Source organism: Pristiophorus japonicus, chromosome 9 (assembly GCF_044704955.1).
Source record: "Pristiophorus japonicus isolate sPriJap1 chromosome 9, sPriJap1.hap1, whole genome shotgun sequence".
NCBI lineage: Eukaryota > Metazoa > Chordata > Chondrichthyes > Pristiophoridae > Pristiophorus > Pristiophorus japonicus.
In genome coordinates this window covers 101,785,696-101,929,874 of record NC_091985.1, presented here as the reverse complement: position 1 = coordinate 101,929,874, position 144,179 = coordinate 101,785,696, and the positions used below count along the sequence as shown (strand labels likewise).

The 144,179-nt window shown below is 44.4% G+C and overlaps 2 protein-coding genes across 3 annotated transcripts in view; one reads left to right on the top strand and one right to left on the bottom strand.

Annotated features, from left to right (window-relative positions):
• Window positions 1-12,825, bottom strand: part of rbbp9 (retinoblastoma binding protein 9) — a 14,925-nt gene extending 2,100 nt beyond the window's left edge. Inside the window, exons 1-4 of the mRNA XM_070889657.1 lie at window positions 12,646-12,825; window positions 10,971-11,013; window positions 10,767-10,872; window positions 10,095-10,180 (exon numbers count right to left, since the gene is read on the bottom strand). Of these exons, the coding sequence (XP_070745758.1) occupies window positions 10,095-10,180; window positions 10,767-10,872; window positions 10,971-11,013; window positions 12,646-12,759 (349 nt within the window). The 5' untranslated portion in view covers window positions 12,760-12,825. The remainder of the gene's footprint in view (window positions 1-10,094; window positions 10,181-10,766; window positions 10,873-10,970; window positions 11,014-12,645) is intronic.
• Window positions 12,826-90,909: 78,084 nt separating this feature from the next.
• On the top strand, window positions 90,910-143,900 carry LOC139273156 (protein transport protein Sec23A). 2 transcript variants are annotated; one of them, XM_070889656.1, is made up of 20 exons: window positions 90,910-90,970; window positions 95,771-96,006; window positions 98,082-98,139; window positions 101,925-102,011; window positions 102,203-102,439; window positions 103,752-103,834; window positions 106,007-106,151; window positions 107,118-107,276; window positions 111,551-111,666; window positions 120,431-120,554; window positions 126,176-126,256; window positions 126,774-126,863; window positions 131,722-131,828; window positions 134,791-134,944; window positions 135,055-135,132; window positions 135,903-136,064; window positions 137,387-137,473; window positions 141,721-141,876; window positions 142,422-142,487; window positions 143,521-143,900. In XM_070889656.1, exons 2-20 carry the CDS (start codon window positions 95,786-95,788, stop codon window positions 143,608-143,610), a joined length of 2,301 nt encoding a protein of 766 aa, XP_070745757.1. In that variant the 5' UTR covers window positions 90,910-90,970; window positions 95,771-95,785; the 3' UTR covers window positions 143,611-143,900. The 2 variants fall into 2 exon arrangements, with proteins under 2 accessions (XP_070745757.1, XP_070745756.1); XM_070889655.1 differs by lacking the exon at window positions 90,910-90,970 and adding an exon at window positions 91,349-91,438.
• Window positions 143,901-144,179: the final 279 nt, after the last annotated feature.

Genomic DNA, 144,179 nt, shown 5'->3' with positions numbered 1-144,179 from the left:
CAATGCGATAATGACCAGATAATCTGTTTCAGTGATGTTGGTTGAGGGATAAATATTGGCCAGGACACCAGGGAGAACTCCCCTTGCTCATCTTCAAAATAGTGCCCTGGGATCTTTTACATCCCCCCCCCCCCCCCCCCAAGAGGGCAAACAAGACCACAATTTAATGATCCATCTGAAATACAGCACCTCCGACAGTGCAGCACTCCCTCAATACTGCACTGGAGTGTCAGCCTAGATTTTGTGCTCAAGTCTCTGGAGTAGGACTTGAACCTACAACCTTCTGACTCAGAAACAAGAGTGTTACCACTGAGTCATGGCTGACACCTGTATATAGCACTGGCTCAGCCAGGAGCACGGTGTTCAGTTCTGATCATCATACTCCATGGAGGATATGCTGGCTTTGGAGAAGCATTAGGCACTGGGCTATGAGGAGAGACTATGGCAGCTGGAAATGCTTACATTGCAAAAAAGGCTTAGGGATGACCTTGTTGAGGATTTCAGGATCCTAAGCGGTACAGATAAACTGAACTCTAATACACCGTTTGAAGGAACCCACACATTCTGTAAGTAGAGGGCACGGTCTCCAGCTCAGAAGAGAGATGGGGAACAGACAGATTCATAATTTTTTTAAACTGGGGACGATGAGGCCATCAAATTTCTGTCAGTCTGCGGTCGAGGATACCACACACCAAAACCACAGTGTCTCAAAAGTACTCTATACTTTTTTCTAGATATTTTTTTAACTTGTTAGGATGCAATTTCTGTTGCTGTATCCCCCATTAAATACTTATTCCGCAACGTTAACATTGTTTTCTTATAGGTAGCGGGTGGCCTCATTATTTATCCAGCGAAGTTCCTGGCCTGGATTGGGCCTACCACCAGTAAATTGCCACAAAGGAGGCAGGGCAAAGGGACCTGGCACAGTTGCAGCTTCTTCAGGAGGTTGCAGTTGGAATTAACAAGGAAGTTAATTTTGTTGGAAGTTGCAGAACCCACAAAGAGTCCCATCCTTCAATAATGCAGCTGATCCTTCAAGTTGGGCCAGAGGAAGATTGGTCAGTTCAGCACTAGAGTGCAGCCTCTCAATAGGGCAGCCACCTGGAATAGGTAGCCCAAAAGGGTCATATTCAAAGGGCCTGGCAACGGCAAAACAATTTGCCTATCCAAAATTTTCCTACGCAAAGTACATCGGCAAGTATCTATGTCACAAAGAGTTTCCTCGCAATCTGTCACATCTTGACAGAGGCCACATGCAAAATACTTGCTCAAGCTTACAGCTCTTTTGAAGCTCCACATACAATTTGGCAGTACAACAGGGTACACTTTCTACCTTCAACTTCAGACTGAACTAATGTCAGACTAATATTTGTAACGGTGACCCCCTAAAGAAAGTTTCCAACAAAATCCAGCCGCATGATCCATGTTCATGTACTCTCCCACTCTGGGATCAGCACCTGGGTGTCACTCCGAGTGCTCGTCAAACTTCCATTATTGGAAAACTACCACTCTGCAGTACACAACATGTGGGAGAAAACCTGTACAGGACAAGATCCTTGGAACTTTGTCATGTTTGAGGATTAAGGGAACGGCAACATAGTAGATATGTTAATGGATTAGTAATCTACAGGCCTGGACTAATGATCCAGAGACACGAGTTTAAATCCCACCACGGCAGCTGAGGAAATTAAATTCAATTAAATACATCGGGAATAAAAAGCTAGTATCTGTAATGGTGACCATGAAACTATCGGAATGTTGTAAAAACCCATCTAAAGAAATCTGCCGTCCTTACCTGGTCTGGCCTATATGTAACTCTAGACCCACAGCAATCTTTGAAATGGCCTAGCAAGCCAAACAATAAGAGTAAAATCAAAACTAGCTACGCCTCTAGTCAAGCTGTTCCAGTACAGCTACAACACTGGCATCTACGTTAAAATGTGGAAAGCTGCCCAGGTATGCCCTGGTCACAAAAAAACAGGACAAATTCCATCTGGCCAATTACTGCCCCATCAGCCTATTCGCAATCATCAGCAAAGTGATGGAAGGTGTCGTCAACAGTGCTATCAAGCGGCACTTACTCACCAATAACCTGCTCACTAACGCTAAATTTGGGTTCCGCTAGGGCCATTCGGCTCAAGACCTCATTACAGCCTTGATCCAAACATGGACAAAAGAACTAAATTCCAGAGATGAGGTGAAAGTGACTGCACTTGACAACAAGGTAACATTTGACCAAGTTTGGCATCAAGAAGCTCTAGTAAAATTGAAGTCAATGGGAATCAGGAGGAAAACTCTGCACTGACTGGAGTCATACCTAGGACAAAGGAAGATGGTTGTGGTTGTTGGAGGTCAATCATCTCAGCCCAAGGACATCACTGCAGGAGTTCCTCAGGGCAGTGTCCTTGGTCTAACCATCTTCAGCTGCTTCCCTCCATAATAAGGTCAGAGGTAGGGGTGTTCATTGATGACTGCACAGTGTTCAGTTCCATTTGCAACTCCTCAGATAAAGAAGCAGTCCTTGCCCGCATGCAGCAAGACCTGGACGACATTCAGGCTTGGGCTGATAAGCAGCAAGTAACATTCATGCCACACAAGTGCCAGGCAACGACTATCTCCCAAAGCAAGAATCTAACCACTGCCCCTTGACATTCAACGGTATTATCTTTGTTGAATCCCCCACCATCAACATCCTAGGAAAGACTTTAAGAGAAGGGAGAACCATCTGTGGCTAACTAAAGAAAAAAAGGATGGTATCAAATTGAAAACAATGGCATACAAAGTGTCCAAAATTAGTGGGAGGCCAGAGGATTGGGAAATTTTTAAAAACCAATAAAGGATGACTAAAAAAAATAATAAAGAGAGGGAAGATAGAGTATGAGAGTAAATTAGTAAGAAATATAAAGACAGATAGTAAGAACTTCTAGAGTATATAAAAAGGAAGAGAGTAGCTAAAGTAAATGTTGGTCCCTTAGAGGATGAGACTGGGGAATTAATAATGGGGAACGGAGAAATGGCAAACACTTTGAACAACTATTTTGTATCGGTTATCACGGTAGACACTAAAAACATCAATATAATGGATAATCAGAGGCTATAGGGAGGGAGGAACTTAATACAATCACTATCACTAAAAAAAAAGTATTCGGTAAAATAGTAGGACTAAAGGTGGACAAGTCCCATGGACCTGATGGCTTTCATCCTAGGTTCTTAAAAGAAGTGGCTGCAGAGAAAGTGGATGCATTGGTTGTAATCTACCAAAATTCCCTGGATTCTGGAGAGGTCCCAGTGGATTGGAAAACCACAAATGTAACACTTCTACTTAAAAAAGGAGGCAGACAAAAAGCAGGAAACTATAGACCAGTTAACCTAACATCTGTCGTTGGGAAAATGCTGGAATCCATTATTAAGGAAGCAGTAGCAGGACATTAGGAAAAGCATAATACGGTCAAGCAGAGTCAGCATGGTTTTATGAAAGGGAAATCATGTTTGACAAATTTGCTGGAGTTCTTTGAGGATGTAACGTGGATAAAGGGGAACTAGTGGATGTTGTGTATTTGGATTTCCAGAAGGCATTCGATACGGTGCCACATAAAAGGTTACTACACAAGATAAAAGCTCACGGGATTGGGAGCAATATATTAGCATGGATAGCAAATTGGCTAACCAACAGAAAACAGAATGTCGGGATAAATGGGTCATTTTCAGGTTAAGAAACGGTAACTAGTGGGGTGCCTCAACTATTTACAATCTATATTAATGACATGGATGAAGGGACCGAGTGTAATGTAGCCAAGTTTGCTGATGATACAAAGATAGGTGGGAAAGCAAGTTATGCGGACACAAAAAATCTGCAAAAAGATATAGACAGGCAAAGTGAGTGGGCAAACATTTAGCAGATGGAGTGTAATGTGGGAAAATGTGAGCTTATCCACTTTGGCAGGAAAAATAAAAAAGCAAATTATTATTTAAATGGAGAGAAAATACAAAATGCTGTAGTATAGAGGGACCTGGGGGTCCTTGTGTATGAAACACAAAAGGTTAGTATGCAGATACAGCAAGTAATCAGGAAGGCAAATGAATGTTGGTCTTTATTGCAAGGGGGATAAAGTATAAAAGCAGGGAAGTCCTGCTACAACTGTACAGGGTATTGGTGAGGCCATACCTGGAGTACTGCGCACAGTTTTGGCCTCCTTATTTAAGGAAGGATATACTTGCATTGGAGGCAGTTCAGAGAAGGTTCACTAGGTTGATTCCTGAGATTAAGGGGTTTACTTATGAAGAAAGGTTGGGCCTATACTCAGTGGAGTTTAGAAGAATGAGAGGTGATCTTATTGAATGTATAAGATTCTGAGGGGGCTCAACAAGGTAGATGCAGAGAGGATGTTTCCCCTCGTGGAGAAATCTAGAACTAGGGGGCATAGTTTCAGAATAAGGGTTGCCCATTTAGAACCGAGATGAAGAGGAATTCTTCTCAGAGGGTCGTAAATTTGTGGAATTCTCTGCCCCAGAGAGCTGTGGAAGCTGGGTCATTGAATATATTTAAGGTGGAGATAGACAGATTCTTGGGCGATAAGGGAGTCAAGGGTTATGGGGAGCAGGCTGGGAAGTGGAGATGAACCCAAGATCAGATCAGCCATGATCTTATTAAATGGCCTACTTCTGCTCCCATTTCTTATGTTCTTATGTATCACCATTGACCAGAAACTTAACTGGACCAGCCACATAAATACTGTGGCAACAAGTGCGGGTCAGAGGCTGGGTATTCTGCAGCGAGTGTCTCACCTCCTGACTCCCCAAAGCCTTTCCACCATCTACAAGGCACAAGTCAGGATTGTTATGGAACACTCTCCACTTGCCTGGATGAGTGAAGCTGAAACAGCTCTCAAGGAGCTCGAAACCTGCAGGACAAAGCAGCCCACTTGATTGGCACCCCATCTGCCACCTTAAACATTCACTCCGCACTGTGGCTGCAGTGTGTACCATCTACAAGATGCACTACAGCACTTTGACTTCTTTGGCTTCTTTGACTGCACCTCCCAAACCCGCGAGCTCCACCACCTAGAAGGACAAGGGCAGTAGGCGCATGGAAACACCACCACTTCCAAGTTCCCTTCCAAGTTACTGATGTGCTTATTTGTACTGCAAAAATGGCCACCATGCTCCACCTTTTGTGTATGATTGGTCCCCTTGACCACACTCTGTGAAGTTTCACAGGAATGTGTCACTGGAACCGCCCATCCCAATGTCTCACTGACTTTACTAATTGTAACTCGATCCACTTTGACTTCCTGGTGACACAGAGCTCCCCAGAAGACAGCAAGGGCCAGCCAAAGTGCCTTACCCCAGTACAAGTACATGCCTCTCCCAGCTGAAGTGCCTTACCCCAGTGCAAGTGCATCCTTCCACCCCCCCCCCCCCATAGAGGGGGCAGGCATTGTGTACAGTTTGTTAACGGATGCATTGGGTATGAAGTGAGTAGTGACAGTGTCGTGACTTCTGGATATAATCCACTCCAACGATGTCCCTTATAGGGGGTTGTACATAGAAACATAGGGCCCAAGTTTCCACATGATTCGCGTCTGATTTTTAGGAGCAACTGGTGGAGAACGGACTATTTTAGAAATCGCAATTCTCCACATTTTTTTTTCTGCAGTTCTAGTCAGGTAGAACAGTTCTAGTTTAGAACAGAATTTTTTCTTCAAAAGGGGGCGTGTCCGGCCACTGACGCCTGATTTGAAAGTTTCCACAGTGAAAATGTACTCCAAACTAAAGTAGAATGGCGCCAGTGAAGATTTTTGTAGAACTGAAAAAACCTGTTCTACACATTAAAAAATCAGGCGCAGGTTCAAATTAGGCGTCCAGAACGAGGTGGGGGGGAAGAGAACTCATTAAATTTGACAATAAATCCTTATTTATACTTCTACAAATATTATACAAATAAATCCAACCTGAATAAACATTTATAAGCCAAGAAAAGATTAAATAAACCATCTTCCTACCTGTGTGAAAATGCTTCAGGCAGGGAGAATTCTGCAGCGTTCGTACCGCTGAGCGAGAGAGAGAGGGAGAGAGGGAGGGAGAGCGGGGAGAGAGGGAGGAAAAGAGAGAAGGGAGAGGGGGAGGGGGAGGGGGAGGGTCGGGGGAGGGGGAGGGGGAGGGTCGGGGAAGAGGAGCGGGTGTCGGGTCAGGGGGGGGGAGGGGAGAGCGGGTGTCGGGTCGGGGGGGGGGGAAGAGAGCGGGTGTCGGGTTGGGGGTGGGGGGGGGGGGAGCGGGTGTCGGGTCGGGGGTGGGGGGGAAGAGCGGGTGTCGGGTCGGGGCGGGGGGGGGGGAGGGGGAGAGCGGGTGTCAGGTGTCGGGTCGGGGCGGGGGAGCGGGTCTCGGGTCGGGTCGTGGGGGGGGGGGGGGGAGGGGGGAGCGGGCCTCGGGTCGGGGCGGGGGGGGGAGGGGGAGAGCGGGTGTCAGGTGTCGGGTCGGGGCGGGGGAGCGGGTCTCGGGTCGGGGGTGGGGGAGCGGGTGTCGGGTCTCGGTCGGGGCACGGGGGGGGGGGGGGAGCGAGTGTCGGGTCTGGTCGGGCGGGGAGCAGGAGCTGGCCGTGGGAGGAGCCTCATTCACGCAGCCCCAGTGAGGCCATTGGGCCAGGGCTAGGGGCTGCGTGCTTCAGGCCCCTCCCACACAGTTCGGCGCCTGGAGCTACTGCACTTGCGTGCCGACTGTAGCGCGCATGTGCAGAGGTCCCGGCACTGTTTTCAGCGCAGGGACCTGACTCCGCCACCCCCACAGTTCGTGCAGGCTGCGCCGAGTGCCACAGGACCTGTAAGTCGGTGGAGAATACCGAGGATTTTTTTAGGCGCCGTTTTAGGCGCGAAAAACGGGCGCCCAGCTCGGAGGGGCACCCGTTTTTTTTCTTGTGGAAACTTGGGCCCATAGAAACGTAGAAAATAGGTGCAGGAGCAGGCCATTCAGCCCTTCTAGCCTGCACCGCCATTCAATGAGTTCATGGCTGAAAATGAAACTTCAGTACCCCCTTCCTGCTTTTTCGCCATAACCCTTGATCCCCCGAATAGTAAGGACTTCATCTAACTCTCTTTTGAATATATTTAGTGAATTGGCCTCAACTACTTTCTGTGGTAGAGAATTCCACAGGTTCACCACTCTCTGGGTGAAGAAGTTTCTCCTCATCTCGGTCCTAAATGGCTTACCCCTTATCCTCAGACTGTGACCCCTGGTTCTGGACTTCCCCAACATTGGGAACATTCTTCCTCCATCTAACCTGTCTAAACCCGTCAGAATTTTAAACGTTTCCATGAGGTCCCCTCTCATTCTTCTGAACTCCAGTGAATACAAGCCCAGTTGATCCAGTCATTCTTGATAAGTCAGTCCCGCCATTCCGGGAATCAGTCTGGTGAATCTTCGCTGCACTCCCTCAATAGCAAGAATGTCCTTCCTCAAGTGAGGAGACCAAAACTGTACACAATACTCCAGGTGTGGCCTCACCAAGGCCCTGTACAACTGTAGCAACACCTCCCTGCCCCTGTATTCAAATCCCCTCGTTATGAAGGCCAACATGCCATTTGCTTTCTTAACCGCCTGCTGTACCTGCATGCTAACCTTCAATGACTGATGTACCATGACACCCAGGTCTCGTTGCACCTTCCCGTTTCCTAATCTGTCACCATTCAGATAATAGTCTGTCTCTCTGTTTTTACCACCAAAGTGGATAACCTCACATTTATCCGCATTATACTTCATCTGCCATGCATTTGCCCACTCACCTAACCTATCCAAGTCACTCTGCAGCCTAATAGCATCCTCCTCGCAGCTCACACTGCCACCCAACTTAGTGTCATCCGCAAATTTGGAGATACTACATTTAATCCCCTCATCTAAATCATTAATGTACAGTGTAAACAGCTGGGGCCCCAGCACAGAACCTTGCGGCACCCCACTAGTCACTGCCTGCCATTCTGAAAAGTACCCGTGATCCGTCTTCCCCAAGTTCCCTCTCTCCTTTCCAGTCCCTCCCTCCCTCCCACTCACTCACTCACTCAATCCCTCACCCCCCCAGCCTCTCTCTCTCTCTCTCGGTCCTCCGTCGCTTCTCTGCTCACCACCGCTCTTGGCTACCCACGTGCGCTCTCGGCACAGGCCCGCCGCTCTCGGTCGCACACTGTGGTGGGAGGAAGAGGGGGCCGGATCCTGAGCAGGCGAAGAGAGTCAGAGCCTCAGGTCCTGCTTCTCGGCACCACGTGGAGGTAATGATTCAGGCCGGGGGCGGGGGGCGAAGCTTGACAGGGGGGCAGAGCTTGAAAAAAAAAAAGTGTAGTACAAATTGTTACACTGCTAAGTTACACACCATCCTGACTCGGAAATATATCGCTGTTGCTTCATCGTCGCTAGGTCAAAATCCTGGAACTCCCTCCCTAACAACACTGTGGGAGTACCTTCACCACAAGGATTCAAAAAGGTGGCTCACCACCACTTTCTCAAGGGCAATTAGGGATGGGCAATAAATGATGATCTTGCCAGCGATGCCCCCATCCCAGGAATGATTTTTTTTCAAAAGCTGCCACACTGGAGTTCCTGTGGTTTAAGAATATACAAGGAAGCTGGAAGTCTCCCTTAATCTCAGGGCTAATACCTTCTTTTTATTCTCTCCCTACTCACTCACTGCCATACACAGATACACTCAAGCACAAAACCATGGCCTACAGTATAGAACCATATAATATTTGAAGCGGTGTTCTGCAGACAACATTCGAACATTGTTTCTATAGAAGTCCCTGGGCTGAAAAGCAAAGCACAGCAGGGGGTATGCAACATGGCATGGGGAAAGCTGGACCAGGAAGCACAATGTGCACACCTGGGCGACTGGTATACTGGGAATGACTTCAGGCAGGTCAGGACAGACCAACCAAGTAGGGTTGGTTTCTAGGTACAACTCTCAGTCGGTCAGGTGGCCACTGCAGAAAATTGAGTCATAGAAAATCTAGCAGTGGGTGGAACCATAATTTAGAGGGGGGGCTCGTTGTGTTTGGACTGCAGCCAACAGCAGAACCAAGGCATTGCAGAGAAATAATTGAAGCTCCAGCAAAGTACTTCAACTTGAGCTCCAGGGTCCTGGCCCAGGAGTAGGCCTCACCAAGAAAACATTTTCCTGGGATTGACATCGCCATTCAGACATCTCTGGGTAAGAAGCAGCGTTGTATTCTGTTTCTTGTGTAACAAATGTTACTTTGACGGCTGGGGGAAAATTTCACGGTGGCAGTTCAAACCAACTTCCCAAAGATTTTGGGGAGCAGTTTAATTGGTCACTTCCTGCTATTTGCCAGCTTGGCATTGATAGCTTTCAAAAAGATTGAGCAACTCGATTGCTCGGTTTTCTGCTGCTCACTTACTTGTTCTTTATTTATTTTCATTATATAGATTCAGTGTTGCTATTTACCAATTATTTCTTCTTCATTTTTCATGTATGAGCCTAGACAGTGAGCTTCAACAGATGTTTAGACTACCAAGCATCACAACCAATTACAATCCCTTTCTCATCCAACATCCACACTTACAATAAGGTTGTCAAATTGTAGGCCCCTAATGCCAACTGAGTTCAGCTAACTCAGCACAAACCTGAGATCTTCCTGGTCTGTATGTCTCAACTTCTCACTGCCTTAACCAGCGAGACATCGAGACAGCAACGCACCATTTAACATTTATCAGTATCACATCAGGTAGAACTCTCTCCCCCAAAAGGCTGTGGATGCTGGGTCAATTGAAACATTCAAGACTAAGATCGATAGACTTTTGTTAGGCAAGGCTATCAAAGGATAGGGAGCGAAAGCGGGTTAATGGAATTGAGGTACACTATAGCCATGATCTTATTAAATGGCGATCAGACTCGAGGGGCTGAATGGCCTACCCCATTCCTATGTATTCTCCAAACATATACATGAGAAGCTGGTCTAGATCAAGTGCCAAAATTATAAAGCACAGGCAGAGAGAGTAGATCCAGAGAGGATTTAAAGACATAGTGTTTATAGCTATACTGTTATGAAGAGTAGTGCATGGCAGGAAGATAGGAGGCAGAGGAAATGTCTTACCACTTTCTCTTTCAGTGGCATCCCCAAGGTCAGATGTATATGCAGATACCAATATAATACCATATACCTTGTGTGTTTCAGCATATCTAAAACAAATATACATAACATAATTAGGAAACATATCCAATGTTTTGTGGGAAATTACATCACTAGTTCCTTACTATTATATTCCCTTGAAAGGTTGATAATTCAGCAGTTTAAAGCCACTAGGGTTTTCTATTTTAGGTGATGTTTAAAAATGGAGACACTTTTAGAATGCACAAGTGATCCACATAGTTCTCTTGATTTTAATGCAACATCGAGTACATATTGTACTTGCTGGCAACATTTCTTTTAAGGATAGAAGCTATTCACTGCGCCCAGGAGTGACCTGGTTAAATTTGTCCCAGCCGCAATCAAATGTACAGTAACTTAGGAGGATTCAGAATGTTAGCACATATGTACTGAATTGAACTGATATTGCTCAGTCATCTCTAAAATAAAAGTTCTGGATATAACAAAATCAATTATTTCTTCCATTTGTTTTTTTTTAAACAACAGGAAGATAGAGTACTGCTCCCTGACCTATGGAAGGTTGATACAACTTGTGGGTGGGTGAAAAATGATTTGCAATAAATGCATCACCATTTTGTGCACTGAAATCCTATCTATTGTCCTTTCACAAGCTCATACCTCATAGCTGCAGCAGCACCAGAGCTGTGTCCGATGATTATGGTCCGTTCATCGCACTGCAGTGTTTTGTACATAAAAGGAAGCCATATTGTTTTTCTAGCTGTAACTGAACAACAGATACAGATTAAATAAAACAGACTGTATCTTTCAATTGAAATTTTTTTAAATCAGTAACTGCAAAGTCAGCTTTCAAAAAACACTTACTGGGATCTGGCATGTTTTGAAGCAAGCACTGAAAATCTGGAATCTACAAAAACATTTCAAAAAATAAATTAAAGAGATATGGAATACAATTTGATTAAGCAATAATGTCTCTAGTGTGCACCAAGGAAAAGCAGTCAGGTGTGTTGGATTGGTGCAGAGCATACTGATACTACAAATATTGAATCATACCAAATAAAAGGACACATAACAAATTGTAAACACACATTGTAAACTATTAAAAAGCATTGCTTAAATCACCTTAAGGTTAATGCAGGGAAATTGTAATTTACTTTCTTCTTTGTGTCTCAGGAAGGTTTTTCAAAACTTTGCTTCAAAAATCACCTATGAAAGCCACGCAGAATATTCTCAGTAAGTGTGACGGTGCCAGTGCCACATCAAATAGTCAGTGTAACAGTGGGCCCCTAATGGAAGCAGTAAGTCCTGCTGGGTGCAGTGAACTGGACTTTGAAGGCGTAGAATCATAAAAGGAGGCCAGTCGACCCATCATGCCTGTGCCAGATCTTTGAAAGAGCTATCCAATTAGTCCCACACCCGGTTCATTCCCCATAACCTTAATAAAAAAATCCTTTTCAAGTATATATATAATTCCCTTTTAAAAGTTACTACTGAATTTTATTCCACCATCCTTTCAGGCCGTGCATTCCAGATCATAACATGCTGTGTAAAAAAATTCTCATCTCCCTTCTGGTTTTCACCAATTATCTTAAATCTGTGTCCTCTGGGTACCGACCCTCCAGCCAGTGGAAACAATTTCTCCTTATTTACTCTATCAAAACCCCTCGTTGCAACTTCTGTAATGTTACCGAAATAATACATTCCCTTGCAATATGATTCACGAAACCTATCCTTACACATGCAGGGAACATTGCATGGCAGTTCCCTGTGTTTAGCTGGGTATTAGTTTTTTGGCTCTTTATCCCTTACATATTAGTTCCCTTCCCGAATCAGTCATTCCTATCACACTCGGATGTGGGATTCACCATATGGAGAACGACACAGCTGCAAGTTACATCCTACCAATCCCAAAGTAAATATACCATATTCACCAATATCAGACAACCGCTGGGAATACCAAGAGTGAAACGATATTCTCAGTGACTGGCCTTTGCAAACGTGTTTTTACCTTGGGGTTGCCACCTGCTACACGAGATCTGCACAGCAGGAGCTGACAACACCAGCATGCCACAAAACCTTTACGGTGAGTTTTTTTTTAATGTCAAAAAGCATGAATAAAAGGGATGGATCCCAAAGCACTGGAATTCTTAGGCATAACTGCAAGATGGCTTCTTAAAGAGGCCCAGCCATGCAAGTAGGCCGTTAGGGAAACTTGGTCTTTAGTTGCACAGGCATTAAACCTGTTGTTCACGATGGACCACTCTGATGTTTGGGGCGTCTAGCGGTCACATCAAAGGCAACTTTGAGTGTTGCGAGAGACTCCCGGTTAGAGAGACAGAGAGAATGAATACATCAGCAGAAGTCCTCACAGAGTCTCAGCCTTTGACGAGGTTTGTGAGACGCACCAGTAGGGGAAGGGAAGCGGCGTTGAGTTCGTGGCGTGTCCAAGTTGTGCAGCAGGGAAGCGGCAGAGTGAGAGAGCAGGGTCCGGAGCCGGCGCCCTCCCGTTCTCACACACTATAATATCTCTGCTCCTCACCTGCTTCAATTTATCCTTCACCCATTTGTACCAGTTGCTCTTCTCCACCTCCCCCGCCCCATTGCCGGGCACGATCACTGCTCTGCGGGGCTTTCCGCCGCCGCTCTCAGCCATTGCAGACAGACCGAGACTGGGAGAGGAGCCAGCACACACACACACACACACACACACCCTCCCGGCGGGGGGACACAGGCCCGAAAGCAAATCTCACTCCTCAGGGATTATAGTTTTTTGTTTTAAAAACAGAATCTATTTTGATTCATTTCTTTTTTAAAAAATCGCTTGATACTTAAATCAAATTTGCCAAGCTCAATTTTTTACAACAACAACAATTTGTATTTGTATAGCATCTTTAATGTAGTAAAACATCCCAAAGCGCTTCACAGGAGTGTTATAAGACAAAACATTTAACACTGAGCCACACAAAGAGAAATTAGGGCAGATGACCAAAAGCTTGGTCAAAGAGGTAGGTTTTAAGGAGCATCTTAAAAGGAGGCAGAGAGGCTTAGGGAGGGAATTCCTGAGCTTAGAGCTTAGGCATCATCAACATCATCACAGGCGGTCCCTCGGAATCAAGGAAGACTTGCTTCGACTCTAAAAATGAGTCCTTAGGTGGCTGAACAGTCCAATACAAGAGCCACAGTTCCTGTCACAGGTGGGACAGATAGTTGTTGTGAAAAAGGGTGGATGGGACAGATTTGCCGCACGCTCTTTCCGCTGTCTGTGCTTGATTTCTGCATGCTCTCGGCGATGAGGCTCGAGGTGCTCAGCGCCCTCCCGGATGCACTTCCTCCACTTAGGGCAGTCTTTGGCCAGGAACTCCCAGGTGTCGGTGGGGATGTTGCACTTTATCAGGGAGGCTTTGAGGGGATCCTTGTTACATTTCTGTTAAGTATCGAATAACTCCATGAGGCTAAGTATGGTGAGCTAGTTCAGGCATGACCTTACTCCAGTTTATTTACTCTCAAAGTGAGGATTCAACATGTCTGCCAGTGACCATTAGGACTCCAACAGTCGCGCCCTCCGGTGGCAGGTAAAACCCTGTTAACATACATAACATTATTCCCCCCCCCCCCCCAAATTCCTTGGTACAGGTTGTATTTACAAGTTGAGACGGTCTGGGGCCTTCTGCTCTCTGGTTGATCTTCTCAGTTCGAACCCAAGCTTGGGTGAGTTAGTAGGGCCATTGCTGCATTGCGGAGCAGTCGGTCTGACAGGACTGTCGGGGATGATAAGTTCGTCTTCATGAATGACACGAGGGTCAACTGATGGTTGGATGTGTGTTGGTTGGTCGATGATGATGTTATCTTCAATTTGTTCTGGGTTGTCTGTGAATCGCAGTTTGGTTTGGTCGATGTGCCTCTTGCATGTTTGGCCAATTAACTGTTTGACTACAAACACCCTGTTCCCCTCCTTGGCCAGCAATCCACTTTGGACCATGACTATAATTCAGGACAAACACAGGGTCATGAATAGCAATGACACGTGATACGGTCGCGCGATCGTGGTACCATTGCTGCCGTTGCCTTCTGGTTTTGACATGATCATTGAGATCCAGGTGTACAAGAGAGAGCCTGGTTTTGAGACCTCTCTTCATTAATAGCTCGGCCGGAGGGACCCCGGTGAGCGAGTGGGGTCTCGTCCGGTAACTGAGCAGAATGTGGGACAAGCGGGTCTGTAGGGAGCCATGAGTCATGTGTTTTAGGCTCTGCTTAATGATTTGGACAGCCCACTCCGCTTGACTGTTAGATGTGGGTTTGAAAGGGGTAGACCTGACATACTTAATGCCATTACAAGTCATAAACTCGTGGAACTCCGAACTGGTGAAACACGGTCCGTTGTCGCTGACAAGGACGTTGGGCAGGCCATGGGTGGCGAACATGGCCCGGAAGCTTTCAATAGTGGCTGTGGACGTGCTGGATAACATGATTTCGCATTCAATCCTTTGGAGTAAGCGTCCACTACCACTAAAAACATTTTGCCGAGAAAGAGGCCGGAAAAGTCTATGTGTATCCTTCACCACAGTTTGGATGGCCATGACCACAACTCTTTTAGGGAGTACAAAACAAACATTAGATCGAGTGCCCCCCGATCTGGGGGACACTCCAGACACTTATACCTGCCCTCTTTTTTTTTTGTTTGTTTTTTATACTTTTTTTGGGGGTTTTTTTTGTGATTTTTTGGGGCAATAAAATCATAAAGTTTACAAGTGCCCCCTATAAAAGGGGAGGGGGACACTAAAAACCCCGGCAATTAAAACAAATTAAACTTTAAATCATAAAATCAAATTAAAATTTGGTTGCCGGGCGTGATGATGCACTCCAGTCCCTCCGGCGCCCACCTCTCGCAGAAGGCCACGAGCGTACCGGTGGACACCGCGTGCTCCATCTCTAGGGACACCCTGGCCCGGATGTAGGCGCGGAAGAGAGGCAGGCAGTCAGGCTGAACGACCCCCTCGACCGCCCGCTGCCTGGACCGGCTGATGGCACCTTTGGCCATGCCCAGGAGCAGTCCTACGAGGAGGCCCTCGGACCTACCCGCTCCCCTCCACACAGGGTGCCCAAAGATCAGGAGTGTGGGACTGAAGTGCAGCCAGAATTTCAGGAGCAGCCCCTTTAAATATGGCCATGACCACAGACTCAGCGAAGCCTCCACAGGTGCGTTACTCAGTTGCATGCAAGTGTTGCACTGATGCACGCATGACTCCAAGTCCGAGTCAATGCTGGGCCACCAAATGTGAGACCTGGCAATGGCCTTCACCATGGCAATACCTGGGTGGGTACTCTGTAAATCTCGCACAAAAGTTTCCTTTTTTTGGCATAACAACATGATTACCCAATAACAGACAATCAGACTGAATACACAATTCACCTTTGCGGCAGCTATAAGGCTTAATTTCATCCTGCATTTCCCTGGGAATGACAGACCAATTTCCATTTAGGACACACCTTTTTACGCTTGACAGTACAGGATCCTGGCTGGTCCAGATCCTAATTTGGCGAGCCGTGACGGGTGATCCCTCGCTCTCGAAGGCATCCATGACCAGCAGCAAGTCTGCGGACTGCGGCATTTCCACCCCGGTTGTGGGCAATGGTAGCCGGCTAAGCACATCAGCACAGTTTTCAGTACCTGGTCTGTGGCGGATGACATAATCATAAGCGGATAATGTCAGTGCCCATCTTTGGATGCGAGATGAGGCATTGGTGTTTATACCTTTGCTCTCAGAAAACAATGAAATGAGCGGCTTGTAGTCTGTTTCAAGCTCAAACCGAAGCCCAAACAGGTATTGGTGCATTTTCCAAACCCCATATACGCATGCTAAAGCCTCTTTCTCTACCATACTATAGGCTCTTTCAACCTTAGACAGACTTCTGGATGCGTATGCAACTGGTTGGAGTTTGCCTGATACATTGGCTTGCTGGAGCACACAACCGACCCCATATGATGAGGCGTTTCAAGCCAGCACTAATCACTTACATGGGTGATAGTGTACCAGTAATTTATTGGAACATAGCAGGCTCCTGGCCTTCTCAAAGGCTCTGTCTTGAGATTTACCCCAAACCCAGTCGTTACCCTTTCTCAGCAACATGTGCAAGGGCTCTAGCAATGTGCTCAAACTAGGTAGAAAGTTACCGAAATAGTTGAGAAGACCCAGGAACGAACGCAGCTCCATCACACTCTGGGGTCTGGGTGCATTCTTGATGGCCTCTGTCTTCGAGTCCGTAGGCCTGATGCCATCTGCTGCAATCTTTTTCCCCAGGAATTTGACTTCTGGAGCCATGAAAACGCACTTGGAGCATTTTAGCCTGAGTCCCACTCTGTCCAGACGACGTAGAACCTCTTTCAGGTTGTGCAGGTGTTCGGTGGCGTCGCGATCGGTGATCAGGATGTCACCTTGGAACACGACGGTTCTCGGGACGGACTTCAGCAAACTCTCCATGTTTCTCTGAAATATGGCTGCTGAGTGAATTCTGAAAGGGCATCTGTGGTATATAAACTGTCCTTTGTGCGTGTTGATGCGCGTCAATTTTTTCGATGATTCGACCAGCTCCTGTGTCATGTAAGCGGAGGTCAGGTCCAATTTGGTGAACTACTTCCCCCCTGCTAGCATTGCAAACAGGTCGTCAGTCTTGGGTAACGGGTACTGATCCTGTATCGAGACTTGGTTGATCGTTACTTTGCAGTCGCCGCAGATCCTGACTGTGCCATGACTTTTCAACACTAGGACAATTGGACTGGCCCGTTCACTGAACTCAACTGGTGATATGATTCCTTCCCGTTGAAGTCTGTCCAGTTCGATCTCGGCTTTCTTCCTTATCATGTACGGAACCGCCCGAGCCTTGTGATGGATGGGTCTTGCATCCGGGCCTAGGTGGATCTGCACTTTGGCTCCCGTGAAGTTGCCGATGTCTGGTTCGAACAACGAGGGAAACTTGCTCAGCACTTGAGCACACGAAGCGTCATCCACTGATAATAAGGCTTTAATATTGTTCCAGTTCCATTTAACAGTTTGACTACAAACACCCTGTTCCCCTCGATGAGAGTAGATTCTTGATAAGGCCATAAATTTTTGACCCACAAACAGTTAGGAGAACCGCCCTGCACTTAATTGCGTTATCGGTTCCTTCCAATCCGTTGGCTACGAAGTACTGGTCAAGGCGATCAGTGAAAAATCCTTCCAGTCTTCTCCTTCCATGAATCTCTCCAAAATTCCAACAGACATGGTTGCGTGAAAGTTCGTATTTTTAACTCATCGCCAATTGTTAAGTATCGAATAACTCCACGAGGCTAAGTACGGTGAGCTAGTTCAGGCATGACCTTACTCCAGTTTATTTATTCTCAAAGTGAGGATTCAACATGGCTGCCAACATTATATACACGACTTGCACATGTCTGCCAGTGACCATTAGGACTCCAACAGTCACGCCCTCCGGTGGCAGGTAAAACCCAGTTAACATACATAACAGTTTCCTCTGCCCACCTTTGGCTCGTTTGCCGTGAAGGAGTTCCGAGTAGAGCGTTTGAACATAAGAACATAAGAACATAAGAATTAGGAACAGGAGTAGGCCATCTAGTCCCTCAAGCCTGTTCCGCCATTCAATAAGATCATGGCTGATCTGGCCGTGGACTCAGCTCCACTTACCTGCCCACTCCCCATAACCCTTAATTCCCTATTGGTTAAAAATCTATCTATCTGACTTGAATACATTCAATGAGCTAGCCTCAACTGCTTCCTTGGGCAGAGAATTCCATAGATTCACAACCCTCTGGGAGAAGAAATTCCTTCTCAACTCGGTTTTAAATTGGCTCCCCTGTATTTTGAGGCTGTGCCCCCTAGTTCTAGTCTCCCCGACCAGTGGAAACAACCTCTCCGCCTCTATCTTGTCGATCCCTTTCATTATTTTAAATGTTTCTATAAGATCACCCCTCATCCTTCTGAATTCCAACGAGTAAAGTCCCAGTCTACTCAATCTATCATCATAAGGTAACCCCCTCATCTCCGGAATCAGCCTCGTGAATCGTTTCTGTACCCCTTCCAAAGCCAGTATATCCTTCCTTAAGTAAGGTGACCAAAATTGCACGCAGTACTCCAGGTGCGGCCTTACCAATAACCTATACAGTTGCAGCAGGACCTCCCTGCTTTTGTACTCCATCTCTCTCGCAATGAAGGCCAACATTCCATTCGCCTTCCTGATTACCTGCTGCACCTGCAAACTAACTTTTTGGGATTCATGCACAAGGACCCCCAGGTCCCTCTGCACCGCAGCATGTTGTAATTTCTCCCCATTCAAATAATATTCCCTTTTACTCTTTTTTTTCCCAAGGTGGATGACCTCACACTTTCCGACATTGTATTCCATCTGCCAAACCTTAGCCCATTTGCTTAACCTATCTAAATCTCTTTGCAGCCTCTCTGTGTCCTCTACACAACCCGCTTTCCCACTAATCTTTGTGTCATCTGCAAATTTTGTTACACTACACTCTGTCCCCTCTTCCAGGTCATCTATGTATATTGTAAACAGTTGTGGTCCCAGCACCGATCCCTGTGGCACACCACTAACCACTGATTTCCAACCCGAAAAGGACCCATTTATCCCGACTCTCTGCTTTCTGTTCGCCAGCCAATTCCCTATCCATGCTAATACATTTCCTCTGACTCCGCGTACCTCTATCTTCTGCAGTAACCTTTTGTGTGGCACCTTATCGAATGCCTTTTGGAAATCTAAATACACCACATCCATCGGTACACCTCTATCCACCATGCTCGTTATATTCTCAAAGAATTCCAGTAAATTAGTTAAACATGATTTCCCCTTCATGAATCCATGCTGCGTCTGCTTGATTGCACTATTCCTACCTAGATGTCCCGCTATTTCTTCCTTAATGATAGTTTCAAGCATTTTCCCCACCAAAGATGTTAAACTAACCGGCCTATAGTTACCTGCCTTTTGTCTGCCCCCTTTTTTAAACAGAGGCGTTACATTAGCTGCTTTCCAATCCGCTGGTACCTCCCCAGAGTCCAGAGAATTTTGGTAGATTATAACGAATGCATCTGCTATAACTTCCGCGATCTCTTTTAATACCCTGGGATGCATTTCATCAGGACCAGGGGACTTGTCTACCTTGAGTCCCATTAGCCTGTCCAGCACTACCCCCCTAGTGATAGTGATTGTCTCAAGGTCCTCCCTTCCTACATTCCTGTGACCAGCAATTTTTGGCATGGTTTTTGTGTCTTCCACTGTGAAGACCGAAGCAAAATAATTGTTTAAGGTCTCAGCCATTTCCACATTTCCCATTATTAAATCCCCCTTCTCATCTTCTAAGGGACCAACATTTACTTTAGTCACTCTTTTCCGTTTTATATATCTGTAAAAGCTTTTACTATCTGTTTTTATGTTTTGCGCAAGTTTACCTTCGTAATCTGTCTTTCCTTTCTTTATTGCTTTTTTAGTCATTCTTTGCTGTTGTTTAAAATTTTCCCAATCTTCTAGTTTCCCACTAACCTTGGCCACCTTATACACATTGATCTTTGATTTGATACTCTCCTTTATTTCCTTGGTTATCAACTGCTCGTTATCCCTTCTCTTGCCACCCTTCTTTTTCACTGGAATATATTTTTGTTGCGCACTATGAAAGAGCTCCTTAAAAGTCCTCCACTGTTCCTCAATTGTGCCACCGTTTAGTCTGTGTTTCAGTCTACTTTAGCCAACTCTGTCCTCATCCCACTGTAGTCCCCTTTGTTTAAGCATAGTACGCTCGTTTCTGACACAACTTCCTCACCCTCAATCTGTATTACAAATTCAACCATACTGTGATCACTCATTCCGAGAGGATCTTTTACTAGGAGATTGTTTATTTTTCCTGTCTCATTACACAGGACCAGATCTAAGATAGCTTGCTCCCTTGTAGGTTCTGTTACATACTGTTCTAAGAAACAATCCCGTATGCATTCTATGAATTCCTCCTCCAGGCTATCCCATGCGATTTGAGTTGACCAATCGATATGTAGGTTAAAATCCCCCATGACTACTGCCGTTCCTTTTTCACATGCCTCCATTATTCCCTTGATTATTGCCCACCCCACCGTGAAGTTATTATTTGGGGGCCTATAAACTACGCCCACCAGTGACTTTTTCCCCTTACTATCTCTAATCTCCACCCACAATGATTCAACATTGTGTTCATTAGAGCCAATATCGTCTCTCACAACTGCCCTGATATCATTCTTTATTAACAGAGCTACCCCAACTCCTTTCCCTTCTTGTCTATCTTTCCGAATCGTCAGATACCCCTGTATGTTTAATTCCCAGTCTTGGCCACCCTGCAAACATGTTTCTGTAATGGACACCAAATCATACCCATTTGTAATGATTTGTGCTGTCAACTCATTTACTTTATTTCGAATGCTGCGTGTGTTTAGGTAGAGTGTTTTAATCCTAGTTTTTAAACCATGATTTCTAGTTTTGACCCCTCCTGCAGCCCCTTTATATTCAGTGACCCTTTTTGATTTTTGCCTTGCGTTTCTCTGCCCTCCACTTTTACTCATCTCCTTTCTGTCTTTTGCTTTTGTCTCCTTTTTGTTTCCCTCTGTCTCCCTGCATTGGTTCCCATCCCCCTGCCATATTAGTTTAACTCCTCCCCAACGGCACTAGCAAACACTCCCCCTAGGACATTGGTTCCGGTCCTGCCCAGGTGCAGATCATCCAGTTTGTACTGGTCCCACCTCCCCCAGAACCGGTTCCAATGCCCCAGTAATTTGAATCCCTCCCTGCTGCACCACTGCTCAAGCCACGTATTCATCTGCGCTATCCTGCGATTCCTATTCTGACTAGCACGTGGCACTGGTAGCAATCCCGAGATTACTACTTTTGAGGTCCTACTTTTTAATTTAGCTCCTAGCTCCTTAAATTCGTCTCGTAGGACCTCATCCCTTTTTTTACCTATGTCGTTGGTACCAATGTGCCCCACGACAACTGGCTGTTCTCCTTCCTTTTTTCGAATGTCCTGCACCCGCTCCGAGACATCCTTGACCCTTGCACCAGGGAGGCAACATACCATCTTGGAATCTCGGTTGCGACCGCAGAAACGCCTCTCTATTCCCCTTACAATTGAATCCCCTATCACTATCGCTCTCCCACTCTTTTTCCTGCCCTCCTGTGCAACAGAGCCAGCCACGGTGCCATGAACTTGGCTGCTGCTGCCCTCCCCTGATGAGTCATCCCCCTCAACAGTACTCAAAGCAGTGTATCTGTTTTGCAGGAGGATGACCGCAGGGGACCCCTGCATTACCTTCCTTGCACTGCTCTTCCTGCTGGTCTTCCATTCCCTAACTGGCTGTGGACCCTTCACCTGCGGTAAGACCAACTCGCTACACGTGCTACTCACGTCATTCTCACCATCGTGGATGCTCCAGAGTGAATCCACTCTCAGCTCCAATTCCGCAACGCGGTCCGTCAGGAGCTGGAGGCGGATACACTTCCCGCAGATGTAGTCGTCAGGGACACCAGAAGTGTCCCTGAGTTCCCACATGGTACAGGAGGAGCATATCACGTGACCGAGCTCTCCTGCCATGACTTAGCCCTTAGATACACTTAAATTGGCAACAACAATGTTAACAGATTACTTACTGATCTAAAAAAGAAAAAGAAAAGCTACTCACCAATCACCATCCAATCACTTACCCCCTTGGCTGTGACGTCGCCTTTTGATTTCTTTGTACTTCTTTTTTGCCTTCTCTCCCCGCTGCAGCTGCACCGGCTCGCCTCTCCACGCACCTGGGCCTTTATAGGCCGCTCCGACTCCACGCACTCCCGCCTCTCGGACTGCTGCCGCCTCTCCACGCACCTGGGCCTTTATAGGCCGCTCCGACTCCACGCACTCCCACCTCTCGGACTGCCGCTGCCTCTCCACGCACCTGGGCCTTTATAGGCCTCACCAATGCCACGCACTCCCGCCTCTCGGTTTGCTTTGGGAGCCTTGTGTCTGGCATGCAAACAATGTAGTCTGCCCAGTGGAGCTGATCAAGTGTGGTCAGTGCTTCAATGCTGGGGGTGTTGGCCTGGTTGAGGCGCTAACATTGGTGCGTCTGTCCTCCCAGGGGATTTGCAGGATCTTGTGGAGACATTGTTGGTGGTATTTCTCCAGCGACTTGAGGTGTCTACTGTACATGGTCCATGCCTCTGAGACATACAGGAGGGCGGGTATTACTACAGCCCTGTAGAACATGAGCTTGGTCGCAGATTTGAGGGCCTGGTCTTCAAACACTCTTTTCCTCAGGTGGCCAAAGGCTGCACTGGCGCACTGGAGGCGGTGTTGAATCTCATCGTCAATGTCTGCTCTTGTTGATAAGAGGCTCCCGAGGTATGGGAAATGATCCACATTGTCCAGGGCCGCACTATGGATCTTGATGACTGGGGAGCAGTGCTGTGCGGCAACAGAAGGCACAGCCACCTATGGTTGAGCGATTATAATCAGGGATACCCAAGAGGGAAGAATAAAAGAAGTGCAGCTATCTCAAGAGTGGGTTGTGGGGCTGGAGGAGATTACAGAGATAGGGAGGGGCGAGGCCATGGAGGGATTTGAAAACAAGGATGAGAATTTTGAAATTGAGATGTAGCGTAACCAGGAGCCACTGTAGGTCAGCGAGGGCAGGGTAATGGTGGACGGGACTTGGTGCGAGTTAGGAAACTGGCAACTGAATTTTGGATGACCTCAAGTTTACGTCAGGTAGAACGTGGGAGGCCAGCCACAAGTGCATTGGAATAGTCAAGTCTAGAGGTAACAAAGGCATGGATGAGGGTTTCAGCAGCGGATGAGCTAATAAGAGCATAAGAAATACGAGCAGGAGTACACCATTCGGCTCCTCGAGCCTGCTCCGCCATTCAATAAGATCATGGCTGATCTGATCATGGACTCAGCTCCACTTCCCTGCCCGTTCCCCATAACCCTTTACTCCCTTATCGCTCAAAAATCTGTCTATCTCTGCCTTAAATATATTCAATGACCCAGCCTCCACAGCTCTCTGGGTTAGAGAATTCCATAGATTTATAACCCTCTGAGAGAAGAAATTTCTCCTCATCTCAGTTTTAAATGGGCGGCCCCTAAGACTATGTCCCCTAGTTTTAGATTCTGCTATGAGTGGAAATATCCTCTCTGCATCCACCTTGTCGAGCCCCCTCATTATCTTATAAGTTTCAATAAGATCACCTCTCATTCTTCTGAATTCAAATGCGTATAGACCCAACCTACTCAACCTATCTTCATAAGTCAAGCCCTTCATCTCCAGAATCAACCTAGTGAACCTTCTCTGAACAGCCTCCAATGCAAGTATATCCTTCCTTAAATACGGAGACCAAAACTATGGCCTCACCAATACCCTGTACAATTGTAGCAGGACTTCTCTGCTTTTATACTCTATCCCCCTTGCAATAAAGATGCATTTCATTTGCCTTCCTGATTACTTGCTGTACCTCACCTTTTGTGTTTCGTGGATAAGGACCCCCAGGTGCCTTTGTACTGCAGCACTTCGCAATTTTTCTCCATTTAAATTATAATTTGCTTTTCTATTTTTTCTGCCAAAGTCGATAACCTTACATTTTCCCACATTATACTCCATCTGCCAAATGTTTGCCACTCACTTAGCCTGTCTATATCCCTTTGCAGATTTTTTGTGTCCTCCTCACAATTTGCTTTCCCACTGATCTTTGTATCATCAACAAACTTGGCTACATTACACTCGGTCCCTTCATCCAAGTCATTAATATAGATTGTAAATAGTTGAAGCCCCAGTACTGATCCCTGTGGCACTCCATTAGTCACTGTTTGCCAACCAGAAAATGACCCATTTATCCCGACTCTCTGTTTTCTGTTAGTTAGCCAATCCTCTATCCATATTACCCCCAACCCCGTGAACTTTTATCTTGTGCAGTACCCTCTGATGCGGCATCTTATCGAGTGCCTTCTGGAAATCCAAATGCACCACATCCACTGGTTCCCCCTTATCTACCCTGCTCTTTATATCTTCAAAGAACTCCAGCAAATTTGTCAAACATCATTTCCCTTTCATAAAACCATGCTGACTCTACTTGATTGAATCATGCTTTTCCAAATGCCCCGCTACTGCTTCCTTAATAATGGACTCCAGCATTTTCTCAACGACAATTGTTAGCCTAACTGGTCTATAGTTTCCTGCTTTTTGTCTACCTCCTTTTTTAAATTAGAGCCGTTACATTTGCGGTTTTCCAATCTGCTGGGACTGCTCAAGGATCCAGCGAATTTTGGTAGATTACAACCAATGCATCCACTATCTCTGCAGTCACTTCTCTTAAGACCCTAGGAGGTAAGCCATCAGGTCCAGGGGACTTGTCCGCCTTTAGTCCCATTATTTTACCTAGTACTACTTCATTAGTGATAGTGATTGTATTAAGTTCCTCCCTTCCTATAACCCCTTGATTATCCACTATTGGGATGTTTTTAGTGTCTTCAACCGTGAAGACCGATACAAAATATTTGTTCAACGTCTCTGCCATTTCCCTGTTCTCCATTATTAATTCCCCAGTCTCATCCTCCAGGGACCAACATTTACTTTAGCCACTCTTTTCCTTTTTATGTACCTGTAGAAACTCTTACTCTCTGTTTTTATATTTCGTGCTAGTTTACTTTCAACCCTCTCTTAATCATTTTTTTAGTCATTCTCTGCTGGCTTTTAAAAATTTCCCAATCCTCTGGCCTCCCACTAGTCTTGGCCATATTGTATGCCTTTGTTTTCAATTTGAAACCATCCCTTATTTCCTTAGTTAGCCACAGATGGTTATTCCTTCTCTTACAGTCTTTCCTTCTCATTGGGATATATTTTTGTTGCGAGTTATGAAATATCACCTTGAATGTCTGCCACTGCTCATCAACCGTCTCATTCTTTAGTCTCTTTTCCCAGTCCACTTTAGCCAACTCTAGCCTCATACCTTTTTAATCTCCTTTATTTAAGCTTAGAACCCTGGTTTGAGAACCAACTTTCTCACCCTCCAACTGAATTTGAAATTCAACCATATTATGGTCACTCATTCCTTGCTGAGACAATGGCGGAGATGGGCGATGTTAGGATTGACATACTCTAATTCTGGTTTTAAAAATGTGCAGTCAGTTGATGCATCTCACTATAAATAATAAACAGTGTGATATATTCTTTGTGACATCACTAAGAAGCACACTGCACAAGATGGCTCCAACTCATCATGTGACTTTTCCACAGGACCTTTTTATTGTATTTACCTCAGTAGTTACATCGGTTGTCCACTAGGTGGAGCAGTAATCCACTAGGGGAGCTATATTACAGTTCTCCTTCCTTATTGAAGAAGTAATCATAAGAAAATAATCATTATACATAAGAACATAAGAAATAGGAGTAGGAGTAGGCCATTTGGCCCCTTTGTGCCATTCAATAAGATCGCCCCCCCCCCCCCAGCAGTCTCTTCTGCCCCCCACCCCCAGTCTCTCCCCTCCATTCAATAAGATCATGGCTGATCTGATCCTGGTCTCAACTCCACTTCCCCGCCCGTTCCCCGTTACCTTTGACTCCCTTATCATTCAAAAATCTGTCTATCTCCACCATAAATATATTCAAAGATCCAGCCTCCACAGCTTTCTAATTCCAAGGTGCTGGTCATGAAGATCTCTTAACAGTTTGGACCTGAACTTATTTGGGATAACTACTCTTGCACTCCACATGATACAATCTTTATCCACTGATAATTCATTCCTACTGTTGTGGAATATTTTACAATACTCAACACAAGTCTGATATTGAGAGTTCAAACAGTCTTTATTTGCACGCGTGGAGAGATAGCCCGCTCTCTGTCTGTAACCAAGCTTCTCCAAATTGATGCAGCATACACAGGATTATTATACATTCAAATGGCGTGTTGTGCAAGAACATTCCATCTTACAACATAAGTCTTTTACAATCAGGTATCCACCTTATTTTAGATAACAGACAGTAGGCAGTTGCAGTTAGCATCAGATAGCAGTTAATCAGTCACTTTTCAGACAGTTGTGGTCAGCACAGTTGGCCTAACCTTTGGCCCCCATGGGTTGCATTAAGCTATTATACGAAATTGGCAATTGAGATCAGCATATCTAATAATAACACATTTTGCTTTACTTGTTGTAGCCTTGTTCCCTGTTTCGCTACACAAGCTGTTGCTCAGCTATTACTGCACACAAGCTATTGCCCAAACTAAAGCAGGCCTATGGTTTCTTGTAACTTAATTTCTCCGTTTCTCTTGTGCTCCCCTTTCAGTACGAATGAAGTATGGATGAATAGCTTTCTCTGATACCTCGTATGGCCAGCCATTTGCTATGTAATCATACATCTTTGACATAACTGGGTCACATTTGGTTGCTCTACCAATCTCTTCAGCTGTGACTGGCAGTTCATCAATGTATGAAAAATAGACCCCCCCCCCCTTTTATAGGGGGCATTTGTAAAAATTATGATTTTAGTGCCCCCAAAAAAACTACAAAAAATACAAAAAAAACAACAACAAAAAAGGGCCTTGAAAAATGTTTGGAGTGTCCCCCAGATTGGGGGGCACTTGACTTAACTGGTTAATTTTGTCTCCTATAAAAAGAGTTGTATGAAAAATAGAACACTTCTTCCCTATTGGGTGTAACTTCTAATGGGGATGGCAACCTAGACATAGCATCAGCATTACTGTGATCAGCTGATCATCTGTCTTCAATATCATACGTATTTGCTGACAAAATCAAAGCCCATCTCTGCATTCGGGCTGCAGCTAAGATTGGAACTGGGGACTTTGGATGGAGAATTGCTGTCAGGGGCTTATGGTCAGTAACAATGGTAAACTGATGACCATATAAGTATTTGTGGAACTTCTTGACCCCAAAATTCAATGCCAAAACTTTCGTTCTGCGCATAAATACGTTCACTGGCACTGAGAGTGCGTGAAGCAAAAGCAATTGGTCCCTCCTCCCCACTAACTAGTACGAGAGATCACTGCCCCAACTCCATATAGAGAGGCGTCACATGCTAGCTTGATCTCCTTAGATATGTCATAGTGAACTAACATAGTAATCTCTACCAAATTCACTCCTTGAATGCTGCGTCACATTTTTCTGACCACTTCCAATGGACCTGTTTTTTCAACAACTCATTGGGCCCAAGTTTCCACATGATTTGCGCCTGATTTTTAGGAGCAACTGGTGGAGAACGGACTATCTTAGAAATCGCAATTCTCCACATTTTTTTTTCTGCAGTTCTAGTCAAATCTACTTTGGAACAGAATTTTTTCTTCAAAAGGGGGCGTGTCCGGCCACTGACGCCTGATTTGAAAGTTTCCACAGTGAAAACGTACTCCAAACTAAAGTAGAATGGAGCAAGTGAAGATTTTTGTAGAACTGAAAAAACCTGTTCTACACATTAAAAAATCAGGCACAGGTTACAAATTAGGCGTCCAGAACGAGGTGGGGGGGGAAGGGAAGTCATAAAATTCTATAATAAATCCTTATTTATACTTCTACAAATATTATACAAATAAATCCAACCTGAATAAACATTTATAAGCAAAGAAAAGATTAAATAAACCATCTTCCTACCTGTGTGAAAGTGCTTCGTGCCGCTGCGCGGGAGGGGTGGGGGGGAGAAAGCGGTTTGTTGTTGTGGAGGGGAGGGAGGGGAAGGAAACAGCGGCTTGTTGCCGTGGAGAGAGGGGAGGGAGGGGAAGGAGACAGCGGCTTGTTGCCGTGGAGGGGAGGGAGGGCAAGGAGAGCGCCGTTTGTTGCTGCGGAGGGGAGGGAGGGGAAGGAGACAGTGAGAAGGGTAGCCTCAGTGCTGATGTGCTGATGGCAATGTGATTTTATTAAAAAATGTTCAAAAATTAAACAGCTACAAAGAACTACAAAAATGGCCGAGTGCCAATGTTTTTTTTCACACTGAGCATGCGCCAACGCGCACGCGCAGCGTTGCCGGCAGGAAAAAAACTAATTTAAATAGTACCCGCCCCCTCCCACTTACAAAATCGGCGCGAGTGTAGGCTCCGCCCCCCTGGGCGCCGCGCCAAACAGACAAGGAGCTGCAAAGCGCTCGAGAATAGCGCGTTTTTTTTCTGGCGCCGTTTTAGGCGTGAAAAACGGGCGCCCAGCTCGGAGGGGCGCCCGTTTTTTATCCTGTGGAAACTTGGGCCCATTGACTGGATGTAATACCGTAGCCAAATTTGGTAGGAACTTCCCATAATAGTTCAAAAGACCCAAAAATGATCGATGTTTAGTGACATTCTTGGGAGTGGGTGCATTTCTGATTGCATCCAGCTTTCCCTTGGTTGGATGTAAACCATCTTTGTCTACATGTGCCCTAAGTACTCCACTGAGTTTTGAAATAACTCACACTTGTGAGGAGTCACTCGTACTCTGTGCTTCTCCAGCCATTGGGGCACTTAATTCAATACGTTATTATAGATTTGCCTGTTTGATGCTGAAATTAGTGTGTCATCTAAATAACATAATACCCATTCAAGGCCTTGCAAAATCTGGTTCATCACCCCTTGGAATATGGCGGGGGCAGAAGACACTAAAATGATAGCCTATTAAATTGATATAGGCCTAGATGAGTATTTATAATCAAGCATGACTTGGACTCCTCATCTGGCTCAAGTTGTAAGTAGGCATTTGTCGGATCTAACTTTGAGAAGATCTGGCCACCTGTCAGCGTTGTGAACAAATCTTCTACATTTTATAATGTATTAGGTAGATTACCTGCTAGAACCTGGTTTACAGTTATTTTATAATCACCACACAATCTTACCTTACTATCTGACTTAGGTACAATAACAAAGGGTGTAGCCTAATTACTTAGATCTATCTTAGAGATAATGTCTCTAGTCTTTTGAGTTCTTACTCAACTTTCTCCTTGAGTGCGTATGGTACAGGATGTGACTTGCAGTAAATTGGTATAGCATCCTTCTGCACTCTGACACTCGCCTTGATGTTTTGGATTGGACTGCCTGTTTTGCGGAACATCTTCGGATACTGCTTGATGACGTCATCTTTTGATGCAAATTTTGTTTCCACATGAAAAATCTAATTCCAATCCAGCTTCAGTGATCCCAACCAATTTCTACATATCAAGGCAGGCTTGTCTCCTGCCACTACTATGAGAGACAAGCTCTGAAACTGATCCTTGTATTTCACCGGTATGGTGATATGTCCTACAACAGGGATTTGCTCTCCAGAGTAGCCTCGCAGCTCTATCTTCGATTTCTCCAGTGGAAAATCACGCAACTTGTCGAGATATAGCGATTCCGGTACTATGCTCACAGATGCACCAGTGTCAATTTCCATTGGTATCCTGGTTCCTGCAACGTCTACTTGGATAATGATACTTCGTGAATCATTGTTAAATACCTTCGTGCTCCTGATGACATGTATCTCCAGAACCTTCTCGTCCAGTTGCTTCTCTTCAATGCCATGTAGTGTCTGGCAATTTCTATCTCTAGCATTGAATGTTGCTTTACTCTTCAGTCGGCATGCCTTCGCAAGATGCCCAGTTTTCTTACAAAAGAAACATTCTGAATTCGCATATGGACAATTTTGAGCAATGTGTTACCTCAGGCACCGATAGCACAATTTCAATGCAGTGTTACCTTAGCCAGTTACTTTTAACCTGCAGTCGATTCACCTCGGTTGTCTGACGACTGGAAATGGCTCGAAATTCTTGGGAGTATTGGTCGACCATATCCATTGACATAGCTGTCTGACAAGCAAAAGTCAAGTTAGGGGTTGTCAATAACTTTCTGCTGAATCATTTTTCATCCCATAAACAAAGCGGTCACGCAATGCTCGGTCCGGAAAGTTTCCGAAATGACAGTGAATGGATGGCTTTTTTAAAGCAACAATGTGCTCACTGATGCACTCATCATTCAATTGATCTTGTATTCCAAAACGATAACTTTCAGCAATTTCCAGGGGCTCAGGACTGTAGCGCAATCTCCGTCAATTGCGTGTCCTTCGGCTTGGCAGGAGCAAGCACATTTTTCAGGGTTTCATACACCTCGGGGCTTGCTTCAGTCAAGAAAATAGCACGTTTTCTTTCTAAAACCACCCGGTTATGGGTTTTCATCATTGGGGACTTCGAAGATATTACTCACGGTGAAAAGCATTTCTAGCCGCTCCATGTATGCTCCGAAAGTTTCTCGGTCATGATGGAACTCATCCAAGCACCTTATTATTCCCATAGGCAAGGCCATCTGGACCCTGGTAATGTCAACAGTTCAGCCAAGTGTGCTTATAATTTACCTTGGATTTTTAGCTGTTCTCCAAAACAAAGAACTTCTCAAAGTCTCTCTGTTGGTTGGCTGGATAATCCACCAACAAAAATCTCAGCTAGGGAATCCAGAAGTCCTAACCTCATGGCCTATGTGATATATTCTTTATGACATCACTAAGAAGCACACTATACAATATGGCTCCAACAGTCATCATGTGGCTTTTCCACATGACCCTCTTATTGTATTTACATCAGTAGTTGCATTACATCAGTTGTCCACTCGGTGGAGCAGTAATCCACTAGGGGGAGCTATATTACACACAGACCCATTTCTTTACGTGAACTTGCAATCTGTCTGATTCTTTCTGATCAAAAATGTTATTCCTAACATCTGCTTGATGTTTTTGGTTAATGCTTTCACCACCACAGCCAGCAAAGCCTCGCCAATGGACTGATTTGTGCTTGTTAAATTTGAAACGGATGAGAGAGGGTCACCACAGGGGTGGGGTTTAAAATATCGGAATCGAGCAATCTAACCCCAATCCCACCCATTTAAAATTTAACAAACACAAATCAGGCCATTGATGAGGCTCCCGCAAAAGGCAGGTGGGACCTAATTAAGATTCAAAAATCGCAGCTCGATGACATCATCGGCACCATAGCATAAATTTAACAGTCAGAGAGGGGGAGGCCAGGGCTGTGAGATTCCCGGCAGCAGATCTGAGGCTGGCGATGTCAACTAGCCAAGGTAAGTGCTAAAGATCTGCTCCTTTTAGCGCTCCTTGTGAGCCAGGAGGATCAAGTGTGCTCCTTCCTCAGGCCTCACAAGGAAGCCTTCGGCCTTCCCCAGCCCCGAACTCGGCCCTGATGTCCTGGCTCCCCTCTCCCAGCGCTGATCATGGCCCCGATGTACTCGCTGCCCCTCCCCCCTCCAATATCGGCCCCAATGTCCTTGCTCTCCGCCCACTCCCAATCACAGCACCAATGTCCTCGCTCCCTTCCAGCTCTGATTATGGCCCAGATGTCCTGCCTCTCCCCTCACAGCCCCGATCACTGCCCCAATGTCCTCCCTCCTACCCAGCCCCGATTCGTGTCCCGGAGCCATCAGCTTCTACTGACTGCCAGTTGTTTGAGTTACTGCCCACCAGCTAAGCTGTTAAATTTTAAATGGGTTTGGGTTGCTTGATTCCGATATTTTAAATCCCACCCCTGTGGCGACCCTCTCCCATCCGGCTATCGGGCAGGAGTCTGCGGAACGTTATTTAAGTGAGTCTCTGTCATTAAGATCAACAGGACCTCCACATCCCCAACCTTGCCGCAATTTTCCCATACTATCATGCTCCCTCACAACCTCTCCACCGCCCCCCCCCCCCCCCCCCCGTTAATATCAGGGCTAATGGCTTTCGTATTCCCAATGTTTAACTGGAGGAAATTGTGGCTTTTCCAAGGCTGGATGTGGGACAAGCAAACTGACAGCACAGAGTGCAGTGGAGGTGTCAAGAGAAATGATGGAGAGGTAGAGCTGGTGTCTTTGGATGATATCACCAAGAGGCAGCATGTAGATGAGGAAGAGGAGGGGGGCAAGAATAGTTGCTTGGGGAACGCCAGTAGTAACAGTATAAGAGAAGCCATTGCTTGAGATACTCTGGCTACGAATTGGATAGCTAAGATGCAATGGCACTCCCTCTGAGCTAGACAATGGAGGAGAAGCATTGGAAGAGGATGGTGTGATCGACCTTATCAGGGAGGGATAATGCACCACGGCCATAGTAACAGAAAAAGTTATTTAGAGCCATTTCAGTGCTTGAAAACTTCTGTGAAAGTGACACAGGATGCTGAGTGGTTTCTGGACACTGGCAGTGACAGAATGGGGCAAATGTTAAATGTTGGCTACCAACACACCTTTAAAGAGATCTTGCACTGAAGGTATGATATTTCTGCTATTTGTGTGTATGCTTGTGTGGCAGTGAGTGAAATGGGAGAAATATAAAAGCAGGATGGTGCAAGGCCTGGACATGGGGCAGATCTGCTGCTTCACCATTCCCTCCATGCCCTGAATATACCATGATGTCCTGGTTGATCTTCTTCAATGGTGTCAAAGGCCTGTGATTTGTGAGCCTTTCTCCAGTTCGGACTATTCCCTTCAAATTTGCACTATCTTGTAATGCAACTAGAAAAGTAGTTTTGAGATGCTGCAAGTTGAAGGAGTACATGCACAGTGACAGATATGAGCACAACCTGCAGGTCAACCTGTGTGACAGTAAGTGACCATGCATCATGCAGCTAGATTGTCTTACAAATGTGAAACCTTTGGGAGATATGAGTAGGAAAGCCTTTCAACTGCATGTTGCATCTTAAAGGTGTGGAGTGACGAGGTGTAGTTTTGCCTGAGGTACAATGATGGAGCTGTAAGGTTGTGTGATGGCTTCGCACAGGCAAGCAGTAAATGTGGAACAGTTTAACAGGCAATACTTCATACCGCAGATTCTTGGACTGTCCACCTGCTACACGGTACTGTTGGATGCTGCCTTCTCCCACATCTGCTCCCGTGTCCTGCAAGTGCTGTGCACAGCGTTCAACTTGACCACCACCTCCTGCCAGGCATTGTGCACTGCCAGTTTAGGCCAGGGTGCCTAAGTATCCCAGGCATGACAACTCTCTTCACACCGACCTTACACATTCGCTCATCCACTTGAGCAGCCCTTAAACAAAGAGTCAGAGTAGCACCACGCAACTTGCCCATCACCTCCGTTTCATGTCTCTACATTAGGTTTTCTAACTATTCATTTTGGACCATTATTCACCCCACCCCCACCATACAGTCTTTGTAAAGGCTGAAAACTTGTCAAATGGACTTTTGAGCCTTTAAAGAGGTTCTAACATTTTTTAAATTTATTTGAAGACACTTCTCTTTAAATGGACACATCCATTTAATTTTGAGCAGAAACTCCATCGAAGGGATGCATGCTTATTTACAACCCTCCTTTTTCCATAACGAGTCACTTCTCCCTGCACAAGTGGCACAGGGGGTTGGTTCAAATCCGGAGCAGGACTTCAAAGGTAGTAATCTCCGGATTACTCCCAGTGCCACGAGCTAGCGAGTACAGAAATAGGAGGATAGAGCAGATGAATATGTGGCTGGAGAGATGGTGCAGGTGGGAGGGCTTCAGTTTCCTGAGGCATTGGGACCGCTTCTGGGGGAGGTGGGACCTGTACAAGCCGGACGGGTTGCACTTCAACAGAGTCGGGACCAATATCCTCGCGGGGGGGTTTGCTAGTGCTGTTGGGGAGGGTTTAAACTAGCTCGGCAGGGGGATGGGAACCTGAAAATAGATTCAGTAGGGAGGGGAGTAAAACTGGAATTAAAAAGCAAAAATAAAGAAAGTGAGTTTGAAGGAGAGGGGAAACAAGCAGAAAAAAAGGAAAAAAAAAAAAATTTAAAGACGCTTTGCCTAAATGCACGTAGCATTTGTAACAAAATAGATGAGTTGACGGCACAAATTGAGACAAATTAGTATGGTCTGATAGCCATTATAGAGATATGGTTGCAAGGTGACCAGGATTGGGAATTAAATATTTTGGGGTATTTGACAATCCGGAAGGACAGACAGAAAGGAAAAGGAGATGGGGTAGCTCTATTGATAAAGGATGGAATCACTGCAATACTGAGAAACAATATTGGCTCAAATGATGAGGATGTTGAAACAGATTGGATGGAGATAAGGAATAATAAGGGGAAAAAGTCACTGGTGGGCGTAGTCTATAGGCCCCCTAACATAGCAACTCTGTTGGTCAGAGCATAAACCAGGAAATAGTGGGGGCTTGTAAAAAGGGAACAGCAATAATCATGGATGATTTTAACTTCCATGTTGATTGGACAAATCAAATTGGTCAGGGTAGCCTTAAGGAAGAGTTCATAGAGTGCATAAGGGACGGGTTCCTTGAGCAGTCTGTAACGGAACCAGCCAGGGGTCAGGCTATCTTAGATCTGGTCCTGTGTAATGAGACAGGATCATAAACAATTTCCTAGTAAAGGATCCCCTCGGAATGAGTGATCATAGCATGATTGAATTTCAAATTCAGATGGAGGGTGAGAAAGTTGGATCTCTTACCAGCATACTAAGCTTAAATAAAGGAGACTATGAAGGTACGAGGGCAGAGTTGGCTAAAGTGGCTTGGGAAAATAGATTAAAGTGTAGGACGGTTGATGAACAGTGGTGTACATTTAAGGAGATATTTCACAACTCTCAAGAAAAATATATTCCAGTGAGGAGGAAAGGGTGTAAGAGAAAAGAAAGCCATCTGTGGCTAACTAAAGAAATAAAGGATGTTATCCAATTAAAAACAAGGGCATACAAAGTGGCCAAAACTAATGGGAAGACAGAAGACTGGGAAGCTTTTAAAAACCAGCAAAGAATGACTAAAAAAATGATTAAGAAAGGGGAGATAGACTATGAAAGTAAACTAGCACGAAATATAAAAACAGATAGCAAGAGTTTCTATAGGTATATAAAAAGGAAAAGAGTGGCTAAAGTAAATGTTGGTCCCTTAGAGGACGAATCCGGGGAATTAGTAATTGGGAACATGGAGATGGCAGAAACTCTGAACAAATATTTTGTATCAGTCTTTACGTAGAGGACACTAACAATATTCCAACAGTGGATAGTCAAGGGGCTATAGACGGGGAGGAATTAACACAATCACAATCACTAAGGAGGTGTTACTCAGTAAAATAATGGGACTAAAGGCAGATAAATCCCCTGGACCTGATGGCTTGCATCCTAGGGTCTTAACAGAAGTAGCGGCAGGGATTGTGGATGCATTGGTTGTAATTTACCAAAATTCCCTGGATTCTGGGGAGGTCCCAGCAGATTGGAAAACTGCAAATGTAACACCCCTATTTAAAAAAGGAGGAAGACAAAAAGCAGGAAACAATAGATTAGTTAGCTTAACATCTGTGGTTGGGAAAATGTTGGAGTCCATTATTAAAAAAGCAGTAGCAGGACATTTGGAAAAGCAAAATTCAGTCAGGCAGAGTCAGCATGGATTTATGAAGGGGAAGTCATGTTTGACAAATTTGCAGGAATTCTTTGAGGATGTAACGAACAGAGTGAATAAAGGGGAACCAGTGTATTTGGACTTCCAGAAGGCATTTGACAAGGTGCCACATAAAAGGTTACTGCACAACATAAAAGTTCACGGGGTTGGGGGTAATATATTAGCATGGATAGAGGATTGGCTAACTAACAGAAAACAGAGCGTCGGGATAAATGGTTCAATTCTCGGGTTGGCAACCAGTAACTAGTGGGGTGCCGCAGGGATCAGTGCTGGGACCCCAACCATTTACAATCTATATTAACAACTTGGAAGAAGGGACCGAGTGTAACGTAGCCAAGTTTGCTGACGTAACAAAGATGGGAGGAAAAGCAATGTGTGAGGAGGACACAAAAAATCTGCAAAAAGACATAGACAGGCTAAGTGAGTGGGCAAAAATTTGGCAGATGGAGTATAATGTTGGAAAGTGTGAGGTCATGCACTTTGGCAGAAAAAAATCAAAGAGCAAGTTATTATTTAAATGGAGAAAAATTGCAAAGTGCTGCAGTACAGCGGGACCTGGGGGTACTTGTGCATGAAACACAAAAGGATAGTATGCAGGTACAGCAAGTGATCAGGAAGGCCAATGGAACCTTGGTCTTTATTGCAAATTGGATGGAGTATAAAAGCAGGGAAGTCTTGCTACAGTTATACAAGGTATTGGTGAAGCCACACCTGGAATACTGTGTGCAGTTTTGGTTTCCATATTTATGAAAGGATATACTTGCTTTGGAGGCAGTTCAGAGAAGGTTCACTCGGTGGATTCCGGAGATGAGGGGTTTGACTTATGAGGAAAGGTTGAGTAGGTTGGGCCTCTACTCATTGGAATTCAGAAGAATGAGAGGTGATCTTATCGAAACTTATAAGATTATGAGGGGGCTTGACAAGGAGGATGCAGAGAGGATGTTTCCACTGATAGGGGAGACTAGAACATAGAAACATAGAAAATAGGTGCAGGAGTAGGCCATTCGGCCTTTCGAGTCTGCACCACCATTCAATAAGATAATGGCTGATCATTCCCTCAGTACCCCTTTCCTGCTTTCTCTCCATATCCCTTGACCCCTTAGCCGTAAGGGCCATAGCTAACTCCCTCTTCAATATATCCAATGAACTGGCATCAACAACTCTCTGCGGCAGGGAATTCCACAGGTTAACAACTCTCTGAGTGAAGAAGTTTCTCCTCAACTCAGTCCTAAATGGCCTACCCCTTATCCTAAGACTGTGTCCCCTGGTTCTGGACTTCCCCAACATCGGGAACATTCTACCCGCATCTAACCTGTCCCGTCCCGTCAGAATCTTATATGTTTCTATGAGATCCCCTCTCATTCTTCTAAACTCCAATGTATAAAGGCCCAGTTGATCCAGTCTCTCCTCATACGTCAGTCCAGCCATCCCAGGAATCAGTTTGGTGAACCTTCGCTGCACTCACTCAATAGCAAGAATATCCTTAATCACATTAAGAGACCAAAACTGAGCACAATATTCCAGGTGAGGCCTCACCAAGGCTCTGTACAACTGCAGTAAGACCTCCCTACTCCTATACTCAAATCCCCTAGCTATGAAGGCCAACATACCATTTGCCGCCTTCACCGCCTGCTGTACCTGCATGCCAACTTTCAATGACTGATGAACCATGACACCCAGATCTCGTTGCACCTTCCCTTTTCCTAATCTGCCGCCATTCAGATAATATTCTGTCTTTGCGTTTTTACCCCCAAAGTGGATAACCTCACATTTATCCACATTATACTGCATCTGCCATGCACTTGCCCACTCACCTAACCTGTCCAAGTCACCCTGTAGCCTCTTAGCGTCCCCTTCACAGCTCACACCGCCACCCAGTTTAGTGTCATCTGCAAACTTGGAGATATTACACTCAATTCCTTCATCTAAATCATTGATGTATATTGTAAAGAGCTGGAGTCCCAGCACTGAGCCCTGCGGCACTCCACTAGTCATTGCCTGCCATTCTGAAAAGGACCCGTTTATCCCGACTCTCTGCTTCCTGTCTGCCAACCAATTCTCTATCCACGTCAGTACATTACCCCCAATATCATGTGCTTTGATTTTGCATACCAATCTCTTGTGTGGGACCTTGTCAAAAGCCGTTTGAAAGTCCAAATACACCACATCCATTGGTTCTCCCTTGTCCACTCTACTAGTTACATCCTCAAAAAATTCCAGAAGATTTGTAGAAAAAGGGGCTGCCCATTTAAAACTGAGATGAGGAGAAATTTCTTCTCTCCGAGGGTTGTGAATCTGTGGAATTCACTGCCTCAGAGAGCTGTGGAAGCTAGGATATTGAATAAATTTAAAATCCTGCTGTACTGCAGCACTTTGCAATTTTTCTCCATTTAAATAATAACTTGCTCTTTGATTTTTTTTCTGCCAAAGTTTCTTAAACGATAATGGAATAAGGGGTTATGAGGAGCGGGCAGGGAAGTGGACCTGAGTCCATGATCGGATCAGCCGTGATTGTATTAAATGGTGGAGCAGGCTCGAGAGGCCATATGGCCTACTCCTGCTCCTATTTCTTATGTTCTTATATTCATGACCTGGCCTTGTGATATTTGAATGTAATACCATTTTAGCTAATGTGAATTGTGACTCGATTACGCGAATGAGAACTGAAAAATAGGACAGCACAGACAGTGTATCTATTTCGATCTGTGGCAATTCATCATGCCTTCACTATCTGACACAGAAAGAAAAGTTCAAGATTTGCTCCTTGAAGATCAAAGGCTATCTTTTGCAGCCCTGACATTTGGCATCTCTATAATAACTGCACATACCTGCCGAGCACAGGAATAATGAGGTGCATGTATCTACAATAGTCATTGTTCAGATACCTATAGAGATCAGGTAGAATTCTACAACTCAGGCTGGCCCAGGTCTCCCAGACGGTTGTAGTCTGTGGCATGCTACACAATAAAATGAGGCATCACCATAGAGCAGCTGGAGACGAAAAACAATGAACATCAGCAAGGAAACAGTACATAAATGAAGTAGGCCAGATGGGCAGCTGCAAAACATCTTTGTCAGCTACTAGAGTTTTTCACCAGGCTCTCATCCAGGAGATCTTATCTAATTAGCCCACTATCCATTGCAGGAACAATCTACATCTACTCCATACACTAGAAATATATCTTCATCTACATTACTTTCACCTCCTACTGAACAGCCAAAGATACCATTCCTATCATTGCTGATACAGTATCCAACACCATAAAAGAACACTTTGTGGACTCAGGACAACTTCAGTTTTTTATTACCCTACAAGTTAGGAAGTCAGGATGGCCAGACAGTCTAAGGCACTGCGTTCAGGTCGTAGTCTTCACTGGAGACATGGGTTTGGGACCTCTGACAATTAATTCTTCCGATCAGCCATGATCTTATTGAATGGCGGAGCAGGCTCGAGGAGCCAAATGGCCTACTCCTGCTCCTATTTCTTATGTTCTTATATACTTGATCTCTCTTGACGTTACAGACAGAGTCACGGCTGAGAGTAGTCTTCTGGTGATGTAGGGTTAGAGGGCAGAGGATAAAGGCACCAGCATGCATTAATGTAAGTCAGTCCGCATTTTAAAGTCATTGATTCTGTCCTTAGTTTTTTATAAATTCCTCTGTCCACATTTATAATGGGAACTTTTCATGCTGCAATTAACCTCCCTGCCAATGGTGGCGCTGCAATACCTCCTTTGGGAAGATGTAATTACAGTGTGACAAGTTTATATGGGCAGTTTAATTCTAAATGTGGACAGAAGAATTTATAATGGAAAAAGTTGGTCAAAAATAAATGCAGACATAGGAGATTTAAATGATGTCCCGACATTAAAATAACTCGGGCCTCATTTCTGGAGCAGCCAATGAGTTTCAAACTCATACTGCTACTCCCTGACTGAAAACTGGCTCAGAGTTAAAATTGGGGTGTTTGTTTGCTTTCAAAATTATTTGTTCTTTTACAAATAGAAATCAACTAAGAATGAGGAAATCGGCCTCTCTATTTATCTGTCTTTCTCTTCGTCTCTCTCTGACTTATAGATGGTAGCAGGTGAGATCATTAGTTGGCTTCAAAATTCAACTTTTTAAAATTAGTCTAGTGGTCTCTCTGACCCCAGTGTCTGTTTAATACACATTCTCAAGCATATGGTGCACCAAACAAAAGCTATATCAGATGTGTAATCAGCATACTGTTCATTTCTATCACACACATACACACACCCTGTGGCGTAACTAGAGGTTGTGGGCCCCAATGCAAACATAGATTTTTTTAAAATCACAGAACGTCAGGGAAAAGTTCAGCCAGCCGGGGAAGACCCCGCACAACTGCCCCTCGACTGAGGGGGTCTGGGGGGCCAAAGAGGGAGTTCGGGGTCTGGGGGAGCCGGTGGACAAATTAACTGCGCAAATAGCAGTTAACGGATATGATGTAATTGGCATCACGGAGACATGGCTGGGAACTCAACATCCAGGGGTATTCAACATTTAGAAAGGATAGACAGAGAGGAAAAAGAGGCGGGGTAGAATTGCTAGTGAAAGAGGAAATTAACGCAATAGTAAGGAGGGACATTAGCCTGGATGATGTGGAATCGGTATGGGTGGAGCTGCGGTATACCAAAGGGCAGAAAACGCTAGTGGGAGTTGTGTACAGACCACCAAACAGTAGTAGTGAGGTTGGGGACAGCATCAAACAAGAAATAAGGGATGTGTGCAATAAAGGTACAGCAGTTATCATGGGCGACTTTAATCTACATATTGATTGGGCTAACCAAACTGCTGGCAATGCAGTGGAGGAGGATTTCCTGGAGTGTATTAGGGATGGTTTTCTAGACCAATATGTCGAGGAACCAACTAGAGAGCTGGCCATCCTAGACTGGGTGATGTGTAATGAAAAGGGACTAATTAGCAATCTTGTTGTGCGAGGCCCCTTGGGGAAAAGTTACCATAATATGGTAGAATTCTTTATTAAGATGGAAACTAGGGCCCTGAACTTAAGGAAAGGTAACTTCGACGGTATGTGGCATAAATTGGCTAGAATAGACTGGCAAAGGACACTTAAAGGGTTGACGGTGGATAAGTAATGGCAAACATTTAAAGATCACATGGATGAACTTCAGCAATTATACATCCCTGTCTGGAGTAAAATTAAAACGGGGAAGGTGGCTCAACCGCAGCTAACAAGGGCAATTAAGGATAGTGTTCAAACCAAGGAGGAGGCATATAAATTGGCTAGAAAAAGCAACAAACCTGAGGACCGGGAGAAATTTAGAATTCAACAGAAGAGGACTAAGAGTTTAATTAAGAGGGGTAAAATAGAGTACGAGAGGAAGCTTGCAGGGAACATGAAAACTAACTGCAAAAGCTTCTATAAATATGTGAAGAGAAAAAGATTAGTGAACACAAACATAGGTCCCTTGCAGTCGGATTTAGGTGAATTTATAATGGGGAACAAAGAAATGGCACACCAATTGAACAAATATTTTGGTTCTGTCTTCACGAAGGAAGACACAAATAACCTTCTGAATGTACGAGGGGATAGTGGGTCTAGTGAGAAAAAGGAACTGAAGGATATCCTTATTTGGCGGGAAATTGTGTTCGGGAAATTGATGGGATTAAAGGCCGATAAATCCCTGGGGCCTGATGGTCTGCATCCCAGAGTACTTAAGGAAGTAGCCCTAGAAATAGTGGATGCATTGGTGATCATTTTCCAACAATGTATCGACTTTGGATCAGTCCCTATGGACTGGAGGGTAGCTAATGTAACACCACTTTTTAAAAAAGGAGGGAGAGAGAAAACGGGTAATTATAGACCGGTTAGCCTGACATCAGTAGTGGGGAAAATGTTGGAATCAATCATTAAGGATGAAATAGCAGTGCATTTGGAAAGCAGTGACAGGATCGGTCCAAGTCAGCATGGATTTATGAAAGGGAAATAATGGTTGACGAATCTTCTGTAATTTTTTGAGGATGTAACTAGAAAAGGAGAACCAGTGGATGTGGTGTATTTGCACTTTCAAAAGGCTTTTGACAAGGTCCCGCACAAGAGATTGGTGTGCAAAATCAAAGCACATGGTATTGGGGGTAATGTACTGACACGGATAGAGAACTGGTTGGCAGACAGGAAGCAGAGAGTCGGGATAAACAGGTCCTTTTCAGAATGGCAGGAGTGCTGCAGGGCTCAGTGCTGGGACCCCAGCTCTTTACAATATACATTAACGATTTAGATGAAGGAATTGAGTGTAATGTCTCCAAGTTTGCAGATGACACTAAACTGGGTAGTGGTGTGAGCTGTGAGGAGGATGCTAAGAGGCTGCAGGGTGACTTGGACAGGTTAGGTGAGTGGGCAAATGCATGGGAAATGCAGTATAATGTGAGGTTATCCATTTTGGGGGTAAAAACGCGAAGACAGAATATTATCTGAATGGCGGCAGATTAGGAAAAGGGGAGGTGCAATGAGATCTGGGTGTCATGGTTCATCAGTCATTGAAAGTTGACATACAGGTACAGCAGGCGGTGAAGAAGGCAAATGATATGTTGGCCTTCATAGCTAGGGGATTTGAGTATCGGAGCAGGAAGGTCTTACTGCAGTTGTACAGGGCCTTGGTGAGGCCTCACCTGGAATATTGTGTTCAGTTTTGGTCTCTTAATCTGAGGAAGAACGTTCTTGCTATTGAGGGAGTGCAGCGAAGGTTCACCAGACTGATTCCAGGGATGGCTGGACTGACATATGAGGAGAGACTGGATCAACTGGGCCTTTATTCACTGGAGTTTAGAAGGATGAGAGGGATCTCATAGAAACATATAAGATTCTGACGGGACTGGACAGGTTAGATGCGGGAAGAATGTTCCTGATGTTGGGGAAGACCAGAACCAATGGACATAGTCTTAGGATAAGGGGTAGGCCATTTAGGACTGAGATGAGGAGAAACTTCTTCACTCAGAGAGTTGTTAACCTGTGGAATTCCCTGCCACAGAGAGTTGTTGATGTCAGTTCATTGGATATATTCAGGAGGGAGTTAGATATGGCTCTTATGGCTAAAGAGATCAAGGGGTATGCAGAGAAAGCAGTAAACGGGTACTGAGCGAATGATCAGCCATGATCTTAATGAATGGTGGTGCAGGCTCGAAGGGCCGAATAGCCTACTCCTGCACCTATTTTCTATGTTTCTATGTGAGGGGGAGCCGGGACCGGTGTGAGGGAGGGTTTACGGGGTGGGGGGCTACTGCGGGGTCTGTGAGCGGAGCTGAGCCGGGTGCAGACGGCGGGACGTCGATTTTCAGCGCGAGAATGTGGGTGAGATCTCGGTGCGGGAGGACGAAGTGCTGACCATGTACAGTGAGCACGACATTGAGGGCTGGCTGAAGGAGGCCAACAGCCGCGGCCAGAGGGGCCTCTTCCCGGCCTCGTACATGCAGTTCCTGAGCCGGGAGCAGGGGCGACGCTGCGCCCGGTGTCGATGCCGGTGAGCCCTCCGCCTCCCACTATACCAACGTGCCAACCGGCAGCTACAACAGCCCGGCGCTGCCTCAGCCTCAGCCCCCAGCGGCTTCCCCCGGCTGGCCTGCCCCACCGTCAGCACCTTCTGCCCCACGCCTGTTGCCCAAATGGGCGGCGGCGGCGGCCTCGGGAGCTGGTCCTGGCAGGGCTGTAGCATCAGGTGCCGGGTAGCGGTGACGACGACGACAGGGACAATAACCCGATGGTGGCGGATGAGCCGCTGTCCGGGGCGGCGGGAGCGGAGGAGGCGGCGGCGGATTCTCGGATTTCAATTTGATGGGCCGTTATCGAGTGAGCACGGGGGCGATGTTCCCCGTCATCTCGGTGCCCCACATCCCCGAGAAGCAAGCCACCAGCCACTTCGAGGAGAACTTTATCGCCAAGCGGAAGAAAGGGCTGACCCTGTGGATGAACCAAATGATGAGCCACCCGGTGCTAGCCTGCTGCGATGCCTTGTCTGGAGTGTCACCCAGGTCGGGTGGCACTCTTTAATGTTTTATGTTTTCGCAGGTAAACTCAAAAGAGTTTCCAGCACTTCCTCACCTGCAACGACGCGAAGGCTTGGAAGCAGGGAAAGAGGAAAGCCGAGAAAGACGACATGGTGGGGAGCAACTTCTTCCTAACGCTCAGCACCCCACAGAGCCCCCTCGATCTGCAGGAGGTGGAGAGCAGGGTCGACGGGTTTAAAACTTTCACCAAGAGGATGGACGCGAGCGTTTTCCGGCTGAGCCACACCACCAACAAGTTCGCGAGGAAGCAGGTGGTGGGCCCCCTTCAGGCGAGGGCCCCAATGCCGCTGCATTGGCGTAGTTATGCCACTGCCCACACCACTGTCTCTAAAAAAAAATACCCAATATGAATTTTACCTGAATAAAGCTTTTGAAATGTTTTCTCTAGCATGTCTTTCCAAATCTTTTTGAAAAAGAACTGACAAGAAATTACTAGAACTGAAGAAAAATATTCCTTATTACAGCTGGATGAACAGTATTGACGTATCCTGGGAAATTAGGACACTGTACATCTCACCTCTCACTTCCCTCTCTCACACACGCACATTCTTTCTCTCCCACTCCGCTCTCTTTATCCCACTATCAGTTTAATATATTGTTTAAAGTTCATAGAAAGTTCACAAAACAAAATCTACAACAGGTGTATAATTTGAACTCTGCAAACATTGACACAGCCTCTTTAAAGAACATGCCATATAATTGTATCTCAATTAAGCGTTTGAAATTTCTCCTCTTGTTCATGAGAAGTGCTGTGGCTGGTCTTGGGGATGTGAATGGGAAGTGGGGTGCTCTGCATTAGCCCTGGACTTGTCATATGCTCTACACTGTTTCCACTGTGTAAACTAACACCACACTAGGGCTGCAATTTCGTCTACCGAGGCAAGTCCAGGACGGCCAAGGTCTTTAGCGAGGTTCTGTCCCGCTGTTGGCTGCAGCCCGCTCTCTCCAAGTAATTTTATCGACGCATTTATTTGTAACACCTAAAACTCGGATTGGGTCCCCTTGATTAGAAGACCTGATTGGTTCCCTTGGAGGATAAGACACAATCAGCAATCAGCAGTTTCTCTGGAATGTATAATTAGATCCTCCCTGCCTATGTAATCAGTTACATTGCAAAGTGTAATTCGAGCCATTCTGACTGCCGACTCTGGACAGAACAGAGCTCACTTGGAACAGACAGGGCTCATTCTCACGGGTTAAGACCTTCCCCCCCCCCCCCAAAAACAAGTTCCTGCCCCCATCCTCCACCACCCAATTGCTTGACCTTCCCCTCAGCCCAAGTTTCTGACCTCCCCCGCCCCCCCCACCCCCACCCCCCTCGGCTTCCTCACCTCCACCCCGTTCCTTATGGATTCATGACCTTTCCCCAACAAGCTCCTGACCTTAAACCTCCCCCCCCCCACCCCACCACCTGTCATAGATGGGACATTATGTGTGGGTCACGGATTGTTAACAGGTTTATTGGGTATGAAGTGAATAGTAACAGTGTCGTGACTTCCGGATTTCATCCAGTCCAATGATATCACTTGCCACACACGCACCGAGCTTTCCGAGAAATCGACCAGGTGTAGGTGGAGGAGAGTGAAAATGTGGTAGAGAAGTGTAAAGGGAGTGAGATTGGAAGAACGTGACCCGTCTTACCATCTGGATCACGTTCTCGCTCCCAACCCCACCCCTCTTTTAGACCTGGATCGTGTTCTTCCCCCATCTCCACTGTGCTCTCTGTGCTCTTTACCCCCTCCCTCCCCCACCGTGTTGCTGATCTCTCCCTGTGTTCCCGATCCCCTCTCCCCGTTCCCTCTCTCTCTGCCTCCCCTCTCTCTCCCACTCTCTCTCCCACATGCTCTGCGCCCCTCTCAACCTTTCTCTCCCCCTCCCCCCAGCCTCTCTTTCTCTCCCTAGTCTCTCTCTCTCCCCCCAGTCTCTCTGTCCCAGTCTCTCTCTCTCTCTCTCTCCCTCGTCTCTCTCTCTCTCTCTCTCTCTCTCTGTCCCAGTCTCTCTCTCTCCCCCTTCCCCCCAGTCTCTCTGTCCCAGTCTCTCTCTCTTTCTCCCCAGTCTCTCTTTCTGCCCCAGTCTCTCTGTCCCAGTCTCTCTCTCTCCCCTGTCTCTCTGTCTCAGTCTCTCTCTCTCTCTCCCCCGTCTCTCTCTCTCTCTCTCTCTGTCCCAGTCTCTCTCTCTCCCCTTTCCTCTCCAAAGTCCTTGAACGTGTTGTCGCCTCCCAAATCCATGCCCATCTTTCCTGCAACTCCACGTTCAATCTGGTTTCCGTCCCTGCCAAGGTACTGAAACGGCTCTCATCAAAGTCACAAATGACATCATTTGTAACTGTAACAGAGATAAACTATCCCTCCTCCTCGTCCTTCTCGACCTGTCTGCAGCCTTTGACACGGTTTACCTCCTCCAACACCTCTTCATCGTCCAACTTAGGTGGGACTGCACTTGCCTGGTTCTATTCTTATCCATCTAATTGTAGCCAGAAAATCACCTGCAATGGCTTCTCTTTCCACTCTCACATCATTGCCACTGGTGTCCCCCAAGGATCTATCCTTGGCCCCCTCCTATTTCTCATCTACATGCTGCCCCTTGGCGACATCATCCAAAAACACAGCGTCACTTTCCACATGTATGCTGACGACACCCAACTCTACCTCACCACCACTTCTCTTGACCCTTCCATGGTCTCTAAATTGTCAGACTGCTTGTCCGACATCCAGTACTGAATGAACAGAAATATTTTCCAATTAAATATTGGGAAGACCGAAGCCATTGTCTTTGATCCCTGCCACAAACTGCGATCCCTAGCCATCGACTCCGTCCCTCTTCCTAGCATCTGTCTAAGGCTGAACCAGACTGTTCACAACATAGGTGTCGTATTTGACCCTGAAATGAGCTTCCGGCCACATATCCGTGGCATAACTAAAACCGTCTATTTTCACGTCCATAACATTGCCTGTCTCCGTCCCTGCCTCAGCTCATCTGCTGCTGAAACCTTCATCCATGCCTTTGTTACCTCTAGACTTGATTACTCCAACGCACTCCTGGCTGGCCTCCCACATTCTACCCGAAGTAAACTTGAGGTCATCCAAAACTCGGCAGCCTAACTCGCACCAAGTCCCGCTCACCCATCACCCCTGTGCTGGCTGACCTACATTGGCTCCCAGTTAAGCAAAGCCTCGATTTTAAAATTCTCATCCTTGTTTACAAATCCCTCCATGGCCTCGCCCCTCCCTATCTCTGTAATCTCCTTCAGCCTCACAACCCCGAGATAGCTGTGCTACTCAAATTCTGCCCCTTTGAGAATCCCTGATTATAAATGTTCAACCATCAGTGGTTATGCATTTAGCTGCCTGGGCCGTAGAGCTCAAGAAATCCCTTCCTAAACCTCTCCGCTTTTCTATCTCTCTTTCCTCCTTTAAGGCGCTCCTTAAAATCTACCTCTTTGACCAAGCTTTTGGTCATCAGCCGTAATTTCTTGTATGGCTTGGTGTAAAAAAAAAATTTTTTTTTTTTGTCTTATAGCACTCCTATCAAGTGCCTTGGGGCGTCTTACTACGTTAAATATGCTATACAAAGACAAGTTGTTGTTGCTGTTGTCAAACATTGAAATCTTTATTTTCAACACTTTGCCTTCTTGGACAGATTTGTGTGCACCTTTGGAAGTGGATTAGTGAATGGTGAGACATAACAGCGGTGATGAGTGTGAAAGGAATGGCTTGGGCATTGCAGGAATGCTTTATGGTGTTGATGTGGGGTGGTGCCAACCTGGCGCACCATGTGGCAGCCAGGGTGTACAGCGTCAAGTGAAGTAAATCTGGCCATGCTGAGGCTGTCCTAGGCCGCCCGGGCAGCAATGTGGTCAGGTGCTGATGCCCTCTGTCATGTGCAGCATCAGTTGATTGCGCAGAAGGTTGGTGGTGTTGTTGGTGATGCTGGTGTGCCTGGTGATGGAGGTATTGGAACTGATCGTGGTGGGATTCTGAGGACCAAGGTGAGATTTTTTCAAGGGCACCTATGCTGATGGGATAGATGGCAGGTGAGGTTGTGATGACAGAAACAACCTGTCAGTGGTGAAAAATGTTGTTTCAAGGAGCTGATAGTGAATAGAGAGTTTACTCCAAACACTTCCAACCTGCATAAAGCTCAACTGTGTTTTCCAAATTCTGAAGGCTCCAACTTCTAAGATTGGAAAGTTAACAGGTGTGAAATAGTAGCTTTTATACCACGTTTGCAGCTGTCAACTATTCAGCAGAATGGATACACATTGAAAACCCGACCTACTTAGTTGGCGTGATCCCCAAGCGCCGTTAAATGGTAAGTACATGGCAAAATGCTATTTAAGTGGCTTTAAACAACCTCTTAATGATGTCAATTGCCTCCCCCGTCACTTGATGTCGGGTCTGTTAAGCGCTGACAGACCCGACACTTGGGAGACTAGCATGGAGGTGGGTTGACAGCAGGCTCCCGACTCGCTGTCAATCTTTTCTATTTTGACAGCTGACCCGCCTCCAAACCCGCCCTCTCAGCGCCGGTTAAATTACGGCCTAGCTGTCAGCTGTTGAAGGTTGCTTGGTAGTTTCCAATTATATCAGCAATCATTCAGAAAGTATAAGTCTTTTAAAAATAGGTGCAGTAAGCCCAGATTCCTGTTTTTATCAGCTGGACCTCCAGCCAGCAAATTCCTGCTCCTATTCACTCATGCTCTGTGTATATTCCTTAATCTCACTCTCCAAATCTCCCTGAGGTGGATGTACTGGCACAGGTGCTTTGCAGGGTTAAGGTGAAGAATGGGCTGGGAAATGCTGGCTTCCTCCATGTTCCTCGACCCTAAATCAGCCTCATGTGACACATCTAGAGAGAGAGAGACGAGAACCATTTGTGACAATGCTATCTTAATGACGTCTTCAGATGCACCTTTTCTGTTGAATGGGTGACATGGAATTGTGCTTCAGTGTAAGCTTTGATACTAGTGAGTAAGAGAAGAGGAGGAGAAAAGAGAGCAGAAGTAGTTTGGTGCCAACTACAAACTGGAGCCAGGCCTCGCTTCATCCCTTACTTCCTCCATGGCCTCTTTGCCCTGGATCGCATCTTCAAAGCAGGTAGGAGAACAGAGGCTGGAAAATCTTCCTCCCATGTGGGATCTCCCTTGTTAAGTAAATTCTCCTGCAGACTAGAAGATTTGAGAAATTAAATTACCAGGAGGGCATATAGGATTGCTCATGTGTCAGTATGTAACCCATCATCATAGGCAGTCCCTCGAAATTAAGGAAGACTTGCTTCCACTCTAAAGGTGAGTTCTCAGGTGACTGAACAGTCCAATACAGAAATTACAGTCTCTGTCACAGGTGGGACAGACAGTGGTTAACGGATAGGGTGGGTGGGTAATCTGGTTTTCTGCACGCTCCTTCCACTGTCTGCCTTTGGTTTCTGCATGCACTAGGCGACGAGACGCGAGGTGTTCAGCGCCCTCCAAGATGCTCTCCCTCCACTTAGGACGGTCTTGGGCCAGGGACTCCCAGGTGCTGGTGGGGATGTTGCACTTTATCAAGGAGGCTTTGAGGGTGCCCTTGAAATGTTTCCTCTGCCCACCTGGGGCTCGCTTGCCACGTAGGAGTTCCGCTTGCTTTGGGAGTCTCGTGTCGAGCATGCGGATGATGTGGCCCATCCAACGGAGCTGGTCGACTGTGATCAGTGCTTCGATGCTGGGGATGTTGGCCTGATCGAGAACATTGATGTTGGTGCGTCTATCCTCCCAGTGGATTTACAGGATCTTGCGGAGGCAGCGGAGGTCGAACACCGCCTCCAGTGTGCCAGCACAGCCTTCGGTCGCCTGAGGAAGAGAGTGTTTGAAAACCAGGACCTCAAATCTGGCACCAAGCTTATGGTCTACAGGGCAGTAGTGATATCTGCCCTCCTTTATGGCTCAGAGATGTGGACCATATACAGTAGACACCTCAAAGCGCTGGAGAAATACCACCAGTGCTTCCTCCGCAAGATCCTGCATATACACTGCGAGGACAGACAAGTATGTAACCCATAATGTGTGTGAGCACATAAATATATTTGTTATAAGAACACTGGAATTTGTATCAAAATAAATGTGGAAATTAATATTGATCAAAGGGCATCAGATAAATATTTAATAAAAACAGAAAACGCTGGAAACACTCAGAAGGTTGGCAGCAGAAGAATCTTTAACTCTTTCAGCATAATTCTTCATCAAAGAACTGTCTATAATAAATTCACTGTTCCCTTCCAGGGAAGTGTTAGATGCCTATGTATGCTCGCTGAATTGTCTTACATCGTCCGGTTCAGATTCTGTCAACATTTTACTACCGACTCTCTATTTAGATACGTGTAGCTACTGAGTGAATGAATTAACCTTCTTCTGCCAATAAAAGTAAAAGCAAAATACCTTGGATGCTGGAAGTCTGAAATAAAATCAGAAAATGCTGGAAGCACTCAGTGGGTCAGGCAGCATCTGTGGAGAGAGAAACAGATGGAATCAATTATTAAGGATGTCATTGCAGCGCACTTGGAAAGAGGTGACATGATAGGTCCAAGTCAGCATGGATTTGTGAAAGGGAAATCATGCTTGACAAATCTTCTGAAATTTTTTGAGGATGATTCCAGTAGAGTGGATAAGGGAGAACCAGTTGATGTGGTGTATTTGGACTTTCAGAAGGCTTTCGACAAGGTCCCACACAAGAGATTAATGTGCAAAGTTAAAGCACATGGGATTGGGGGTAGTGTGCTGACGTGGATTGAGAACTGGTTGGCAGACAGGAAGCAAAGAGTAGGAGTAAATGGGTACTTTTCAGAATGGCAGGCAGTGACTAGTGGGGTACCACAAGGTTCTGTGCTGGGGCCCCAGCTGTTTACATTGTACATTAATGATTTAGACGAGGGGATTAAATGTAGCATCTCCAAATTTGCAGATGACACTAAGTTGGGTGGCAGTGTGAGCTGCGAGGAGTTTGCTATGAGGCTGCAGAGTGACTTGGATAGGTTAGGTGAGTGGGCAAATGCATGGCAGATGAAGTATAATGTGGATAAATGTGAGGTTATCCACTTTGGTGGTATAAACAGAGAGACAGACTATTATCTGAATGGTGACAGATTAGGAAAAGGGGAGGTGCAACGAGACCTGGGTGTCATGGTACATCAGTCATTGAAGGTTGGCATGCAGGTACAGCAGGCGGTTAAGAAAGCAAATGGCATGTTGGCCTTCATAGCGAGGGGATTTGAGTACAGGGGCAGGGAGGTGTTACTACAGTTGTACAGGGCCTTGGTGAGGCCACACCTGGAGTATTGTGTACAGTTTTGGTCTCCTAACTCGAGGAAGGTCATTGTTGCTATTGAGGGAGTGCAGCGAAGGTTCACCAGACTGATTCCCGGAATGGCGGAACTGACATATCAAGAAAGACTGGATCAACTGGGCTTGTATTCACTGGAGTTCAGAAGAATGAGAGGGGATCTCATAGAAACATTTAAAATTCTGACGGGTTTAGACAGGTTAGATGCAGGAAGAATGTTTCCAATGTTGGGGAAGTCCAGAACCAGGGGTCACAGTCTAAGGATAAGGGGTAAGCCATTTAGGACCGAGATGAGGAGAAACTTCTTCACCCAGAGAGTGGTGAACCTATGGAATTCTCTACCACAGAAAGTAGTTGAGGCCAATTCACTAAATATATTCAAAAAGGAGTTAGATGAAGTCCTTACTACTAGGGGGATCAAGGGGTATGGCGAGAAAGCAGGAATGGGGTACTGAAGTTGCATGTTTAGCCATAAACTCATTGAATGGCGGTGCAGGCTCGAAAGGCCGAATGGCCTACTCCTGCACCTATTTTCTATGTTTCTATGTAACATTTCAGGTCAATGAGCTTTCATCGGATCTGAAAGATGCTGGCGGTGAACAGCTATTAAGCCCTCTAAATATCTTGATGAACAGGAATTATATTTGTAGCCTAGTCAGCCGTTCAAAAAGCAATCTGTAAGCCTGCATGCAGGTAGAAGGCAGTGAGGTAGAGCAGTGAGGAGGCAAACCTTTTCTTTGTATAGTTAGATTTTTAGTCCTTTTAATTTTGAAGCACACCTCTGGGGTGGTTGCTTGCCAAAAGGCTTTTTCAAGTACAACCCCAGGATTTATTGACACTCCATTTGTTTTCTTTCAGTGTCTTTATGCATCTAGGTTAGGTAGCCAGTCTGGAGCCAAGTTCTGCAAGTTGCTATGTGATCTGTTTTTTGTGGTCTTTAATGAGGTATAATTTAACAGTACTTTTTGTTTTAGCCTGCATGGAGCTGATTGTCCATTTCTATAACTTTTGTTTATCATACGCATTTTTATTATGGAACCGCCATCCATAGGTACGGTTTCCATTATTTCCTGCATCCTGGGTAGGTTCATCTTACATGCTGGTGGGCAGTGGTGGCTGTATTTGACTAGCTGGCTCAAATATCACTTCCCATAATCTTAGGGAAACTTCTTCTACATCTAAGTGGCAAATTTAGGCTCAATATTAATTGGGAAGCAGGGAGGGAGCGAAGGCACTTAATTGCAACGGGGGATACCCGGGAATGCAGAGGTCCTGCTGGGAATGCGGAGGCTACCTAACCTAGATGCATAAAGACACTGAAAGAAAACAAATGGAGTGTCAATCAATCCTGGGGTTGTACTTGAAAAAGCCTGTTGCTGCTGGTCAGATTGAAAGCCAGGCGGGAAAGCCAACATGAGAAGATCGCAGCCGGGGACCGCTCGGGACAATCCCCATCAATCAGGAAAATTGAGGCCTGATGAGAGGGGGCTCAGAGCATGGCAACGAGGAAGGAGGAAAAGATCGGAGTTATAGTGGGGAACCCCAACAAATTGTGGGGCATGAGGCAAAGATCGTAAGATAGAAGTTGGGGGGAGGGGGCGGTTGGACCAGCAATCATGATCATAGCTCCTTTCAGGATCCTGCACACAGCTGCAGAGTTGGCCTACTATGAGAGCCATGCTGCCACAAGCAACATTATCTAGGAAACAATCGGTTTGCTCAAGAAATACTTTCGCTGCTTGGACTATTCCGGAGGAGCTTGGCAGTACACCCCTGAGCGGGTATCCAGATTTGTCATTGCCTGCTGCATGCTCCACAACTTCGAGAAAGCTGCAAAAGCTTTAGATAAGCCCAGAGGTCAGACTTGCTAGAAGGATGGTTAAAAAGGCAACTTGTTTAATTCAAGTAAGATGATAATGTGGGATAATGTATCATTATGTGCAGATAAATTCCCTTGTGTTTCTGAGATAGAAAAGTACAGAAAGTATGGGCTTTGAAGAAAGGGGGAAAGAAAACAGAGGCAATTTTAAACTAATCTTCCCAATTGGGAAACTGAGTGGATCAGGTGCCACGCTGGTTTTGAATCCTGTCTGATTTTACTCTCTATTGACTTCAGTGGAGCATAATATTGGGTGAGGTGTAAAACCGCCATTCCGCCCGATCCCGTGGTTTTCAAGACCAGTGAGTTAGGTTAAAATGACCTCAATGTCTCATTTGAAACATGGCACCTCTGACAATGCAGCACTCTCTCAGCACTGCACTGAAGTGTTAGCTTAGGTTTTGTACTCAAGTTCTGGGTGATCATCTTGACTTTGTGCGATAGTGTAAAATAGGAGATAACTAATCGGCATCCTGATTTACATCTCTCCCAATTTACCTTTCCATTGTCTTTAATGGGAAGGGAAATCAGTATATTGGTCATCCTGGAGAGTTGTATGTTGGACATATTGGGGGGTTAAGGGTTAACAGTTGAACTTCCTTGCAAGTTGGAGCAACTGACTTTCCAAGTTAAACAGGATGGCTTTGAAGTATCGTGAGAGGAAAGCATAGCTTGTCTTCTCCTTTTAGAGTCTTGAGTGTTAGATACGAGAAATGCTTGTGCAAGGAAATAAGTGACAGTAATGATGTCAGTCATGAGGAAGGACGGAAGGAAAGGAGTGGGGGAGGGAAGGAAGGAAGGAAGGAAAGAAGTTTTTGAAGTGTAGTCACTGTTGTAATGTGTAGTCACTGGAAAAGCGGCAGCAATCTGTGCACAGCAAGCTCCAGCAAACAGCAAAGTGATAATAACCAGACAATCTGTTTTTAGTGATGTTGATTGAGGGATAATTATTGGCCAGGACACTGGGAATTACTCCCCTGCTCTTCTTCGAATTAATGCCGTTGGATCATAAAGTATAACTTTAGTAGCTAGGGTAGTAAGCATAGGTAGAGGGATCCATTAACTATAGTAAAGAAAAATAACGGTTAATAAAGCCTGTTCTTCAAGGAGGTTAAGAAGAGTTAGGTCAGTAAGTCTTGTTTCAGGGAAGTAGCTTTGGAGTAAACAACTGTTGACATGAATAGTCTGTTTTCAAAGGAATTTGGAAATAGATACGTCATGACACCTTATCTGTGACATCTACCTTTGATGTCGGCAAAATATGGTGTATAAAAGAGCATAGTGTTAAATAGTTCTTCAGAGGGCTCAATAGATAGAATTAGAAGCCAAAAGCCACTCTCTTGTATTTAGTTGAGCCGATCACTCAAATTAGACATCAATAAAGTTTTTTCAGTATACTCCACCATCAAATGTCTCGTGCTTACTTGAATCATATTGTTGTGAACCATAGAAGGAAGGAGGTTGGATGCTAACAATTGGTGCCGTGACTCGGACTGGTGCCGTGAACTCGTCCAACGAAATGCGGATGGTGAGTATAATTTAATGTCGATCGTGGGTATAACTAGCTCCTGGGAATTGTGATCTATGGAATATGATGGAATCAGAAAACATAGATGATTTCTCGACCCAGTTGGTTCCTTTGAAAGTTTCTGATTGGATTAAAAGTAAGGATTTTTTTAAAGAAATTTTGAACGGGAACTGGGCGCAGATTGAGCAGGCACTAAAGAATGTGTGTCTGCAGAAACAAAAAGATAGTAGACAGAAAATGTTCCTGTTTCAGCAGAAAGGAAAGGAAAGGAAACAGAGAACATACCTATTGCAAGGGCGTTGTCTGGGAATAGGCGCCCTTTGGAGGCAGCATGATCAGATGCAGGCTGAAATTAGGGTCTTGAGGGCAGAAATGGAGAAAGTTAAGGAGTGTGATGCAGTCAAGGTCCATGCTGTACAAGCTATTAATTCCTTCCTGGCGAGTCACAAGGCTATGGAGCGACTGCGCGATGAGGGGGGGAGTTAGAAGATAAGTGCGGCGCTTAGAAGGTGAGGTGGACATTTTACAGATAGAAAAGGCGCTAGAAAAAGTGTGCCAATGAAACCAGAAACAGCAAGACATTGGCCCTAGGATTTAAAAGGAAAATGGTGAGACGGTTGTTAGACATTCTGAAAGGGAGTTGGAGAAACAGTGGCCCTGGGCTAATAAGTGGAAGAACAGTCTGAGGCAATGTTCCCTCTAATTTTTTTAGGTCTGTGCAGCCCCTTTAATGGTTTGCATGGGCCATTCAAAATTCCATGTATGCGCATTTTAAACATTTTCTTTGATTGGATATTTTCCCACAGTGACAGAGAGTATCAGGAATTGATGAATTAACACATTGGGCTCTCAAGAAAAGCCACAATGGATTTTATTTTTTTTCCTTTTCAACAGAGGACCATGGTTTTAGACCATATGTATGTTGCTGGTGCAAGATTACCAAGAATGTTGCTCTGGCATACAAATGGCTTCAAGGAGTTAAAGAGCAATATTTGCTGAAAAAGTACAGTAGGAGCTCGAGTAACGTTCATAATTGAAGTTCTTATCTGCAGACGTCAATGGATCTTGAATGTCAATTGGTGACGAAATTGGACTGGAAATTTTGCTTGTCATAAGCTCGGATTTAACCGATTCAGAGTCCTTTGTTATCTTCCAAGAGAGATTGCTCGAGGGGTGAAGATAGAAGACTTATATCCAAATGTAATTACAAGCACCTATATGTCATGTAAAACTACCAAGCCTGGGCATAATTTGTTTGTGAAATTGAAATTAATTAGATAAATCAACTGTTCAAGCACTCGAGAAGGGAAATTTATCTGAAGTTTATGGGGACAATCAAATTTTATTTTTGGAAAAGTCCAGTCTAAGTGGTTCCTGCCCAATGCTGTGTCATTGACAAGTCCTGGCAGTTTGAGATATTTTGAAAAAGTGGTCCAATAAGAGTTGAAGTAGAATGAACAAAAATGTGTTGATAACTTCGGATTGATTAGGGAACTTTGTTAAATGGTAATGATCATATTGTATTGGACAGTAAAGTTCCCTCCAGGGCTCACTAGGATGTATAAAATTGGATCAGAGGAAGTGATTTAGGATATAAGATAGAAATTAGGAAAATTACACCACGAAAATCATTTTCCTAGGTGATTATATGAGTATATGAGGGAAGGAGGTTGAATGCTAACAACGGGATCATTAACACTTAGCTGATTCGTTATCACCCCTTTACACCATTGCTTAAAGTTAAAATTACCCATTGAGCGCATAAGTGTCACTGAACAAATCAAAACTGCACAAGAAGATGCACTTTTCCAGATCTATTTTCCCTTTCTATGCTGAAAATGAGAACTGGTGCAGAAGTACTGATAAGGCTACAGTTGCGGTACCCCGAACTGTGAACAATGACTATTGCTCACGAGTTCATTAAATACAATTTCTACATGTTGTAGAATACCCACAAATTAAAATGCTGTTAACTTTGAGTGATAGTGTAAAATGGGTGATATCTAATAAACCTCCTATTATACACCACATCTGATATTCCTTCCATTGACTTCAGTGGAAATGATAATTAGTAGTGGTGCATAAAGGATGGCTAATTCAATATCGCCCATTTTACACACTTTGGGCTGAATTTTCGCTGACTTTGCAACTGGGTTTTCGCTGCGATTTGACCCTCCGCGGCGAAAAACGCGGCCGGCAGGATCCTCGGGTACCTCTTTGCGGCGGTGCTTTCAAGTACCACTGGGGAGAGGTGTGACGATGTGAAATGACATGCAACGCCGCGGGTTGCATTACCGTCGTACTTTCGGCACTCTCCGACACATACGCTGCGCCCAGAATACCGACAGGGTCAAACCTGTCGGCGCAACCATGGCCAGCAGCGGTAAGTATGAAGACCTGCAAAAACGTAAGTTAAAGTTTTTATTTTTTAATTATTTTTCAGCGATTTAGTAGGTAAGGGTTTTTGAATGTTTTTTTGCCATTTTAGCCCCTCTCCCAAGGCCTCTCTCGTAGCACTACTGGCCCTGGACTAAAGTTGCCGAAACTCGCGGTTTGCGTTACGAATCCTCGTGCTCGTCGACTTTACTGATGGCACAGATGTAAAGGCCGAAAGTTAGGCCTAAAAACGATAGCACAGCGAAAACGCTAATTTTGGCGTAAAACTACCGTTTTTGCCAATAAACAAAAATCTAATCCATAGGGTGGTAGAAGTTTGGAACTCTTCCGCAAACGTCAATTGATGCTAGATCAGTTACTAATTTTTAATCAGAGATTAATAGCTTTGTGTTAACCATAGGTATTAAGGGATATGGGCCGAACGCGAGTATATGAAGTTAGATCGCAGATCAGCCATGATCTCATTAAATGGCGGAACAGGCTCGAGAGGCTGAATGGCCTACTCCTGTTCCTATGTTTCTAATTAGTACAGGAATTGCAACTGGTCCTGCTGAACTGCTGTGTTAGTAATATCCCTTAATTCATTCCACGTAGTTAAGATCAAATGTATATGTTTGTTTTCCAGCAAGAAGTGTCTGTGAACTACATGAAGAACCACCTTCCAACTTAGTCACTGATACTGACAATTATTTCTACATCCACGCCAGAGGTGAATATAAATTGCAGCTTGAATATGTTATCACTTGTGTGAGTGGTGGAACAGCGTGGAGGCCCCGACCTGCGAGAGACCATCAGTGGCAGGTCAGGGCCATAAAAGAAGCAGCGAGCGGCGGCCCCTGGACAGCATGGAGGCAGGCCACTTCAGGGAGCAGCGCGAGCTGGTGCAGGAGGGCAACGGCAGCGAAGAGTGACGTCAGCAAGGTCCAGGTCGGTGATTGGAGCGTGGGCAGATACAGCAAGAGCGGCGAGATTGGGCAAAGGAACAGTGAGAGACTGTGGAGGGATGTGATCGAGGCCCAGGGGAGGCATGAGTTCGGGGCGAGGGGCCCAGGGGCAGCAGGGGCCAGCCCACGCTGCGATATGTGCGCGCACTAGGTCCATGCAGCAGAGCAGGTCTCCACTTGTCTTGGGTAATCCTTGCCACTGGACTAAGACCGAGCTCTGTCAAGCCTGTTTAGTGGCTGGTGTGCAACGGCCACCACACATTAAAAAAAATCCACGCACAGGCATCTTCCACCCTTGAGGACATAGTTCAGGTTCTTCATTCGAAACACCTGTGAACTCATCCTTTTTTTGACGTGGAAGCAAGTCATCCTCGTTTCGAGGGACTGCCTATGATGATGATGAGTGGTGAGGGAAAGATAACTTGTTGGGTCAATAAGAACATAAGAATTAGGAACAGGAGTAGGCCATCTAGCCCCTCGAGCCTGCTCCGCCATTCGATAAGATCATGGCTGATCTGGCCGTAGACTCAGCTCCACTTACCCGCCCGCTCCCCGTAACCCTTAATTCCCTTATTGGTTAAAAATCTATCTCTCTGTGACTTGAATACATTCAATGAGCTAGCCTCAACTGCTTCCTTGGGCAGAGAATTCCACAGATTCACAACCCTCTGGGAGAAGAAATTCCTTCTCAATTCGGTTTTAAATTGGCTCCCCCGTATTTTGAGGCTGTGCCCCCTAGTTCTAGTCTCCCCGACCAGTGGAAACAACCTCTCCGCCTCTATCTTGTCTATCCCTTTCATTATTTTACTTATGTAAATGTTTAAGTACATCCTTTGAAGCTGAATGAATATACAATGGGGCTGGATTGTCGACAGCCTCAGTTAGCGCCCAGAAGGGGTGGTAATGCGAGCGTTAGAGCTTAGTGACCGGGCGTGCAGCTTTTAGCGGCCCGCTGGAAATTTCGTTAGAGGTTTAACGGGAGCGCAAACCGCTAACGTCTGGCTGTTGACGATCACTCCGATCCTGACATCAGTCCTGGTGCAATGCCCACGCTTGCGCCCAGCTCGCTAAATTAGGTGCGGCCGCCTCATTTAGCACTCGCCAATAACAACGTTTGGAAAATCAGTCGGTACAGTCTTGCAGAGTCCTTAACTGGTGGCTACTTAAAGCGATGAGGAAGCGCTTCCCTTGGAGGTCACAGTCAGTGCAAGGTTTACACACAGCACGGTGCGTGAGCCTCCGAGTTTGCAGCAGCAGACAGAAATAAGAATTCAGCTTGAGAAAAAGTGATTTTGAAAACTTTAATGGGTGCATTACTATGCTGCGCCTTTAAGAGTTCGCTTTTCCCGGGATCGCAATTGGATATTGGCGCATGTGTAATAGGTCGGTTAAATTTAGCGCCGGCATTTTCATTAACACCCCCCCCCCCCCCCCAAGGTCAAGTGTGTAACAGCTGATTTTGTGCCACCTTCAGCTCTTCGCCCAATTCCAGGAGGCACATACTTTTGAGAGGCGCTCAAATTATCGCTCCGCCTGGGGTATCGCCCCAACTGAGGCACGACTGAATTTCTCCCACATGATGTCTTATAATTTGTTTTATTCTTGAATAAACTTTGTAATAAAGCTACTTTTTACTTCTCATTAACATGATTGTGATAATTTGAAGTGATTCTTGTGTCTCACAGTGTAAACTGAAATTTAAAAGAATTGGGGATACCAGTATGGTAATAATTAACTCTAAAAGTACACACTATGCATTTGTTTTGTTTGCTGCAGGTCTACAGTAATTTTATACAGTAAAGGTTTTTGACAGTCACTTGCTGATACAGTTCCCTTTTCTCCTTTTGAGCTATGAATGTCGATGTCAGCTGTGACTCAGTGGGTAGCACACTTGCTTCTGAATCAGAAGGTTGTAGGTTCAAGCCCCATTCCAGGGACTTGAGCACATAAATCTAAGCTGACATTCCAATGCAGTACTGAGGGAGTGACGCACTGTCGGAGATGCCATCTTTCGGATGATACGTTAAACCGAGGCCCTATTTTGAAGAAATGCAGGGGAGTTATCCCCAGTGTCCTGGCCCTCAACCAACATAACAAAAACAAATTATCCGGTCATTATCACATTGCTCTTTGTGGGAGCTTGCTGTGTGTAAATTGGCTGCCGCGTTTCCCACATTACAACAGTGACTACATTCTAAAAGTACTTCATTGGCTGTAAAGCACTTTGAGACGTCCAGTGATCATGAAAGGTGCGATATAAATGCAAGTATTTGGTGTGATAATTCATTTGTTCCAGTTGGAAGATGTGAGGGTGGGGAGGGGGAGGAACTCATCAAATTGTGCTGCAAAGTCATAAAAATGTAAAAATAAAATTGTGTTTTTCATTTTATATATTAAAAGCATTGAATCATAGAAATGTACAGCACAGAAGGAGGCCATTCAGCCCATCGTGTCGGTGTTGGCTGAAAAGGTGCTATCCAGCCTAATCCCACTTTCCAGCTATTGGTCCGTAGCCCTATAGGTTACAGCAATTCAAATACATATACAAGTACTTTTTAAATGTTCCGATGAAGGGTCATCAACCCAAAATGTTAATTATGTTTCTCCCCACAGATGCTGCCTGAGCCACTGAAATTTTCAGCATTTTCTGTTTTTATTACTTTTTAAATGTGATGAGCGTTTCTGCCTCTACCACCCTTTCAGACAGTGAGTTCCAGACCACGACCACCCTCTGGGTGAAAAAAGTTCTTCTCAACTCCCCTATAATCTTTCTACCAATTACTTTAAATCTATACCCCTGGTTATTGACCTCTCTGCTAAGGGAAATAGATCTTTCCTATCCACTCTATCTAGGACCCTCATAATTTTATACGCCTCAATTATATCTTCCCTCAGCCTCCTCTGTTCCAAAAAAAAAATACCCCAGTCTATCCAATCTTTCCTTGTAGCTAAAATTCTCCAGTCCTGGCAACATCTTTGCAAATCTCCTCTGTACCCTCTCTAGTGCAATCACATCTTTCCTATAATGTGGTGACTAGAACTGTATGCAGTACTCTAGCTGTGGCCTAATTATTGTTTTATACATTCAAGCATAACCTCCCTGCTCTTATATCCTATGCCTTGGCTAATAAAGGAAAATATCCCGTGTGCCTTCTTAACCATCTTATCTACCTGTCCTGTGAAGGATCTGCGGATGTGCACTCCAAGGTCCCTCTGCTCCTCTACACTTCACGGTATCCTACTGTGTATTCCCTTGCTTTGTTAGTCATCCCCAAATGCATTACTTCACACTTCTCCGGATTGAATTCCATTTGCCACTTTTCTGCCCACCTAAACAGTCCATTGATATATGCAGTCTATAGCTTTCTACGCAAAGCATCTTCCACCCTTGAGGATGTAGTTTGGGTCCTTCATTGAAACACCTGTGAACACCTTTTTGGTGTGGAAGCAAGTCATCCTCATTTCGAGGGACCGCCTATGATGATGACAGCTTTCACTATCAACCAGACGGCAATTTTTTTTCATCTGCAAACTTCTTAATCATTCCCCCTACATTGAAGTCTAAATCATTAATATATAACCACAAGAAGCAAGGGACCTAGAGCGCTGTGGAACCCCACTGCAACCAGCCGTCTAGTCACAAAAACACCCAACCATAAGAACATAAGAAATAGAAGCAGGAGTAGGCCATTTGGCCCCTCGAACCTGTTCTGTCATTCAATAAGATCATGGCTGATCTGATCTTGGCCTCAACTCCACTTCCCTGCGAGCTTAGCAATGGGGGGTTATGGGTTATAGATCTGATATCTTACATAGTTTTTTTCAGTAAGTTCTGCCCTCATGTTGCCTGCTGCTCTACGGTGTTGCTTCTTTCCATTCCCGATGAAAAATTCAACTCCCCTTTAAGCTGAAAGTGACACCTCACCCGATTTCCCACTTCGGCGTGCTACTTATTGGGGACGAGTTTTGTGCTGGCCTTGCCCATTGGCTGATAGCGTAAATCAAATGGGTCCCATGACGCCCCCTCCGGGTGACTGCCACGTATGCCTGCCCAGTTACTGTGTGCAGAACCCCAAATTGTTTGCGATGCTGCTAAACAGAGAAGCCGGAGGAAATCTTTCATTTTTGACAAAAACAAGTAGAAGATTATATTGGGCTAAATATACTACTTCAGAAATAAAGGTAAGCTGGGAATGGAATGCTGCATTTATAGGGACAGTTGTCATACAATATACACATTCATGTATTCTGTTTGAATTTGAATAGTGTGGAAAATTCATGCAGGCCTTTGGGCACTGTCCCTGTGTTGATCATTTTTTAGCCACTAATCAACATTTTTGCATTTGAAGAAAATATCAATGATATCTGAACTATGGAAACACTTTTCGGGGCTAAATTGGATAAGGCCCGAAACGGGCGTGGGAATCATTCTGCCTACTCACTAACATGACTGCAGCACTGAGCCCAGCACTAAATGTGTTTCTGGTTGGTTCGGTGCTCAACAGGGGGACCAATATCGTGGGGAGTCTACTCTCTATTTAAAGGTTGCCTCCAGAGTAAAAGGCTGTCTGCATAAGAACAGAAGAACATAAGAAATAGGAGCAGAAATAGGCCATTTGGCCCCGCGAGCCAATCAATAAGATCATGGCTGATCTGATCCTGGCCTCAACTCCACTTCCCTGCCTGCTCCCCATAACCCTTTATTCCCTTATCATTCAAAAATCTGTCTATCTACACCTTAAATATATTCAATAACCCAGCCTCCATAGCTCTCTGGGGTAGAGAATTCCAAAGATTAACGACCTTCTGAGAGAAGAAATTCCTCTTCATTTCTGTTTTAAATGGGCAGCCCCTTATTCTGAAACTACGCCCCCTAGTTCTAATTTCCCCACGAGGGGAAACATCTTCTCTGCATCTGTCATCTGTCATCTGTCAACCCCACTCAGAATCTTATACATCTCAGTCTTCTAAATTCCAATGAGTATAGGCCCAACCTGCTCAATCTTTTTTCATATGACAACCCCTTCATCTCAGGAATAAACCTCATGATCCTTCTCTGAACTGCATCCAATACAGTATATAATTCCTTAAATGAGATAAAAAAAACTGTACACAGTACTCCAGGTGTGGTCTTACTAATGTCCTGTATGGTTGTAACAGGGCTTCCCTACTTTTGTACTCCAACCCCCTTGCAACCCCATTTGCCTTCCTATTTACTTGCTGTACCTGCATGCTACATTTTTGTGTTTCATGTACAAGAACCCCCAGATCCCTCTGTACCACAGCATTTTGTAATCTCTCCCCATTTAAATAATAATCGTACCAAAGTGGATAACCACACATTTTCCCACATTTTACTCCATCTGCCAAAATTTTGCCTACTCACTTAGCCTATCTATATCCCTTTGTAGATTCTTTGCGTTCTCCTCGCAATTTGCTTTCCAACCTATCTTTGTATCATCAGCAAATTTGGCTACATTACATTTGGTCCCTTCATCCAAGTCATTAATATAAATTATAAATAGTTGTATAAATTATAAATAGTTGAGGCCCCAGCACTGATCCCTGTGGCAACCCCACAGTTTGCCAACCTGAAAACGACACATTTATCCCGACTCTGTTTTCTGTTAGTTAGCCAATCCTCTATCCATGCTCATATATTACCCCCAACCCTGTGAGTTCTTATCTTGTGCAGTAACCTTTTATGTGGTACCTTATCGAATGCCGTCTGGAAATTCATATATACGACATCTACTGGTTCCCCTTTATCCACCCTGCTCATTACATCCTCAAAGAACTCTAGCAAATTTGTCAAACATTATTTTCCTTTTATAAAACCATGCTGACTCTGCTTGACTGCATTATGATTTTCTAAATGTCCTGCTATTACTTCCTTAATAATGGACTCTAGCATTTTCCCAATGACAGATGTTAGGCTAACTGGTCTATAGTTTCCTGCTTTCTGTCTCCCTCCTTTCTTAAATAAGGGCATTACATTTGCATTTTTTCAGTCTGCTGGGACCTCTCCAGAATCCAGGGGATTTTGGTAGATTACAACCAATGCATTCACTATCTCTGCAGCCACCTCTTTTAAGACCCTAGGATGTAGGCCATCAGGTCCAGGGGACTCGTCCACCTTTAGTCCAATTAGTTTGCCTAGTACTTTTTTTCTAGTGATAGTGATTGTTTTAAGTCTCCCCCACAATTGCCCCTTGATTATCAATTATTGGGATGCTTTTAGTGTCTTCCACCGTGAAGACCGATGCAAAATATTTGTTCAAAGTCTCCGCCATTTTCCTGTTTCCCATTATTAATTCTCCAGTCTTATCCTCTAAGGGCTCAACGTTTACTTTAGCTACTCGCTTCCTTTTTATATACTTGTAGAAGCTCTTACTGTCTGTTTTTATATTTCTTGCTAGTTTACTCTCAAACTATCTTCTCTCTATCATTTTTTTTAGTCATCCTTTGCTGGTTTCTAAAAATTTCTCAATCCTCTGGTCTTTCACTGTTCTTCGCATCATTGTATGCCTTTGTTTTCAATTTGATACCATCCTTTACTTCCTTAGTTAGCCACGGATGATTCATCCTTCTCTTAGAGTCTTTCTTTCTCACTGGAATATATCTTTGCTGAGAGTTATGAAATATCTCCTTAAATGTTTGCCACTGCTTGTCTACAATCTTACCCTTTAATAAATTTTCCTAGTCCACTTTAACCAACTCTGCCTTCATACCATTGCAATTACCTTTATTTAAGTTCAGGACACTAGTTGAAGACCTCAAACTGAATTTGAAATTCTACCATTCTGCATTTCTTAAAGGGGAGGTGTTTTGTGAGAGAAGTAACTCATTGTGACTGAAGCTGGGATGTAGCAATGTCTCAACAGGGCAGAGAAAGGGTACCTCGGTTCTCCGTTGCAGCACTGGAGGCCTTGGTGCAGGGGGTGTATAGGAGGCCGCAGGGGGCAGAAGATCTTCCAGGCACAGTTCTTTTTATATTCGTTCCTGAGATGTGGGCTTCGCTAGCAAGGACAACATTTATTGCCTATCCCTAATTGCCCTCGAGAAGGTGGCCTTCTTGAATCGCTGCAGTCCATGTGGTAAAGATACTTCCATAGTGCTGTTCGGGAGGGAGTTCCAGGATTTTGACCCAGTGACGATAAAGGAATGGCGATACATTTCAAATCAGGGTGGTGTGTGACTTGGAGGGGAACTTGGAGGTGATGGTATTCACATGCGCCTGCTGCCCTTGTTCTTCAAGGTGGTAGAAGTTGTGGGTTTGGGAGGTGCTGTCGAAGAAGCCTTGGCGAGTTGCTGCAGTGCATCTTGTGGATGGTACACACTACAACTACCTTGTGCCGGTGGTGGATGGAGTAACTGGTGGATGGTGTGCCAATGAAGCGGGCTGCTTTGTCCTGGATGATGTCGAGCTTCTTGAGGGTTGTTGGAGCTGCACTCATCCAGGCAAGTGGAGAGTATTCCATTACACCCGACTTGTGCCTTGTAGATAGTGGAAAGGCTTTCGGAAGTCTGGAGATGAGACATTCGCTGCAGAATATCCAGCCTTTGACCTGCTCTTGTAGCCACAGTATTTATGTGTCTCGTCCAGTTAAATTTCTGGTCAGGATGTTGATGGTGGGGGATTCAGCGATGGTAATGCCGTTGAATGTCAAAGAGCGGTGGTTAGACTCTCCCTTGTTGGAGATGGTCATTGCCTGGCACTTGTGTGACACGAGTGATACTTGCCATTTACCAGCCCAAGCCTGAATGTCGTCCAGGTCTTGCTGCATGCGGGCACGGACTGCTTCATTATCTGAGGAGTTGCAAATGGAACTGATCACTGTGCAATCATCAGTGGTTTGGGAGGTGGAAACAGACAAAGTGTGTTAAAAAAACAAGCCTGAAGGCTCTGAGTCTCAATGCGAGGAGCACTCGTAATAAGGTGGATGAATTGACTGCGCAGATAGCTGTTAACGGATATGATGTAATTGGGATTACGGAGACATGGCTGCAAGGTAACCAAGGCTGGGAACTCAACATCCAGGGGTACTCAATGTTCAGGAAGGACAGACAGGAAGGAAAAGGAGGTGGGGTAGCGCTACTGGTTAAAGAAGAGAGTAACACAATAATAAGGAAGGACATTAGCGTGGTTGATGTGGAATCTATATGGGTAGAGCTGCGAAACACCAAAGGGCAGAAAACATTAGTGGGAGTTGTGTACAGACTACCAAACAGTAGTAGGGGGGTTGGGGATGGCATCAAACAGGAAATTAGGGACGCGTGCAATAAGGGTACAGCAGTTATCATGGGTGACTTTAATCTACATATTGATTGGCTAACCAAACTGGTAGCAATACTGTGGAGGAGAATTTCCTGGAGTGTATAAGGGATGGTTTTCTAGACCAGTATGTCAAGGAACCAACTAGAGAGCAGGCCATCCTAGACTGGGTATTGTGTAACGAGAGAGGATTAATTAGCAATCTGGTCGTGCGGGGCGCCTTGGGGAAGAGTGACCATAATATGGTAGAATTCTTCATTAAGATGGAGAGTGACACAGTTAATTCAGAGACTAGGGTCCTGAACTTAAAGAAAGGAAACTTCGATGGTATGAGACGTGAATTGGCTAGGATAGACTGGAGAATGATACTTAAAGTATTGACGGTGGATAGGCAATGGCAGACATTTAAATATCACATGGATGAACTGCAACAATTGTACATCCCTGTGTGGCGTAAGAATAAAAAAGGGAAGGTGGCTCAACCGTGGCAACAAGGGAAATTAGGGAAAGTGTTAAATCCAAGGAAGAGGCATATAAATTGGCCAGAAAAAGTAGCAAACCTGAGGACTGGGAGAAATTTAGAATTCAGCAGAGGAGGACTAAGGGTTTTATTAGGAGGTGGAAAATAGAGTATAGAAAATAGAAGACACGAATAACTTCCCAAAAATACTAGGGAGCCGAGGGTCAACCGAGAAGGGGCACTGAGGGAAATCCTTATGAATCAGGAAATGGTGTTAGGGAAATTGAAGGGACTGAAGGCCGATAAATTCCCAGGGCCTGATAGTCTTCATTCCAGAGTACTTAAGGAAGTGGCTTGAGAAATAGTAGATGCATTTTCCAACATTCCATGGACTCTGGTTCAGTTCTTATGGGTTGGAGGGTAGCTAATGTAACCCCACTTTTTAAAAAAGGAGGGAGAGAGAAAACAGGGAATTTTAGACCGGTCAGCCTGACATTGGTGGTGGGGAAAGTGTTGGAATCAATTATTAAAGATGTAATAGCAGCGCATTTGGAAAGCAGTGACAGGATCGGTCCAAGTCAGCATGGATTTATGAAAGGGAAATCATGCTTGACAAATCTTCTTGAATTTTTTGAAGATGTAGTTAGTAGAGTGGATGTGGTGGCTTTGGACTTTCAAAAGGATTTTGACAAGGTCCCACACAGGAGATTAGTGTGCAAAATTAAGGCACATGGTATTGGGGGGGAAAGGAATTAACGTGGATAGAGAACTGGTTGGCAGACAGGAAGCAAAGAGTGGGAATAAACGGGTCCTTTTCAGAATGGCAGGCAATGACTAGTGGGGTGTCGCAGGGTTCAGTGCTGGGACCCCAGCTATTTACAATATACATTAATGATTTAGACGAAAGAATTGAATGTAATATCTCCAAGTTTGCAGATGACACTAAGCTGGGTGGCAGTGCGAGCTGCAAGGAGGATGCTAGGAGGCTGCAGGGGGACTTGGACTGGTTAGGTGAATGGGCAAATGCATGGCAGATGCAGTATAATGTGGATAAGTGTGAGGTTATCCACTATGGTGACAAAAACAGGAAAGCAGATTATTATCTGAATGGTGACAGATTAGTAAAAGGGGAGGTGCAACGAGACCTGGGTGTCGTGGTACATCAGTCATTGAAGGTAGGCATGCAGGTACAGCAGGCAGTAAAGAAAGCAAATGGCATGCTGGCCTTCATAGTGAGGGGATTTGAGTATAGAAGTAGGGAGGTCTTACTGCAGTTGTACAGGGCCTTGACGAGACCACACCTTGAGTATTGTGTGCAGTTTTGGTCTCCTAATCTGAGGAAGGACATTCTTGCTATTGAGGGAGTGCAGCGAAGATCCACCAGACTTATTCCTGGGATGGCAGGACTGACATATGAAGAAAGACTGGATCGACTAGGCTTATATTCACTGGAATATAGAAGAATGAAAGGGGATCTCATAGAAACATATAAAATTCTGACGGGATTGAACAATTTAGATGCAGGAAGAATGTTCCCGATGGTGGGGAAGTCCAGAACCAGAGGTCACAGTCTAAGGATAGGGGGAAAGCCATTTAGGACTGAGATGAGGAGAAACTTCTTCACTCAGAGAATTGTGAACCTGTGGAATTCTCTACCACAAAAATTTGTTGAGGTCAGTTCGTTAGATGTATTCAAAAGGGTGTCAGATGTGGCCGTTATGACTAAAGGGATCAATAGGTATGGAGAGAAATCAGGAATGGGGTACTGAAGTTGCATGATCAGCCATGACCATATTGAATGGTGGTGTAGGCTCGAAGGGCCGAATGGCCTGCACCTATTTTCTATGTTTCTATGAACATCCCCACTTCTGACCTTATGATGGAGGGAAGGTCATTGATGAAGCAGCTGAAGATGGTTGGGACTAAGACACTGCCCTGAGGAACTCCTGCTGTAATGTCCTGGGGCTGAAATGATTGACCTCCAACCACCACAACCATTTTCCGAAGGCAGGGGGAGGATATGCTGAAGCTGTCAGTAATACCAGTCTTTCCCCAAGACATGAATCCAGTGCCAGAAGAAGTTTAAAGACCTCACACGAGTGGTCAAGGTGAGTGAATGCATCTTCAAATGCCATATCCCACCAACTGCACCACTAGCCTCACACACTTGCACAAGGCACCACACCCCCATCAGTCACCTTCCAACTATCTCTAACAATCACGCTTCATACCTCTTAGCTTCAACTCACCTTCACACACTTACCACTGCTGCAAGCCTCACACCCAAATCTCAAACCTTACACACAATGCCAGCTATTCAACCATGACAGGCACATCACCCAAACACATTGCACCACACTCACTGACACTTCCCTTCCTCTTGCAGGCCAAGGTGGCTTAAAACTGGCGCGAGCAGGAGCAAATGGGCGGTGTTATATATGTGAACTTGTATTTACTCTGTACAGCCACCAGAGGGCTCATCCCCTGAATCCCAAGGGATCCCATAATCACTTGGGAGCACAGGTATTTAAGGAGGCTTCACAGGTTGGAGAGGCACTCTGGAGACCTGCAATGAAAGACTAAGGTCACACTTTACTTTGAGCTCACAGTGTTCAGTCTGACTCTTTCTCCATACACAACAACTGGTGACAAGATACAGATAGTGAACCCAAAGATGCAGAGAATGGGCATCCTGGAGAATTTTTCGGAGGAAGATGATTGGGAAACTTTTGTGGAGCGACTCGACCAATACTTCTTGGCCAATGAGCTACATGGGGAAGAGAACGCTGCCAAACGAAGGACGATCCTCCTCACCGTCTGTGGGGCATCAAATTATGGCCTCATAAAGAGCCTGCTCACTCCAGCGAAACCCACGGAGAAATCGTACAACGATTTGTGCACACTGGTCCGAGAGCATTTGAACCCGAAGGAATTTGTTCTAATGGCGAGGTACCGGTGCTACATCTACAAATGGTCTGAAGGCCAGGAAGTGGTGAGTTATGTCGCCGAGCTAAGATGCCTTGCAGGACATTGCAAATTTGAAGGACATTTGGAGCACATGCTCAGAGACTTTTTCGTACTTGGCATTGGCCACGAAACCATACTTCGCAAACTTTTGACTGCAGAGACCCCAACCTTGAGTAAAGCGATAGCCCAGGCGTTTATTGCCACCAGTGACAATATGAAGCAAATCTCTCAGCACACAGGTGGTGCTACAAGTACTGTGAACAAAGTGATGTTGTTTTCAAATCGTAACGTACAGGGCAGGTCACACATACCTGCAGCTGCACGTCCGCAGATGACTCAGAGTCCACCATCAAGGGTCATAAATGCAAGGCCATTGGGGTCTCTGCAGTCAAAAGTTTGCGAAGTATGGTTTCGTGGCCAATGCCAAGTACGAAAAAGTCTCTGAGCATGTGCTCCAAATGTCCTTCAAATTTGCAATGTCCTGCAAGGCATCTTAGCTCGGCGACATAACTCACCACTTCCTGGCCTTCAGATCTTTTGTAGATGTAGCACCGGTACCTTGCCATTAGAACAAATTCCTTCGGGTTCAAATGCTCTCGGACCAGTGTGCACAAATCGTCGTACGATTTCTCCGTGGGTTTCGCTGGAGTGAGCAGGTTCTTCATGAGGCCATAATTTGATGCCCCACAGACGGCAGTTGGTGAGAGGGGAACGACCTGTCAAAAGCCCAGCGGGAGATCAAGAGCCAGCGGCAGTTGGTGAGAGGGGAACGACCTATCAAAAGCCCAGCGGGAGATCGAGAGCCAGCGGCAGTTGGTGAGAGGTCTATAAAAGGCGTACCGGTGCAGCTACAGCGGGAGAGAAAGCAAAATAGAAGTAGAAAGGAATCAAAAAGTGACGTCACAGCCAATGGGGTAAGTGATTGGCTGGTGATTGGTGAGTAGCTTTTCTTTTATTTTTTATATCAGTAAGTGAACTTTAGCATTGTTATTACCAATTTAAGGGTATCTAAGGTTAAGGCATGGCAGGAGAGCTCGGTCACGTGATATGCTCCTCCTGTACCATGTGGGAACTCGGGGACACTTCCAGTGTCCCTGGGGGCTACATGTGTGGGAAGTGTATCCACCTCGAGCTCTTGACGGTCCGCGTTGCGGAATTGGAGCTGAGGGTGGATTCACTCTGGAGCATCCACGATGCTGAGAATGATGTGAGTATCACGTGTAGTGAGTTGGTCCTACCGCAGGAGAAGGGTCCACAGCCAGATAGGGAATGGAAGACCAGCAGGAAGAGCAGTGCAAGAAAGATAGTGCAGGGATCCCCTGTGCTCATCCCCCTGCAAAACAGATACACCGCTTTGAGTACTGTTGGGGGGATGACTCATCAGGGGAGGGCAGCAGCAGCCAAGTTCATGGCACCGTGGCTGGCTCTGCTGCACAGGAGGGCAGGAAACAGATTGGGAGTGCGATAGTGATAGGGGATTCGATGGTGAGGGGAATAGATAGGCGTTTCTGCGGCCGCAACCGAGACTCCAGGATGGTATGTTGCCTCCCTGGTGCAAGGGTCAAGGATGTCTCGGAGCGGGTGCAGGACATTCTGAAATGGGAGGGAGAACAGCCAGTTGTCGTGGTGCACATTGGTACCAACAACATAGGTTAAAAAAAGGGATGAGGTCCTACGAAAAGAATTTAAGGAGCTAGGAGCTAAATTAAAAAGTAGGACCTCAAAAGTAGTAATCTCGGGATTGCTACCAGTGCCACGTGCTAGTCAGGGTAGGAATTGCAGGATAGCGCAGATGAATACGTGGCTTGAGCAGTGGTGCAGCAGGGAGGGATTCAAATTCCTGGGGCATTGGAACCGGTTCTGGGGGAGGTGGGACCAGTACAAACCGGACGGTCTGCAACTGGGCAGGACCAGAACCAATGTCCTAGGGGGAGTGTTTGCTAGTGCTGTTGGGGAGGAGTTAAACTAATATGGCAGGGGGATGGGAACCTATGCAGGGAGACAGAGGGAGACAAAAAGGAGGCAAAAGCAAAAGACAGAAAGGAGATGAAGAAAAGTGGAGGGCAGAGAAACCCAAGGCAAAGAACAAAAAGGGCCACTGTACAGCAAAATTCTAAAAGGACAAAGGGTGTTAAAAAAACAAGCCTGAAGGCTTTGTGTCTTAATGCAAGGAGTATCCGCAATAAGGTGAATGAATTAACTGTGCAAATAGATGTGAACAAATATGATGTGATTGGGATTACCGAGACGTGGCTCCAGGATGATCAGGGCTGGGAACTCAACATCCAGGGGTATTCAACATTCAGGAAAGATAGAATAAAAGGAAAAGGAGGTGGGGTAGCATTGCTGGTTAAAGAGGAGATTAATGCAATAGTTAGGAAGGACATTAGCTTGGATGATGTGGAATCTATATGGGTAGAGCTGCAGAACACTAAAGGGCAAAAAACGTTAGTGGGAGTTGTGTACAGACCTCCAAACAGTAGTAGTGATGTTGGGGAGGGCATCAAACAGGAAATTAGGGGTGCATGCAATAAAGGTGCAGCAGTTATAATGGGTGACTTTAATATGCACATAGATTGGGCTAGCCAAACTGGAAGCAATACGGTGGAGGAGGATTTCCTGGAGTGCATAAGGGATGGTTTTCTAGACCAATATGTCGAGGAACCAACTAGGGGGGAGGCCATCTTAGACTGGATGTTGTGTAATGAGAGAGGATTAATTAGCAATCTCGTTGTGCGAGGCCCCTTGGGGAAGAGTGACCATAATATGGTGGAATTCTGCATTAGGATGGAGAATGAAACAGTTAATTCAGAGACCATGGTCCAGGACTTAAAGAAGGGTAACTTTGAAGGTATGAGGCGTGAATTGGCTAAGATAGATTGGCGAATGATACTTAAGGGGTTGACTGTGGATGGGCAATAGCAGACATTTAGAGACCGCATGGATGAATTACAACAATTGTACATTCCTGTCTGGCGTAAAAATAAAAAAGGGAAGGTGGCTCAACCGTGGTTATCTAGGGAAATCAGGGATAGTATTAAAGCCAAGGAAGTGGCATACAAATTGGCCAGAAATAGCAGCGAACCTGGGGACTGGGAGAAATTTAGAACTCAGCAGAGGAGGACAAAGGGTTTGATTAGGGCAGGGGAAATGGAGTACAAGAAGAAGCTTGCAGGGAACATTAAGGCGGATTGCAAAAGTTTCTGTAGGTATGTAAAGAGAAAAAGGTTAGTAAAGACAAACGTAGGTCCCCTGCAGTCAGAATCAGGGGAAGTCATAACGGGGAACAAAGAAATGGCAGACCAATTGAACAAGTACTTTGGTTCAGTATTCACTAAGGAGGACACAAACAACCTTCCGGATATAAAAGGGGTCAGAGGGTCTCGTAAGGAGGAGGAACTGAGGGAAATCCTTATTAGTCGGGAAATTGTGTTGGGGAAATTGATGGGATTGAAGGCCGATAAATCCCCAGGGCCTGATGGATGCATCCCAGAGTACTTAAGGAGGTGGCCTTCGAAATAGCGGATGCATTGACAGTCATTTTCCAACATTCCATTGACTCTGGATCAGTTCCTATCGAGTGGAGGGTAGCCAATGTAACCCAACTTTTTAAAAAAGGAGGGAGAGAGAAAGCAGGAAATTATAGACCGGTCAGCCTGACCTCAGTAGTGGGTAAAATGATGGAATCAATTATTAAGGATGTCATAGCAGCGCATTTGGAAAATGGTGACATGATAGGTCCAAGTCAGCATGGATTTGTGAAAGGGAAATCATGCTTGACAAATCTTCTGGAATTTTTTGAGGATGTTTCCAGTAAAGTGGACAAAGGAGAACCAGTTGATGTGGTATATTTGGACTTTCAGAAGGCTTTCGACAAGGTCCCACACAGGAGATTAATGTGCAAAGTTAGAGCACATGGGATTGGGGGTAGTGTGCTGACGTGGATTGAGAACTGGTTGTCAGACAGGAAGCAAAGAGTAGGAGTAAATGGGTACTTTTCAGAATGGCAGGCAGTGACTAGTGGGGTACCGCAGGGTTCTGTGCTGGGGCCCCAGCTGTTTACATTGTACATTAATGATTTAGACGAGGGGATTAAATGTAGTATCTCCAAATTTGCAGATGACACTAAGTTGGGTGGCAGTGTGAGCTGCGAGGAGGATGCTATGAGGTTGCAGAGTGACTTGGATAGGTTAGGTGAGTGGGCAAATGCGTGGCAGATGAAGTATAATGTGGATAAATGTGAGGTTATCCACTTTGGTGGTAAAAACAGAGAGACAGACTATTATCTGAATGGTGACAGATTAGGAAAAGGGGAGGTGCAACGAGACCTGGGTGTCATGGTACATCAGTCACTGAAGGTTGGCATGCAGGTACAGCAGGCGGTTAAGAAAGCAAATGGCATGTTGGTCTTCATAGCGAGGGGATTTGAGTACAGGGGCAGGGAGGTGTTGCTACAGTTGTACAGGGCCTTGGTGAGGCCACACCTGGAGTATTGTGTACAGTTTTGGTCTCCTAACTTGAGGAAGGACATTCTTGCTATTGAGGGAGTGCAGCGAAGATTCACCAGACCGATTCCCGGGATGGTGGGACTGACCTATCAAGAAAGACTGGATCTACTGGGCTTGTATTCACTGGAGTTCAGAAGAGTGAGAGGGGACCTCATAGAAGCGTTTAAAATTCTGATGGGTTTGGACAGGTTGGATGCAGGAAGAATGTTCCCAATGTTGGGGATGTCCAGAACCAGGGCTCACAGTCTAAGGATAAGGGGTAAGCCATTTAGGACCGAGATGAGGAGAAACTTCTTCACCCAGAGAGTGGTGAACCTGTGGAATTCTCTACCACAGAAAGTAGTTGAGGCCAATTCACTGAATATATTCAAAAGGGAGTTAGATGAAGTCCTTACTACTCGGGGGATCAAGGGGTATGGCGAGAAAGCAGGAATGGGGTACTGAAGTTTCATGTTCAGCCATGAACTCATTGAATGGTGGTGCAGGCTCGAAGGGCTGAATGGCCTGCTCCTGCACCTATTTTCTATGTTTCTATGTTTCTAATACCTTGTTGGCGCTGCGGGGGTGATCATCGTTTCCATTCATGCCGATTCAAAGAGTACGTTTGCAAGGGCTGTGGAACAATGGGACACCTCCAACGAGTGGAGCCTGTTAAACCTGCAAACCACCATGTTGCAGAGGAGGACAGATCCATGGAGGATCACGACGAACCAGAGCCTCGGATCAAGGAGGCAGAGGTACATGGGGTGCACACATTCACCACAAATTGTCCCCCGATAATGCTGAATGTTGAACTAAATGGACTCCCGGTGTCAATGGAGCTGGATACGGGCGCGAGCCAGTCCATCATGGGCAAAAAGATTTCGAAAGGTTGTGGTGCAACAAGGCCTCAAGGCCAGTCTTAACTCCAGTTCGCACGAAACTAAGAACTTACACAAAAGAACTGATTCCTGTAATTGGCAGTGCTACCGTAAAGGTCTCCTACGATGGAGCGGTGCACAAGCTACCACTCTGGGTGGTACTGGGTGATGGTCCCACGCTGCTAGGCAGGAGCTGGCTGGGAACGATATGCTGGAACTTGGATGACGTCCGAGCGCTATCGCCCACTGACGACACTTCATGTGCCAGGTCTTAAAACAAATTTCCTTCGCTGTTCGAACCAGGCATCGGGAAATTCCAAGGAGCAAAAGTGCAGATCCACCTAATTCCGGGGGCGCGACCCATCCATCACAAGGCGAGAGCAGTACCGTACATGATGAGAGAAAGGGAAGAGATCGAGCCAGACCGACTGCAAAGAGAGGGCATCATTTCACTGATCGAGTTCAGCGAGTGGGCCAGTCATATTGTCCCAGTCCTCAAGGGAGACGGCGCCATCAGAATCTGTGGCGATTACAAAGTAACTATCAATCGTTTCTCCCTGCAGGACCAATACCCACTACGAAAGGCCGACGACGTCTTTGCAATGCTGGTGGGAGGAAAGACGTTCACGAAGCTGGATCTAATTTCAGCCTACATGACGCAGGAACTGGAAGAATCATCGAAGGCCCTCACCTGCATCAACACGCACAAAGGTCTTTTTGTTTATAACAAATGCCTGTTTGGAATCCGATCAGCGGCGGCGATAGAAACATAGAAACATAGAAAATAGGTGCAGGAGAAAGCCATTCGGTCCTTCAAGCCTGCACCACCATTCAATAAGATCGTGGCTGCACATTCCTTCAGTACCCCTTTCCTGCTTTCTCTCCATACCCCTTGATCCCTTTAGCCATAAGGGCCATATCTAACTCCCTCTTGAATATATCCAATGAACTGGCATCAACAACCCTCTGCGGCAGGGAATTCCACAGGTTAATAAGTCTCTGAGTGAAGAAGTTTCTCCTCAACTCAGTCCTAAATGGCCTACCCCTTATCCTAAGAGTATGTCCCCTGGGTCTTGACTTCCCCAACATCGGGAACATTCTACCCGCATCTAATCTGTCCCGTCCCATCAGAATCTTATATGTTTCTATGAGATCCCCTCTCATTCTTCTAAACTACAATGTATAAAGGCCCAGTTGATCCAGTCTCTCCTCATACGTCAGTCCAGCCATCCCGGGAATCAGTCTGGTGAACCTTCGCTGCACTCCCTCAATATCAAGAATGTCCTTCCTCACATTAGGAGACCAAAACTGAGCACAATATTTCAGGTGAGACCTCACCAAGGCCCTGTACAACTGCAGTAAGACCTCCCTACTCCTATACCCAAGTCCCCTAGCTATGAAGGCCAACATACCATTTGCCTTCTTCACCGCCTGCTGTACCTGCATGCCAACTTTCAATGACTGATGAACCATGACACCCAGATCTCGTTGCACCTCCCCTTTTCCTAATCTGCCGCCATTCAGATAATATTCTGTCTTCGCATTTTTACCCCCAAAGTGGATAACCTCACATTTATCCACATTATACTGCATCTGCCATGCATTTGCCCACTCACCTAAACTGTCCAAGTCACCCTGTAGCCTCTTAGCATCCCCTTCACAGCTCATACCGCCACCCAGTTTAGTGTCATCTGCAAACTTGGAGATATTGCACTCAATTCCTTCATCTAAATCATTGATGTATATTGTAAAGAGCTGGGGTCCCAGCACTGAGCCCTGCAGCACTCCACTAGTCACTGCCTGCCATTCTGAAAAGGACCCGTTTGTCCCGACTCTCTGCTTCCTGTCTGCCAACCAGATCTCTATCCACATCAGTATATTACCCCCAATACCATGTGCTTTGATTTTGCACACCAATCTCTTGTGTGGGACCTTGTCAAAAGCCTTTTGAAAGTCCAAATACACCACATCCACCCTGTTCTCCCTTGTGCACTCTACTAGTTACATCCTCAAAAAATTCCAGAAGATTTGTCAAGCATGATTTCCCCTTCATAAATCCTTGCTGACTTAGACCGATTTTGTCACTGCTTTCCAAATGCGCTACTATTTCATTCTTAATAATTGATTCCAACATTTTCCCCACTACTGATGTCAGGCTAACCGCTCAATAATTACCCGCTTTCTCTCTCCCTCCCTTTTTAAAAAGTGATGTTACATTAGCTACCCTCGAGTCCATAGGAACTGATCCAGAGTCGATAGACTGTTGGAAAATGATCACCAATGCATCCACTATTTCTAGGGCTACTTCCTTAAGTACTCTGGGATGCAGACTTTCAGGCCCCGGGGATTTATCGGCCTTCAATCCCATCAATTTTCCTAACACAATTTCCTGCCTAATAAGGATATCCTTCAGTTCCTCCTTCTCACTAGATCCTTGGTTCCCTAGTAGTTCCGGAAGGTTATTTGTGTCTTCCTTCGTGAAGACAGAACCAAAGTATTTGTTGAATTGGTCTGCCATTTCTTTGTTCCCCATCATTCCAGAGAAACATGGAAAGTTTACTGAAGTCGGTCCCGCACACCATGGTCTTCCAGGATGACAACTTGGTCACAGGTCGGAACACAGTCGAGCACCTGCAGAACCTGGAGGACGTTCTTAGTTGACTCAACTGCGTGGGGCTCAGGTTAAAACACTCGAAGTACGTTTTCCTGGCACCTGAAGTGGAGTTCTTGGGAAGGAGGATTGCGGCGGATGGCATCAGGCCCACCAATGCGAAGATGGAGGCAATCGAGAATGCATCGAGGCCATAGAATGTGACGGAGCTGCATTCGTTTCTGGGACTCTTGAACTACTTCGGTAACTTCTTATCGGATCTCAGCACACTGCTGGAACTACTGCATGTCTTACTACGAAAAGGGGGTGAATGGATTTGGGACAAAAGCCAAGAAAATGCCTTTGTAAAAGCAAGAAAATTGTTATGCTCAAACAAATTGCTTGTGTTGTATGATCCATGTAAACGTTTGGTACTAGCATGTGATGCGTCGTCATATGGCGTCGGGTGTGTATTGCAACAAGCTAATGATTTTGGGAAACTGCAACCGGTTGCTCATGCATCGTCTGTCTGAGGCTAAGAGAGCCTACAGCATGATGAAAAAGAAGTGTTAGCATGTGTCTATGGGGTAAAGAAAATGCATCAATACCTGTTTGGGCTAAAATTCAGATTGGAAACTGACCATAAGCCACTTATATCCCTGTTTTCTGAGAGTAAAGGGATAAATACCAACGCATCGGCCCGCATCCAGAGATGTGCGCTCATGTTGTCCGCATACAACTACGCCATCCGCCACAGGCCAGGCACAGAAAACTGCACCGATGCTCTCAGTAGGCTGCCATTGCCCACCACGGGGGTGGAAATGACGCAGCCCGCAGATCTAGCCATGGTTATGGAAGCATTTGAGAGTGAGCAATCACCCGTCACTGCCCGGCAGATCAAAACCTGGACAAGTCAGGACCCCTTATTATCTCTAGTCAAAAGCTGCGTGCTTCACGGGAACTGGTCCAGTGTCCCAGTGGAAATGCAGGAAGAGATAAAGCCATTCCAGCGGCGCAAAGATGAAATGTCTATACAGGCAGACTGTCTTCTGTGGGGCAATCGAGTAGTGGTCACCAAGAAGGGCAGAGCTACCTTCATCAATGACCTCTACGGTACTCACCCAGGCATCGTAATGATGAAAGCGATAGCCAGATCCCACATGTGGTGGCCCGGTATCGTTGCGGACTTAGCACGTCCGCTGCCACTACTGAAAGCCTGCAGACCATGTTTGCCATTCACGGCTTACCCGATGTCCTGGTGAGCGACAACGGGCCATGTTTTACCAGTGCTGAGTTCAAAGAATTGATGACCCGTAACGTGATCAAACATGTCATATCTGCCCCGTTTAAACCAGCGTCCCATGGTCAGGCAGAGAGAGCAGTGCAACCATCCAGCAAGGCTTGAAAAGGATAACTGAAGGCTCACTGCAGACTCGCCTATCCCGAGTCCTGCTTATCTACAGTACAAGACCTCACTCACTCACTGGGATCCCACCTACTGAACTGCTCATGAAAAGAGCATTTAGACAAGGCTCTCGTTCGTTCACCCTGATCTACATGAATAGGTAGAGAGCAGGCGGCTTCAACAAAGTGCATACCATGATAGAGCAAATGTGTCATGCGAGATTGAACTCAATGATCCTGTATTTGTATTAAATTATGGACAAGGTTCAAAGTGGCTTCCCAACACTGTTGTGGCCAAAGAGGGGAGCAGGTTGTTTCGGGTCAAACTTTCAAATAGATTCATTCACCGGAAACAATTGGACCAAATCAAACTCAGATTCACAGACTATCCTGAGCAACCCACCTTGGACCCTACCTTTTTTGATCCCCCAACATACACACTAGTGGCAACCGGCACCACGGTTGACCACGAAGCAGAACCCATCATCCACAGCAGCCCTGCAGGGCCCAATACACCAGGCAGCCCAGCAAGGCTAGCTGCACAGCAGCCCAGCGAGGGCCCAACAAATGATTCAACAACACCAGCTTTCACACCGAGATGATCAACCAGGGCAAGAAGGCCCCAGATCGACTCACATTGTAAATAGTTACACTATTGACTTTGGGGCAGGAGGGACTGTTGTTATATATGTTGACTTGTATTTACTCTGTACAGCCACCAGAGGACTCATCCCCTGGAGTCCCAAGAGATCTCATAATCCCTTGGGAGCACAGGTATTTAAGGAGGCTTCACAGGTTGGAAAGGCACTCTGGAGACCTGCAATAAAAGACTAAGGTCACACTTTACTTTGAGCTCACAGTGTTGAGTCTGACTCTTTCTCCATATACAACAGGCGGGGTCAAGCACACCTGCAGAACCTGACCTAGCTGCAGGAGACAGTGCTGGAGATAATTGGAGGGGCTATCACTGAGGCCGTGGCGATCGGTGAGGCTGAAAGTATTGATGATGATGGTATGCTCATACCTAATCCTTCTTCTCATATCCCCCTTCTCCCTCATCCCACAATCTCTTCTCACTTCCAAGCTGCTAATGGTGTAAGCAACCCGACCCTTGTGCATTTCTCCTTTCAGATACACAAGAGCTGCCGCCAGCCCAGCCTGTGCAGGAAGAAGTAGAGGGGGAGACTGATGGAGAAGGGACACCATCACTCGATCTGACACTGCCAGGCACCAGATAAGAAAATGACACTGCGTGAACTTTAGGGGGACGTATAGAGGCAAGATCCGCACATGGTGAGTCACCGGGCAGGAGTGGGCTGCAGCCAGGCTAGGGGGCAAGGGTAGTACAGGTGCCAGCTCCCTGGAGGGCAAGATCACACACAAGTTATGCTGCAGAGCACTCAGATAAGGACTTTGAAGAGGCAGCCTTCAGAGAAAGGGTGATGGGAATGCACACAGAAATGCTTGGTGCAACGGCAGATCTATCAGAGAGGCTCTTGTCACTGTCAAGGAACATGGAGGAGTCCAACTCCAACAGTCCAACTCCCAACAACTCGGCCATCTTTGGTTATGAATGTGGAAAGGTGTTTGCAGGGTATCACAGCAGTCCAGCAACCTGTCCTCCAACAGATGGCTAGGAATACTGAGGCACCGTCCCAGGGTAGTGACAGTGGCGCCATGGAGCAAGAGCCTGCTGTTCTCTCAGGATGATAGCATTCCACCACTGCCATTCCACCAGAGCAATTGCAGTTGCCTGTCAGCCAGTCAGCCCAGACTGCTATCTCTCATACCGAGGTGGTGCAGTTTACAGCCAGGCCTGTCATGTATCTTACATTATTATATATAACTGTATCCCAACATGCTATACATGACTGTAATAAGATATGACCTGTAACCACCAGCATACCTTACCACCGGGGGTGCACTTGAAAGAGACAGGTATATAAGCACAGTTCTGCCCGTTACTGTCCCTGCAAGCCATGTGGGACCCCTGCCATAGTTTAGTACAAACACTTTGTCCCCTATCTCATTCCATCTCCCCCTCGAATTTCTGTCATGGTACTCAGTCAGCTTACGGTGCTTTGCCTCAACGATTTCGTGCATGTCTGGGAGGATTAATGAGAGCCTTGTTTTTAAAGTCCTTTTCATCAACAGTTGCGTGGGGGGATCCCAGTCAGTGAGTGCGGACGAGATCTGTATGCCAACAAACAGCCCAGGCGAGTCAACAACAATCACACCAATCGAAACAGACAGCCCAGGCGAGATACCAGCAACCACACCCAAAGAAAAACAGACACCAAGGCAAACAACTGAACCACAACACAGACGCTCCACGCGAGAGCGTAGACTACCTGAGAGACTGAACTTATAAAGACAATAAGACCTTGGGGGATGGTGATGTCATGTATCTTACATTATTATATATAACTGTATCCCAACATGCTATACATGACTGTAATAAGATATGACCTGTAACCACCAGCATACCTTACCACCCGGGGGTGCACTTGCAAGAGACAGGTATATAAGGACAGGTCTCAGGCAAGTGCAGCATTCCAGAGCTGGAAAATAAAGGTGCAGGTCCAGAGTGACCTTGACTTCACTACAAGGCCTTCTAGCCTAGAGCTGCTTGAGGTCATCCTGCAAGGCCATTATGCAATCTCCTGTCACTGAATGTCAGCAGCCTTCCCCCAGCCATGCTGCAGCCACTGGAGTAGCACGTCGTAGGAACACTAGAATAGGCAAAGGAACATGAAAGGCAGACACTAAGGGAATGCACAAGGGTGATTAGTTTACTTTGTAATGTAATATTGGAACTAATCATTTATAAATTATATTTGGAATGTTTGTTTTGTGGTGGCTCTCATTTCAGCTTTGTGCCCAGGAGGACGCTGAGATGTTCCGTGACAGTTTTGAGCAACAGGGATCTGGGGTTTAATTCAGGGGAATGCACTCACCATCAGCCTGTCCGGAATGGGGATTTGCAGGCTGCCTCCTCCCCTTCCTCCTCCTCCTGAGGTGGTGGTGGCAAGGGCTGTGTCCTCATGATGTCCAAGTTGTGAAGGATGCAGTAGACCACCATGAATTGCGACACTTGCTCCGGTGAGCACTGGAGAGCTCCTCCCGTGTGGTCAAGGCAGTGGAACCATTGCTTGAGCACCCCCAATGGTATGCTTGATGAGGTTCCTCATGGCAGCATGGCTGTTTTATGATTGTGGCCACGAGTGGTGGGGTGGCAGAGGTGAGTCATCAACCAGATATAAAGCGGATAGCCCTCGTCTCCAAGCCCTCGACTTGGTGGCTGGAAGATTGCTGGCACAGCGGACTGTCGCAGGATGAAGGCATTATGACTACTGCCAGGATACCAGGCATTCACCATCATGATGTTCTGGGCGTGGTCGCACACCAACTGCACATTAAGAGAGTAGAAGCTTTTGCAGTTACAGTACATCTTAGCATTGATGTGTGGTGCCTGCAAAGCTGCGTGTGTGCAGTCGATGGCATCCTGCATCATGGGGAAGCCCGAAATCCTGGCAAAGCCACGTGCGCTCTCCCTGCTCCTCTCTGTTTAGTGAGAAGACAAGGAAGTCCCTTCTCCTAGAGTACAGAGCCTCCGTGACCTCCAGGATGCAGCAATGGATGGTGAACTACAAGATGTTTGATATGTCACCTGTTCCAAACTGAAAGGATCCGCTGGTGATAAAATTCAGGGCTCCAGTCACCTTGAGGGCCACTGGCAGCGCTGTCGTCACCTTGCTCTGAGGCTGCAGGTCCAGTTGCAAGAGGTGAAATCGAGCCACCAAATACATTGCTCCTGGCTTAGGTGCAGGTAGCAGAAGTGCTCCCTGAAAACCCCAGGTGGGTAAGGCGTCCTGCTGAGGGCCCTCTTGCCCCTCCTTCTGCAAGCAGCTTGTCTTTCCTGCCTTTCCCTGTCATGCTACACCTCGAGTGGGGCTGCAAGTAGAGCCCCCATAACTGTGAGCAAGTGGTGTAATCAAGAGTTCCAGTTGCAGCCAACGCCTTCCTAATGTCCGGCAGTACTCCCTGCCCAATTTAACAATGTTATAAATGTCTTCCAGCAATCCAGTATTGATAAAAATTCTGCAAGAGCCAGTACAAGAGAAATAATCAACTTACCTGCAAGTTGATGAATCCCTTTAAATAGCGCTGGTAGGGGGTCCCTCGTGCAGCTAAACATGTTCAGCTGTGTGTGTTTAGGAGAGGGCGTTGATTGGAATGGCTTGTCCGAAATGGCAGCTTGTGCGTCAATTCAGCATTGCACGCTGACTGACGTCATAATCAGCCTACTCTGCGTACCAGATAATCTCTTTTTTAGTGATGTTGATTGATTGGCCACGGCATCGGGGATAACTTCCCTACTCTGCTACAAAATTGTGCCATGGAATCTTTTACGTCCACCTGAGAGAGCAGACAAGGCCTCAGGTTTATGTCTCATCCAAAAGACAGCACCTCCAACAGTGCAGCACTCCTTCAGCACTGCACTGGAGTGTCAGCCTAGATTTTTGTGCTCAAGTCTCTGGACCGAGACTTGAATCAACAACCTTCGGATTCGGAGGTGAGGGTGCTACTAACTGAGCCACAGCTGACAGTTTTTTTACAAAAACTATGTTACTGCATCTGAAAATGCTTTAGTCAACCACCACGCAATGCAGTCCCTGCAACTGCCAACCAAAAGTAAGTTTTGGGAAAAAAATCAAGAACATCTTCCCATGGAGACAGGAGTCGCGATCACCCCTCAGTGAACATTGATGTGATCGGTGATGTGACAACTTTTAACTTTCCTTCAGCTGAAAGGTAACCCTACAGGTTCAGCAACATGCCTGTTGAATCATCATAGGCAGTCCCTCGAAACGAGGATGATGTGCTTCCACGCCAAAAAAGGATGAGTTCCTTTTTTGAATGAAGAACCCGAACGACATCCTCAAGGATGGAAGATGCCTGTGTGTGGATTTTTTTAACGTATGTTGGCTGTTGCACACCAGCCACCACACGGGCTTGACAGAGCTAGGTCTTGGTCCAGTGACAAGGATTACCCAAGATGACTGGAGACCAGCTCTGCTGCACAGACCTAGTATGCACACATATCGCAGTGTGGGCTCGCCCGTGCTGTCCCTGGGACCCTGGCCGCAAACTCACGCCTCTCCTGGGCCTCGATCACGTTGAATACTTCACTGTACAACACCTCCCTGCTGTTCCTGGAGTTTCAGGTGTAACCCTGCTCACTGCACAGCTGCTGAGTGTTTCCTCCCCATCTGCTGTTTGCACGGACCCCAGTTTGAGAACCACTGGATTATTCTTCCATCATCCAAATACATGAGAGTGCTGGTGTTATATCCAATTAGCAAATTCTGATTGGCCATTCCTCTCTCTGTACCGCCATTTCTCTCCGTCACTCTTCCACATCACTCTCTCTGTACTCCCATCTCTCTCTCTGTACTCCCTTTCTCTCTATACCTCCATCTCTCCCACTCCCATTTCTCTCTTTGTATCCCCATCTCCTTCTTTTCCTCCGTCACTCTTCTCTGTCGCTCTCTGTACCTCCATCTCTCTATCTCTTCCATCTCTTTGTCTCTATGCCTCCATCTCTTTCTACCTGCCACTCTCTCCCAATCTCTCTCTCTACCTCCATCTTTCTCCCATTCCTCTCTGTACCTCATCTCTCTGTCACTCTCCACCATCTCTCCCCCGCAAAATCTCACCTCACCAGATTGTACTTGCTGACTATGCCACCAGATTTCACTTGCTGACTCTGCCGATTCGTGAATGATGTGAAGCAGTGCATTGTGGCAAATTCACTTTTCGCCAAGCCAGGCTTGCGCGGCCCCGGACAATGTTATGACGAAAATAGAACGACATCGCCCAGCCTGCCCAGCGAGTTAGGCTCCTCCGCATAGTGTGTGACGGACTTTCGGTTTGCTCAGCATGTCAACAATTTTGCAGATGAAGTTTTCGGAGGTGAATTACAAGATCGCGAGTTGGGCTGAATTTTCATTAAATATTGCGTGTCTCGTGATTAAATCGTGAGAGTTGGCAATGCCGTTAATTTCTTTTCTTGTTGCCATCTCGGGTGCAATTACCCAATGAGCAATCAGGGAAGCCTTTTTGGTCCCTGTTAACAGGTTGCGTTTATTTCCAACACCAGATTTCTGATTGGTCACCTTGGAGGACAAGACACGCCCAGCAGTTTCTCCAGAATGTGTAATTAGATTCTGCCTGCCTAAGAAATCAGTTACTTTGCAAAGTGTAATTCCAGCTATTCTGACTGCCAAGCTCCAGACAAAACAGAGCTCACATGGTACAGAGAGGGCTCACTCTCGCAGGTTATGATCTTCTAACCCTGCAAACAAGTTTCTGCCCCGCCAACAAGTTCCAAACCTTTCTTCCACTCCTTGAATTTCTGACCTTTTCCCTCCCCAACAAGTACCTGACCCTGACCTCCCCCACCCACCCCAATTCCTGACCTCCTCCCCCCCACCCCCCACAGTTCCTGACCTTCTCCCCTATCCGAGTGCCTGACCTCCCCTGCCAAAGTTCCTGGCCTTATTTCCCCTGTCCCCAGGTTCCTGACCTTCTCCTGCCCACATTCCTCTCTCCCACCGCCCCCCCCCCCCCACCGTGTTCCTGACCTCCTCTCCTCTCCCTTCCATCCTTTCTCTTCCTCCAATCCTCTCACTCTCTCACCCCCCCCCCCACGATCCCTCTCTCTCCTGCCTCCGATTCCTTCTCTCTCCCACCTCTGATCCTCTCTCTCTCTGCCCTCCTCCCTCTCTGCCCCTCTTCTCCTCTCTCTCTCTCCTTTCCTCTCCCCCTCGCCCCATTCTCTCTCTCTTTTCTCCTGCCCCCAATCCTATCTCTCTACCCCTTCCTCTATCTGCCCTCTCTCGCTCCTGTCCTCCCTCTCCGCCCTCAATTCGCCTCTCCTCCTGCACCCCCCCCACTTTCCCCTCTCCCCTTTTGATCCTCTCTCTTCCCTGTCCACTAACAGATCCAGTGGCCTTCTCCTTATGGAGCGGAGGAAAGCGTGGCCCACTACAGGCCACGATTGTTTGGGTACTGCGCAAGCGCAGCTTCGGTAAACAATGCACATGTGCAGAAGGGCATCGGGTGCACATGCACGGCTCCAGGATACTGCGCGCATGCGCAGAAGACCGCAAAAATTTTTGTGCAGATAATCGCTCCACTATTAATATGTACCAATAGCAAAAGCTGATATTCAGCCAGGAAAATAAGTATTGTTGTATCATACATCTACCAGGATGGTAGAAGACGATCTGGATGGACCTTGGGCTTTCTTTGTCAAATAATTCCTATGCATCTGAGAGGAGATCTTACAACATAGTTAAGGGAATGGAAAAGCTAAATCCAGAATAATACTTCAAACAGTAGAACAAGAGACACAGTAGTAAATGCTAATTTTAGGACTGATATCAGTAAGTTCTTTTTCACACAAACATGGATTGGACTTTTAGATACAATCCTGATGGCAAAAACCTTGGAATTATTTTGGAAGTTGGATGCTGCAATTGAAGAATGTAGGGACTTTGTGGATGGGACAAATAGTCTTCCTCATGCATAATTAACTTATGATCAAAATTGGGGAGAAACTATTCTGAAGTGCTTTTACAATTTACCTGATGGGTTAACTGAGCCACAGGAATGTTCTCTATATATACACGAGCTATCCTATACCTGGGGTATCTATAAGCAGATTACATACACAGCACTGCCCCAGCCCAGGTTACGTGGGCACGCCTGGAAAAACCTGCAATTCTTCTCTCCCTTCCTGGATGGTGCAACCTGCAGACATTACCCCAGATCAGGCTCCCTCAGTGGCCTAGGCCGGAACTGCAGCAGTCTGGCACAGTGTAGGGGGCTGCACAGGGAGGCCAGGCTCGAGGACAAGCCCATAAGCCTTCATCACAGTTTAAAATGAGCCCAAATAACCCAGCACTAAATGGCAGCCAAAACGGGTGGCAACAGCGCCTCCTCACACTCCCATCACTAAATATTCAGGGGCATTTGGCAATGCGGAAGGACAGAAAGGAAAAGGAGGTGGGGTAGTACTGTTAATAAAGGATGGGATCAGTGCGTTAGTGAGAAACGATATCGGCTCAGAGGAACAAGATGTTGAATCAGTTTGGGTGGAGATAAGGAATAATAAAGGGGAAAAAGTCACTGGTGGGCGTAGTCTATAGGTCCCTAAGAGTAGCTATACTGTTGGACAGAGTATAAATCAAGAAATAATGGAGGCTTGTAATAAAGAAATGGCAATAATCATGGGTGATTTTAACCTTCATATTGATTGGACAAAGCAAATTGGCTAGGGTAGCCTTGAGGAGGAGTTCATAGAGTGCATCCAGATTGGTTTCCTTGAACAGTACGTTGCGGAACCAACCAGGGAGCAGGCTACCTTAGATCTAGTACTCTGTAATGAGGCAGGATTAATAAAAGATCTTGTCGTAAAAGATCCTATAGGAATGATATGGTTGGGAAAATGCTGAAGTCCATTATTAAGGAAGCAGTAGCGGGACATTTGGAAAAGCATGATTCAATCAAGCAGAGTCAGCATAGTTTTATGAAAGGGAAATCATGTTTAACAAATTTGCTGGAGTGGTTTAAGGATGTAATGAGCAGGGTGGATAAGGGGGGGGGACCAGTGCATGTGGTGTATTTGGATTTCCAGAAGGCATTCGATAAGGTGCCACATAAAAGGTTACTGCACAAGATAAAAGCTCACGGGGTTGGGGGTAATATATGAGCATTGATAGAAGATTGACTAACTAACAGAAAACAGAAAGTCGGGATAAATGGGTCATTTTCTGGTTGGCAAACAGTGACTAGTGGCATGCTGCAGGGATCGGTGCTGGGTCCTCAACTATTTACAATCTATATTAATGACTTGGATGAAGGGACCGAGTGTAATGTAGCCAAGTTTGCTGATGATACAATGATGGGTGGGAAAGCAAATTGTGAGGAGGACACAAAAAATATGCAAAGGGATATAGACAGGCTAAGTGAGTGGGCAAAAATTTGGCAGATGGAGTATAATGTGGGAAAATGTGAGGGTATTCACTTTGGCAGAAATAATAGAAAAGCAAATTATAATTTAAATGGAGAAAAATTTCAAAGTGCTGCAGTACAGAGAGACCTGGGGATCCTTGTGCATGAAACGCAAAAAGTTAGTATGCAGGTACAGGAAGTAATCAGGAAGGCAAATGGAATGTTGGCCTTTATTGCAAGGGGGATAAAGTATAAAAGCAGAGAAGTCCTGCTACAACTGTACAGGGTATTGGTGAGGCCACACGTGGAGTACTGCATATAGTTTTGGTCTCCGTATTTAAGGAAGGATATACTTGCATTGGAGGCTGTTCAGAGAAGGTTCACTAGGTTGATTCTGGAGATGAGGGGGTTGACTTATGAAAATAAGGTTGAGTAGGTTGGGCCTATACACATTGGAGTTCAGAAGAATGAGAGGTGATCTTATTGAACCTTATAAGATAATGAGGGGGCTCGACAAGGTAGATGGAGAGAGGATATTTCCACTCATAGGGGAAACTAAAACTAGGGGACATAGTCTTAGAATAAGGGGCCGCCCATTTAAAACTGAGATGAGGAGAAATTTCTTCTCTCAGAAGGTTGTACATCTATGGAATTCTCTGCCTCAGAGAGCTATGGAGGCTGGTTCATTGAATATATTTAAGACGGAGCGAGACAGATTTTTGAGCGATAAGGGAGTAAAAAGTTATGGGGAGCGGGCAGGGGAGTGGAGCTGAGTCCATGATTAGATCAGCCATGATTTTATTGAATGGTGGAGCAGGCTCGAGGGGCCAAATGGCCTACTCCTGCTCCTATTTCTTATGTTCTTATCCCCGCTTACCTCCTACTCCAGGCCAAGACTGCGTCCTGAGTACAGGCCCAACCCTGGCTCCCACAGTCTCCCTGGCCTCCGGCAGTCAGAGCAGACGAGCCTTGGCCAGGAACCAGTCCTGCTCACTGCCGGCCAATAATTCGCTCCTCATCAGCGCGAGCAGAGAGGAAGCCAACACATGCAACATCAGCATGGAACCCACTGCTCCATGACAACTCCGGCTCCTGCTCCCAGGGCAACCAGTGATTGACAGGTAGTAGCTGGCACGCTTGTGCACGCTGCTCACCCTTCCCCAGAGTCATTTCCGCAACCTGTAGGATGTTGCATTTTGCAGCAGTGGAAATTAGTGCGAAGTTTCTGCACTTGTTGATGTGCCCTGTTATTTCTAATTTTTATTGGTTGATATCTTTGATAGGCTGATGCCATCACCAATCAAACAAAAGTGCCCCCTTCTTAAAGGGACACAACCAATATACTGTAACTTAAACCACATTTTAATGAAACTTAATAAAATCAAATTAAAATATGATTCCCGGTAGCGATGAAGCAGTCCAGTCCCCCCGGTGCCGAACGGTCACGGAAGGTCTCAAGTGTACCGGTGGACACTGTGTGCTCCATCTCCAGGGACACCAGGGCACAAACGTAACCACGGAAGAGAGGCAGGCAGTCGGGCAGAACGACCAAGAAAAACACCTTTGACCACAAGGTCATTAAGCAGTGGTCGGCACGCAAGGTCCTGCACGCCCTACAAAAGGAGATAATGGAACCTGTTGGACGGTTCCCCGAGCAGACTGTCGAACTCATTTGGCAGAATGTCTCATCGCCAGAGCTTTCGCACAAGCACCAAGACATAGCTATGTTGGCGGTGAGAAGGGCCCTAGCCATCAGATCCTTCATGCACAGCTGGGGTTTCAGAGGCACGACACTCTGCCCCCGAGTAGGCTGTGGTGCGGACGAGACTGTCATCCATCTCCTTCGGGATTTCTCCTTTGCAAGAAAGGTCTGGAAGAAGATGCAGTGGTTGCTGTCAAGATTCATCCCAAGCAGCTCCGTAACATAGGACTCTGTGCTCTGCGGACTGTTCCCAGGGACGCACACCGAGACAGACATCATCTGCTGCTGGAGAGCCATCAACTCGGTGAAAGACGCACTTTGGTCTTGTATTCCAGAGCAAGGAGATGTCCACGGCCGAGTGTTGCAAACTGGCGCAATCCAAGGTCCAGGAGTATGTGCTGAGGGATGCACTAAAGATTGGTGCAGTCACCGCAAAGGCATGATGGGGAAAGAGCCACAGTTTAAGGCCCTTCCGCCACGGTAATCCCAGGGGATGGAATCAGACCTCCCCCCGGGCTGTACTTGTTAATCTGCTTGTATACATAGAGCACCATGTACTGAAAAACACTTGTATTGTGCCATGTATAATGAAAGTCTCTGCACTGTTTAGTAACTTGTAAAGAAATGTAAATGTATCCCCATCCGTTCCATGTACTACTTTCATCTGCATAGTGCTACATGTAACGTGATTCGTGATCGGTATTGAAATGTATCCTGGAATCTAATGTAAACCTGTTCTCATCTGCTCCATGTAATACCCTTATGTGCACAGTGCTACATGTAACGTGATTTATGGATTGTACTAAACTGTACCTTGAAATGAAATGTACACTAGTGCATCGTACGGAACTGCTGTCAGCATCCAAACGAATTGTATGGAAATGCTGCCCGCAAGGTACTGAGTTATTTTCCAGTGTATTGTGAACATTTTATATGAATAAAGTATATTTTTGAAAAAAAAGGAACGACCCCGACTGTGCGCTGCCTAGACCTGTTAGTGACACCTTGGTCGGGCCTGGGAGCAATCCTATGAGGAGATCTTCCGACTTACCTGTTGCTGTCCTCTGCTGTTTCTATGCCTGCTTTTTCTGCACTTGATTTTAAAACTCATCCTTGTTTTCAAATCCCTTCATGGCCTCGTCCCTTCCTGTGTCTGTAATCTCCTCCAGCCCCATAACCCCCCATTATGTCTGCGCTCCTCTAATTCTGGTCTCTTGAGCATCCCTGATTATAATTAGTGGCTGTGCCTTCTGTTTAGGCCCAAAGCTCTGGAACCCCCTGCCTAAATCTCACCGCCTATCTACCTCTTTCTTTACCTCTCTTTCCTCCTTCAAGGCGCCCCTTAAACCTAGCTCTTTGAACAACATCTACCCCATATGTGACTCGGTGTAAGGATTTGTTTTATAACGCTCCTGTGAAGCGCCATGGGACGTTTCCACGACGTTAAAGGCGTTATGTGAATACGAGGTGTTGTTGTAGACGCTCCCTGGCCGTCAGTGACGTGGCGCCGCCTGGCCCGCTGCTGAGCTGTACTTCCTGTCAGTGACGTCAGGCCGGATACGGCGGCCGGACGGAGAGTCGGTGCTCCGGGACTGCTCAGGTACGTGATTCCCCGAGACCGGCGACCCGCCTGACCTGAGGCCCTGGTAGCGAGTGGTTGACCGTGTGAGTGACCCTCAGGGCCGTGTCCAGGGCTCAGTGGTGTAGGGAGTGCCTCATTCATTGACGGGCTGGGAAGCACTCCACCGCCGAGTGGCCGCTTACAGGCCAACTGGGGCTGACGTCTGATAGTCTGAAAGGGGAAGGAGAGTGGCGGTGGGTGTCACTGATTTGGATCCACTGGAACCAGAGTGAGAGTTCTGCTGAGAAAACGGATAGGGTGGGATTGATCATTGACAGAAGATTGGGCTTCTTGCTTGTTGACCATCTCCTGTTTGGGCATTCTGATGAAAGTAGTAAACTGGATGATGCACCTCAAATATTAGCCCTAGTGGATTAACTGCTTTCTGATCGCCATCCATTCAAAATTAATTATCTTCCATTTATCATTCCTCTCACGACGATGATGGTGTGTGCATAGTTGTCGATTCATAGTTAAGATTTATCTCCGATAAATAACTTGCATTTATTTATAGTAGGGGATTTCAACTACCTGATATTTACTGGGATAAAATTATGGGTTGGGTTCTTAATGAATACTTCACATCTGTTTTCACAAAAGAGAGGGGTGATGCAATCAGGGAGGAGGAGTGTGCAATATTAGATTAAATATTGTACTCACCGGCACATGGCACCGGGAGTAAGCTGGAAATTACTACCTTTTGAGGTCCTGCTTTTTAATGGTGCAGATGATGTAATATGACATTTGAAGATAAATTCACTGATGGCCATGCATGTGAGGTCATTAAACTTCTTCCTGCACTGAGTCCAATTCCTGGGGCTATATTGCTGGCCTTGACCACATTGGATTTCTGCTCCCACTGCATTCTCGTCGTTTGCATGGAGGGTCTTAAAAGAAGGCATCCGGCACGGCCCCGACCTCCGAGGAAACACCAGCGGCCGGTCGGGGCGTTAAAAGGAGCATACCACTCCAGGGAGCAGCACAAGCTGGTGCAGGAGGGCGACGGCAGTGAAGAGGGCGACTGGATTGGACGTCACCATAATCTAGGTCAGTGATTGGAGCGTGGGCAAGTACAGAAGGAGCAGCGAAAGATTGTAAAGCGACGTGATCGGGGCCCAGGAGAGGCGAGGGCTGGCCCACACTGCGATATGTGTGTGCACTAGGTCCGTGCAGCAGAGCTGGTCGCCAGTCGTCTTGGTTAACCCTTGCTGTTGGACCAAAATCTAGCTTTGTCAAACCTGTGTGGTGGCTGGTGTGCAATGGCCACCACAAGTTTTTTTAAAAAAATCCATGCACAGGCATCTTCCACCGTTTGGGACCTGGAATATTAGGTCCTTCATTGAAACACCTGTGAACTCATTCCTTTTTGGTGTGGAATCAAGTCATCCTTGATATGAGGGACTGCCTAAGAAGAAGGATAATACAACATTCTACACTGAGCCTCATAAGGAGCTATTAGGACAGGACTTGGTCAAAGAGTTAGGTTTAAGTAGTGTCTTAAAGGAGGAGACAGAGAGGCGTAGAAGTTTAGGGAGAGAATTTCAAAGTTTAGGTTCTAGATGGCTGAAGGCACGGCTGCCAATGGTGGAGTAAAGAAGATAATGGCTGCATGAGATGTCAGAATTGGAGGAATGTAGAGTTCTTTGAGGGTTGTAGGGCTGGAGGAGGTTACAGAGAATAGGGAGAGGTGAGATCATGAAGGGATTTGAAAACAAGGATGAGAATTTTAAAATCAGGGTGTTGCAGGATCAGTGGGTGATGGGTGAACGGGTCTTGGTGCAAGCCAAGATGCAGCCAACAGAGTTTTGAATGAGCTCAAGTGTACGGAGGGTGCAAGATGGGAGGCCAGCCAGGAGAGCATGGGTGAGGGTTATTGTGTATGGAGAAAGTCAGACTGAATACTGTGAGCTCAAAGTAAAGTGTGACCGTAGTCTTTTATTGCAGGTCTCCAGAATGCCCCTCCAACCTGTGAAGCCTCTTTAAATACCTGTGTTCCCAAGGGATTATGGGATCCCTTGGGACTCCAGGGGATGAGCCCTCTGGTGGCTGTACAGAGTAAATACAAATCCACATATATAACAAGGGTTTCAGTAGCAAATGAACTGGGGCGGTGGCGGGCATTGTTATGGAGGTGGAAGTAGCAGTCTTGGTGATGGAGAGGATATGGGGTCGAAAGCCCACTTCAGGGTCAAATAGGGTGCCAAGGTTGCGAATGGTCTGGTTCAGCCTAAGACAATGGCCAGGGAGAGGGATGGAGTCAGTGGCTAGGGAACGGAGTTTGTGGCAGGAACCAAAATCAATGGCTTCATAATATAGTGGTAGGTGGTGGTGAGGTCGAGCTGGGACTCCAACATGTTTTGGATAATGTTGCCAAGGGGCAGCATGTAAATGAGAAATAGGAGGCGGCCAAGGATAGATCCTTGAGGGACTCGAGAGGTAACGGAGCAGGATGAGAAGCCATTGCAGGTGATTCTCTGGTTATGACTTAATAGATAATAGACCCTGCCCATATAGCCCTCTATTCCCTTCTCCTTCATGTGCATCAAACTACCCTTAAATACATCAATGCTATCTGCTTCAACTACTCCATTGCCAGTGATTTCCACATTCTTAGCTCTTTCGAAAGAAATTCTTTCTAAATTCCTTACTTGATTTGTCAGTGGTTATCTTATATTTGAGCCCCCTTGTTCTGGACTCTCAAGTTGAAATAGTTTCTCCACATCCATTCTATCAAACCACTTCATATTGTTAAAGACCTCTTTTAGGTCTCTCCTTAATCTACTCTTTTCTAGAGAAAAGAGCCTGCTCAATCTTTCCTGATAGTTGTATCCTCTCAATTCTGGTACTGTAACATCCTTGTAAATCTATTCTGCACTTTCTCTAGTACTTCAATATCCTTTTTGTAGAATGGAGACCAGAATGGCACACAGTACTCCTAGTGTGGTCTAACCAAGGCTCCATATAAATTTAATGTTATCTTCCTGCTTTTGTATTTTATTCCTCTAGAAATGAAACCCACTACTTTGTTTGCACTCTTTATGGCAGTTTCAACTTCTAACTGGCTAAAAATCTTTGACTACATATCTAAATTCTGGACTGAGATCCAGACTAATCGCAGCAGCATTTTAATTTTATTTGTTCACATTGCCAGTTACTAATACTTGTATTTCACTCATGAATTTGGTTTAAAATGTCTCCTTTTTTATATAAAAAAATAATTATTGATTAGATTATTTTGCCCTTGCATGTAACATTATTTTTTTCTTCTCTTTCCCTCCCGACCCCAACTCCTCTTTTTCTGTCCCCCTCCCCTTTGTGCACAATTCTCACTTTGGTCAAGGGTGTTTGACACACACTCTGGGTACTTCATCAGCCATAGTTTTCAGGGAATATAATACTAATCCAGTTCATGTAATGACAAAGCCTTGTGGAGACTTGATTTCTGGAGCAAGCTGAACCTTAACATAGTGATTGTAGTTCTACTCCAAACCAGCTTTCGCTTTAGGGGAAGTCAGATAATCTAGGTTGGGGTCTTCTCTGTTATCACTGTTATGGTGATAGCATTATTTCCTTTCTTGCATTCTGAGATGGTGCGTGCTGCTTTTACAACTTGCTCAAGCTAGCAAGCCCAGGAGTGGAGTAACGTGCCCAAATAGGACAGGGGAATTAAATGCTAGTCAAATCAAATTGAAAAATCACAATTTTTATGAAAGGAGGCCAGTTGTATTGATGTATGCTACTTGGCACACTGCAATTTCTGTGTTTGACAAGGGAGCTATCAAAAGGGCACTGGATAATGGTCAAAATGTTTCAGTTATAAAACTGAATTAGCTACTTAGTTCTATTCAAGACACGCTGGGAGATTTCCGTGGCATTGTTTACAAAAGTTCAGTGGTATGCTGTTTTATAATGATGGGAGCAATGAAATGTGTAACACAAAATGTATTACTCTACTCTGGTGGAGTTGTGTTTAATATTGCTAGAAGTAAACAGGTTGGAATGTATGAAATTACTGCATTTATTTATACATGTACTTAATATACTTATGATACTCTGATGTATGTTATCTGAACTGTGTTGGATGTTCTCTAAACTTTAGAATTTCAATTGATTTGGGTAACTGACATTCACGCTATTATGTTCAATATTAAGTGATACAATGCTATTTGCTGTCCAGATGCTGGACTCTTGAACTGCAGAGTTGTACAATGTTGGGATTGAGTCGATTCAATCCCACACAGTTTGAATGATATGGATTGATTCCATTTCTCAATTCTGAGGCAGCAAGAGACTGCCCCTATAAATGTGATGAATGTTGTGCTGTCAGACTTGAATAACTTAGCCTAGTATGCATTGTGGAATTTAATGATTGTTTCAAAGTATCTTTTGTTTAATGTAGTGAACAACAATGTTGTATATGTGAGGAACATATCATCAGAAATTGAAGTAATTCCTAGAGTTTTTCCAAATGGCTGTGTATCCTACTCTGGTCTAATGTATGTGTACATACAAGGCAGCTTGGCCATGTTGTCATGTCACTTAAAGAAAACTGGAAGGCAAGGACAGGGGAAAGAGGAGCATGATGATGTGTATGTATACATCATTTTTAATTTTTAAAAATTCCTCCTCTAGGGACCTTCATGAGGGTGATAATTAAAAAAAATGCAACTATATTGGACTTGAACTATGTTGACTTCATATTTTCGATGTGTGTGTGATGCATTCGGAGCAGCTCACTATCCTTAAATTTTATAGAGTGCAACCTTGTTTTTTTAACAGAACTCTTCAGTGGTCATGACAACGTACCAGGAATTCATTCAACAGAATGAAGAGCGAGATGGTGTTCGGTTCAGCTGGAACGTGTGGCCGTCCAGTCGACTCGAGGCTACGCGCATGGTGGTTCCTTTGGCTTGTCTCTTCACTCCTTTAAAAGAACGCCCAGACCTGCCACCAATACAGTATGAACCTGTGCTGTGCAGCAGGGCTACCTGCAGGGCTGTCCTAAATCCGCTGTGGTACTGTATCTGTATTTCATCTGTAAGCTAAATGACGAGATGGCTAGCCATGAAGTGAAAGTTCTAACTTTTTCTTCTTTAGGTTAAAAGGAATCTCACTGGTGGTATATATTTTTTTTAAATACTAACTGATTAATTTGAGCATCCATTTAGCTCATTGTACAATATATTATCAAGAGTACACTCGCCCCACCCCGCCCCACCCCTACCCAAGAAATTAACCTATAGCAATGAAGTGAGAATCGGTAATGTTTCAGTGTGAACTTCATCACATGTCAACACAGATCACACTGCCAGCCATTACTGGGAGAAAACAAGACAACAAAACCATACCATAAGGTTTAATGTTTTTTTTTTAAAGGTGCACAACAGCCCCAGGTACTTAAGGTGGTTACAAGGCAGTAATCTAATCTTGTGTTTGAGATGACAATTAAGACTCATGACAGCTTTGTTTTCAATGATTTATAATAGACATCTGATCTCCTTTGATTAGATTACTGTCCTTTAGTCACTTTTCCCATTTCACCTGATCATATTACATTTACATTTGTTTTTTTTTCCTCCTGGATTTGCAGTCTTGTTTATTGCAAGGTCCTTGTGCCTACAATGTTGTCCTAGGCCAGTTTGTTTAATTAAAACTATTGCTACAAAATTCACACCAAAGTGCACCTTGCAACATTTTCCAACATGGATTCAATTTTGATTAATCGCTCAGGAATATGTGGTGATTTCTTCTTTGTACATGTGTTGAATTTGATGACTAGTGCATGAATCCCATCTTTTCTTCATATGGCCTTTAAACTAATCTTTGGGGAGTCTCAATTTACACGAGAGGTTTTCATTTTCACATTGGAGGCTGTTGATGGATAGACTGTCATTTATTCTACATTTAGAAAGAGTGAGTGTTGATATGATTGAGATGCTGTCTTATTGGAAACTGAATGCATGCAGCTTGCAGTGCCAGGGACCTTGAAGCAACTTTAGTTGATTACATTCAGCTTCCTTGCACTGCTAGCTGCGGTAACTCTGCTGTCGGTTTCCTGATGTTTCAGTCAGGTAAACTGTAATGGAGAAATCAAGAATATTTTTTCATATGCAGTGTTCTGATTTGAGGAAGGTGTGAGTGATACTGACTGGACATTATATACATTGAGTAAAGATAGTTGAAAATATTTTAACTGCTCTTTGAAAAATTAATAATCCATGGAAAGTTTTGCTTTAAAATGCAGTGAGTATAAAATACTTTAAGACTTTTTTATTGGAGGTTTTAATAAAGATTAAATTACTCTTTTTTTTAACTCCTGATAATGCAGTCTATGCATAGGGTAGCCACATAACTACAGAGGTAATGAACCAGTATGTTCTTGCCTCACTAATATAGTGCAAATATGGTAGCCTTACTGTGATGCCTGCCACTATACTAATCTGTATTTTTATATCAACTGTTTGATCTTGTACTAGCTGTATAAGCTTCCGATAGAAATTAAAAACCCTCCATAAACCTCACTCACAATGAGGACAAGTGAGTCTTTCCGTTCAAAATAATGTGCTGGTACACCTCATTAGAACACCCACCTAGCATATGATGGCAGGGGAGGACACAAGTTCAGTGTGACACTCCACTGAGTCCCAAGTCTCGGCTGAGTGGCGACCAGACACCATCCCAGAAGTAGGAGTGAAAATCGTGAGAGCTATCCCTTGCAGACATTCAGTGGCTGGTCAGATTGGACTTAGGTTGGCGGGGAAAGATGAAACATGTTAAACATTTATTTTATTTAAAATCACATCATTAAGCGCAGAGCAATCTGCAAGCGACACAGCCTGCAATACTGTGCCAGATTGGTAGAATACATACATACATACATTCACAAGTTTTGTTTGTGCAGTGAGTTTTGTATGTAGACAGGGGCACTGGAGTGGCAAAATGAGACAAAAGAGGAAACATTACCCATTTTAGGAATGTTCAAAACAAATGAAATTCATAATATATATTAACCTAATGGAAAAAATAAACTTACTGTTTCAAAAAGTAACAAAAATGAAATGTTGATTTTTGTCTTTTTTTAAAAAAAAAGTCAAGTGGACTACAGAGCAAAACTATGGGCGTGTAACTTTTGTTTCCAGAGGAACCAGGTAAGGCCTGAGGAATTTTACCATTGCACTGTGCATCTTGTAATATGCAAGCTATTAAAAGAATAAAGTAAGAGTTGACTAGAAAGAAGTGAAAAAAAATGAGCTCAGTTCTTGCTTTACATTGCTGTGTTCCTCATTTAAATGTTCCACACCTACAGTCCATGGAATGCAGTGGATATTTCAGGGGTGGGGCACTTACAGCAAAGTTTTGCAGAAGAATTTCTGTTCAGTGGAAAAATGTTGGAATAATTCTGTCCAAAACAATTACAAGCACAGAAAACTCCCGTTGCAAATTTCAAAAACTTCACCTGATGAAAGATTATATTGCTGCTGGCCGCCTTTGATAATGAGAATGCCTACGTATCCCACTTGTTTGCTAACTGTGTAGCAAGCCAGTTATAGAATTTGTTCTTAAAACACGTCATGGGTGGGGTCAGCCTGTGGTCAAGCCTTGTTAAAAAGACTTTATGTACTCCAGATGAATTAATTTATCAAATGGTTGTTCATCTATAATCAGCAGTAAATATTTGTTGAGCAATTGTTGCTCACATAGCTGTTCTGCAACCATACATATATATACACACACTGCCTGCCTTGCTGAGTGTCTCGAGCAGTTTCTGATATCTCACACACCATCCGCAGTTTCACATGCTTAATGTTACCCCTTGGTTCACCTCTGCTACTGCAAACTTGTGGTTCTGTTCCTGCATGTTCCAACTTACGACACCTCTTTTAGTGGTTTGTCCTTCAGTGTCCACACAGTACTCTCCAGTGTGCCCAGGACTCTATTTTTGTTCCCCTCTTACTCATCTTTAGGCTGTCCCCTCGACACATCTTCTGCAAGCTCTCAGGATGAGTTTCCATATGTATACTGACATCCAACTCTGCCAACATTGTTGACTGAAATATCTGATTGACTGTTCAAGATCAAGTCCGGATTTTGGATAGACACTCATGTGGCTCTGACTCCATCAATCTCCCTGGTGTCCCATTTAGGCTGAATTGAACACTGCACAATCTCTGCACCCTTTTTATCCTGAGTTTAGCTTTAAACCATACTCCCAGTTCATCGCTGCTGTCTTCCGTCAGTGGAACATTGCTCACTTGTACCTTGGCCTTTCTGCTACTGAATCCCTCACCATCTTGGCAACCCGATTCTCAAGTATGTTAAAAAGACAAACCTGAAGGCTCTGTGCCTCAATGCGAGGAGTATTTGTAATAAGGTGGACGAATTAACTGCACAGGCAGCAATTAACGAATATGATATCATTGGCATCAAGGAGACATGGCTCCAGGGTGACCAAGGTTGGGAACTCAACATCCAGAGGTATTCAACATTCAGGAAGGATAGAGAGAAAGGAAAAGGAGGTGGGGTAGCATTGTTGGTTAAAGAGGAAATTAACACAATAGTAAGGAAGGACATTAGCTTGGATGATGTGGAATCTGTATGGGTGTAGCTGCGGAATACCAAAGGGCAGAAAAAGTTAGTGGGAGTTGTGCACAGACCACCAAACAGTAGTAGTGAGGTTGGGGACAGCATCAAACAAGAAATTAGGGATGCGTGCAATAAAGGTACAGCACCTGTCTGGAGTAAAAATAAAACGGAAGGTGGCTCAACCGTGGCTAACAAGGGAAATTAAGAATAGTGTTAAATCCAAGGAAGAGGCATATAAATTGGCCAGAAAAAGCAGCAAATCTGAGGACTGGGAGAATTTTATAATTCAGCAGAGGAGGACATAGGGTGTAATTTGGAGGGAGAAAATAGAGTATGCGAGGAAGCTTCCTGGGAACATAAAAACTGACTGCAAAAGCTTCTATAGATATGTGAAGAGAAAAAGATTAGTGAAGACAAATGTAGGTCCCTTGCAGTCAGATTCAGGTGAATTTATAATGGGGAACAAAGAAATGACAGACCAGTTGAACAAATACTTTGGTTCTGTCTTCACGAAGGAAGACACAAATAACCTAGAAATACTAGGAGACCGAGGGTCTAGTGAGAAGGAGGAACTGAAGGAAATCCTTATTAGGTGGGAGATTGTGTTAGGGAAATTGATGGGATTGAAGGCCGATAAATCCCCGGGGCCTGTTAGTCTGCATCCCAGAGTACTTTAAGGAAGTGGCCCTAGAAATAGTGGATGCATTGGTGATCATTTTCCAACAGTCTTATTGACTCTGGATCAGTTCCTATGGACTGGAGCGTAGCTAATGTAACACCACTTTTTTTAAAAAAAGAGGGAGAGAGAAAACGGGTAATTATAGACCGGTTAGTCTGACATCAGTAGTGGGGACAATGTTGGAATCAATTATTAAAGATGAAATAGCAGTGCATTTGCCTGTTAATCTATTCCACATTTACTGCTTCACTATGTTGAGCCCTAACTTCCAATTCTTTCATTGCATCCCGTGTATATCTGTATCTGGGCACACCTTCAGTCGCAGTGTAGAATTTAAACCCATGCCACACTCGCATCTTCCAAGGGCATAATAGCTAATCACTTTAAAACAACCTATCTACATGATGTGCAGTCACTTTTTGACACCCAGGTTGGCATGCAGGATGTGCATATCATTTTGACTTCCAACAGCTCAGCTGACATGCCCAATAAATCCAGTGGGTCTGTGGACCTACATACTTGGGTGGCGGCAATGCACTTCAGGTACTGGCAGTCTCTTCCTGATTATTTCTCCTTGTTGACCCCTAGCTCCCTGAGGTCAAGAGGAATTCCCAAAGGAATGCTCATCTGACCATTTGGGACTGTTACAATGAAACTTCTTTGTTAGGCAGTGAAAATATATATTTTTTTAAGTAAAATTCAAAATTAAAGGTCTAAATATAAATGATACAAAAACAAACCAAATGTTAGAAATTCTTTCACTCAAGAAGCTAGAAGGGCACAGATGCACTCTTAGCAACCTCAGTTCTAAAGACATAAGAAATAAGAGCATCCATTTTATACTGGATCTCGGAGATGAAGCAGTGTTTGAGAAGCAAACCATGGAAAATGCAGGAAAGAGTGCCTCACAATCAGCAGCACAAACCTCTCTAGTATCCAGCACGGTCTGGATGCAAATTATCAACAAGTGGGCTCCCAGCACACTTGGGCAACAACTCTCACCTAAATTATCAATACCCCTGGTCTAAGTGTGTGCAAGTTTCAGTGGAAAATCTTTAATTACTGAGCTATGTATTCTTTTATCTTCTGAAGGCTGTGATTGGATTGTTTGAAATTTATAACTGGTGACTAGGGTATTTTGAATAGCGCTTCTGTTCAAATCTTTTTTTGTTGAGCTCAGTAATTGAAACAATTATTCAATGATTGAGGTAATATTTGTGTGTAACAAGTTGCAAATGGACTTTAACGTTCATGAAATATACTTATTGTTGAAGTGTATGGTCAGTACTGTCAGTACCCATTGTTAACACTAGGATTTGAGCTAAGTGCAATGTTATGTAACGTGTCCACACAACTGCAACTTGATGTTTTATTTTCCCAGTAAGACTCAAGTAAAGCGTAACAGTGGAATTTTCCTTCTATGCCTCTTTGAATTATGGAAAATACCCAGAGGTACAGCTGTAGATTTTGTCCTTCCAAACATTGTGAAGGAATTTTGTGCCATGAAGTGATGAATTGAATGTCATACAATAAGTGTATTAGCAAAACAATGGATTAAGTGTGAGTGCATTGCAAGAAAACTAATATTGATATGCTAAATAAGTCCAATGACAAAATTGCATAAATACTTATTGCTGTGCTTTTATCTTTTAAAAATTATCTGTTCTGCAGTTTTCACCATCTTATTCGGGCATTTCTGAAGTGAATCAGCCAGCTGAACTACTGCCGCAGTTTTCAACTATTGAATATGTTGTTCAGGTAATGTGAGGGACATGTCTTCTCATGGTATTAGTATTACACTTGTAAAAGTGTTCTGTTTATTGTATTAAGTTATAATTTATTTTGTATAAGATGAATTCAGTGGGTGGTTTGAGTCTTATTGAGAAACTGTTGATGTTTATGTGAGTGCATTAATTACACTAATCATCTTTTAATTGTGTGTTGAACAGCGAGGTTCGCCTGCCCCCCTCATCTTCCTGTACGTGGTGGACACATGCTTAGAGGAAGATGATCTTCAGGCCCTCAAGGAATCCCTACAGATGTCCCTGAGTCTGCTCCCTCCCAATGCATTGGTTGGTCTGATTACTTTTGGTCGAATGGTGCAGGTCCACGAACTGAACTGCGAGGGTATTTCCAAAAGCTATGTCTTCAGAGGCACAAAGGACCTGACAGCAAAACAAATTCAGGTGTGCTTTGCAGATTGTTGGAGAGTTTAAAGTAGATGTCATTCTTCTTGTTTGAAGTAATTATCTTTACCAAGTGTTGTGGGCATTTCAGCTTTCAGAATTTATTTTTAACAAGATTTAAAAAAAAATCTCAAATTGCATTTATTGCAAGTTAAGTTTTTGTAATTCTCCTTTACTCCCAATCAAAGTTGATAGTTAATGCAATTGTGATAGAGATTCTATGATGTTAATTCACAGTTCTTTGGTTGAAGCTAGCATTTTCAGAATTTGCTCATTAGATTTACAGGGATGATACCAGAAATGTGAGGGTATACCTATCCGGAAAATCTTGGGGAAAAAGAAGGCTCAGGGGTGATCTAATAGAGGTCTTTTAAAATTATGAACGGATTTGATAGAGTAGATAGAGAAAGTGTTTCCACTTGTGTGGAAGAGCAAAACTAGAGGCCATCAATATTTGATTTCTTGGTGATTATCTTATAAGAAACTCCGAAGAAACTTCTTTACTCAGAGTGGTGAGAATGTGGAGCTCGTTCCCTCAGGGAGTGGATAAAGCGAATCGTATGGATGCATTTAAGGGGAGGCTAGATAAGCATATGAGAAGGGAATAGAGGCTTATGTTGATAGATTTAGATAAGGAAAGACTGGAGGAGGCTTGAATGGAGCATAAACGCCGGCATGGACTGGTTGGGCCGAATGGCCTGTTTGTGCCATATATTCTATGTAATTTTCTGTTTCCACGGATTCTTCTAAATGCAGCAAATATTTTGGGAAAATGAGTGTTTACATTTTAAAAGTAAATTGAGAAATGTAAGAAGGGGCAATGCAATTTTAAAGATTACACCAAATTTGAGCTTTTTTGTATTTTTGTTAAACAGTTACTGTTAAGTTCAGCCATGTGAAAATATGGTATTTGTGTATAACTCAGTGAATCAATCACTGCAGTACTCTGTTAATACTTTATCTACCAATGTTAATTCAACTTCCTCACACTTTGGGTACAAACATTTTTGATGCATGACCAGCATTCAGTGTGCAAATATTTTTATCTAAAATTAAAAAATGTAGTTTACTTTTAATTGTTCAAACTTTATAAAGGGGACCGAATGAGATTTTTCCTTGCTAATGAGGAATCATTTACTACTTGATACAATGTTGCTCACAATCTTCAAACTACTAATATACTGTAACTTTTGTTGTGGTACAAGAGATTTGGAAGAAAATGATTGAATCTGAAGAACTATCTCCATAAGGCAATTCATTTTTTGTATGGAAATATAAGTGTTTAGTTTTATTTTTTTCCCACTTCAAACAGGATATGTTGGGTCTCACAAAGCCACCTGCAACAGTTCAAGGAAGGACCCCTCAACTACAAGAGCATCCTGGCATATCCAGCAGGTATTATGGTTGCAGTCAGATATGACATTTTCAAGCAACTCCTAGCAAAGTATTTAGGATTTATAGGAAAAGATGTTTCTAGATATATTTGGGGTAAATTCATTCCCATGTACCATCCTCAGTTGCTATTTTTTGTCAAAATTAAACCATTGCAATAATAAAGCTTCTGTTACCTATTAAATGCAGGTTCACTAATTAATTAGTTATTTGCTAGCGTTCCATGATGAGCTCAGTTATTTAATGTCCATTCCTCCTTGAGAAATCTTTTATCAATCTTGAAATTTTGGAATTAGGATTCCAAAGAGTTTGGCTGTCCAATCAGCCATTTAAAATAGCTTCACAGTAACATACTTCATTCTCAGAGCTGCTTCTCAAAGGTTCACTCAAGTGATGTTTCTGTTTATTTCTGACTAGATTTTATTAGAAAGTACAGCACATGTGTTTCAAAATACAGCAAGAAGAATCTGTCTCTGGCCACTCGGGTCTTTTATCGCTTCAACATAACATACTGTTGAGCTCCTTCTTACTCCTTTCTTCATTAATAAGAACATAAGAAATAGGAATGGGAGTAGGGCATACAGTCCCTCGAGCCTGTTCCGCCATTCAATAAGATCAAGGCTGATCTGATCGTGGACTCCGCTCCACTTCCCCGCCCACTCCCCATAACCCCTTATCCCCTTATTGTTCAAGAAACTGTCTATTTCTGTCTTAAATTTATTCAATGTCCCAGCTTCCACAGCTTTCTGAGGCAGCAAATTCCACAGATTTACAACCCTCAGAAGAAATTTCTCCTCATCTCTGTTTTAAATGGGCGGCCCCTTATTCTGAGACTATGCCCCCTCGTTTTAGTTACCCCCATCAGTGGAAACATTCTCTCTGCATCCACCTTGTCAAGCCCCCTCATAATCTTACACGTTGCGATAAGATCACCTCCTTCTGAATTCCAATGAGTGGAGACCCAACCTACTCAACCTTTCCTCATAAGTCAACCCCCTTTATCCCCGGAATCAATCTAGTGAACCTTCTCTGAATTGCCTCCAAAGCAAGTATATCCTTTCGGAAATATGGAAACCAAAACTGCACGCAGTATTCCAGGTGTGGCCTCACCAATACCTTAAATAGCTGTAGCAAGACTTCCCTGCTTTTATACTCCATCCCCTTTGCAATAAAGGCCAAGATACCATTGGCCTTTCTGATCACTTGCTCTACCTGCATACTATCCTTTTGCAATTCATGTACAAGTACTCCCAGGTCCCGCTGTACTGCGGCACTTTGCAATCTTTCTCCATTTAAATAATAACTTGCTCTTGGATTTTTTTTCTGCCAAAGTGCACGACTTTCCAACATTATACTCCATCTGCCAAATTTTTGCCCACTCATTTAGCCTGTCTATGTCCTTTAGCAGATTTTTAGTGTCCTCCTCACACATTGCTTTTCCTCCCATCTTTGTATCGTCAGCAAACTTGGCTACGTTACACTCAGTCCCTTCTTCCAAATCGGTAATTTAGATTGTAAATAGTTGGTGTCCCAGCACTGATCCCTGCGGCACCCCACTAGTTGCTGGTTGCTAACCAGAGAATGAACCATTTATCCCGACTCTCTGTTTTCTGTTAGTCAATCCTCTATCCATGCTAATATATTATCCTTTTACCTTGTGCAATAACCTTTTATGTGGTACCTTGTCAAATGCCTTCTGGAAGTCCAAATACACCACACCCACTGGTTCTCCTTTATCCACCCTGTTCGTTACATCCTCGAAGAACTCCAGCAAATTTGTCAAACATGACTTCCCCTTCATGAATCCATGCTGACTCTGCCTGACCAAATTTTGCTTTTCCAAATGTTCTGCTACTGCTTCTTTAATAATGGACTCCAGTATCAGTTTGTTCGGTCTTGGTAATGAAGTTTTTTCAATTGTCTCGAACGCTTCTTGAGTGGATCCTTGATAAAAACATCTAAGAAGGCAAATCCCCAGGTTCTTATTCCAAATTCAGTTGATATCGGACAGTAAAAATGAAGGTAAAATCAATCCCAATTGAATCATTTAGCTACCAATTTGTGACACTGTTTACAGAATTGAATTGCCAGCTGCCTGGCAGTGTTGTGATAACCTTTACTTATTTAAGAATACGCCAATTAATACAGTAAGATGATGTGCTGCTTTTCTTTAAGGTTCTTGCAGCCTGTTCACAAGATTGACATGAATTTGACAGACCTGCTTGGAGAACTTCAGAGGGACCCCTGGCCTGTACCTCAGGGAAAAAGACCCTTGCGATCCAGTGGTGTGGCCCTATCCATAGCTGTCGGTTTGCTGGAGGTAATGAGCTGTAGCTGCATGGTTGTGATTTTTTGGGGGGTATTGAACACACAGAGTTTCTCTCTCTCCCTAGTGATTTATTGCTTGACATTTTGTCCTTTTTGAGAACTTTGTGAATTAATTTCCTTCGGTCCCAAAACCATGTTGGACAGCTTTCTATTGGTGTCTAAATAAGGAGGTGTATATGTATGATGTAAAACTTTCCTGAAACAGTACAAGATACTTGTCAGGAGGTCTGGCTGTAGTATGGGACGGTCAGACAATCTCCAGCTCTTCTTCTACATGGAAGGAAAACCTGAGAGCAGACCATTCTGGGCTGCCTTTATTCAACAACTAGCAGTTGTTAATGGAGTGGGAGTGGGAGGCTTGGGAACCGGTCACTTCACTAGTTCCCATATAGAAATCCTCGCGTGCAGACAGCAATCAGAGAAAGAGAACATTTGTTGTATCTGATCTCGTACTAACAACCGGCGTGTTTTTTTGATGGGTACATTGCTCTCTCTTTTTTATAACCTCTCCTATTCTGTGACACAGGGAAAAGTGGCAACCTGGGCCTTAAGCCTTTGCCACCCTGGGTCTTCTCTGTCAGAAGTGGCCCCAATGGAAATCTTGCCGATCAACATCTAGGCTAGCAATCAGCCAGCAGTGTTCAGTGCTGGCTAAATGCTAATCTGTGGGATATCCATGGAGCTATTCATCTTGGAGAAAGAAGATTTCAACTAGAATTAGTAGCTGATATTTTTCAGACTACCAAGATTTGGGGGGGGGGGGGGAGAAAATATTGAAATTATTTATGTACAAGAGATTTGATTTTTTTTTCTTCCTATACTTATAGTTGCTGCAAATTGCTCTGTGAATTGGAGGTGCTGCTGAAGATGTACTGTCTTTAGCTCGGACCATGCACTGGGTTATTTAGATCTATTTTTGAGTGTAATAAGTTATTAATGCTTGAATACCTTCCTTCAGGGTAGCTTTCCTAATACTGGAGCTAGAATAATGTTGTTCACTGGAGGACCACCTACCCAGGGGCCAGGCATGGTGGTGGGGGACGAGCTTAAAACGCCCATTCGATCCTGGCATGATATAGAAAAGGACAATGCACGATTCCTGAAAAAAGCAACCAAGGTTGGTCATTGTTTTTTTTTTTAATTTTAGGTGCATGGAGTATAATGTGGACCAAATTTAATTATTTAAATGGTTTCTGATGTGAAAGAGATGAGATTTAGAGGAGTGAATAATCTATTCATATTTGCCAAGTGTCTTTCATTTCAAGTCATCGTCCACTCATTTTGGGTTATAAATATAATCTTTTTTGCTCTACATTGCTCTTCAGAATAAACACCCAGATTGTGGGTGAAGATTACACCTCTCCATTATGTGTAATGCAATTGAGAATCTGTTTATAAAGGTATATATAGTTACAAATATAGCGCACAGAGGAAATTTCCCCCTCCTCTCTCTGTTCATTTTAGCTTTATTCCTTTTGACTCAACTGCTTTGTACATCTATGGTTTATTTACTTTGATGATTTTGTGTAGATAATTAATTTAGAGTTGCCCTCTTATCTTTGCTGCTTTGTTTGGGAATAGAGAACTATACAGCTGGCCTTTTCCCCTGGCTTTTGTGCCAATTATTTTAAATCTATCTTGTGGTTACTGACCCTACCAGTAGAAACAGTTTCTCCCTATCTACTCTATCAAAACCCCTCGGATGATTTAGGTAATACTGTCTTGTATGTTAAACTCTCAACTACCCACCAATTCCTTTTCTTTGGAACATGTACTAACTGGCTATAAGATGCCAACTTGGACCAAGCCCTCAACCAGTTCCATTCTGGGATGGACATTAAGACAAGTACAGTAGCACCCCAAGAAGTGTTGCCTACTGATTTTCTTCCCTTCTCTCCATCACTGTTTAATTGCTGCTGAATGGTTCATTGCAGAGATGTAATTGAGATAGGAAATTCAGTAGTGGAGAAGTTCGTGATTTAAAAAAAAACTATAATGAAATTGTGATAGTGAATAATTATTGCACTCCTAAATCATTGATTGTATGTTGTTGAATTGTCAGCTGTATGAGTCAGAAGGTTGTGGGTTCAAGTCAAAATCCAGTACTTGAACATATAATCTGGACTGACACAGTGCTGAGAGAGTGCTGCACTGTCAGAGGTGCCATCTTTCAGATGAGATTAAACCAAGGCCATGTCTGGCTGCTCAAATGGAATACAAGATCCCATGGTGCTATTTGAACAGCAGGGAGTTCTAATGTCCTGACCAAACATTCTTCCTTCAATCAACACCACCAATAACAGATTATCTGTCGTTTGTTTCTTTGTTCGTTCGCTCGTTGTTTCTGGGACCTTCAGTGCACAAATTGACTGCTGCGTTTGCTACATAACAGTGACCACACTTTAAAAACAATCACTCTCCAATATCCTGAGGAGTGATAAGGAGTTGCATAAATGCATTAAACTATTATGGGAATGGATCCAGGGATGAGGGACTTCAGTTACGTGGATAGAGCAGAGAAGCTGGGGTTGTTCTCCTTGGAACAGAGAAGGTTGAGAGGAGATTTGATGGGGGTGTTCAAAATCATGAGGGGTCTGGACAGAATAGATCGAGAGAAACTGTTCCCATTGGCAGAAGGGTCAAGAACCAGAGGACACAGATTTAAGGTGATTGGAAAAAGAACCAAAGGCGACATGAGGAAACCCTTTTTTACACAGCGAGTGGTTAGGATCTGGAATGCAGTGCCTGAATGGGTGGTGGAGGCAGACTCAATCGTGGTTTTCAAAAGGGAATTGGATAAGTACCTAAAGGAAAAAATTGCAGGCCTACAGGGAAAGGGTGGGGGAGTGGGACTAGCTGAAGTGCTTTTGCAGCGAGCTGGTGCGGGCTCGACGGGCCGAATGGCCTCCTTCTGTGCTGTAACCATTCTATGAAATGCTCTGTTCTTCATTCTTTTGTTTGTTCGTTCCTTGAAAGACCACTTTATTTCACCTCCACAACCTCTCCACCATTGAAACCCTTATGACTTTGTCATCTCCAGACTTGACCACTCCAGTGCTGGCCTTGTTGGATTTGTTCCTTTTTACTCAGCTACATTGGGATAACATATGAACATACGAACAATGACGAAGACCATTTGGTCCATCGAGCCTGTCCCACACAATTGTGATACCTTGTGTGTCACCACATATATACTCCACCCTGTGGGAACGAAAGCCCGTATTTCTGAAACGCTTTGCTTCGGCGCAGTCTGGAGACTGGGCCAAAAGGGTTCAGCTTTCTGATTTGAAGTTCGGATCAACAAACGGGGGATGTCTCAAAACAGTCTGCTAGACGATATGGAGCCATTTAGCCATTCAAATGTGTCTATCTGATCACCTGTGTGTTTACAGTACTTCATGGCGGGGGTCGATTTGTGGAAGTGAGACTTGATTTCAGAATAATAGGTAGCTAGCTGGTCATTTATCTGTGTGTTAATTATTTGTATGTATCATCGATTCTATGTATGAAAGCAAAGAAACTCCTGCTGATTACCCGTTTTGGATGCCCCCAAAAGTTCGTCACCATCCTCCGCCTGCTCCACGAAGACATGCAGGCCGTGATTCTTACCAACGGATCCATTACAGACCCAATCCACATCTGAACCGGGGTCAAGCAGGGCTGCGTCGTCGCCCCCAACCCTCTTCTCAATCTTCCTCGCTGCCATGCTCCACCTCACAGTCAACAAGTCCCCGCTGGAGTGGAACTAAACCACAGAACCAGTGGGAACCTGTTCAACCTTCGTCGTCTCCAGGCCAGGTCCAAGACCACCCCAACCTCTGTCGTCGAGCTACAGTACACGGACGACGCCTGCGTCTGCGCACATACAGAGACTGAACTCCAAGTCATAGTCAACGTATTTACTGAGATGTACGAAAGCATGGGCCTTACGCTAAACATCCGTAAGACAAAGGTCCTCCACCACGCCGCTCAGCACTGCCCCCCCCCCCCCCCCAGTCATCAAGATCCACGGCGTGGCCCTGGACAATGTGGACCATTTCCCATACCTTGGGAGCCTCTTATCAACAAGAGCAGACATGGACGATGAGATTCAACACTGCCTCCAGTGCGCCAGTGCAGCCTTCGGCCGACTGCGGAAAAGAGTGTTTGAAGATCAGGCCCTCAAATCTGCCACCGAGCTCATGATCTACAGGGCTGTTGTAATACCCGCCCTTCTGTATGCCTCTGAGACATGGACCATGTACAGTAGATGCCTCAAGTCTCCGCAAGATCCTACAAATCCCCTGGGAGGACAGACGCACCAACATTGGTGTCCTTGACCAGGCCAACATCCCCAGCATTGAAGCACTGACCACACTTGATCAGCTCCGCTGGACAGGCCACATTGTTCACATGCCAGACACGAGACTCCCAAAGCAAGCGCTCTATTCCGGAACTACTTCATGGCAAACGAGCCAAATGTGGGCAGAGGAAATGTTACAAGGACACCCTCAAAGTCTCCCTGATAAAGTGAAACATCCGCAATGACACCTGGGAGTTCCTGGCTAAAGACTGTCCTAAGTGGAGGAAGTGCATCCGGGAGGGCACTGAGCACCTCGAGTCTTATCGGCGAGAGCATGCAGAAATCAAGCGCAGGCAGCGGAAAGAGCGTGCGGCAAACTAGTCCCACCCACCCCTTCCCTCAACGACTATCTGTCCCACCTGTGACAGGGACTGTGGCTCTCGAATTGGACTGTTCAACCTCCTAAGGACTCATTTTTAGAGCGGAAGCAAGTCTTCCTCGATTCCGAGGGACTGCCTATGATGATTGTGTACAGTAATTCATGAAGCAGTGAGACTTGATTTCAGGATAATGGGTCATTTATCTGTGTATTAATTATTTGTATATACTATTTGTATGTACCATATGCAAGGAAATGAGTGTTCAAAGGCTTTTTTGGTATAAGATGAGAGAGAAAGCTGTTTGAGAGACACTGGAAATTTGGAAGGTGTGTGCCTCACAAGCAGCCACTGGAAATCAGAACAAGCAGAGAGCTGCCTTTGTGAAGTGTCTCAGTAACTTTCATACTTGGTTTGTATAAGTATGGATGTTTAAATAAAAAACCTGATCCCGCCATTACTACAACTGAGTGTGTGTGTGTGTAATTCCGACGTTTAAAGCAACAAAGCAAAAAGAGCAAGTCCAATACACCCCACCCGAAACCATGTGATCTCCTGGGAGAGGCAAAAAACGGATTTTTAAAAAAAACAGGCCAATTTGGAAAAACAAATCTGGGAAATTCCTCTCCGATCCATCTAGACGATTAAAACTAGTCCAGGAGATCACTCTGGCCTTGAATTCCCCGCATCTTCAGATATGTTTTTGTAATTTTCTCCTATTTCTTCCTGTAGCACTATGAGGCTCTAGCAAACCGTGCAGCAGTAACTGGACATTGTGTTGACATCTATGCTTGTGCTCTGGATCAGACGGGACTTTTGGAATTGAAGTGCTGCTGCAACCTGACTGGGCAAGTGATTACTAAAGAAATCAAATACTGAGATCTAATTAACTGGAGAAGAATATCTCTTAATTGAAATAATGCAGCATGTTTAATACAGCAAAGATTGTAGTTGTGTAACTTATAGATTAGCTGTTAGTTTTTTCCAATTCCCCAAACCTAATGAGATGTGTATTTTTCCTGTTGCGCGACCAATCTGCGTTCCCGATGAAGCCAAACTTCAGTAAGTCTGCATCAAAATACTTGCACACTTTCTTGGCTTGAACATTCAGCAAAGTGATGGGATGAAATGCAAGTGGTTTTCATCCATTCAACTGCCTTAAAGTTGAGATTCTAAGGCCTCTGAATTTTGTTTAAAACGTTTTGCTCATCAAGGTGAGGGAAATTGTGCTGAAAAATGGTACACTTTCTGATTGTGGACACCAGGTGGTGGCATCAAGCACTCCAAATAAGGAATCGGTGTAGAAGGAAGGAATAGAACAGTTGCAAGCTGAGCAAAACATCCTGGGATAGAATTTCCACTTTTGGTGCAATTGGAAAATTGAGTGCAAATTGCACTGGTTAGGTTACAGTTAAAGTTTCTGCTAAAATGCATTTGGTTAATTACAAATGTACAATCTTCCATGAACCAGTGCAATCCAATCGGTCACCATAATAGAATGTAATTTTTTTTTCTTCGCTATTTAAAATATTAATGTATTTAAGAGTGGTAACCTGGTGCAGTTTTATTAATACAACTCAAAATGGGTTTATCACAAAAAAGTAAGCACTTTTATTAAGTGTCTTGTCCACCACCTGTAGGTAACCTGATTTTAAATCACTGAAAATGACTTTTTAAAAAAAAATATACTGAACCATTTATTAGTTTCATTGGTGTATGCTAATCAGTTTCTTAGTACAGTAAATATATATATTTTTTAAGTAAAACCTTTTAAAACTTGCCTACTAGTGCCTGTGCGCCTAAAAAAAAAAAGCTCAATTTGAAGAGCCACCTCAAACAGCTGCAATTGGGTGCAATTGCCAGATATAGTCGTCGTCATTAATCCAGTCCACTATGGCCAATTTTGTGGGCGGAGCCAGCATTGGGCAAAATGATTTTTAAACCAGGGTTGAAGATCTCCGACACTCAATTTAGGCATGACATAGCCTTTTTAAAAAAGGAGGCAGACAAAAAACAGGAAACTATAGACATAGAAACATAGAAAATAGGAGCAGTAGTAGACCATTCGTCCTTTCGAGTCTGCACCGCCATTCAATATGATCGTGGTTGATCCTCTATCTCAACACCATATTCCTGCTTTTTCCCCATACCCCTTGTGTGTCTAGAAATCTATCCATCTCCCTCTTAAATATATTCAGTGACTTGGCCTCCACAGCCTTCTGTGGTAGAGAATTCCCCAAGTTCACCACCCTGTGAGTGAAAAAAATTCTCCTCATCTCGGTCCTAAATTTCCTACCCCATATCCCGAGACTGACCCCTTGTTCTAGACTTCCCAGCCAGGGGAAACATCCATCCCGCATCCAGTCTATCCAACCCAGTCAGAATTTTATACATTTCAATGAGATCCCCTCTCATTCTTCTAAACTCTAGTGAATACAGGCCTAGTCGACCTAATCTCTCCTCGTACGACAGTCCTGCCATCCCAGGAATCAGTTTGGTGAACCTTCGCTGCACTCCCTCTATGCCAAGTATATCCTTTCTTAGGTAAGGAGACTAAAACTGCACACAATACTCCAGGTGAGGTCTCACCAAGGCCCTGTATAACTGTAGTAAGACATCCTTGCTCCTGTACTCAAATCCTCTTGCAATGAAGCCCAACATATCATTTGCCTTCCTAACTGCTTGCTGCATCTGCATGTTTGCTTTCAATGACTGGTGTACAAGGACACCCAGGTCTCTACATCAACACTTCCCAAACTATCACCATTTAAATAATACTTTGTCCTTATGTTTTTCCTACCAAAGTGGATAACTTCACATTTATCCACAGTATACTGCATCTGCCATGTGTTTGCCCACTCACTCAACCTATCTAAATCGCCTTGCAGCGTCTTTGCATCCTCCTCACAACTCACAATCCCACCTAGTTTAGTGTCGTCAGCAAAGGGCCCAAGCACTGATCCCTGTGGTACCTCACTAGTCACTGCCCGCCACCCCGAAAAAGACCCGTTTATTCCTACTCTGTCAATTAACCAATTTTCAATCCATGCCAATACATTACCCCAGTCCTATGTGCTTTAATTTTGCACACTAACCTCTTATGTGGGACTTTATCAAAGGCCTTTTGAAAATCCAAATACACTATATCCACTGGTTTTCCCTTATCTATTTTATCAGTTACATCCTCAAAAAACTCCAATGTTTGACAAACCTATGATTTTCCTTTCATAAATCCATGTTGACTTTGTCTAATTCCGTTTACATTATCTAAGTGTGCAGTTATCACATTCTTTATAATAGACTCTAACATTTTCCCTACTACTGATGTTAGGCTAACCGGTCTGTAGTTCTCTGTTTTTTCTCTCCCTCTTTTTTTTTTAAATAGTGGGGCTACATTTGCTACCCTTCAATCTGCAGGAACTGTTCCATAATCTATAGAATTTTGCAAGATGACAACCAATGCATCTACTATTTCCATGGCTACCTCTTTTAGTACTCTGGGATGCAGATCATCAGGCCCTGGGGATTTATCGGCCTTCAGTCCATTTAACCTAACATCTGTCGTTGGGAAAAATGCTGGAGTCCATTATTAAGGAAGCAGTAGCGGGACATTTGGAAAAGCATAATTCAATTAAGCAGAGTCAGCATGGTTTTATGAAAGGGAAATCATGTTTAACAAATTTGCTGGAGTTCTTTGAGGATGTAATGAGCAGGGTGGATAAGGGGGGGACCTTTGGATTTCCAGAAGGCATTCGATAAGGTGCCACATAAAAGGTTACTGCACAAGATAAAAGTTCACGGGGTTGGGAGTAACATTAGCATGGATAGAGGATTGGCTAATTAACAGAAAATAGTCGGGATAAATGAGTCATTTTCCAGTTGGCAAACAATAACTAGTGGGATGCCGCAGGGAATGGTGCTGGGGCCTCAACTATTTACAATCTATATTAATGACTTGGATGAATGGACTGAGTGTAATGTTGCCAATTTTGCTTTTGATACAAAGATGGGTGGGAAAGCAAATTGTGAGGAGGACACACAAAATCTGCAAAGGGATATGGACAGGCTAAGTGAGTGGGCAAAAAATTGACAGATAAGAACATAAGAACATAACATAAGAACATAAGAACATCTAGCCCCTCGAGCCTGCTCCGCCATTCAATAAGATCATGGCTGATCTGGTCGTGGACTCAGCTCCACTTACCCGCCCTCTCCCCGTAACCCTTAATTCCCTTATTGGTTAAAAATCTATCTATCTTTGACTTGAAAACATTCAATGAGCTAGCCTCAACTGCTTCCTTGGGCAGAGAATTCCACAGATTCACAACCCTCTGGGAGAAGAAATTCTTTCTCAACTCGGTTTTAAATTGGCTCCTCCGTATTTTGAGGCTGTGCCCCCTAGTTCTAGTCTCCCCTACCAGTGGAAACAACCTCTCTGCCTCTATCTTGTCTATCCCTTTCATGATTTTAAATGTTTCTATAAGATCACCCCTCATCCTTCTGAACTCCAACGAGTAAAGACCCAGTCTACTCAATCTATCATAAGGTAACCCCCTCATTTCCGGAATCAGCCTAGTGAATCGTCTGTACCCCTTCCAAAGCTAGTATATCCTTCCTTAAGTAAGGTGACCAAAACTGCACGCAGTACTCCAGGTGCGGCCTTACCAATACCTTATACAGTTGCAGCAAGACCTCCCTGCTTTTGTATTCCATCCCTCTCGCAATGAAGGCCAACATTCCATTCGCCTTCCTGATTACCTGCTGCACCTGCAAACTAACATGCACAATGACCCCCAGGTCCCTCTGCACCACAGCATGTTGTAATTTCTCCCCATTCAAATAATAATCCATTTTACTGTTTTTTTTTCCCCAAGGTGGATGACCTCACACTTTCCGACGTTGTATTCCATCTGCCAAACCTTAGCCCATTCACTTAACCTATCCAAATCTCCTTGCAGCCTCTCTGAGTCCTCTACACAACCCGCTTTCCCACTAATCTTAGTGTCATCTGCAAATTTTGTTGCACTACACTCTGTCCCATCTTCTAGGTCATCTATGTATATTGTAAACAGTTGTGGTCCCAGCACTGATCCCTGTGGCACACCACTAACCACCGATTTCCAACCGGAAAAGAACCCATTTATCCCGACTCTCTGCTTTCTGTTCGCCAGCCAATTCTCTATCCATGCTAATACATTTCCTCTGACTCCGCATACCTTTATCTTCTGCAGTAACCTTTTGTGTGGCACCTTATCGAATGCCTTTTGGAAATCTAAATACACCACATCCATCGGTACACCTCTATCCACCATGCTCGTTATATCCTCAAAAAATTCCAGTAAGTTAGTTAAACATGATTTCCCTTTCATGAATCCATGCTGCGTCTGCTTGATTGCACTATTCCTATCCAGATTTCCCGCTATTTCTTCCTTAATAATAGTTTCAAGCATTTTCCCCACTACAGATGTTAAACTAACCGGCCTATAGTTACCTGCCTTTTGCCTGCCCCCTTTTTTAAACAGAGGCGTTACATTAGCTGCTTTCCAATCCGCTGGTACCTCCCCAGAGTCCAGAGAATTTTGGTAGATTATAACGAATGCATCTGCTATAACTTCTGCCATCTCTTTTAATACCCTGGGATGCATTTCATCAGGACCAGGGGACTTGTCTACCTTCAGTCCCATTAGCCTGTCCAGCACTACCCCCCTAGTGATAGTGATTGTCTCAAGGTCCTCCCTTCCCACATTCCTGTGGCTGCAAATTTTGGTATGGTTTTTGTGTCTTCCACTGTGAAGACGGAAGCAAAATAATTGTTTACGGTCTCAGCCATTTCCACATTTCCCATTATTAAATCCCCCTTTTCATCTTCTAAGGGACCAACATTTACTTTAGTCACTCTTTTCCATTTTATATATCTGTAAAAGCTTTTACTATCTGTTTTTATGTTTTGCACAAGTTTACCTTCGTAATCTATCTTCCCTTTCTTTATTGCTTTTTTAGTCGTTCTTTGCTGTTGCTTAAAATTTTCCCAATCCTCTAGTTTCCCACTAACCGTGGCCACCTTATATGCATTGGTCTTTGATTTGATATGGAGTATAATGTGGGAAAATGTGAGGTTATCCACTTTGGCAGGAAAAATAGAAAAGCAAATTATAATTTAAATGAAGAAAAATTGCAAAGTGCTGCAGTACAGAGTGACCTGGGGGTCTTGTGCATGAAACACAAGAAGTGAGTATGCAGGTACAGCAAGTAATCAGGAAGTCAAATGGAATGTTGGCCTTTATTGCAAGGGGGTTAGAGTATAAAAGCAGAGAAGTCCTGCTACAGCTGTACAGGGTATTGGTGAGGCGACACCTGGAGTACTGTGTACACTTTTGATCTTCGTATTTAAGGAAGGATATACTTGCATTGGAGGCTGTTCAGAAAAGGTTCACGAGGTTGATTCCGGAGATGAGGGGGTTGACATGAAGATAGGTTGGGCCTATACTCATTGGAGTTCAGAAGAATGAGAGGTGATCTTATCGAAACATATAAGGTAATGAGGGGGCTAGACAAGGTGGATGCAGAAAGGATATTTCCACTCATAGGGGAAACTAAAACTAGGGGACTTAGTCTCAGATAAGGGGCCGCCCATTTAAAACTGAGATGAGGAGAAATTTCTTCTGAGGGTCGTAAATCTATGGAATTTTCTGCCCCAATGAGCTGTGGAGGCTGGGTCCTTGAATATATTTCAGGCAGATGGACAGATTTTTGAGCGACAAGGGAATAAAAGGTTGTGGGGAGTGGGCAGGGAAGTGGAGCTGAGTCCATGATCAGATCAGCTATGATCTTATTAAATGGCAGAGCATGCTCGAGGGGTCAGGTGGCCTTCTCCTGCTCCTATTTCTTCTGTACGCTTGCGTTTCTGCGATTTCCCGCATTGGTTTGTCGATTTCACCTGGATTGCGCTGTTAAAACTAATGGAAACCCTTACCCCCCCCACCGCCCACCCACCCAAAATCTGGTGGCCCAACAAAGTACTTCAGCCACTCGGAAGTGTAGCCCTAATGGACTAATATGATATTTTTCCACTTCACACCTGCTGTTTTTGCAACCTCTTTCAGTGAGGTTATCCAGTAATGCGAAACAAAAACTGTAGATGCTAGAAATCGGAAACAAAAACAGAAATTTTAGCAAACATTCAACATCTATGGAGAGTACAGACAAATTAACAGTTCAAGTTAACGGGGAACAAAGAAATGGCGGACCAATTGAACAAGTACTTTGGTTCGGTATTCACTAAGGAGGAGACAAACAACCTTCCGGATATAAAAGGGGTCAGGGGGTCTAGTAAGGAGGAGGAACTGAGGGAAATCCTTATTAGTCGGGAAATTGTGTTGGGGAACTTGATGGGATTGAAGGCCGATAAATCCCCAGGGCCTGATGGACTGCATCCCAGAGTACTTAAGGAGGTGGCCTTATAATAGCGGATGCATTGACAGTCATTTTCCAACATTCCATTGACTCTGGATCAGTTCCTATCGAGTGGAGGGTAGCCAATGTAACCCCACTTTTTAAAAAAAGAGGGAGAGAGAAAACAGGGAATTATAGACCGGACATCCTGACATCGGTAGTGGGTAAAATGATGGAATCAATTATTAAGGATGTCATAGCAGCGCATTTGAAAAGAGGTGACATGATGGGTCCAAGTCAGCATGGATTTGTGAAAGGGAAATCACGCTTGACAAATTTTCTGGAATTTTTTGAGGATGTTTCCAGTAGAGTGGACAAGGGAGAACCAGTTGATGTGGTATATTTGGACTTTCAGAAGGCTTTCGACAAGGTCCCACACAAGAGATTAATGTGCAAAGTTAAAGCACATGGTATTGGGGGTAGTGTGCTGACATGGATTGAGAACTGGTTGTCAGACAGGAAGCAAAGAGTAGGAGTAAATGGGGACTTTTCAGAATGGCAGGCAGTGACTAGTGGGGTACCGCAAGGTTCTGTGCTGGGGCTCCAGCTGTTTACACTGTACATTAATGATTTAGACGAGGGGATTAAATGTAGTATCTCCAGATTTGCGGATGACACTAAGTTGGGTGGCAGTGTGAGCTGCGAGGAGGATGCTATGAGGCTGCAGAGCGACTTGGATAGGTTAGGTGAGTGGTCAAATGCATGGCAGATGAAGTATAATGTGGATAAATGTGAGGTTATCCACTTTGGTGGTAAAAACAGAGAGACAGACTATATCTGAATGGTGACAGATTAGGAAAAGGGGAGATGCAACGAGACCTGGGTGTCATGGTACATCAGTCATTGAAGGTTGGCCTGCAGGTACAGCAGGCGATTAAGAAAGCAAATGGCATGTTGGCCTTCATAGCGAGGGGATTTGAGTACAGGGGCAGGGAGGTGTTGCTACAGTTGTACAGGGCCTTGGTGAGGCCACACCTGGAGTATTGTGTACAGTTTTGGTCTCCTAACCTGAGGAAGGACATTCTTGCTATTGAGGGAGTGCAGCAAAGGTTCACCAGACTGATTCCCGGGATGGCGGGACTGACCTATCAAGAAAGACTGGATCAACTGGGCTTGTATTCACTGGAGTTCTGAAGAATGAGAGGGGACCTCATAGAAACGTTTAAAATTCTGACGGGGTTAGACAGGTTAGATGCAGGAAGAATGTTCCCAATGTTGGGGAAGTCCAGAACCAGGGGTCACAGTCTAAGGATAAGGGGTAAGCCATTTAGGACCGAGATGAGGAGAAACTTCTTCACCCAGAGAGTGGTGAACCTGTGGAATTCTCTACCACAGAAAGTTGTTGAGGCCAATTCACTAAATATATTCAAAAAGGAGTTAGATGAAGTCCTTACTACTAGGGGGATCAAGGGGTATGGCGAGAAAGCAGGAATGGGGTACTGAAGTTGCATGTTCAGCTATGAACTCATTGAATGGCGGTGCAGGCTAGAAGGGCCAAATGGCCTACTCCTGCACCTATTTTCTATGTTTCTAAGTCTGGGCCCTTTGTCAGAACAGAATGGGAAACTAGCGTTTTGTTATGTGGGACAATCCCCATTGGAACCTAAATTAATTTCATGTGGGATTCTAGCAGTCAGTAGAGGCATGCATTCCCCCTCTCTGAGATGGATTTGAACTCTGCTACCAACAACTAAAGGACTGTATATTAGCTCACTGCTGTATGCCATTGTCCATGATGGCTTAATTCCACACGTTGGCTCAACAAAATAAATAAATAATCGGGTAGATTTTCTGCCTGGATGTGAAACTGGTGTTGTGGACTGGCTGACAGTTATAGAAACTGCCTGATTTTTCAGTTTGATTGCGTTTGATGGAAACTAAAATCAACGATTTCTATAACGCCCAGGAGGCAAATTAGCAATGTACCTCACTGTATAGATTAAAGACTCAATGCTCAAGTAGATAAGGAAATCTTATCAATATTGTGGGATGCATGTTGCGAGGTTTTCATAGGCAGATTTGATTGCTGGCTTCCACCTGTAGCTGCGTTGTAAGGGCAGTAACGGTGCTTCCCATCTGAATATTTGAAGTATTGTACTGATGCATGTTACATGGTTTGTTAAATAAATTTACAATCTGTGTCTACCTTTATAAATCTAGAGGTTACATTGTGATGGGGGATTCCTTCAACACTTCCCTCTTCAAGCAAACATTCCAAAGGGTTTTCAGTAAAGGTCTGCAGGGAGATTTCAGAATGGCATTTGGTGCCACTTTAGAGCTTAAGGTAAGCAGGTACCTTAATTTAAATCTAATGTTTAAGCTCTGCTGAGTTAACGTCTCAAATAGTCAACAGGGTTATCACCAGGATTCTGGTAAAGCATAATGGTGAATGTCACTGCCTGAAATGTGAAGTACTTGGTTTGTTTTTCTTTCTCTATCTACTACCTCTTCTATCTCCACCAATTGAGTGTCAGTTTTGTACTAATGAAGGCAGACCTCGCAATCTTCCTTTGTGAAAATGAAACTACTCTATTATCATAGTGTGATCTTGTTCTGACTCCATTAATGTGAAACTGACTCTCAATTAATGGCATGAAAGCAACAACTGGCATACTGCATCACTGTTCTTGTATTCGGCCACATCTGGTGTTGAATGTACCTTGGTAACATGCTTTTTGAGTCTCATGACAATAAGGTTATATTTTTATGCTGACTGGTTGTCTTTAGTAAACCAGATACCTTACCAGCCAATGCTTTGTGCATAAACATGTCATCTTTGCTAAACTTTATTTTGGCTAGCAGTGTCACTTGCTGTGCTAAATGGCTTTAATCAGCAGATAAGAGTAATTAAAACTTGCCTGCAAATAAATGTAGTCAAGTTATACTTTTTAATAGAAAGGACTCCATTTTTGGAAGTTGCCATTTTTGTGCTAATTTATTTAGTACATTAATTAAATATTTATTTCAAATTGAGTTTAAATTCTTGACTTATCTCCTATTATCTGGCTCTGTATCATCACTTGACACCTCTAATTTTTAAGTCGCTGTCATTAATCCTATTATACAAGCCCGCTTGTTCATCGATGTCGTGTGCACCATGACATCAGTTCCTGGCATTAAAACGCCCAGAACAGAATAAAAACTGTCTGTGAAATACATAATGGAGAGGAAATTGCGGTCGGAGGCTTCCTGCAGACCAATGCTTCCAATCCACAAAAAAATCTATGAAAATATCTGGTGGTCTCGGACGAACGTAGGATTCTGGTCGAAGGCCTCCATTTGCTGTGCAGCGTACAGGGACATGTCTTCTTGATACGTACGTATCCTGGAATCACGTGGGCCTGGACCACCAATCACTATGTAGTATTCTCATTGATAATGGGAGCTCTGATTTAATGAGGTCCCATTACTTTCAATGAGAAAACCCCTCCCAAAACCAGAAACAATAAATGAAAAAACACCTCACATATTTAAAATGAATTGAAATTGAATGTAATTAAAAGTTTTAGAAAAAAAAATATTTTTTGGAATTTTTTTTTAATGTGTTTTAATAGGGTTAAAAATAAACTTGCCTTAATGGACAGGGTTTTTAATATAAAAATGAATGCTTAAATTTAATTTTTCTATGTTTTTAAAACTCTTGCACTGGTAAAAGTAGGCTCTAAGAGTTTGAAGGACATTCTCTGGGCAAGAGTTGGTTAAATAGCCCAATCTCTGCCCCATGAATGTTCTTCCTGTGGGGATGCGTTCGATCTGTCAAAAGAAATTTTGACAGATTGGAAAAGCTGGTTCTCGGCACATGTCTCGCCGGGTGTATGTGCACATCGTACGCACCCGGCGAGGCCGCAATTTTCGGCCCAGTATGTGTGAGCAATACACGAGTGATCATAAGCCTATAATCTCAATTCCATTCAGAATGTATTATAAACAGTTGCAAATTTAGAATTACAGTTTGTGATGTTGTGTGATCCTGGCAATAAGATTGGTGCTTTTCGATCAATGCCAGTTATCCGTCGTTTGATTCAAAAGCTGTATACCAGCATAGTAGTGGCAGGAGAGCAACAACTGACCTCATCATCTCTGGGTTAGAGAAGAAGAAAATTCAGCCAGAGTTTCTACTCCTGATTGCTGTCCATAGACCTCTATTAGAATCTATCTGGACAAGACCAGGCTTGGTTAGACGCTCTGCCATGAATATAGTCTGCTGACACTTGGAGCTCGCACATGGCTACTAGGATGAGGTGATGGAGGGTTTGCAGCATTGTGGAATCCATTACCTGTAGGACAGGAGACAATGGAGGAAAGGGACCACAAGCGGGAATAAAAAATTCCTGGCCCTTACTTCAGAATTCCAGTGCAGTTCTACCAGAAATAAATAATGATTTTCTGTCACGTGGATCTTAAAGTATGGGAATGTATGGTGTCTGATTTTTTAATAATACAGTAATCTGGTAATTTAGATGTTGCCGATTTGAATCAGCAGGCCCACAAATTAATTTGGGTCCATTTTGATGCGGTTTCATTTTGTTGGTAGATTGTTCCACCCCAGAGAGAGTGCCCATGTTGTCTATTATCTCAAATACCAAGGTCATTCAGTGTATTGATAGGAGGCAGCAACGTTACTCTCCTGCCTGAAGGAGTTTGTAAAGACATTTGTCTTGGGTGACAACTCACGACTTTTGAACTTTTAACAGCCAATCCATTAAAGAATTTTCTGACCCAATCTTCTTCTTAGGCAGTCCCTCGGAGTCGAGGATGACTTGCTTCCACACCAAAAATGAGTTCACAGGTGACTGATGAGTCCGATGCATGAATCTACAGTCTCTATCACAGGTGGGCAGATGGTGGTTGAAGGAACAGGTGGGTGGGGTGCTTGGGTTGCCATGTGCTCCTTCAGTTGTTTACGCTTGGTTTCAGCTTGCTCCCGACTTAGAGACTCCAGGTGTTCGCCGCCTTCCCGGATGCCTTTCATCACTTTGCACAGTCTTGGGCCAGGGATTCCCAGGTGTCGGTGGGGATGTTCCACTTTTTCAAGGAGGCGTTGAGGGTGTGCTTGAACCGTTTCCTCTGCCCACCTAGGGCTTGCTTGCCGTGTTGGAGCTCCAAGTAGAGCGCTTGTTTTGGGAGTCTTGTGTCAGGCATGCGGATGACGTGACCAGCCCAGCGGAGCTGATCGAGCATGGTCAGTGCTTCGATGCTGGGGATGTTGGCCTGAGTGAGAACACCGACGATGCGCCTATCTTGCCAATGGATTTGCAGGATCTTGCGGAGACCGTGTTGGTGGTACTTCGCCAGTGCTTTGAGGTGCCTGCTGTACATAGTCCATGTCTCTGAAACATATAGGAGGGCAGGTATCACTACTGCTCTGTAGACCATGAGCTTGGTGCTGGATGCGAGGTCCTGGTCTTCAAACACTCTCTTCCTCAGGCGATCGAAAGCTGCACTGGCACAGCGAAGGCGGTGTTGGACTTCGTCATCGACGTCTGCCCTTGTTGACAGTAGACTCCCATGGTATGGAAAATGGTCCACGTTGTTCAAGGCCTCGTCGTGGATTTTGATAATCGGGAAGCAGTGCTGCGTAGCGGGAGCAGGTTGGTAGAGGACCTTTGTCTTACGGATGTTTAGTGTAAGGCCCATGCTCTCGTACGCTTCGGTGAAGTTGTCGACGATGGCTTGGAATTTGGCCTCTGAGTGTGCGCAGATACAAGCGGCGTTTGCGTACTGTAATTCGATGATCGAGGATGGGACGACCTTGGATCTGGACTGGAGACGGCGGAAGTTGAACAGTTTCCCGTTTGTTCTGTAGATTAACTCCACTCTAGCGGGGAGCTTGCTGAGGGTGAGATGGAGCATTGCAGCAAGGAAGGTCGAGGAAAGCGTTGGTGCAGTGACACAGCCTTGCTTGACCCCGGTCCGAACGTGAATTGGGTCTGTGGTGGATCCATTGGTCAGGATCACGGCTTGCATGCCGTCGTGGAGCAGGCGCAGGATGGTAACGAGCTTCTGAGGACAGCCGAATTTGAGGAGGACGCTCCATAATCCGTCATGGTTAACAGTGTCGAAGGTCTTTGTGAGGTCAAAAAAGGCCATGTACAGGGGTTGGTGCTGTTCCCTGCATTTCTCTTGGATTTGCCGTGTCCATTGTGCGTCTTAGTGGGTGGAAACCGCATTGCGACTCTGGGAGGAGCTCTTCAGCCACAGGGAGAAGGCAATTGAGGAGGTTTCTTGCGATGATTTTCCCTGTGGCAGACAGCAGGGAAACTCCTCTGTAATTACCGCAATTGTACTTGTCGCCTTTCTTGAAGATGGTCACGATTACTGCGTCTCTGAGATCCCCGGCATGCTCTCCTCCTTCCAAAAGAGAGAAATGAGATCATGTATTCATAAGAACATAAGAAATAGGAACAGGAGTAGACAATACGGCCCCTGGAGCCTGCTCCGCCATGCAATAAGATCATGGCTGATCTGATCATGGACTCCGCTCCACTTCCCCGCCCGCTCCCCATAACCCCTTATCCCCTTACCGTTTAAGAAACTGTCTATTTCTGTCTTAAATTTATTCAATGTCCCAGCTTCCACAGCTCTCTGAGGCAGCGAGTTCCACAGATTTACAACCCTCTGAGAGAAGAAATTTCTCCTCATCTCCGTTTTAAATGGGCGGCCCCTTATTCGAAGATCATGCCCTCTAGTTCTAGACTCCCTCACCAGTGGAAACATCCTCTCTGCATCCACCTTGTCAAGCCCCCTCATAATCTTATACATTTCGATAAGATCACCTCTCATTCCTCTGAATTCCAATGAGTAGAGGCCCAACCTGCTCAACCTTTCCTCATGTCAACCCCCTCATCCCCAGAATCAACCTAGTGAACCTTCTCTGAACTGCCTCCAAGGCAAGTATATCCTTTCGTAAATATGGAAACCAAAACTGCACGCAGTAGTCCAGGTGTGGCCTCAACAATACTCTGTATAGCTGCAGCAAGACTTCCCTGCTTTTCTACTTCATCCCCTTTGCAATAAAAGTCAAGATTCCATTGGCCTTCCTGATCACTTTCTGTACCTGCATCCTATCCTTTTGTGTTTCATGCACAAGTACCCCCAGGTCCCGCTGTATGTACTCCAGCATTTGCAATCTTTCTCCATTTAAATAATAACTTGCTCTTTGATTTTTTTCTGCCAGAGTGCATGACCTCACACTTTCCAACATTATACTCCATCTGCCAAATGTTTGCCCACTCACTTAGCCTGTCTATGTCCTTTTGCAGATTTCTCATGTACTCCTCACACATTGCTTTTCCTCCCATCTTTGTATCATCAAATTTGGCTACGTTACACTCAGTCCCTTCTTCCAAGTCGTTAATATAGATTGTAAATAGTTGGGGTCCCAGCACTGATCCCTGCGGCACCCCACTAGTTACTGGTTGCTAACCAGAGAATCAACCATTTATCCCGACTCTCTGTTTTCTGTTGGATAGCCAATTCACTATCCATGCTAATATATTACCCCCAACCCAGTGAACCTTTATCTTGTGCAGTAACCTTTTATGTGGCGCCTTGTCAAATGCCTTCTGGAAGTTCAAATACACCACATCCGTGCCAATAATGCTTCTCCGCCATGTTTTAGTGCTTCGGCGGAGATTCCATCTGCTCCTGAGGTCTTGTTCTTCAGTTGTCGAATGGCCTTTTCTACCTCATGCCGGGCTGGAGTTTTGCTGAGATGGTGGTGGGTAGCATGCTGCAGGATGGAGTCGAGGACCCAATATATTTGAGAATAATGACAGGCTACTTATAATCCCAAACTTTACATTTGACTAATTTTTGTTTTTGTTTCAGGAATGGAGCTATGATAAAGAGGATTATGCAGTCACTGAACTGACTCCCATCTCTAAAATATTTTATTTCCTTTAGACAACCAGAGAACTGAAGATTGCTGGAGCAATTGGGACCTGTGTGTCTCTGAACTCCAAAGGCCCTTCTGTGTCTGAGAATGTAAGTTTGTGTTTATTCTGTATAGGTACATGGAATATGTAACTATTAGTTAACATGGGGCTAGTGTTTCGTTTTTAAATGACCAGCTGATGATTTTGACTTTGAGTAGAAAACAAAAAGCACATAATGAAGCTTTTAATTTATCTTTTGATTTTTTAAAACCCACAGCTTTGAACACCAGATAATGACAGTGATAGAGCATGATAATCAAAATTTTTCATCTCCTACTTCTCTCTTGGTTTCATGGGAAGACTAATATCAATGTGCGGATTCTCTAGGCGGTGTGTAATGGCAGGTTAAAATTAAAACCATTTAAAACTACGTCACATTTTTTTCTAAATTTTCTAATCAATGCAAATGTTAATTACCTGAATACTACTTGAAGTAACAAATCTGTTTTCTGTAGCAGATTTGATGTGCTCCAAGGTATTTTTTACACTGAGAATTTGAAGCGTACATGGACAATTCAGACAGATATGTATTTGGATACTTTTTCACAGCCTTTTGTTCCTTTTAGGAGCTGGGTATAGGTGGTACATGCCAGTGGAAAGTTTGCAGCTTGGATCCCTGCACTACCCTGGCGATCTACTTTGAAGTAGTAAATCAGGTGAGCCATGCTGAGCTTTCTCTTGTGCAAAAATGTCAGGATGAAAATTCCCTCCAGCTTTATAAGTCTTTCTCAGCTAGAAACTTCAGCCTGCTACTGAACTGAAAGGACTGGGAATCCAGGGCAAAACTTGGATATGAATAAGAAATTGGCTGAAGGAAAGAGCACAGTGGGTTCTTATTAGGGAAGTGATGTCAGGAAAATATTGAGTTAAGTTTCTCAAGTATCTGTTCCTAATACATTTTTGATTCAGAAAATCAATGCCAACTGGTTGAATTTGCAGATGATACTAAATTGGTATTAGTTGAGTCGGAAGAAGCAGCCAGGGATCTATAAAAGGAGTTGAATAATATCCCCAAAAGGTGCTATGTGAAACAAAGGAGTTTGCATCTTATGTCTTCACGAGATCACAATGTACTTTATTGTGAATGATTTCCTTTTTTAATGCCTGTTCATTCAAAAAAAAAGGTATCCCTGTTCTGTAAACAAATGCAACAACCAATTTGCACATAGCAAGATTCCACAAACATCAAATGAGAGACCCGATAATCTACAGCTTGAGCGCTGTGTTTAGTTTTATTTACAACATTAGGGAACTAATAAGCCTAGATCAAGGAAGTGTGTGCAATTGGTAAAGGGCAATTTAAGGCAGAAAGGTCTTCCAAATATGTTCATGGAAGTAAAACCTTTGATTTATTTAAGATACAGTTAGATGATGTGATAAGGAAACTGAGGTTTTTTTTGGATGACCTATGATGGGCAAATCCCCCCATCTTTTCTTTTGTGTATTGAAGATTAGGATGCTGTACTTTGGAATGGTTATTAGATCTGTAGATCGATCAGATTTGCACCAAGGTCTGTCTAATTGCTATGAATCAATTTATTGATTTTTTAAAAGTTTAAATAAACCCTCTAGTGTTGGATGCAGCATTTGTTAACTGCAGGTATTGTCCATTAAAATTTTAGCATGGTCAACATTTTTTTCCTCTTTGATGTGACAGTAGCACTCTCTTTCTCTGCTGATTCACCAACTGAGGCTAACCTGTTCTGCCCAAATTCAATGATAGGAGGTGAATACATTCAGCATAGGATTGACTGCTTCTCAAATGTTTCCCTTTCCCACAGGAAAGTGGTTGTGATTAAGATGTTGAGGGAAGCATCTAAACACTTCTACAGAATCATGTATTAGTGCTTCAGTGCACAGCCTGTCTTCTTCTTCACATATTTTGGGGAAAAAAAACAATGATAGGTTATTTATGTTTCAAATATTAAAGATAAGATTAAAGTGCAGAAACGTGAACAGAAAAAATCTGTATGTTACTTTACATTTTCTGCCTTCCTACTATTGGCTCTCCATATATTGTATCCTGGTTGAGAAGAGTGATGGGTGACCAGTTCTTGTGCTTCTGCTAATAGTTTTAACCTTTAAACTAGAGTGCCTGAGTGTAATTTACCCTCTAAATTTCCTTCCCTTGCTTCCTGTGGGAAAAGTGCCCAGAAATGGGAACTTTCCAGAAAGGGAGTCTTCGATATGAATGTACACTTTGCCAGTCTGAGACATCAGTGTGCTATGCTTAGGTAGAATATTAACATTTGAATAAAGTGGGAAACTTTATTCTCAAACTGAGTTCTAACCCATGTAAAATGACACTAGTTTAGGATTATAGAGCTTTAAAATAGAATGTTTTTGGAACTGTATGGACATCAAAAGTGTTGTACAGTATTTCACAGTTCTGACCGGCCTCTCATCTTTCACCCTCCATAAACCCTCCTTCTAACTCAGATTCTCATTCACCTCTGCACTTACTGACCTACATTGGCTCCCGGTCCACCAACGCCTCGATATTAAAATTCTCATTCTTGTATTCAAATCCCTCCATTGCCTCACCCCACCCTATCGCTAACTTTCTTCAGATCTACAACTCACCAATAACTACGTCCTTCAACTCTGGCTTCTTGTGCATTCTCCACTTTCTTCGCCCCACCATTGACGGCTGTGCCTTCAGTTGTCCAGGCCCTAAACTCTGGTATTCTCTCCCTAAACCTCTACCTCTCCTCCTTTAAAACCTACCTCTTTGACCAAGTATTTTGTCATCTGTCCTAATGTTTACTTCTTTAGTTCAGTGTCAGTTTTTGTCTTGATTACTCTCCTGTGAAGCATCTTGGGACATTTTATTACATTAAAGGAGCTTTATAAATGCAAGTTATTGTTCTACAGCCCTCATCTTCGATCCCTTAAGTTCAAGGGACGCTGACTTGAATGTATATGGCGGACAACTGTTTAGCCATTCAGCACCACATCTGGCTGTACCACATAAAGCATTATTGGGACTGCTCTCGTCTGCTAAAATTGCTCACTATTCCAGAATCATTCTGGAATGCAAAGATAAACCCCGGCTTCTATTCTCAACGGCTAACCGTCTTCTTAACCCCTCTTCCCTGTCTCCTCCACCCTCACCTCCGACAGCAAGTATGAGGAGCTCATAGACTTCTTTGTCTCTAAGATTGAGACAATCGGGTCAGCTGCCTTTGCCACTTCCGCCACTTTCCTTCCTTCCCCTAGCCCAGCGGGCCAAACTTCCTGTAAGGTTCCCCCCCCACCCCCTGCTCTGGCCCTGAACTCGATCTTTCTCCAGTTTCTCTCCAATCTCCGTGCTCATCTTGTCCATGTGACCCACTTCCTGCTCACTCGACCCTATTCCCACCAAACTGCTGACTACCCAACTTCCTTTTCTGGCTCCCATGTTAACTGACATTGTTAACGGTTCTTTCTCTTCGGGTACTGTCCAACTCTCCCTCAAATCTGCCGTCATCACCCTTCTCAAAAAAACAAGCCTCGACTCCTCTGTCCTTACAAACTCCCACCCCTTCTCCAACCTCCCTTTCCTCTCAAGTCCTTGAACGTGTTGCCGCCTCCCAAATCCATGCCCATCTTTCCCGCAACTCAATGTTTGAATCCCTCCAGTCAGGTTTCCGTTCCGACACAGTACGAAGTACTCATCAAAGTCACAAATTACATCCTTTGTGACTGTGACAAAGGTAAACTATCTCTCCTAGTCTTTCTTGACTTGTCTGCAGCCTTCGACACGGTTGACCACTCCACCCTGCTCCAACGCCTCACCACCGTTTGGTGTTCTATAAATGCAAGTTCTCTTTTCTGTAGTAAGATAGATGCAAGCTATTAATTTGGTCTGAAATTTCTCAAAAATTATACTGCCGTGGGAGTTCCTTGTAAGCTACTTGTTAAGTAACCAGATCTTTCAGTTGATCATAGTGAAACCAATCTGACTGATTTCATATGTATATTTAAGGTTAGTAACAATGGCCCCAAGTTTCCACACGCGGAAAAACAGGCGCCCCTCCGAGCTGGGCGCCCGTTTTTCGCGCCGAAAACGACGCATGAAAAAAAACGCGCTATTCTCGAGCGCTTTGCAGCTCGATGTCTGCTTGGCGTGTCGCACAGGGGGCGGAGCCTACCACTCGCGCCAATTTTGTAAGTAGGAGGGGGCGGGTACAATTTAAATGAGTTTTTTTCGTGCCGGCAACCCTGCGCGTGCACGTTGGAGCATTCGCGCACACGCAGTCTGAAGTAAACATTGGCACTCGGCCATTTTAAAAAGTGCTGCAGAAAAAGTAAAAATTTGTTTTTAAAGGCTTGCATTTTAATTTTCTTGATATTTCTGTGTTTGAGAGTGAGGGAGTGCATTCTGTAATTAAAGATAGACTGATAAACGGGACACATGCACTTGTTTGAGACTATTCAAATTCTTTGTAGCTGTTCAATTTTTAACATTGCCCTTCCATGATCAGCACTGAGGCTTCTTGCAGCTTTCTCCCCCTGCCGTCGGTCGGGCCCGACAGCAAACGGCTGCCTCAAGTACTGAGGCTTCTTGCAGCTTTCTCTCTCCCTCCCTCCCCCTGCCGTCGGTCGGTCCCGACAGCAAACCGCTGCCTGAAAGGTCTGCCTGAAGCACTTTCACACAGGTAGGAACATGGTTTATTTAATCTTTTCTTTGCTTATAAATTTTTATTCAGGTTGCATTTATTTGTATAATATTTGTATAAGTATAACTAAGGATTTATTGTAGAATTTAATGACTTCCCTTCCCCCCCCCCCTCCCCCCCCACCTCGTTCCCGACGCCTAATTTGTAACCTGCGCCTGATTTTTTTACTGTGTAGACAAGGTTTTTTCAAGCCTACAAAAATCTTCACTTGCTCCATTCTAAGTTAATTTGGAGTACATTTTCACTGTGGAAACTTTTAAATCAGGCGTCAGTGGCTGGGCACGCCCCCTTTTGAAAAAAAAATTCTGTTCCAAAGTGAAACTGTTCTACCTGACTAGAACTGCAGAAAACTTAAATGTGGAGAATTCTGATTTCTAAGATACTCCGTTCTCCACCAGTTGCTCCTAAAAAATCAGGAGCAAATCATGTGGAAACTTGGGGCCAAGAGCTGCAAAGTTCTCAAATTTCCATCGGTAGATTTCAGTTGAAGTAAATTTACCAGCTTCTGGTTGCATTCCCAAGATTATGTCCTTTCAAATGTGGGTGTGTCCAGAGAGAGAACAGGTTGGACAATGGAATAGAGTGGAATGCTGGTGGTTATATGCTCGTCACTAGTGCTTACAAAGATGAAGAATTAAGAATATCATATAAGCATATTACTCAACATTTCAAATGTCGCTTGTCGTGTAATGGCTTAATTGTTTGTGTGCATCAGTATGCTAAATAAGCCCTACAATAATAATGAGTTCTGTGCTGATTCTGAAATACATACTTAAATGTATTATTTAAAAAGTACACTCTTTGATTTTCAGTGATGTAAAGTTTCTGTTCAACTTGTGCTATAATTTTGCAGCATAATGCACCAATCCCTCAGGGAGGACGTGGTGCTATTCAGTTTGTCACCCATTACCAACATTCCAGCAGTCAGAGGCGCATCCGAGTTACTACAGTAGCCAGAAAGTAAGTTTGCTGTGGGTCCTCTAATGCATACGTGTATTATGCAGCCTCTTTAATCTTATTGTACAATATTTTGATTCTGCTTTAAACCATAATAGTCACTTTTCTTCTCCGGGGTAATTCTTTAATTCAAGTTGCACTCGGCTTTGTTAATGTTGTACTTGTCTGTCACTTCTCTAACCTACTTAGATCTATATTGTCTGTTTCTCATCATTTTAAAGGCTTATCTAAATCAGTTTTCTCCAATGAAAGCCTGTTCAGTTCTGTGAATCAATCATTCTAACTTGCAATCCTAAGTCCCAGAATCATCCCTGCTGCTTTTTTTTTAGACAGTCTGTAACATTGTGGCCAAAATTGTGGACAGTTTTCGGAATGTGACCTGTTTCAAGTTGTAATTAAATGCTCTTGAGATCTAGCCCAGTATTTTATTAGGTTTCCTAACTGTCTCACAGACTAGATACTTTCAGTAGATGGTCATTAATCCTAAACCATCTCTATTGTGGATATGCTTGTTTGCTGTACTAACGCAAATGATTCTACATTAAAAAATATGCAACCGTCATTAGCCCATTTATATACAAAAGCACCATCGGAGCAGGCCGGGGAATGGAAGGAGCAGCGTGATGTCCCTGGCCCAGCAGTCTATGTGGCCCCCGGCCTGCGAGCACTATCGGAGCAGGCCGGGGAGAGGAAGGAGGAGCATGATGGCATACCACTCCAGGGTGCAGCACGTGCTGGAGCAGTAGGGCAACGGCAGTGAAAAGGGACGTCATCAAGATCCAGGTCGGTGATTGGTGCGTGGGCAGGTACAGCAGGAGCGGCGAGGTCGGGGCGAAGGAGCAGCGAGAGATTGTAGAGGGACGTGATCGGGGCCCAGGGGAGGGGTGAGTTCGGGGCCCAGAAGAGGCGAGGGCCCAGGGGCAGCACGGGCCAGCCACACTGTGATATGTGTGCGCACTCGGTCCGTGCAGCAGAGCAGGTCTCCAGTCGTCTTGGTTAATCCTTGCTACTGGGCCAAGACCTAGCTCTGTCAAGCCCGTGTGGTGGCTGGTGTGCAACAGTCCCCACACGTTAAAAAAAATCCAAGCACAGGCATCTTCCACCCTTCAAGATTTAGTTCGGACCTGGAATTTTAGGTCCTTCATTGAAACACCTGTGAACTTTTTGATGTGGAAGTAAGTCATCCTCGGTTCGAGGGGCTGCCTATGATGATGATACAAAAGCAAAATACTGCGGATACTAGAATCTGGAATAAAAACAGAAAATGCTGGAAATCTCAGCAGGTCAGGCAGCATCTGTGGAGAGAAAGCAGAGTTAACGTTTCGGGTCGATGTCGGGTCAGTTCTGACGAAGGGTCATCGACCCAAAACATTAACTCTGCTTTCTCTCCACAGATGCTGCCTGACCTGCTAAGATTCCCAGCATTTTCTGTTTTTAGCCCATTTCAGAATTCTATCAGTCTTCCTTACATTTGTCACCTGGCTTGATATTAACAAATCTAAATAATTAGAGGTTTTGTGTCTAGTGCACATCTGTAGTGTGTGGGGAAAATATAAATCACACTTGGAAGTGCCACATGGCATACTTCATAGTGTCACACATGCAAAGTGTCCATCTTATTTGCACCTGACTGACTCAAATATCATTCATAAAAAAGCGACAAATTATTTAATTAAACAATACTGTTTGCCTCAAATATTAGTAACCAGGCAGGAAAACTACCAATTTAAAAACTAGTATGCAAGAAAATTACCAATGAAGAATCAACAAGAAACTGCCAATAAACCAACTAGCAAGGAGGAGAATGACATTGCTCACTATATTTTTGAAAACAGCCACCATCTTGTTTAGTCAGTAATTGAAGAACAGCGTACTAAAAATAAGTTTTGTAATATAATGAATGCTTAAAATAATTCACACAAAATTCTGCAGATTTACCCCAAAAATTGTCCTGTTGAAAATCTGTCGGATATGTTTCCCCCCCCCCAGAGGTTTACCCTCTCACAGGTTTGAGCCTGAATTTCCTTTCCTGGAACTTTCATTTTTCACCTGGGCCTTCCCTCGGTCTTCTCCCGACACAGCAGTCGGCCAACAGGAAAGAAAATATGGCGGCCGAGGCAGTAGGTCCTCTCCTTTAATGGCAGCTGCACCGCGATTTTGAGCACACTCCAAGCTTAGTGCACCAGCAGAAAAGTTTCTGGTGGTACCGAGCGGCGGCAGCAAGATTTTTTTCGGCGGAATTTCATCATCAGGCGGGGAGAAGACATCACCGGTGCGCACTCTGATGACGCACTTAGGATGGATCGGCAACAGCGGAGCAGTAGTGGGGGGAGTGGGTCACCGCCGGGATACAGCAGGAGCGGAATTTTCAAAATGGCGGCCATTCCACGAAAAATCGGCAGCCATTGCACTCTGCGGCGTGACCGCCGATTTCTGGTGGTAAGAGGCCTTAAGGAAAGGGGCAGTTTTGGCCCCTGTGTCTCAAACCTTATCAAATGGCTTCTGAAAATACAAGAAAATTATGTTTCCAGTGGATAGTCCTCTCCACTAATCCTCAAAGAATATTGCTTCAAACAGCACATGCTAATACATTCTCCTGTTACCTCTGCTCTTTTACTGAATATTGTAGTTCCATAAATCCTCTTGAACATTTTTCCCACTATAGATGTTATACCTGCTAATTTCCTGTTGTTCCACTTTGGCCAACAGTAATGTAATCCAGATCACAAGAGTTTCCTGGCTGTGCCTATGCAGCAGGGTCGATTCTGGCATTGGAGGGGAGAGTGGAGGAAAAAATGGCCATTTTTTAACTTACTTGATCCCTCTGTTTTCCAATATAAAATTGCTGCATTTATTGTAATTACATTCTAAACTTTACTTTACAATTGAAACCGAATTATTGGAAATGGCGAGAGGGGTCCGCAGTGAAATTTTGCCTGCTGTTAATACTTATTTTGATCCTTAGCTGGGCAGATGCACAGAGTCAACTCCAGCACATAGAAGCTGCATTTGATCAGGAAGCATCAGCTGTGCTGATGGCAAGACTGGGAGTTTTTAGGGCTGAGTCTGAGGAAGGCCCTGATGTACTTCGTTGGTTGGACAGGCAGTTAATCCGACTGGTAAGGACACCCACTACCTGTGTTCAACCCAAAAAGGCAGTTGACTAGTTTTAAATTGAGACTGTATCAACTATAACCCACTAATTACTTTCTCCTCCTTTTTGCATCAGTGTCAGAAATTTGGTCAGTTCCACAAAGATGATCCTAACTCCTTCAGACTTTCGGAAACATTTTCCCTTTATCCACAGGTAAATAGGATAATAAAAGGAATTGCTCTGTAACATTACAGTCCTAAAATGTAAAAAGGGTCTTCTGCAGGTTGACAGAATAACCTGTGAAATTGACCTGAAACCAAGAGGTGTACGTGAAACATGCTACAGTAACTTCTCAAAACCTATTCTTGAAGATTTAGTTGCAGCCACCTTCAAATAGGTGGAGAGTGCCTTTTGAGAGCAAACATAAATTACTTCTAATAATACTTTTAAAAATTGAAAGCTCCCTTGTTGACTCAGTTGGTCATTATAATTATAATTGTAATACTGAGTTGGCTGATCTCAGCCATAGCTGTGGTGGGATGCTACAGTTAACCTAAGGATGGGGACAAATCAGCCAGGGTTCCTGCTTCTAATCAGCTAGTGGCTCTCCTGCAATGTGCGTGTACTTGAACATCTGGTGGGTTACGGAATAGTCTTGGATGTGATTTCATCCCCTCTCAAAATGGACGAATGGTCTACCAAAACTGTCTAGGCTCACACATGAAGAATAGCTATTTGGAAAAGGTACAAAAGGCTGCTGGTGGATCCATCACATCATGTCTCCCAGGCAGAAGGATCTGCTCAACTGACCTGACCAGGTCCTCCACTGAGATAGGCATCATTCCTCTTTCCTTTTGGATGCTAATTCTGTCACTCTAAAGCTCAGCCTGGATAGCTTTCTTGTGTGTGATTTTATAGGGGCACAAATGTACTCTGACTTGTCCTGTGATGCTTTGAGTAACTATTTTATGTTGTCATTTTAGTTTATGTTCCATCTGAGAAGGTCTCCTTTCCTTCAAGTTTTCAATAATAGCCCCGATGAATCGTCGTACTACCGCCATCATTTTATGCGACAAGATCTAACTCAGTCTCTCATCATGGTTCAGCCTATTCTCTACTCTTACTCTTTCCATGGCCCCCCTGAGGTGAGATTTGGTACTTAAATAATGCATAAAAAGTTGTTAATTATCAAGTTTATTCCACAAGTGAAGGATACTACATAATTGAATTCTGAAGTCTTTATACTCAAAAGGATTACCCTATTTATGTCTTGCATACACAACTTTTATGTAGCATAGTTTTAAAACCGATTAAATCTGGAAGATCTCCAGTTTGTGGTGTTACTTGATCTCAGCCAGAATGACAGTGCAATGTATAATTGGCCTAAGCACCTGGGTTGGTAAGGGTGAAATAGTCAGGGTGGTTGTTCCTGATTGTTACCCAACAACTCATGGTGGAATTGCATGTGCATTGACAATCAGGCTTGGCTCAGTTGTGATGCCTGTCCCTATGGTAGAACAGCCTGTTGCCATTCATTGTTGAGCCCAACATGACAATGGCCACTTAGACGAGTTATCTGAGGGGACTGGAGCCCATGGAATTGTAGTCCATGGAACTGTAATCCAGCTTAAAACACAATCCCTTGAGGAATAAAGGAAAATTGGAATGCATGTAAGGAGGTTCGTATCCAGTTACATATTGTGCACTGTATTCTAGTGACGTGTTCTGCATATTTCATGGTTTTTGTCAGTTTATATTTTTTTCTGGTTCCACAACCTTCTGTGTTGTAAGTACATAGCCAAAAGTGGACACCAATCTTTATATTCTCCAATACTTTTATAGGGCTCAATTTTCCCCAGTGATTTGCGCCGTTATTTTGGCGTGCACTGCTTTTTTTGGCCTAAGTTTAAAAGAATACAAGTTTCCCCAGTTTGCACCAGCGTAACTCAGTTAGTTAAGATTGTTTTAGGTTAATTTTTTTGTGAGTCAAAGAGGGTGTAACCTGCCACCCGTGCCAATTCTGGCTAGTTCAGCAAATTTGGCCAGTTCAGAGTTACTCCAGTTCTTCTTAAGCCAGCATATGTGGCCTCTGTAGAAAAACCTTCTGGTGAGTTAAGAAAATCGGCGCAGGTAAATAAATCAGTGCAGCAGATGCCCGGGCAGCAGCAGCAGGAGGGGTGGGCGGGGGGGGGAGCCTTTCGGGTATAGTTGGGTGCGGGGTTCGGGACTGGGAGGCCGTTCGGCCTGGGATATGTGCGGGGACCGGGAGGCCATTCAGCCAGGGATAGGTGCGGGGACCGGGAGGGAGGAGGCCATTCGGCCAGGGATGGGTGCCCACCCGAGCACTTGCCTCCTCCATCTCCTCTGGAGCATGCTTGGGAGCTTAATTATGTTTTGGTATTTATGTAACCAAGTTCTTGTTTGTATTAACTAATGATTGTAATTATTCATTCATCCTTGTCTTCAGCCAGTGCTTTTGGACAGTAGCAGCATCTTACCAGACCGAATACTCCTCATGGACACTTTCTTCCAGATTGTTATCTATCACGGAGAGGTTAGTGTTCAATGAAATAGTTTCAGAAAATTGTAATGCTGTCTATATGGATTTGTTTTCTGGTGTTTCTCTGAAAAATATCAGTCAACCCTCTAGAGTTTGCATAATTTCACACCAATTCCTCATCATCAAAGACAGCCCTCTGAATCGAGGAAGACTTGCTTCCACTCTTAGAATGAATCCTTAGGTAGATGAACAGTCCAATACGAAAGCCACAGTCCCTGCCACAGGGTAGATAGATAGTCATTGAGGGACGGGGTAGGTGGGGCTGGTTTGCCGCGCGTCCTTCCACTGCCTGCTTGTTTTCTACATGCTCTCGGCGACGATTATCGAGGAGCTCAGCGCCCTCCCGAATGCACTTTCTCCACTTAGGGCGGTCTATGGCCAAGGACTCCCAGGTGTCAGTGGGGATGTTGCACTTTATCAGGGAGGCTTTGAGGGTATCCTTGTAACGTTTCCTCTGCCTACCTTTGGCTCGTTTGCCGTGGACAAGCTCCGAATAGAGCGCTTTGGGAGTCTCGTGTCTGGCATGCGAGCTATGTGGCCTGCCCAGCGGAGCTGATCAAGTGTGGTCAGTGCTTCAATGATATAATTACAATGAAGTACATGGAATTGCTTTATATTTTGATAGAAATACAAAAGCATCAAATCATGAATATAAATCTTTTTATTTAGCATTGGACACTAAATATATTTAACTACTTTGTTTAACTTTTTTTTCTGAATTAGAAAAGTCAACTTTGTTTTCATAAGTTGTTCATCTCAATTTTGGTTGTAGATCAGACATAGCCAGTGTCACAAGAGCTATACATGAGAAATAGGAGAAGGAATAGGCCATACAGCCCCTTGAGCCTGCTCCGCCATTCAATACAATCATGGCTGATCCGATCATGGACTCTGGTCCATTTCCTTGCCCGTTCCCCATAACCCCTTACTCCCTTATCGTTTTAAGAAACTGTCTATTTCTGTCTTAAATTTATTCAATGTTCCAGCTTCCATAGCTCTCTGAGGCAACGAATTCCACAGATTTACAACCCTCAGAGAAAAACATTTCTCCTCATCTCAGTTTTAAATGGGCGGCCCCTTATTCTAAAATTATGCCCTCTAGTTCCAGTCTCCCCTATCAGTGGAAATATCCTCTCTGCATCCACCTTGTCAAGCCCCCTCATAATCCTATACGTTTCGATAAGATCACTTCTCATTCTTCTGAATTCCAATGAGTAGAGGCCCAACCTACTCAACCTTTCCTCATAAGTCAACCCCCTCATCTCTGGAATTAACCTAGTGAACCTTCTCTGAACTGCCTCCAAAGCAAGTATATCCTTTCGTAAATATGGAAACCAAAACTGCACGCAGTATTCCAGGTATGGCCTCATCAATACCCTGTATAACTGTAGCAAGACTTTCCTGCTTTTATACTCCATCCCCTTTGCAGTAAAAGCCAGGATTCCATTGGCCTTCCTGATCACTGTTGTACCTGCATACTAACCTTTTGTGTTTCATGCAAAAGTACCCCCAGGTCCCGCTGTATTGCAGCACTTTGCAATCTTTCTCCATTTAAATAATAACTTGCTCCTTGATTTTCTTTCTGCCAAAGTGCATGACCACACACTTTCCAACATTATACTCCATCTGCCAAATTTTTGCCCACTCACTGAGCCTGTTTATGTTCTGTTGCAAATTTTTTTGTGTCTTCCTCACACATTGCTTTTCCTCCCATCTTTGTATCGTCAGCAAACTTGGCTACGTTACACTCAGTCCCTTCCTCCAAGTTGTTAATATAGATTGTAATTAGTTGGGGTCCCAGCACTGATCCCTGCAGCACCCCACTAGTTACTGATTGCCAACCCGAGAAAGAACCATTTATCCCGACTTTCTGTTAGTTAGCCAATCCTCTATCCATGCTAATATATTTCCCCTAACCCTGTGAACTTTTATTTTGTGCAGTAACCTTTTATGTGGCACCTTGTCAAATGCCTTTTGGAAGTCTAAATACACCACATCCACTGGTTCCCCTTCATCCACCCTGTTCGTTACATCTTCAAAGAATTCCAGCAAATTTGTCAAACATGACTTCCCCTTCATAAATCCATGCGGACTCTGCCTGACTGAATTTTGCTTTTCCAAATGTCCTGCTACTGCTTCTTTAATAACGGACTCCAACATTTTCCCAACCACAGATGTTAGGCTAACTGGTCTATAGTTTCCTGCTTTTTATCTGCCTCCTTATTTAAATAGGGGCATTACATTTGCAGTTTTCCAATCTGCTGGGACCCCCCCCCAGAATCCAGGGAATTTTGGTAAATTACAACCAATGCATCCACAATCCCTGCCACTATTTCTCTTAAGACCCTAGGATACAAGCCATCAGGTCCAAGGGATTAATCCGCCTTTAGTCCCATTATCTTACTGAGTGCCACCTCCTTAGTGATTGTGATTGTGTTAAGTTCCTCCCCCACCCCCACCCCCCCCCCCCCCCCCCCCCCCCAGAGCCCCTTGACTATCCACTGTTGGGATATTGCTAGTGTCCTCTACCGTAAAGACTGGTACAACATTTTTGTTTGGAGTTTCTGCCATCTCCATGTTCCCCATTACTAATTCCCCGGACTCGCCTCTAAGGGACCAACATTTACTTTAGCCACTCTTTTCCGTTTTATATACCTATAGAAACTCTTGCTATCTGTTATTATATTTCATGCTAGTTTACTTTCATAGTCTTTCTTCCCTTAATCATTTTTTTAGTTATCCTTTGTTGGCTTTTAAAAGCTTCCCAATCTTCTGTCCTCCCACTAGTTTTGGCCACTTTGTATGCCCTTGTTTTTAATTGGATGCTGTCCTTTATTTCTTTAGTTAGCCACAGATGGCTATCTTTTCTCTTACACCCTTTGCTCCTCACTGGAATATATTTTTCTTGAGAGTTGTGAAATATCTCCTTAAATGTACGCCACTGTTCATCAACCGCCCTACACTTTAATCTACCATTGCACCTTCTCTAACAAAGTACCAAGACCAAGTGTTAGAAACTTGACCCCTGAGAGCGGTACCTCAGCTACCTGCCCCCAGCAACAAGGAGTTCAATAAATTTCCGTGCCATTCTCTAGGTCAGTCAATCCATGTGAATGACTAATAAATAGCTTTGGTGTTTTGTATAGGCTTCTTAAATGTTGAGCCACCAATCCTCAATCTGTACTCCTCAAAAAGCATTGGGGGAAGAATCTTCAGCTGAGAAAACAGGGAATGTGGGACTGGGCCAAATGTTGCAACAGAGATTTACACAGACTGCATTTGGTTAAGAATGATGTAATTAATAACCCTGCCATGTTATCCAAAGGGTCAAAATAGAATAAAACTTCTCATTGCCTACTGAATTGTATTTAGAGGAAAGGATACTTTGAGTAACTCAAGGGCATTGATCTTACTGAAAACTTCAGACAATGGTTATATGGGAAAACACTTTTTTTGTTGTATGATTTCAGCTGAGCTCCTGTGTCAGGGTGCTGCCTTGTAATCATTACTCTCCATAAAATAACTAATCAGTCTAGCAAAAGCCATCTCGCAGGAGTTTTATTCCAATTAATAGAGTTTCTTGTATAGTATCCTGTTCAATTTGATGTAGAGTTTAGAATAATTTGCTGAAGTTCGTTGGGATTTTACTGGCACTAGAGACAACATAAGTTAGAAGTAGATACATTGGAGAAAATCCTATATGTGTCTTATTGATGCACTTCCAAAGTGGCTGGATAAGGAGTATTTTTGTCGGAGGCTTACAAGCAGATTACTTTCTTTGGGCTGAATGGTATGTCCCCTGGTCCAGGGGAAAGTAGCATCCTCTAATAATTGATCTGTATACAGCACGAAAGTTGTCAAAGTGTGCAAAGTAATAAACATTGATCAATGGTTACATTTCGATCAAATATAATGTTAATTTGTATAGTTCGCTCAGAAAAGTACAGTTCATGATTTACACGAATACAAACTGAACTTTTGTATATTATTGAGTTGTATAGAACTACAGCCTGAAAATGCTTTATTAATGGATCTACCAGTACTATCTCTAGTAATTTAAATACTGAACAGAGATTAGTCGCTGATTCCACTATTTTTTAGTTTGTTTTTAAATGCTACATATGCACTAAACAATTTTTTCTGGGTATTTTTGAAGTAGATATTAGGGGGGAAATTGCTGAGTGTGCTAAAAAGAGAAATTTGCTGTGTATATTGTCTAAAGTTTTTTTCTTTTTCTTTAGACTATAGCTCAGTGGCGGAAGGCTGGATATCAGGATATGCAAGAGTACGAAAACTTCAAACAGCTTCTGCAAGCACCCCTGGATGATGCACAGGAAATCCTGCAGACCCGATTCCCAATGCCACGTTATATTGACACAGAACATGGTGGCAGTCAGGTACGAAATCTTATTTAATATTTATCTGTCTAAAGGACACATTCTTGAAAAAATGCTGAAACAAAACTATTGCAAAGAAGACAATTTTTGATTGCCATCCATTCTCTTCTAGATGACAAAAAGCAAGGTCTTGTCATAATTCTTTAAAAGGATCAAGGGCTAGAAATTCCCCAACCTGTCGTTATTTGATAAATAACGTCATTTTAGTGAATAAATGAGAATAAAATGTCACCATTTTTTAAGGGGGTACATTTGGCCACAAAATACACCTGTCGTTAAAAAATGGCGTTGCACGACGATTTGTGTTTAAAAACCGCGATCTCTCCAACTTTTGGCTGAGGCCTGTCGACGCCAAAAATACAGGCCCTGGGAGGGGAGAAAACACATTAAAAAAAATTACAACACAACCCTGACTGACCACACGGTGTCATGGCAGAAGCTTTGGAGATGACCCGAACCCAATCCAAAATTTGCAGCATGAGAAAGTGAAAATATTCTTTTAAATGTTTTTTGTTGACCCTAATTGGATTTTTTCTTTCTTTTAGGCTCGATTCCTTCTATCGAAAGTGAACCCATCGCAGACCCATAATAACTTGTATGCATGGGGGCAGGTTGGTATCCTCGAGAGAGAGAGAGAGAGAGAGAGAGAGAGAGATTTTGTTAGATATACGCGGTTTTATTAGTACATATATACCTAACCAACGGATATTTACCCAAAAGTCTTGCTTCAATTTTTGGACAGTTCCCATCCCATTCATGCCAGCATAATTGGCTAATTTACTGCCTCTTAGTACCCTGGGCTGGTCTCGGTTGGGATTGCAGTAGAGTTTCTGCAACTGGCTGCAATGACCCTGTACTAGAGGAGAGAGGAAAAATGGACCAGAATACCTCCTCACTATCTGTTGAATTGTACTGAAAAATGCATATGTGTGGGTATCTAATTAAGAAAGGATTGGCTCATCTGTATGCTACCCATGGGTGAATATCCTGCTCGTCCTTGCTGTCCAGGATTAACACATGAAGAATGACCATTTGAGTGAAGTATTGGAGGCCTGTGGAACTGTACTTTTAGCATGAGTCAGCATCTTGAGAGGAAATTGAAAAGAAACCTAAAACCTAATCTTTGATATTAATGTTACAATTATTTGGAGCCACTGAAATGTCTGTTGAATTACATGTCAATATTTCCAAAATTGGTGTTTAACCCTTTTAGTGAGCATAAAGTTCACTTGTTTAATAATTAACAATATCCAGTGTGAGAATGGATGTAAAGCAGTGTTACCTGGCCATTTGTAGATGGTAAGTTGTTAAAAACATTAACTGCAATGGCACTTTTTGTCCCTAATATTTTATAGTTTGTTAGAGAAATTGTACGTACCAAAATTTATAAGCAGTCAAAGGGGAAGATACCTTTTTAAACTGAATCAGACACACAGTACAATAATGACGAGGTAAAATTAGCTGTGTGAAAATTGATTTGGTAATATGTCTTCGTGGGCAGAAGCCGTTTCTGTCAAAGAACAACAATATTATGTGAAACTGTTTTACATTATTTAGGTTCACAGGACTAATCCTATTTTAGTAAGCCATGATTGTATTTTCATTTGATCTACTTCTGATGTGATATTTTTTAATATCCTTTAGGAATCTGGAGCACCTATCTTGACTGATGATGTTAGTCTTCAAGTCTTCATGGACCATCTAAAAAAGCTAGCTGTGTCTAGTGCATCATAAATCAATCTAACAATGGAAGGCACAAGAAAATGACTGGAAAATAGTGAATGTTATATAGATTCTTTATTTTGGATTATAACAGTCTTGTTGCATTCGTGTCACATCTTGCTTCTGTTTGGTTTGTTTGGCATCTGATTTTGTTTAATTATTTGATCTCACTCATTTCCAAAATCACTATTCCTATTTGAGAAAGTTTCTGTTTTCTGGTAACATCATGTTCCTCTTTAATTTATCATTCCATCAAAAGACTTATATAAATGCAACAGTAATAAATAACTTAAATGTTTTGACTGCTTATGTGTCAGTCTAACTTTATAAATTATTTACACAGATAATTGTTTTCTTTAGCCTGTTTTAAAATTATAATGTGGTTACTTTTAGGTGGCCTGTTCATTAAAAGTAACCATAAACTTTGTGAAGAAAGAATATTAAATTGGAAGACTGTTTTAGTTGCAAAATTATTTAATGTAAATTCTCCACTATTTTGGGAAGATCATTTGTGGGTAGCTTGTAATTATGTAATTAAATTTAGCCAGATAGATACATCGGCTCCATAGAGTTGGGAATCA

Coding starts and splice junctions, on each gene's coding strand:
- LOC139273156 (XM_070889655.1), top strand. Junction 102,012..102,202: donor CTATTGAATATGTTGTTCAG/GTAATGTGAGGG, acceptor TGTGTTGAACAG/CGAGGTTCGCCTGCCCCCCT. Junction 141,877..142,421: donor CAGAACATGGTGGCAGTCAG/GTACGAAATCTT, acceptor TCTTTCTTTTAG/GCTCGATTCCTTCTATCGAA.